Source organism: Phaseolus vulgaris, chromosome 1 (assembly GCF_051622355.1).
Source record: "Phaseolus vulgaris cultivar YP4 chromosome 1, ASM5162235v1, whole genome shotgun sequence".
Taxonomy (NCBI): domain Eukaryota; kingdom Viridiplantae; phylum Streptophyta; class Magnoliopsida; order Fabales; family Fabaceae; genus Phaseolus; species Phaseolus vulgaris.
Genome location: NC_143498.1, coordinates 36,764,739 through 36,908,917, shown reverse-complemented (window position 1 = coordinate 36,908,917; position 144,179 = coordinate 36,764,739). Strand labels below are relative to the sequence as shown.

General features: G+C 36.1%; 6 protein-coding genes and 2 long non-coding RNA genes across 13 annotated transcripts; 6 read left to right on the top strand and 2 right to left on the bottom strand.

Annotated features, from left to right (window-relative positions):
- Window positions 1–38,561: 38,561 nt before the first annotated feature.
- Window positions 38,562–41,598, top strand: LOC137813909 (G2/mitotic-specific cyclin S13-7). 2 transcript variants are annotated; one of them, XM_068616375.2, is made up of 9 exons: window positions 38,562–39,017; window positions 39,334–39,472; window positions 39,543–39,618; window positions 39,691–39,927; window positions 40,033–40,158; window positions 40,248–40,499; window positions 40,603–40,755; window positions 40,929–41,107; window positions 41,215–41,598. In XM_068616375.2, exons 1-9 carry the CDS (start codon window positions 38,981–38,983, stop codon window positions 41,366–41,368), a joined length of 1,353 nt encoding a protein of 450 aa, XP_068472476.2. In that variant the 5' UTR covers window positions 38,562–38,980; the 3' UTR covers window positions 41,369–41,598. The 2 variants fall into 2 exon arrangements, with proteins under 2 accessions (XP_068472476.2, XP_068472477.2); XM_068616376.2 differs by having other exon boundaries at window positions 38,852–39,017; window positions 39,697–39,927.
- Window positions 41,599–59,129: 17,531 nt separating this feature from the next.
- Window positions 59,130–62,029, top strand: LOC137813906 (G2/mitotic-specific cyclin S13-7). The gene is made up of 9 exons (XM_068616373.2): window positions 59,130–59,416; window positions 59,805–59,943; window positions 60,043–60,103; window positions 60,212–60,409; window positions 60,512–60,637; window positions 60,727–60,975; window positions 61,061–61,219; window positions 61,337–61,515; window positions 61,615–62,029. The coding sequence occupies exons 1-9, from the start codon at window positions 59,380–59,382 to the stop codon at window positions 61,766–61,768; spliced, it is 1,302 nt and encodes a 433-aa protein (XP_068472474.1). The 5' UTR covers window positions 59,130–59,379; the 3' UTR covers window positions 61,769–62,029.
- Window positions 62,030–63,492: 1,463 nt separating this feature from the next.
- Window positions 63,493–73,279, top strand: CIP111 (Cam interacting protein 111). 3 transcript variants are annotated; one of them, XR_016520750.1, is made up of 12 exons: window positions 63,535–63,908; window positions 64,544–64,711; window positions 64,852–65,729; window positions 67,446–67,650; window positions 68,713–68,920; window positions 69,995–70,068; window positions 70,286–70,449; window positions 70,984–71,410; window positions 71,631–71,711; window positions 71,827–72,017; window positions 72,099–72,286; window positions 72,467–73,279. XR_016520750.1 is itself a non-coding variant. In XM_068616372.1 (11 exons), the coding sequence occupies exons 1-11, from the start codon at window positions 63,609–63,611 to the stop codon at window positions 72,546–72,548; spliced, it is 3,183 nt and encodes a 1,060-aa protein (XP_068472473.1). In that variant the 5' UTR covers window positions 63,493–63,608; the 3' UTR covers window positions 72,549–73,279. The 3 variants fall into 3 exon arrangements, 1 of the variants encoding a protein (XP_068472473.1); XM_068616372.1 differs by having other exon boundaries at window positions 63,493–63,908; window positions 69,995–70,449; XR_011081522.2 differs by lacking the exons at window positions 71,827–72,017; window positions 72,099–72,286; window positions 72,467–73,279 and having other exon boundaries at window positions 69,995–70,449; window positions 70,984–71,472.
- A 1,145-nt stretch (window positions 73,280–74,424) lies between these two features.
- On the top strand, window positions 74,425–77,500 carry LOC137813904 (transcription factor MYBC1). The gene has a single exon (XM_068616371.2). The coding sequence runs from the start codon at window positions 75,571–75,573 to the stop codon at window positions 76,504–76,506; it is 936 nt and encodes a 311-aa protein (XP_068472472.1). The 5' UTR covers window positions 74,425–75,570; the 3' UTR covers window positions 76,507–77,500.
- Window positions 77,501–80,838: 3,338 nt separating this feature from the next.
- LOC137813908 (uncharacterized) lies at window positions 80,839–81,977 on the top strand. 2 transcript variants are annotated; one of them, XR_016520759.1, is made up of 2 exons: window positions 80,839–81,207; window positions 81,382–81,977. It is a non-coding gene; the product is annotated as an uncharacterized LOC137813908 (long non-coding RNA). The 2 variants fall into 2 exon arrangements; XR_011081523.2 differs by having other exon boundaries at window positions 81,313–81,977.
- A 1,174-nt stretch (window positions 81,978–83,151) lies between these two features.
- LOC137813907 (uncharacterized) lies at window positions 83,152–86,556 on the bottom strand. The gene is made up of 4 exons (XM_068616374.1): window positions 85,901–86,556; window positions 84,520–85,141; window positions 83,862–84,144; window positions 83,152–83,450 (listed from the first exon to the last, which is right to left on the bottom strand). Exons 1-4 carry the CDS (start codon window positions 86,010–86,012, stop codon window positions 83,400–83,402), a joined length of 1,068 nt encoding a protein of 355 aa, XP_068472475.1. The 5' UTR covers window positions 86,013–86,556; the 3' UTR covers window positions 83,152–83,399.
- Window positions 86,557–102,966: 16,410 nt separating this feature from the next.
- Window positions 102,967–106,648, top strand: LOC137813902 (bZIP transcription factor 17). Its single transcript, XM_068616365.2, has 2 exons — window positions 102,967–105,257; window positions 105,943–106,648. Exons 1-2 carry the CDS (start codon window positions 103,346–103,348, stop codon window positions 106,383–106,385), a joined length of 2,355 nt encoding a protein of 784 aa, XP_068472466.1. The 5' UTR covers window positions 102,967–103,345; the 3' UTR covers window positions 106,386–106,648.
- A 7,006-nt stretch (window positions 106,649–113,654) lies between these two features.
- On the bottom strand, window positions 113,655–117,366 carry LOC137813900 (uncharacterized). Of its 2 annotated transcripts, XR_011081521.1 has the most exons (6): window positions 116,836–117,365; window positions 116,685–116,744; window positions 116,210–116,557; window positions 115,324–115,360; window positions 114,327–114,458; window positions 113,655–113,860 (listed from the first exon to the last, which is right to left on the bottom strand). It is a non-coding gene; the product is annotated as an uncharacterized LOC137813900 (long non-coding RNA). The 2 variants fall into 2 exon arrangements; XR_016520736.1 differs by lacking the exon at window positions 115,324–115,360 and having other exon boundaries at window positions 116,836–117,366.
- Window positions 117,367–144,179: the final 26,813 nt, after the last annotated feature.

Below are 144,179 nucleotides of genomic sequence, written 5' to 3'. Positions count from 1 at the left end.
CTCCAAAGGACTACAAGGCACTCTACCCTTGGGCCACCTCAACTTTGTTAAAAGAGACTTCCTCAATAAACACAGAGTTGGGCATGCACCGACTAAGGAAAGGGGACCAATCCGAGCTCACATTCCATAAGGAGCACGACAGCAAAATGATCGTGCTGCCCTGCTTCCCGGGTGAGCCGATCTGCGCGGACGATAAAGCGAACAACGGCGAGCTGTTCTGCTTCATCTACGCGACGTTCTTCAAGAAGGTGAAGCTCAGACTTCCCTTCACTCGCTTCGAGAGAGAGTTATTAACCGAGCTCGATATCGCCCCCGCCCAGCTTCATCCCAACAGCTGGGCGTTCGTAAGGGCGTTCCAAATTATGTGCGCACACTTGGGACTACCAGCTTCAGTTGACGTTTTCCTCTTCCTGTTCGAAGCTAAGAATCCAGGAGACCGCCTCTGGATTAGCCTGAATGGGATTGCTGGGAGGTCAATCCTCTCAATCTTCCAGCAATCTTACAAAGATTGGAAGGGAAAATTCGTGAAGGTGTGCGCCAACGACCAAGATCCCTCCCTGCTCGACGGTTTCCCCTTGTACTGGGTACACAAGGGGAACAAAGACGCCAAAGAAAGCTTTAGGAGGCCCAGAAGTCCCGACACCATGGGCGAGCTAGACAAAGATCTCTGCCTTTTCTGGAAGAGAGTAGCAGCCGCCAACATCACCTTCCCCACCGCTTCAATAATCTCCTTCGAGTTCCTCGAGGGCCAACTTGAAGCTCACATAGGTTAGCCCTTACCTCGACACCAAGGTTTTCGTTTCGTGTGGGACTGACTTCGCATTTCTACCATCTATCATTGGGCGCCCTGTTTGTTGCGTACTGGTCTTGGTTTTTAATTCATGTGCCACTCGTTTACGTTATTCGTGCATATACTCGTATATTTTGCCTTTGCTTTTGTGCTTACTCATCTATTTTTTACCCTGTGCAGACTTCATGTTGGGCAAAGGCAAACTAGCTGAACTGAGGGCGATCGCCCGATCCCACAAGTTGGCGACGGGTTCCCAAACCGTGCCCAACTCGGTGGTGGAGATCGCCGCTGCTCAGGGTAGATCTCCTCCCCAAGGTCCAACTCCTCCGGAGACACTGCCCGCCCCCCAAAGAAAAAAACTTGTCTTGAGGAAACCAAAGAGGAAAACTCCTCAAGTGGTACAGGAAGAAGAGGATGACGAGGCAACTGAGGACGACCTTGTCACCAAAAGAACAAGGGTGGCACCCTCTTCACCACCCGCCCTTCCAACACCAACACCACCCTCTCCTCCAGCTCCAACATCGCCAGTTCAAGCAACACCCTTGGCTATTGCGCTCCCTGTGGTTGAAGGCAGCGAGCCTAATTTCATAGAGAACCCTCCAAGCGCCTCCATGCCATTCGTATCTGCTGGAGAGGGTCCTCCTTCAACCGCCTCTATTGCTGGGGCCGCACCAGGTGGAGATGAAGGTGCCCACAACTCGCCAATCCTCATAACAGAGTCCCCTGTTGGGTCTATTAGTGTCTAAGTTCAAGAGGGGAGGGGTGAATTGAGCTTATAAAATTTTCGCAAGAACACACAATTTTTCAGTATTCCAGAGGCAAAAAGAACAGATTGTTTTTACATGAAACAGATTGATTCTTCAGAGCAGTCTTGGCACAATTTGAATTTTGTTCAATGTAAAGTTGTGTTCAACAAGAAATATAACAGAACCAGATCAGCTTAATATTGTGAGGATGAAGGATACAGCTATGCTTAGAAATCAATCAAAAGCTACACAACACAAGATTTCAAGAAGTATGATCCTTTCTCAGGTTTTAATGAATGATCAGTTTGTTCACAATTCACTTAAGCCATTATATGCAGCAACCTTGTTTATGATCAGAAAACTTCAACAAATCAGGAAGAACAGTTTTCACTTAACCCAGAATTAACAGATTCAATTTAAAAAGAACAGATTTAGTTCTTGACAGAATTAAGCAAAAACCAGAAAAGAGTGCAGGGATGAGAATACAAGATACACACGTTTTTATACTGGTTCACTCATACAGAGCTACATCCAGTCTCACCTTACCCCAAGGTGGAATTCACTAAAAACAGTACCAATCACTTACAAAACCAGCAGTTCTTGAACACTACAAGAACAACACACACAATGCTGAAAAACCCTATTTCAGCACACCTTGCACTCCAAGAAACCCTATCAAGGAGTGACTAACACTTACACCTTTACAACACAGAATAAAGGAAAGATTACACCTGAAAAGAAGATGCAAGAACTCAAAACCAGTAGTTCAATTTGCTGCAGAACTGCACCAGCACCTTCACCAAGATTCAAGGTTTCCTAGAACAAGCACACTTGAAAATCTCTTTGGAAAACCTTTCAAAAACCCTTTCAATCCTTCTTCTCACATGGAAATTGTTTGATCTCTGTCAAAAGCGTAATTCCTCAGCACTTATTCATGTGAGAGAGACATTGTTTATATAGAAAACAGTTTCTAACTTCTTTTCAAAAAACAGTTGAAAAGCAGTTAAGAAAACAACAGATTCAGTTTTGAACTTAACAGATTTATTTTGTAAAAACTGCCAACTCAGCTTAACAGAAATAACTGTCTGAGTGGTACCTTTGGTGCCCTAACTAACTTGTGAAAAACAAACCTTTCAGCAGACCAAAGAATAAACCTGTTCTTTCACAGTAAAACAAATTAAAGTATAACACACAAGCCAGCTCATCTTAACTGAAATAACGAACTGAGCTTTCCCTTGGTGCCTTAACAGAAATTTAGAAAAGCCTTTTAACAGAGAAGAAATAAACAGATTCTTTCTCCATAAAACAGATTTATTTGTGTACTGTTTTAAAACTGTTAAAACCATTTTAAAAAGCTTTTCAAAAACCATTTAACGAAAGCCTTTTTAACAGAGAAGAAATAAACAGATTCTTTCTCCATAAAACAGATTTATTTGTGTACTGTTTTAAAACTGTTAAAAACATTTCAAAAGCTTTTCAAAAACCATTTAACCACATCATGTGCTTGATCTAGACTTGGTTAGGCATCTAGGATAGGTTACACAGCAAAAGGCAATCATACACACTTACAAGCCTAATTACAAATGAATCTAAAAACCTATTACAATCTTCAAAGCACTCAAGCCATTTTCTTCATCAAACACACATCAAGTCTTGGTAGGGAAGAAGCTTCCTCCAGCTTCAACAATCTCCCCCTGTTTGATGGAGACAAATTCCCTTTGCTTTGCACAGCTTTGAAGAAAGATCATGACCAAATTTGTACAGAACCATATACACAGAAAACAGGTGTTAAAGCAGAACAACAGATTTAGAAATGATATACCTGCAGATTTAACATCTGAATCATATCAGCAGCCACTGTGAATATCATCTGCAGAACCTGTACCAGGCTATTCTTAGGCTGTTCTCTAGGCTATTCTTCTCCCCCTTTGGATTCATCAAACAGAATGGGAGCACAAAATACCATAGAAACAATAATAGCCATACATAACAGTTCAAATAAAACCAATAAACCATAGATGGTTCATTACAAATCACAAAACAACTAAAAACCAGTGCAGGAACGAAACAGTACAGATTAATTCCAAATTGCTCAACAACATATAAAAGATAAAGACTTAGAAATAGGATCACTTGTTGTTGTAATAAAGTTCAGCTAGCTGCACTTGAACTCCTTCAAGTTGGTCATCCAAGTGTTGAAACCTGGCGTAGGTCATTTCATAGTGTGCTTTCTGCTCATATGTGAGTGTGTCCAGCCTGCTTAGCACTTGTCTTTCAAACATAGACAGAGGTTCACCTCTGTATTCAGGTGCCTCATATGCAACCATTGCATTTTGGTTTGTAGCAGCAATATCCTCATGTCCAGCAGAGTGTACTGGTGATGCATCCATGTTCTGCACTCCATCAGCATTTTCTTCTTCATTTTCAGGATCAGCAACTTCATTTTCAGCTCTATTTGCAGCATTCCGTCTGAATATCCAGCTATCATCTTCCTTTTGAAATCCCATCTTGAGGAGAGTGGAGTTGTCTATCTCACTTGCTGCCTTAATTGTGTCATTTCTTTCATTTGTAGTGTCAACTTCAAAGTAATCAATTAGCTTTGACACAAAAATTGCATATGGAAAGCGATAGTCTGGTAACCTTGTGGATTTGAGCATATGCTCCACCATAGTACTTACCCAATTTACCTTGAGTTGATTCATGATGCAGTATAGCAAAATCAAGTCCTCTTCATGGAGAGTTGCATGATTACTTCCTCTTGGAGTAAGCTGCCAAGCAATGATGTAGGCAAGGAGTCTTGGAATGATTGTGAGATTTCCAGCATGAAATCTAGCCACTGGTTCAGCAGGATTCCTCACACAACTTCTGTAAAACTGCATCTTGTTGAATCCCTGGATTCCAGCAGTGTTCCCTTTGCTTACCTTCATTCCAGAATATTTGATTCCTCCCACATTGCTCCATATTTCCCTTGTAATCTTCAGCTTCACACCTTTCACATGGGAGACCAGATTTTTGCCATCTTGAACCAAGTTGCTGTAGAAAACTTTCACCAAATCTGGATATACATTTCCAGTCATCTCTAGAAAGTTCTTCAGCTTTTGATGCTTGAGCAAGGTTTTTGCTTCAGTAAGATTTTCTTCTCTCAGCCAGGAAAATTCCAGCACTTTGGGTGCATTGACTTGCTTCCTGCTTGTCTCATGAATGTATCTTGTCATTGCTTCAGAATCTCCAGCAAACCATTTCTCCAGAATGCCTTGGTTGCTGCTGGATTGCTCTTTGGATTTCTTCCTTCTGTGTAATGAGGATGCCATGCTTAATCTGTGTTTTCCTGCATCAGTTTATTAACATACAATTCTAGAGAAAAACAGCACAGATTATTACTCAGAACAGAAACGAAACCTGTGGTGAAGCAAGTGTGAACCTGGACAGCTTATAGCACAAATGAGAAAGTGTGAGAAAGAACTGATTTGAGCTAGGTTTTTATAGAGCTTAAACCAGATTTTAGAAATCACCAATTGTAAAAGAAAATCACTTAAATCAGATTTCAGCAATTATGGATTAAAAAGAAAATCAATTTGATATGCTTCAGATTTTATTCCTGTGGTGCAGCAGATTCAGATATTGATTTGCACAAGAATATATTGGAACCAGATTTTAATTTGATAAATCAAATCTGTTGCACTTACACACAATCCAATCAGTTGGGATACCCACAAGCTAATTGGGATAGGCCTGCTGGTTAATAACCGTAAAAGCAGTCAACAATAAAGTGAGAGAGAGAAAAATAAATCTTTCTCTTTCCTAGTCACAACTGTGATTTCTGAAACAGGGAACGAAACATGTTAAAACATAAAACAACAGATTGAAATTTTCACTGCAGAGGACAATTCAAGCTACTAATGCCCAATTCATTTAAAAGAAAGTGAAACCTGTCTTTAGCAAGTGGTTTAGTGAATAGATCAGCTAATTGAAATTCAGTACCAATGAATTGTATATCACATGTTCCATTAGCTATATGTTCTCTTAGAAAGTGATGTCTAATTTCAATATGTTTAGTTCTTGAGTGCATGACAGGATTCTTAGATAGATTTATGGCACTTGTATTATCACAATTTATAGGTATGTTATTTAACAGAATACCAAAATCACTTAGCTGCTGCCTTAGCCATAAGGTTTGAGCACAACAACTTCCAGCAGCTATGTATTCTGCTTCTGCTGTGGAGAGAGCAACACAAGCTTGCTTCTTGCAATGCCAAGAGATTAGACTTGATCCAAGCATGTGACAAGTCCCACTTGTGCTCTTCCTATCAACTTTGCAACCTGCAAAATCAAAATCTGAAAAACCAATCAAATTCAGAGATACCTTGTTAGGATACCACAATCCAACATCTTTAGATCCTTGCAAATATTTCAGAATTCTCTTTGCTGCATTGTAGTGTGATTCCTTTGGATCAGATTGATATCTAGCACATAGACATACAACAAACATAATGTCAGGCCTGCTGGCAATTAGATATAATAGGGAACCAATTAAACCCCTGTACTTCGTTTGATCCACTGATTTTCCTGCAGAATCTTGATCCAGCTGACAACTTGTTGAAATAGGAGTGCTGATTGCTTTGCATTGATTCATATCAAACTTCTTGAGCAGTTCCTTGCAGTATTTTTCTTGACTTATGAAAATCCCATCCTTGAGTTGCTTAACTTGTAGACCAAGAAAGAAATTCATTTCTCCTAACATTGACATCTCAAACTCACTTTTCATGGTTTTCACAAAGTCTTCACACATCTCTTCATTTGTGGATCCAAAGATAATATCATCTACATAGACTTGCACAAGTATGACATCTTCACTTTTCTTCTTTAGAAAGAGAGTTTTATCTTAATTGCCACGGCTATAACCTTGAGACAGCAGAAATTCACTTAGCCTTTCATACCATTGCCTAGGTGCTTGCTTTAATCCATATAAGGCTTTCTTAAGCATGAACACATGTTCTGGATTCTTGTGATCTTCAAACCCTGGAGGCTGAGATACAAACACCTCTTCATTGATGTAGCCATTTAGAAATGCACTCTTGACATCCATTTGAAACAGCTTGAAACCTTTTATGCTGGAAAATGCTAGAAGAAGTCTGACAGCTTCAAGACGTGCTACTGGTGCATAGGTTTCACCAAAGTCAATACCTTCTTCTTGGTTATACCCTTTAGCAACCAGTCTTGCTTTATTTCTAGTGATAGCTCCATGTTCATCCATCTTGTTCCTGTACACCCACTTGGTTCCTATGATGTTCATCTCATGCTTCCTTGGAACCAAAGTCCACACTTCATTGTATTCAAACTGGTTCAGCTCTTCCTGCATTGCTGTTATCCAATTGCTGTCTTGCAGTGCTTCTTCCAGGCTTTTAGGCTCAATCTGTGACACAAAAGCTACTGTTCTGCAGAAGTTATTGAGTGAATTCCTTGTTGAGACTCCTTTCTCAATTTTACCAATTACATTGTCAAGAGTGAGATCCCTTGGAGTTTTCCATTCCTTAGGCAGTCCTGCATTCACAGTAGATTCTTTGACAGAATTTGGATTAGTAGCATCAAGCTCACTAGATTGATTCTGTTGCATAATTGTTCTTAAATCATCCATACCAGATTCATCCATAACAGATTTGGGCACAGAAAAATCTGTTTCATCAAACACAACATGTATAGATTCTTCAACAGCAAGCAATCTTTTGTTATATACTCTATAAGCATGACCATTTATAGCATAACCAATATGTATTCCTTCATCTGATTTAGGATCAAACTTCCCCAGATTATCTTTACCATTATTTAAAACAAAGCATTTGCAGCCAAACACCCTAAGATGACTAATGCTAGGCTTCCTACCTTTATACAATTCATAGGGAGTTTTCTTAAGAATTGATCTAATCAATGTTCTGTTAAGCACATAAGAAGCAGTATATACAGCATCAGCCCAAAAATATTTAGGTAAACCAGATTCATTTAGCATAGTCCTAGCTAACTCTTCTAGTGATCTATTCTTTCTTTCAACAACACCATTTTGTTGGGGTGTCCTAGGAGCAGAATAACTATGTATGATCCTTGTTTTTCACAATATTTATCAAACTTTGCATTTTGAAATTCTCCCCCATGATCACTACGAATCTGTTTTATCCTATTTTCATTCTCATTATGCAGAACCTTAGCAAGTTTCTTAAAGGCTTTATATGCATCATTTTTAGAAGCAAGAAACAAGGTCCATGTATATCTTGAAAAGTCATCAACAATCACCAAAGCATAGTAATTTCCAGCTAAGCTAGCAGTCCTAGATGGTCCAAACAAGTCCATATGCAAAACATCCAAAGCTTTATTTGAAGAAACCATATCTTTTGATTTAAAAGAAGTTCTAATCTGTTTTCCCTTTACACAGGCATCACACAATCTGTTATTTTGAAACTTTATGTTTGGTAAGCCAGAAACAAGTTCCTTAGATTTTAGCTTGTTCAAGTGATTTGTGTGAATGTGAGCTAGTCTCCTATGCCACAGCCATGACTCATCATTTTTAGATAGCAAACACTCATTTTCAGAACAACTCTTTATAATGTCTAGGAGATAAATGTTGTTTACCCTTTTTCCAGTGAACAGCACCTTACCAGAATTTTCATTTGAAATTGTACAAGTATTTGCTTCGAAATTGACCTTGTATCCCTTGTCACACAGCTGGCTAATGCTTAGAAGACTATGTTTTAGCCCTTCAACATATAGAACATTCTCAATTGTAGTTGAGTCTTTAGTACCAACATCTCCTCTTCCAAGAATTTTTCCTCTATTGTTATCTCCATATGTGACATGCCCTTCAGCTTTGAGTTTCAGATTTATAAACTGAGTCACATCACCAGTCATGTGCTTTGAGCAGCCACTGTCTAGGTACCACTGGTTTCTCCTGCTGTTTTTCTGCAACAAAACAGATTTAGCATATATGGTACCCCTTTAGTCTAGGGTCCAGCATGATTAACACCTTTCCTTAGGAAGCCATTTGGCCAATCCTTTAGGAACAAGATATTTCCTAGCCTTACATGTTCTAGATACATGACCAAATTTCATACAATAAAAACATGTTGCAGTATGCATTGGTTTTGAATTACTAAAAGAGGAAAAACCTGTTTTGGAAGGAACAAAGAAACTTGACAGCTTTTTCACATTACCTTTCATTCCAGGATTATATCCTAAACCATTTTTATTGAAAACAGCATTCTGTGAACCTAATAATGTTTCAAGATTTTCTCTTCCCTTAGTGAAATTTGAAAGTGTTTTTAACAAATACTCAACCTGTTTTTCCAGCTTTTTGCAATTATCACAAGTTTTAATTGATGCATGCAAACATGTCAATTCAAGACTAATTAATTCAGTTTTAGCTTTGTGCAGTTCTTCTTCAAGAGTTTTAACCTTTGGTTCAAGTACCCTATTTACTCTATTCAATCTGTTGCACATTACAGCCAACCTGTTTGCTTCATCATGTGTTTCCTTAAAGGCTAATAGCAGTTGATCATAGTTTTTAAAATCAGTGGAGAAATTACTTACTGAGTCAGAGTTGGATCCCTCATCATTCACCATGAAGCAAAGATTTGCTTTTTCACTTTCAGTTGAAGAATCACTAGATGAGGATACATCATTTTCTTCCCATGAGATATATGCTCTTCTACCTTTCCCTTTGTCACTCCTCTTGCTTGCTGATTTTTCTTTACTTTGATTGTTTGGACAATCAGCTTTTATATGACCTGGTTTACCACATCCAAAACACGTGTAATTGGAAGAATTTGAATCAATAGGTTGTTTGGAATACCTCTTTCTCTGCTAAGTTCTGTCACGGTTTTTCTTTCTAAGAAATCTGCTGAATTTCCTGGTGAGCAGACTCACAGTCTCATCATGTTCTGGATCACCTTCTTCCTCACTTGTATCATGTTCTATGGTAGTTTTCAGAGCAATTCCTTTGGCCTTCTTTTCCACTGTTTCTTGTTCTTTCAATCTTTTCAGCTCAATTTCATGTTCTATCAGCTTTCCAAAAAGTGCTGCAGTGGACATCTTGGATAAATCTCTGGATTCTGAGATTGTTGTTACCTTAGGCTGCCAGCTCCTATCAAGACATTTCAATACCTTAATGTTAAGCTCTTCCTTGTCAAAGACTTTACCAAGGCCAGTGAGGTGATTTACAATGTGTGTAAATCGTTTATGCACATCTGCAATACTTTCTTCAGATTGCATTCTGAACAGCTCATACTCCTGAATGAGTGAGTGCTTCCTTGCTCGTTTCACATCATCAGTTCCTTCATGAGTCACCTCTAGTACATCCCACATCTCCTTTGCTGAGTTACATTGAGAGACTCTAAAGAACTCATCCATATTCAGTGCAGATGTGATGATATTCTTGGCTAAAGAGTCATATTGGGCCTTTTTCTTCTCAGTTTCACTCCATTCAGACCAAGGCTTCTTTATTGTTTCATCTTTGACAACCTGCATAGGTATAAAAGGTCCACTGACCACTGCATCCCAGATTCCCATGTCAATAGATTCCATAAAGATCTTCATCCTGATTTTCCAGAAAGCATAGTTAACACCACCAAACATAGGAGGTCTATTAATAGATGCACCTTCAGCAAAAGGCATTTTAAACTCAAACATCATACACACACTTGAGCAAAATACAAGCCCTAGCTCTTGATACCAATTGTTGGGTCTATTAGTGTCTAAGTTCAAGAGGGGAGGGGTGAATTGAGCTTATAAAATTTTCGCAAGAACACACAATTTTTCAGTATTCCAGAGGCAAAAAGAACAGATTGTTCTTACATGAAACAGATTGATTCTTCAGAGCAGTCTTGGCACAATTTGAATTTTGTTCAATGTAAAGTTGTGTTCAACAAGAAATATAACAGAACCAGATCAGCTTAATATTGTGAGGATGAAGGATACAGCTATGCTTAGAAATCAATCAAAAGCTACACAACACAAGATTTCAAGAAGTATGGTCCTTTCTCAGGTTTTAATGAATGATCAGTTTGTTCACAATTCACTTAAGCCATTATATGCAGCAACCTTGTTTATGATCAGAAAACTTCAACAAATCAGGAAGAACAGTTTTCACTTAACCCAGAATTAACAGATTCAATTTAAAAAGAACAGATTTAGTTCTTGACAGAATTAAGCAAAAAACCAGAAAAGAGTGCAGGGATGAGAATACAAGATACACACGTTTTTATACTGGTTCACTCATACAGAGCTACATCCAGTCTCACCTTACCCCAAGGTGGAATTCACTAAAAACAGTACCAATCACTTACAAAACCAGCAGTTCTTGAACACTACAAGAACAACACACACAATGCTGAAAAACCCTATTTCAGCACACCTTGCACTCCAAGAAACCCTATCAAGGAGTGACTAACACTTACACCTTTACAACACAGAATAAAGGAAAGATTACACCTGAAAAGAAGATGCAAGAACTCAAAACCAGTAGTTCAATTTGCTGCAGAACTGCACCAGCACCTTCACCAAGATTCAAGGTTTCCTAGAACAAGCACACTTGAAAATCTCTTTGGAAAACCTTTCAAAAACCCTTTCAATCCTTCTTCTCACATGGAAATTGTTTGATCTCTGTCAAAAGCGTAATTCCTCAGCACTTATTCATGTGAGAGAGACATTGTTTATATAGAAAACAGTTTCTAACTTCTTTTCAAAAAAACAGTTGAAAAGCAGTTAAGAAAACAACAGATTCAGTTTTGAACTTAACAGATTTATTTTGTAAAAACTGTCAACTCAGCTTAACAGAAATAACTGTCTGAGTGGTACCTTTGGTGCCCTAACTAACTTGTGAAAAAAAAACCTTTCAGCAGACCAAAGAATAAACCTGTTCTTTCACAGTAAAACAGATTAAAGTATAACACACAAGCCAGCTCATCTTAACTGAAATAACGAACTGAGCTTTCCCTTGGTGCCTTAACAGAAATTTAGAAAAGCCTTTTAACAGAGAAGAAATAAACAGATTCTTTCTCCATAAAACAGATTTATTTGTGTACTGTTTTAAAACTGTTAAAACCATTTTAAAAAGCTTTTCAAAAACCATTTAACGAAAGCCTTTTTAACAGAGAAGAAATAAACAGATTCTTTCTCCATAAAATAGATTTATTTGTGTACTGTTTTAAAACTGTTAAAAACATTTCAAAAGCTTTTCAAAAACCATTTAACCACATCATGTGCTTGATCTAGACTTGGTTAGGCATCTAGGATAGGTTACACAGCAAAAGGCAATCATACACACTTACAAGCCTAATTACAAATGAATCTAAAAACCTATTACAATCTTCAAAGCACTCAAGCCATTTTCTTCATCAAACACACATCAAGTCTTGGTAGGGAAGAAGCTTCCTCCAGCTTGGAGGCATCAATGAAAGCAGATGCGGCCAAGGTGGAAAACCTTGAAAAAAGGTCAGTTGATCGGGAGGTGCTCCTCGGGAGGGTCGAGAAGGAGAGGGACGATGCCATGGTTGAGCTCGCCAAGGCTCAAGAGGAAAACAAGAAGATTGCTGCAGAGCTGGCCCAGGCGCGGGACGAAGGCAAAAAGGTTGCTGAAGACCTTGCTCAAGCTCGCGGGGAAACTGAAGAGCTGAAGAAACGAACCGACGAGCTGAAGCAACAAACCGAAGAGCTCGAGCAAAGCTCCGCCCAAGTCCTTGCCGCCGGGTTCGACGCCGCCCTGGAGCAAGTCGCTTGCCAATACCCCGAGCTTGATCTGACCATGGTGTCCATCTGCAACGAAGTGGTGGATGGGAAGATCGTGCCCTTTGAAGATTAATTGTCTCCCTCCATCACTTTGCTCTTTGAAAACTTGGCGCTTATTTCTGTTTTGTAAAACTTTACATGTAATTTTTCTTCTTATGTATTTGAACTGACACTGCTTTTATATAACTTCTTCTGCTTTTTGCACCTCATCTTTATGTTTACTTCGCATTCTTTAACCTTCATCTGCTTTCTCACTCGCTGTATGGTTGATCAACTTATCTGGTAGAACTCGCTTTAAACAAATTAACTTAGCGATTCCTCGGGCTTAACCGTTTACTCACTGCTTTGAACTCGAGCAAACTATCAATCTTATAACAATTGATCAACTGTTAACTCAAAGTAAAACTTGAGCAACTTATTAACGTTCAAGCGATGACATTTAACGTAACTTGCAAACTTAAGGCAATTAGCTACTTACTAGGCAGCAGGTTTTAACTTAAACTGGTATCACAATACATTTTACCTGATCAGCCTGACAAGGTTAGCCTTTACTCCTGTCATCGCCTGGAATTCCTCTGATCGCCATAGAGGTCTGGCGATGTAAGCTTTCTTTGCCTTCATAACTTGGCTATTGTTCCCTCATCTGGGGGGTAAAGGCGCCTTTCGGTTCCTTCTCTACCTCCCTGAGTTTCAGAACAATAAGCCAGATAGCGAGGTGTTCTCTTTGAACCTACCTTAGCTATCCTTTAAACTTCTTTCACCCTTCACGCCATACCTGAACTCGTTCAAGACGAGAAGGATTTTATCTGCCTTCACACCGCCTACAAGCGTGGAAGTCTTCTCTGGTCTTACTAAGTCAATATTGATGTTTCACTTAAAGGGGGAAAGGCGTTTTCCTTCCTTTCCCGCCGTTTAAGGTCACGAACACCCTTGACTTTTCAGTTCATCTAGCCTAAACTCACTCTGAGGTGAGAAGGACTTTTTCTCGCCTGAACTCGCTCGACGGCGAGAAGGACTTTATCTTGCCTGAACTCGCTCGACGGCAAGAAGGACTTTATCTGGCCTGAACTCGCTCGACGGCGAGAAGGACTTTATCTGGTGCCTCAACTTGCCCAGGGTGTACATCTCCTCCCCCCTGGATGCACTGAGGACTTTTTCTCTTTCTCGCCTGCACTCGCTCGAGGGCGAGGAGGTCTTTTCTCTTCTTGCCTCCAAACGCACGAGAGCGCTGAGGTCTTTAGTCATTGCTGGTGCCTCTGATCGCCGAAAGACGATGAGGACTTTAAAACTTTAACTGATGCCACCAATCGCCGAAAAGCGATGGGGACTTTAAAACTTTTTCTTAGAAAGCATGCAACATAACTTTAAACTTGCCTTGAATCACGTACGAGTGATAAGGTCTTTTTTCTAAAACTTTCGAAACAACAAGCATGCATTCTTAGAAACTTTAAACTTTGAAAACTCTTTTTTATTGGGTGGCCTCATTAAAAACCCTCCTTAGGGAAAAAAGGGTGCCCCCTTCAAACTGTTTTAACAGAAAGCTTGCAAATCTCTTCATGTTCGTTTTTACTTACAAAGCTTTAACTGTAATATAACTTGAGGTGTGTGGCGTTCCAAGTGCGAGGAATCGCCCCTCCTTCCAATGTTTCTAAGCGGTAGGCGCCGTTCCCGATCGCCTCGGTTATTCTGAACGGTCCTGTCCACTTAGGCGATAACTTGTTTTCCATCTCGTACTGGTGGGCCTTCCTCATCACCAGGTTGCCTTCTCTAAACTGCCTTGGCATCACCTTCGAGTTATACCTTCGTTCAATCCTCCTTTTCACTGCCTTAGCCTTTACCCTTGCCTCCTCCCTAACCTCATCCAGTAAATCTAGATTCAACCTTCTCTCTTCGTTCGAGTCTTCCGCCACAAAGTTCTGGAATCTCGGCGAGCTCTCCTGGATTTCCACTGGAATCATTGCATCACATCCATAGACCAAGCTGAACGGGGTCTCATGGGTTCCTGACTGCTCGGTGGTATGGTACGCCCAAACTATGCGGGTACCTCCTCAGCCCACGATCCCTTGGCTTTCTCTAGCCTTCTCCTCAAGCCTCTTAGCAACACCCGATTGGCGGACTCTACTTGGCCATTTGTCTGAGGGTGCTCGACGGATGCAAACACCTGCTGAATTCTTACCTCTTCGCACAGCTTCTTCAGTAGGTGACTTGCAAACTGAGTCCCATTGTTTGACACCAGGCGCTTAGGCACACCAAACCGGCACACGATGTTCTTCCAAACAAAACTCTCGATCTTGTGTGCGGTGATCTGGGCTACTGGTTCTGCTTCGATCCACTTGGTGAAGTATTCAATCGCCACCACCAAGTATTTCATCTGCCTGATCGCCAATGGGAAAGGTCCCAGAATGTCAATTCCCCACGTATGAAACGGCCAAGGGCTGTAAATTGACTTTAACTCTTCTGGAGGCGCCTTGTGCCAATCGGCGTGCTGCTGACATTGCTTGCAGCACTGTGCATACTTCTTGCAGTCCTCCCTCATTGTTGGCCAGTAATAACCCGCACGGAGAGTTCTTGCAGCCAGAGCTCGATCCCCGACGTGACTTCCACATATCCCTTCATGGAGCTCGGCCATAATTCTTGTACATTTTTCTCCGTGCACACATTCCAGGAGTGGGTGTGTGAACCCAAACCTGTACAACTCGCCATCAATCATGGTGAACTTGCTGGAGTTCTTCTTTATCTTTCTAGCCTCCGTCGGATCCAGCGGGAGAAGGCCATCTGCCAGGCAGCGCTGGTACTGGGTTATCCATGTGTCTGGCTCATGCGTGGCATAGACTTGCGTCATGTTCACCCTCTCCCCCCGACATGCTCTTATTCTCGGCGACCTTAAGGTCTCCTGAGTCAAGGACCTGTGACTCCTCGCCGCTTTCTTTGTCGACTTGCTTATCTGAAGAACCAGGTGGTCTGCCACAAATGCTCTAGGCGTCTTTAGAGTTTCTTGGATCACTGTCCTCTGCCTACCCCCCCTTTCCCGAACTGGCGAGCTTAGCTAGCAAGTCTGCTCGGGCATTCTGCTCTCTAGGCACATGCACCACTTCAAACGAGACAAAGGAACTCTTCAACTCCTGCACATACTCCAAGTAAGCCGCCATTTGTGGATCCTTGGCCTGGAACTCGCCTGTTACTTGTCCCGTGACTAATAACGAGTCACTCTTAGCCATCAGCACCCTAGCTCCCATCTCCTTGGCCAGCAAGATTCCGGCGATCAACGCCTCATACTCTGCTTCATTGCTGCTGGCTTTGAAGGCAAACCTCAGGGACTGTTCTATCAGCACGCCGTTGGGCCCTTCTAGAATGACTCCAGCACCGCTACCCTACTGGTTTGACGATCCGTCCACCGAGAGCACCCAACGAAAATCATCCCCTTCAACTCGTGTTGTTTCCGACGAGAGCTCGACCACAAAATCGAAGAAAATCTGCCCCTTGATCGGACCTCGGGGCTCATACTTGATGTCGAACTCCGACAGCTCCACCGCCCACTTCACCATTCTCCCAGCTACGTCAGCCTTCTTCAGGACTTTCTGGATGGGCAAGTCGGTCATCACCAGCACTGTAAAACTGTGAAAATAGTGGCGCAACCTCCTCGTCGAAAATACTACAGCCAGTGCAGCTTTCTCCAAGGCCTGATACCTCACCTCCGGGCCTTGCAACACCTTGCTGACGAAATAAATAGGCTTCTGAGCCTGGTCTTGATCTTGGGCGAGCACCGCACTCACCGCCCTCTCAGTCACAGCAAAATACAACCTGAGAGGGGTTCCTACCAAGGGTTTACACAAAACCGGCGGGCTCGCCAAGTACTCTTTAAGCTTCACAAAGGCCTCTTCACACTCCTTCGTCCAGACAAACTTGTTGTTTCGCCTTAAACATTGGAAGTACAAATAGCCTTTCTCTTCGCTAGCCGATACGAAACGAGACAGGGCGGCCATCCGACCTGTAAGTTGCTGCACCTCCTTCATGGTAGCCGGGCTCCTCATTGCCAATATGGCAGCACACTTATCAAGATTTGCCTCTATTCCTCTTTCCGTTAAGAGGAATCCCAAGAACTTCCCTGCCTCCACGCCAAAAATGCACTTCTCGGGGTTCAGCTTTAATCTGAACTTGGCGATTGTGGTGAACAACTCCTCCAGATCCGCAATGTGCTTGCTTTTTTCTGGCGAGGTCACGACCATATCATCTACGTACGCTTGCACATTCCTTCCCAGCATTGGTGCAAGTACCTTATCCATCAATCTTTGGTACGTGGCCCCCGCATTCTTCTGCCCAAAGGGCATCACCTTGTAACAGTAGCACGACCTCTCAGTCATGAAGGCAGTTTTCTCTTCATCCATAGGATGCATCTTTATCTAATTATACCCCGAGAAGGCGTCCAGAAAACTCAGCAACTTGCACCCTGCTGCACTATCAACCAGGGCGTCTATGCTTGGCAAAGGATACGAATCCTTTGGGCAAGCCTTGTTCAGGTCAGTGAAGTTGACGCACATGCGCCACTTCCCATTGCTCTTCTTCACCAGTACGACATTAGCCAACCACTCAGGGTACTGGACCTCCCTGATATGGCCTGCGGCGAGGAGCTTCTGTGTTTCATCCCTGATCGCCTGCCTCCTCTCCTCGTTAAATTTCCTTCTTCTCTGTCGCACTGGTCTAACTTGTGTGTCCATTGCCAAGTGGTGACACAAGAAATCGGGGTCAATTCCCGGCATGTCTGAAGCAGACCATGCAAAAGCATCCAGATGTCGTTCTATCACCTTGGCGATCTGGTTTTGGAGCTCAGTCTCCAAAGATCTTCCCAGCTTGAAGACCTTTCCCCCGATCTCCCTTTCGAGCCACTCCTCGACGGGTTTGGGTCTGGCTTCCCTGGCGATCACCGCCCTGGCGATTCCCAATTCCCTCGCTTCCTCTGGGCGGTTCCTCGCCTCTTCCTCCCGTCCGCCGCTCTCTCCCTCAACCTCAGCATCCAGCATGGTGACATCGCCTCCGGCGGCCACCTCCATCGCCGCATCAACAACTCGCCATTCTGTCGGCTTGGGCTTCACACCAGGAGGCGGCGTCGTGGTGATGTAACTTACTGACCTCCTATTTTTTAGGCTATTCTCATAGCATTTCTTCGCTTCCTTCTGGTCAGATTTGATGGTGATCACCACCCCCTCCATTGACGGTAACTTAACCTTCATGTGCCTAGTTGAGGGCACAGCTCCTATTCTGTTGAGGGTTGGTCTCCCCAACAGAATGTTGTAGGCTGAGGGGGCGTTCACAACGAGGTACTTGATTTTCTCCGTTCTCGAGGCCACCTCATTCGTGAACGTTGTTCTCAGCTCAATGTACCCCCTGACCTCCACCTGATCGCCAGCGAACCCATATAAGCATCCTCCATAGGGCCTCAGCTGGTTAAGGGGTAGTCAGCCAGAACATCACATCTGCCGAGCTTCCTTGGTCCACTAGCACCCGGTGGACTTTCCTTCCCGCTGTGACGAGCGAGATAACTATGGGATCGTTGTCGTGAGGCACAACGTCCCTGAGATCTTCTTTTGTGAACGTGATGTCCACATCTGGCGAGTGATCCTCGAACATATCCACCGTCATCACAGACCTTGCGTATTTCTTCCTCTGTGACGCAGTGCATCCACCACCCGAGAATCCTCCAACGATGGTGTGGATCTCACAATGAGTAGGCATCTCGTGCTGCTGAATCTCGCCACTCGCCGGCTGGGAGCTCGACGCATCTCCCGTCCTCCTGTCCAACAGGTAATCATTCAAGAAACCGCTCTTGACCAGGTCGTCGAGCTGGTATCCCAGGGCCAAACACGAATCAACGGTGTGACCAAAACTCTGGTGGAACTCACACCAGGCGTCTGGTTTTGGTCCCAACACCTTGTCGCCCACTTTCTCAGGTGCCTTAAGCCTGGCTGCTATGTTGGGAATGGCGATCAGATCCGCCAACCCCATGACAAACTTGTGCTTTGGTGGGCGATTGTACTCCCTGGGGCGCCCTGAGCCCCTTCCCTTGTTCTTCCTCGGATCATAAGGATGGCGAGTCCTTTGATCCTTCCTGGCCGCCATCGTCTCCAGCACCCTCTGCGGCTGGATTCTAGTCTGGGCACGTGGCCTAGCAGGGGCCACGCTTCCTCTCTTCTCGGCGACCTCACTCTCGTCGGCGATGTGGGCCACCGCAAATCACCTAACTTCAGCAAACGTGGCGGGGTGAGCCCTAATCAGCGCCTCACAGAAAGGTCCCGTCAACACGCCCTTTTTTGAAGGCGTATACCAGCATCTCCTCGTCTTTGGCAGGCGAGCGGACCATCTGTGCTCCAAAGCGATTCAAGTAGTCCCTGAGGGACTCTCCCTGGTACTGCCTTATGTCGTACAGGTCATAAGACACCCTAGGTGGCGCCTTGTTCACAATGTACTGCTCGACGAAAAGCTTCGAAAACTGCTGGAAATTGGTTATGTGACCTGTAGGCAAGCTCACAAACCATTCCAGCGTTGTTCCCTGGAGCGTGCTCACAAACATCTTGCAATATACAGCATCCGAGCCCCCTGACAGCATCATCTGCATGTGGAACGTGGTGAGATGTGCCTCAGGGTTCTCCACGCCGGTGAAAGAAGCTTTCACAGGTACTACGCTCGCAGGGATGGGCGTGTCTGTGATCGCCTGAGCAAACGGCATAGGGAAAACGCGCGGCGGCTACGACGGCGCGACCTCTTCAACAACTGGGCGTCCTCTCTGCTCCTGAAGAGCTTGGCGCAACTCCTCAGTCACTTTGCTGAGCTCTTCATTCCTGGCCTGAGAGGCGACCAGGTCTTCATGCATCTTCGCTTGCTCTATGCGCGATGCCTCCACATTCGTCTGCAGCGCACGCATGATCTCCATCATCTGTGCCATGGTCAGGGCGCCTTCTGCAGCAACTGGCACAACGGGACTTGAACGGTTGCTTCTCATCTTTCTCATGAAAACTCAGCAGACCAAACTTCAACGAACAAAACCTTCTCCAGCAAACGATCGATCCAACAATCAATCGGTCAGAAACTCCCAAACTCCCAAGAACTTCCAAAAACACAACCACAACAGCACGCCGATAGATTCGGACGTCGAAACCTTCACAAAAACTTGCACTTTCACCACGAACCTACCGCTCCTCCAGCAAACTCCCGATTCACCAACCAGAAACACAAACGAACGGAAAAAGCACCGAACAACCGATTGAAAACCGCGCAAACAGCAAGAAACTCCAAGAATCCGATCGAAAGCTCGAACGAACGGTGGAAAACTCGAAACTACCGATTAAAACCCAAACGAATGGCGGAAAACTTGAAATCACCGAACAAAAGCTTGAATGAACGGTGGAAAATGGTTGCACCAGCACACAACCACACAGAAACTTCAAGAACTCGCGCTGTGGATGGGGACAGATTTTACACGGCCCACGGTGGGCGCCTGATGATCTTGCCGGTTGACCAGAACGCAAGAGCCTCGCCTCGTCAAAGGTATTCTTCCTCTGGATCGGCTTTGCACCACGCTAGCTTCCTTCCTTCACACCTCGATTCACCTCAAGAACCTGCAAAAGACAGAGTGGCGCCGCTGCGGCCGATCGCGCTCCGGCGCTCAAGTCAGTGACGGAACCACCAAAACTCTAAGAGAGAAAACTAAGAACTCAAGGAACCGTGCAAACACTCTCTCAGTCACTCAAGTATTCTCCAAGCGTAAAGAAGTGTTCTAAATGTGCGTACCTCAGAAGTTCGTTAGAATCTCTTATATACCTGTGCACTTTCTCTCTCCTGACGGTTACACATCTGAACACGTGGCTCGCATCCAGTTGTACACGTGTCACCATCTGGAGCGTCCTCTGCTTGAGCGTCACTTCTTACTCTTCAGGCTGTTCGACTAAGTTACCCATGCAAGGAGTAACTCGGTGTATAGCTGCCTTGGAGCGTGATCTCTTCTGTGTGGCGAGTACGGGGTGTCACCATGCACACCTTCCCTGTGGTCTCGCCGGCCGCCATCATGATCTGCTTCACTTGCTTCACCGTGCATGTCCTGGTAAGCTGTTCCCTGGCCTCAACCTCTGGCTAGCTAGGGAATGATCATCTGATAACTTCATCCTTCGCACTCGTGCCCTTTGAAAGCCTTGAACAAGCTTTCCTGATCTTTCGGCAATGTCCTCCTCTCGGCGATCTCTAATCACTTGGTCGCCTGGGTTCGCATCCGGCGACTACGAAACAAACCTGGTGACCGCCGGTTTAGATATGCTAGAGATCGGAGCACGCCAACTTAACGATTGGCGACTACACGAGCTACCCGACTTCCTTCCCTTTTGTCAACCAGGTGTTCCGTTCAACACGCCTATATTATCGCTTGCTGCCACGTCATCACTTCCGACTACCTGGGCGGTACATAACTATATGATAATTTTTTGTTTTAAGTAATTATTTTTTAAAATGAGTGTCTATTGCATTAAATTTTTTGTAAATTTTAAATAAAATACTTATTTGTATTTATTTTAAATAAATTTTATAAAAAAATTGTCTCTAAATATATTTTTATCATAAAAACTTATATTGATACACATTCCACTATTATTATTAATTGAATTAGCGTAATTTTCTCAACTATATTAAGAAATAGCATAGGTGTTTGCAATATAATGGATTCTCCATTTGTATACATTGAAGCTTTGTTCACATTAAAACATAATTGAAAAAACTAATTCTTCCAATTAGATTAGTCATGATAGAATAATTGAAATAAAAGGTTTTTTATTGTGTTTTTCTGTTTTCCTGATATAGCAGTAGTTATTTTGATATATTTATATATATTCTTTGATGTAAACCATTTTTACACATACATGAATAATATATTTATTTTTCTCTTTCTCTCTCTTCTTTCTAACATGGAATCCAAAGCTCATTAATTTTGGCCACGACGTTCACTCCACTTTCCTCCATCAGGCATTCTAAACAAATTCAACTCCTTCTTCATTTCTTCCTCACACTTTCAATACTCATATATCTCTCAAGTTAGATAATGACAACTTTTTTATATGATAACAATAGGTGTTAGATACTGTTAAAGACCTCAAACTCACTAAATTATTGGATGGTCATGATGCTCCTCTCAAACTTACCTCCCTTGAATATGCTCACAGCAATGTCATCAATCAAGACATTTTTCATTATGAACAACAAGATTAACTTCTTATTTCTTGGATTCTTACATCCATGTCTACTCCTATTCTAACAAAATAGTTGGTCTCGATTCTTCTTGTCAGATTTTGACAAAGCTATGTGTGTATTATGCATCTCAAAATAGAGCCAAGACAAAGAAACCTAAAATCTAGTTGTGTTCTTCCATGAAAGATCAATCCATCATTGATTACCTTCTTAACATCAAGGAAAGCGTTGACACTCTGGTTGCTATTGGCTTTCCTCTTACAATTGATGATCACGTCAAAGTAATTTTAGATGGATTACCTGAAGATTATGATAGTTTTGTCACCTTAGTTTTATCATGACTTGATCCTTACACGGTTGAAGAAATAGAGGTCTTGCTTTTATCTTAAGAATAACGTTTTAAAAAACACAAAGTTATTGAACATTATCTTCTCCAAGGCAATTTGTTAACATATTTAATTTTCCATTTTAAATTATTGGATTTTGTTTGTTTGGCCCAACTTTCCTTTTCTGTTTCAGCTATGTCTTAATCTTTCTCTTATATATACACCATGTATTTTACTCTTTAATATACTAGTGAATAAAAGTTTATTTTATATTTAGTTTTCTCTACAATTAGGGTTTATCAAAACCTTTTTTTTTCTCCATTACGATTACGTGTGATTACGTACGCTACATTAAAGCATCACATCAGGCAAGGAATATTCATCTTAATTTAGTGTAATATGGTATCAGAGCTCTTCGAATGAAGAGCTCTGCTGCGCTTTTCTCTAATTTTTATTTCCCTCTTTGCTGTTCTTGTTTTTTTCTTTCTTTCTTTCTTTAAAACCTTGTAGGCGATGGCTGATGAAAATCCCACACCGGCTTCCTCTTCAAATGGAAACCCTACACCGACTTCTTCTTCAAATGGAAACCCTACACCGATGCCCCTTTTGGAACAGCCGATGAACAACTTCCTATACTTACACCCAAGCGAGAATCCCGCAGCCTCGTTGGTGTCGCCTGTTCTTGATTCAACAAACTACCATTCGTGGAGTCGGTCCTTCATCACTGCTCTTAGTGCCAAGAACAAAGTGGAATTCATACTTGGCTCACACCCATGCCCACAAAGGGATGATCCCACTTTCTCGTCTTGGACACATTGTAACAACATGGTTGTCTCTTGGTTAGTACACTATGTTTCAATCCCTATTAGGCAAAACATTGTTTGGATGGACATAGCCTTTGACATCTGGAATGATTTAAAAGTTAGATATTCACAAGGGGATTTATCTCGCATTTCTGATTTGCAATTTGAGGCTATTTCTTTAAACCAGGGGGATATGTCTGTCACAGAGTATTTTACAAAATTGCGTATTATTTGGGACGAATTAGAGAATTTTAGACCTAATCATGTGTGCACATGCCCAGTAAAATGTTCTTGTTCTGTCATTTCTATTATAAATCAAAGAAAGTGTGAGGATCGTGTTATGCAATTTTTAAGAGGATTAAATGATCAATATAAAAATATCTGTTCTCATGTTTTGCTTATGGATCCCATTCCTACCATATCCAAAAAAATTTCCTTGGTTGTTCAACAAGAGAGACAATTATCCACTCTTGTTCCTGCCCCTAGTCTTCATAGTCTTAACAGTAGTCGCACTACTACATGCAATTTTTGTGGTAAATACGGTCATACTGAAGCTGTTTGTTTTCGAAAAGTGGGTTTTCCTTCTGGTGATGTTAAAACCTCAAAGTTTTCTTCTACTAGAAAAATTTTCACTTTTTGTAATCGTCTTGGCCACACTGTCGACACCTGTTATAAAAAACATGGGTTTCCTCCTGGCTACAAATCCATCAATAGGACATCCCAAGCCAACAATATGTTTACTACTAACCCTTCTTTTAAGTCTTTTTCTAAAGAACAGGATGTAAAGGGGATTCAACTTACATCACAGCAGTGTCAATTCCTGACCAACATTTTGCGTCAGCAAAACCTTGAGGATCCTGCCCCTCACGCTCAAATTAATCAAGTCGGAACCTTCTCGGCGGTAAAATCACCAATACCGAGCAATCTTCAACGGGTACGTTTTTCTCTTCACTATCTGCTATAAAAGAATCTTGGCTTGTTGATTCTGGTGCCACTGATCATGTTTGCCACAATCTGAGCGCTTTTACTACTTGGACTAAAATCAAATCTGTCTTAATTAGTCTCCCAAATGGTCAAACTGTTTATGCCACATATTCTGGTTTAGTACACTTTTCGGCCAAGTTTTATTTGTCTGATGTGTTATATGTGCCTCATTTTCAATTAAACTTAATATCTGTTTCTAAACTCACACACCAACTTAAATGCACTTTAACTCACTACATTATACAGGACAATCTCACCCAAGAGAGGATTGGTACAGTTGAAGCCACTGGTGGCTTGTACCTTGTCACTACCTTGCCTGCTTCTAGTCGCTCTAAACCACATAATTTTGCTCCTCTTATTAATTGTAATATCACGGACAAAACACTGTGGCACTATAGACTGGTGCACCCTTCACATGAAAGATTACATGTCTTACGCAAACAATACTCTTTTATTACTATTGATACTCATCATGTATGTGACACTTGTAGTCGTGCAAAACAGAAAAAACTTCCTTTCACTTTAAGTACTACTGCTACCTCTGCTATTTTTGATCTTGTACACTTTGATATTTGGGGACCCTGTTCCATAACTTCTATGCAAGGTTTTCGTTATTTCTTAACTATTGTTGATGATTACTCGCGCTATACTTGGGTTATTTTGTTGCATAATAAATCTGAAGTGCGTCCGCACATCATTAACTTCACTGTTTTTGTTCAAAATCATTTCCAAACTAATATCAAAACGATTCGTACTGACAATGGTGTTGAGTTTGCTATGTCAAGTTTTTATGCTTCAAAGGGAATTATACATCAAACATCTTGTGTTGAAACACCACAACAAAATGGCATTGTGGAACGTAAACATCAACACATACTAAATGTAACCAGGGTCTTACTTTTTCAAGCAAATCTTCCTCCTATCTTTTGGGAATTTGCTGTAAATCATGTTGTTTTCTTAATAAATTCTATTCCTACTCCATTACTTAATAACATCACTCCTCATGAACAATTGTTTGGAAAACCGTATGACATTTCTTTTTTAAAAGTGTTTGGTTGCCTATGTTATGCTAGTACCATTACTGCACATAGGAAGAAATTAGATGATAGATCTATCAAAGGTATTTTTCTTGGTTTCCCGCAAAATACAAAAGGTTATATTGTCTTAAATTTAAAGTTTCATCGCATAGAGATATCAAGACATGTAATCTTTCATGAAACCCATTTTCCATATAAATTGGATAGTGGCTTGCCTAGGGACCCCAACACCTTATCTCTCCCTATTTCTAATGCATATAATTCTGCTCTTGATTTTTTTTCTGATACTGCACCTTCTGCCGAGCCGTGTGCCTCTACTTCTGCACCTTCTGCCGAGCCGTGTGCCTTTACTCCTGCACCCAATACTGCCCCTCCACCAGCCTTATTATCCTCTGATCTTCCAGCAAATAATGTCTCTGCTCCTGCATCCAACACTGCACCTCCAGGAAGCACCTCACCCCAATTTCCAAGAAGATCAACTCGTCCTCACCGACAACCTGCCTATCTTGTCGATTTCCACACAGCAACCAACACTGTAAGTAGTAGATATCCTATTCATAATTACTTGTCTTACAATTCCTTATCTTCTAATTTTAGAAATATTATTTCCTCTATCAATTCTCATCCTGAACCTCGCACCTATACCGAAGCCTCCAAACATGCTTCTTGGCAATCTGCCATGCAAGCTGAGCTTCAAGCTCTTGCTGCTAACAATACTTGGCACCTTACCCCTTTCCCTCCAGGAAAGAAAACTATTGATTGTAAATGGGTATATAAAATCAAATATCATTCTGATGGCACTGTTAAGCGCCACAAAGCTAGAGTTGTTGCCAAAGGGTTCACCCAACTTGAAGGACTTGATTTCTTAGACACTTTTGCACCTATTGCTAAACTCACTACCGTCCGCCTTCTCCTTGTTGTTGCCACTACCAAAAATTGGGTTTTAAAATAACTTGATGTCAATAATGTCTTTCTTCTATGCAATTGTGGGGCTGAATTACTCTGCTATGCTGAGGAAGGGGACCTCGACCCTTGCACTTATATGTTTTGTTTTGAGACCAAGTGTAGGATAAAAGCTTAGGTTTGGCTAGTTACTATGCAGGGTATTGTTTATTAGACTAGCTGCTGGTGTTTGTATAAGGGTCGGGATACCCCTAAAGTATCCCTTTAATTTACTTAATTCTTTGCTGATAAAAAAAAAATAATGTCTTTCTTCACGGTGATCTCCATGAAGAGGTATACATGACCCCCCCCCCCCCCCCCCTCACCTGGTCTCTCTCTTCCTTCTCCCCAGCATGTCTGCAAGCTTCAACGGTCTTTGTATGGTCTTCGTCAAGCTTGTCGTCAAAGGTACGCAAAACTTTCTACTTTTCTTTTATCAAATAATTACTCTATCTCTGTTGCTGACCACTCTTTTTTTCTTAAATATAATAATGATAAGCTCACTGTTATTTTTGTTTATGTTGATGACTTGGTCTTAACTGGTGATGACACGGAGGAAATCAATACAATTACTGCATCCCTTCACCATCACTTCAAGATAAAAAATTTAGGTAATCTCACTTACTTTTTGGGACTAGAAATTGCTCGCAACAGTACTGGTCTTCATTTAAGTCAACGCAAGTATACTCTTGATCTCCTTCAAGAAACTGGCATGCTTGACTCTGCACCTGTGGCCACTCCTATGACTCACACCTCCCGTCTCTCTCCCGACCAAGGTTCACCTCTCGATGTTGATGCCACTTCCCAATACAGAAGACTCCTTGGACGTCTAATTTACTTAACCAACACGCGACCAGACATCGCCTTCGCTGTCCACAATTTAAGCCAATTCATATATGCACCCACAACTCATCATCAACAAGCTGTCTCCCGTCTTTTGCGTTACCTCAAGGGCACCCCTGGTGAAGGACTATATTTTTCTCACACTAGTTCACTTCACCTTTGTGGTTTTAGTGACTCTGACTGGGCAACATGCCCTACCGCACGCAAATCTGTCACTGGATATTCCATCTACTTAGGAGACTCCCTAAATCATGGAAATCAAAAAAGCAGCCAACTATCTCCCACAGCTCCTCTGAAGCCGAGTATAGAGCACTTGCCACCACCACATGTGAGCTACAATGGTTGTCTTACCTCCTTCAGGATTTACATCTTCCTCTCTCCCAGCCTGCAAACCTGTATTGTGACAACAAATCTGCCCTTCAAATAGCTTCCAATCAAGTTTTTCATGAACAAACCAAGCACATCGAAATTGATTGTCACCTAGTTCGTGAAAAACTTAACTCTGGTCTCCTCAAACTACTGCCCATTACTTCTGCAATGCAAGTTGCTGACATATTCACCAAGCCCCTTGCTTCCGCACAGTTCTCTACTCTCAAATCCAAGCTGGGCCTGACAAATATCTACTCCCCAGCTTGAGGGGGTGTTAACATATTTAATTTTCCATTTTAAATTATTGGGTTTTGTTTGTTTGGCCCAACTTTCCTTTTCTGTTTCAGCTAGGTCTTAATCTTTCTCTTATATATACACCATGTATTTTACTCTTTAATATACTAGTGAATAAAAGTTTATTTTATATTTAGTTTTCTCTACAATTAGGGTTTATCAAAACCTTTTTTTTCTCCATTACGATTACGTGCAATTACGTACGCTACATTAAAGCATCACATCAGGCAAGGAATATTCATCTTAATTTACTGTAATACAATCTAGTCTCATGTTTGTGGTCCTCTAGGAATTAAAAATAAATAAACCCAGGTTTCATGCATCATTACCAAAAGGCCAATCGTAATCAATATAGAAATTCTTCTTTCAACAAGTTTACTAGATATTCAACACAAAGATCTCTAAATAGAAGTTGTGCATCTAATATCGATCCTTGGCAAGGTAAAAAATCATAATGTTAAAATTGTTGCAGGATTGGTCATATTGTAGTTAATTGTGGACATTGGTATGATAATGATATTAGTCCAATATTTATGCACATCACTCTTAGTTTTTCCTTGTAGATGTTAGAGACACTACACCTTTTATTCTTCGTACACCTTTAACTGTTAATGACCCTTTGTGGTATCTTCATAGTGATGCTTCTCATCACATAACCAATTATGAAAATGACTTCTCTACATAGACTCCTTACACTGGTAACAATATTGTAAAACTAGGCAATAGTGTAGGCATGAACACTCATCATATAGGTACTACAACATGTTTTGTCCTACACACTTCTACCCCATTATTTTTAAATCAACTCTTGTATGTTCCTCGTATAACCAAGAATCTTATGAGTGTTTCTAAATTTGCTAAAGATAACAATGTTTACTTTAGATTATATGATGACTCATGTTATGTGAAAAATTATGATACAAAGGAGATCATTCTTAAAGGAATTATCAAAGATAGTCTATAAGTTTTTCCACATTTTCCTCTGCTTCCTATGTTTTTTTGCTAATACTATTCCTCTTGTGTCTTTGCTTTCTTCTTTACAACTATGACACTCCAAGCTTAGTCATGTTGCAATCGATATTGTTAAGAAAGTTTTCCAATTATGTAAAATACCTTACAATAATATTACTCCTATGTTTTGTGATTCTTGTGTAAAAGCCAAATCATATCAACTACCATTTTCTAAATCTAATATTGTTTATTTTACTTCTTTAGAATTGGTATTTTTAGATATTTAGGAACCTGCACATGCTAATGTTACGAATGGTGCAAAATATCATGTTGTCTTTTTAGATACTTATTCAAGATTTGCATTGTTATATATGTTGCAATCAAAATGCAAATTTCTTATGTGTTTGTTCAATTCAAAAGTTTTGTTGAAACTCAAACTAATTACAAACTAAAATCAATTCAAATTGATAATGTGAAGGATTTTCTTAATCTTGCTTCTTTTCTTTGTATTCATGGCATACGATATCGTCTTACTTGCCTTCTTACACATGAATAAAATGGATTTGTTGAACGCAAGCAAAGATATATCATTGAAAAAAAATTAGCCCTTTTCGTGCATCCATGCCACATAAGTTTTGGTGTGAAACTTTTAGTTGTTGTAAACATTATCAGTACTTTATCTTATGTGTTTCTTCATGGAATTTCTATTTATACTGTTTTATTTCACAAACAACCTGACTACAATCTCTTTAAAGTGTTTGAGTGTATTTGTTGTCCTTTGTTATGTCCATATAATAAGCACAAACTTTATTTTAAATCTTCTCTGTCTTTTTATGGGCTATAGTAATCAAAATAAAGACTATATTTTTTGTCCCCATCTAGAATAACCTATATATTTCGACATGTTGTTTTCATTGAACACATTTTTCCTTATGCTAACTTTCTTCAGTAGGATAATTCCAACACTCCGTTACTTTCTCAACCTACTTCCTTTGATATTTATTCAACTTTTTTTTCTAACAATAGTCGCTTTATTCTACCTATTAATAATAAACTTTTATCTCAATTTGTACATGATTTTATTGTTCTACATACAACATAATTATCTGCAGAGAACATTATTGTTTCATCCTCACTGATTAATAATCATCATCCTATGGTTACATGTGCCAAGGCAGGTACATTCAAACTAAAAATCTACATTGTTTATGCTTCTATTAATTACATTGAACCTACTATTTTCAAACAAGTTATAACTGACCCCGCTTGGTTTAATGCCATGTAACTTGAGTATATTGCTGTTGTTAATAATAATACCTGGACTCTTATTGATCTCCCATTTGGTTCCAATGATATTGGTTGTAAATGAGTGTACAAAATAAGTACAATGTAGATGACACGTTTCAATGCCACAAAGGTCGTTTAGTTGAAAAAGGCTTTCATTAAACACTTGGTCTCGACTACACTAACACCTTCAGACCCGTGCTTAAGCCTACCACAATTCGTATTATTCTTTATCATACTCTATGTTCTAGATGGCCAATTTACCAAGTGGATATCAAGAATGATTTTCTACATGGGGACTTAAAAGAAATTGTAGAAAATCATTGTGTACATGAATCAACCTCTAGGTTTTTCTTCCTCAAATCTAAAACACGTTTGTAAGATAAATAAGCTTATTTATGATCTTAAACAACCACCAAGATCTTGGTTTCACAAACTCAGTCAAACTCTTCTTAATATGGGTTTTTCCTGAACACAAAGTGATTAATCTATCTTCAAAAAGTTTACTGATGCTTCAACTATGTTTCTTCTTGTTTACATTGATGACATTATTATAACGGGTAGTTCTTCTTATGGGGTTTTTTTCAATTATCTCTTCACTACACACACATTTTGCTTTTAGATCTTAGAACTTTATATTATTTTCTTGGCATAAACGTTGTCTAGAATAAGAATGCTACACTTCCTTTGTCTCAAACTAAATATATTAATCAACTTCTATCAAAGCTAACATGCATAAAGCTAAAGCTCAACCTGCACCAATGATAATGTTGTTGCGACCCACTTAAAATTGCTTCACTGCCTTTCATGATCCCACTTTGTACACATCTATTGTTGGTGTCCAACAATATGTTACCATTACTCGTCCATAACTCACCTACTCTATTAATAAGGTTTGTTAATATATGCATCGGCCGCAAGAACATCAATGGAAAGCTCTCAAATCATTCTTTGCTATCTCGCTAGAATTGTGCATTGTGGTTTCCTCCTTCAAACTTTTCCTCATTTCTCAATTGTTAGTTTTTTTATGTTGATTGGGGCTCAGACCTAGATGGTCGTAAGTCAACAAAAAAAATTGTGTCTATATTGTAAAAAAACAGTATTTCGTGGGATCACATGAGCAGCGTGTTGTTTATCGCAGCAACACAAATGCAAAATATAGAAGCAAAGTTGTTGTGCTCTTTGAAATCACGTGGATTGTCCCTCTTACAAAACATCATGTTTGTGTGGACGTTCCAACCATTTATTCAAATAAATTGAGTGTTGTTCTCATTGTTGCTAATCATGTTATGCACTTACGTTTGAAACATTTGACACTAGTGCAAAATGTAGAAATAACTATTGTTTATTAAGTGCGGATTTATGGTCAGACGCAGTCTTTAAAAACGCGGTGGCATTTTTTAAATTAAGTTCATTTACAAATGCGGCTAATTGAAATAGCCGCATTCATAAGTCAAGCACTTTGATTTACAAGTGCGGTTTTACATATAGTCGCACTTGTAATGAAAATGCTTGATTTATGAATGCGGCTTTTACAAATAGTTGCATTCTTAAATCATCTTTTACCCTAATTTCTGAAGCGCACCACTTACGCTTTCTTATTTTCTTTCTCCTCTTTGCGTTTCGCGTTTGCACTCTTGCTCGCATTTTCACTTAGTGTTCATCTCTTCTTCTGCAACTTCATTGCCTTTGTAAGTTTCTTCGAGCTCTCTTTCTTTTTCACCAATGTATATAAATCCTTTTCCTTTATCTTACTTTGTTTGGTTTCTTGCACTCGAGGTACTATTGCATTGCCTTCGTGGGTTCTTCTGTGGTTTCTGATTTGCTTCGTTGTTGCTTTTGCGTCCGCTGTCGCCGTCGTGCCACTCTTGACCAACGTTGCCTTCACACACAAGGTTGGTGATGTTTTAAATATTTTGATTTTTTTTTAATGTTATGAATTTGTTTTTTTTTATTATTATAATTTTCATTTATTAAAATTTATATTATTTAGTTTTTATTATAATTTGCAATTTATATTATGTTAGTTGTTAGTTTAGAATAAAATTATCGTGTTTTTATTGAGTCTGAGGGTGTTTACCCTTGGCAATTGATACGTGCTGGTATTGAGTCTGTGGGTGTTCGACCCTCGGTAAACGCGTGAGATAGAACACTGATTAGAAAACACCAGAATGACTATTTCAGAATATAATGGATCAAAATTGGATTAATTCTCTTCACATAAGTGATGTGTACGAAAGAGGAGTAGAAGAATTTATACAATTTGCACAATGTAACACGATTAATAAAGGTCATGATGGATCAAAGATCAAGTGTCTGTGTGTTAACTGTTTAAATGGAAAGATACTGGATGTTAAGATAATGAGATAGCAACTGCTATGTGATGGGTTTCTTCGATCCTATAAAACTTGGACATGGCATGGTGAATTGTTAAATTTACCACGTGTTTCCGTAACTGAAGAATATGTGGGGTCCACCATGGATGATGCAGTACATAATGATGTAGATGATGATCGATTGGAGGACATGATTCGTGATGTGGGAGCTCAGTCTTTTGCAAAGGCGCATGTATATGGAAGTATGTCAAGCAATACAGAGACTCCATTGTATCCTGGAGCAACTAACTTCACACGATTGTCGGCACTGTTAAGATTGATGAATTTGAAGGCAATAAATGGATGGACTGATAAAAGCTTCACGGAATTGCTTCAGTTGTTGAAGGATATGCTTCCAAAGGGACATACTCTACCTAATCGTAATTATGAGGCTAAAAAGATTCTTTGTCCAATGGGTATGGAGTATAAAAGGATACTGTGCCGTCCCGTCCCCGGGCGTTGACCAAAGTCAAAGTCAAAGTCAAAGTCAAAGTCAAGGCCAAAGTCAACATATTGGATGCATCAGGCGTCGCCAAAATAAGGCGTCGCCAAGATAGGGCGTCGCCAAGCAAGGCGTTGACGGTGTTACTCCCCGATACCCATGGGTAGGAAAGACCATGGAGGGAGTGACACCACGGGAAGGCCTCAGACCTCGACAGCTCAGAACAGTGATAAAGAGAAGAGTAAGGTGGCTTCAAGGCCATAGTACTAGCGCCAGTAGGGAGTCGCCTGACTCGTGAAGTATCCATGCCACCTCAGGGAGACCCTTGGGATAGATACGACTCAAGAGAAGGTCATGCCCAAGGGAAACCAGGTGCAGGGTGCGAGAGGAAGGTGGATACACTCCCAGGGCGAATGACTAGAGGTTGGGGCGCATGAGTTGGCACCCAAAAAGTCACCCCTTGCGCCAGATGCACTCCAAGGAATGAGGACTCACACGATGAAATATCCCTAAGTTGGGTTACAGTGTTGTGAGGCCCTCCACGTAGAATAACGGTCAAGTCAGGAGGACACGTGGCGGGAAGAATAGAAACATCAATGTTTTCCAGATAGTTTGTCAGGTATGAGGTAATTAAGATTATTTCAAAGTAATTAAGTTTACGTTTCAAACGCTTTAAAAGTACTTTAAACACCTTGGGCGTTTTGAACGTCTTAAAGGCGCTGAACGTTTTATCCTTAAATGCGCTTTAAGACGCTTTAAATGCTAGAGACGTTTAAAGGGGGCTTTAGACGTGGGAGACAGGGATCGGGAGTTTTTTTTTTGGGAGAACACACACAGATACACTCTAGTTGCTTGCTCGTGCACCCACTGGACGCACAGGCAATTAGGGAGAAAAAGCATTAATTACTCAGTGATTAGACCACCTTCAGAGCATTCATTTGCGGTGCTTCGATACGGGGTGCGTCACTTTGATGTTTCTCGCCAGCTGACTTGATCGTCGGAGTGCAAACGGCCGCGAGGGCACCCTTTTGTTCACTTCTTTTTCAGGTACACACAGGCGGTGCAGAACGAAGGTGCCCTAGCCCGCGGGGATAGGCCACGCGCAAAGACGTCCCTGGTCAACCGGCCGGAACAGATACATGCATGTCCTAATGATTGTATATTATACCGAAAAGATTTTGAATTGTTGAAAAGTTGTCTGAGGTGTGGGTTATCACATTATAAGTTGAAACAAAAAGATGATGATACTATTGAAGATATAGAAAAGCATGGACCCCCAATGAAGGTTATGTGGTATCTTCCCATCATTCCAAGGATGAAGCGTTTGTTTACAAACCTAAACGATGCTAAGAATCCTATATTACATCCAGATGAGAGGAAATGTGATGGCATGTACCACATCCAGCTGATTCTATTAAGTGAAAGAAATTTGATGATGAGTTTCTAGAGTTTGGTAAAGAATCAAGAAATATCTGACTTGGTTTAGCTAAAGACGGAATGAATCTGTTTGGTAATATGAGTATAAATCACAGTCCATGACATGTTTTACTAGTTATTTACAACTTACCTCCTGGATTGTGCATGAAGCGAAAATACATGATGTTGTTTATGATGATATTCGGTCTAAAACAGCCAGGGAATGACATAGATGTTTATCTAAGTCCTTTAATTCAAGATTTGAAGTTAATGTGGGACCAGGGTGTTGAAGTATTTGACGAATTTGCTAATGAATCTTTCAAGCTGCATGACATGTTATTTTGCACCATCAATTACTTTCCGGCATATGGTAACTTATGAGGTTATGATGTTAAGGGTCATAAAGCATGTCCAATATGCGAAGAAGACATTGCTTCTCAACAATTGAAACATGGAAGGAAGACAATATATCTTCAGTATCGAAGGTTTCTTAGAAGTCATCATCCGTACTAGAGGTTGAAAAAAGCCTTTAATGGACACCAAGAGACTAGTGGTCCACCAACTCCATTAACTGATGTTGAGGTTTAAGAAAAGGTAAATAACATATACCACACCTTCGGTAAGTAAAAAAAAAGTCATTTGTGACAAACATTTGGAAGAAAAAATCAATCTTCTTTGATCTTCCGTACTGGACGAGGCTAGAAGTCAGACATTGTAGAGATGTAATGCATGTTGAGAAGAATGTGTGTGATAACTTAATTGGTACACTTCTTAACATTAACGGGAAGACAAAGGATGGTCTAAATGCTCGTTTAGATTTGATTGAGATCAACATACGAGCCGAGTTGGCACCCATAGAAATGGGTAAGCGTACATATTTGCCCCCAACCTGTTACACCAAGTCAAAAGATGAAAAAAATAGTTTTTGTCAATGTCTAAAGGGTGTGAAAGTGCCACAAGGACATTCCCCAAATGTGAAGAGCCTAGTGTCAATGCAAGATTTAAAGTTAATTGGGTTGAAGTCTCATGATTGCCACATCTTGATGCAACAGTTTCGGCCGATAGCTATTCGTGGGATCTTACCAAAAACTGTTAGACATACCATAATCCGTTTGGCTCATTCTTCTCTTCCATCTGTTGTAAAGTCATTGATCCATTAAAACTAGATGAACTTCAAGATGAAATTGTTGTTATCTTGTGTGAATTGGAGATGTTTTTTTCTCCATCTCTTTTTGACATCATGGTTCATCTAGTGGTGCATCTGGTAAGAGAGGTTAGATTGTGTGGACCAGTGTACTTAAGATGGATGTATCCTATTGAGCGGTATATGAAAATTTTGAAAGGTTATGTGAAAAATCATTATCGTCCATAAGGTTCAATGATTGAAATATACATAGTTGAAGAAAGTATTGAATTTTGTTCAGAGTACATGTCAAAAGCAAATCCAATAGGTCTTCCAGCTAATTCATGGCACCACAGGCGTTCTACAAGTAAATGTTTACGTGGTGTGAATATTTCAAGCAAATCTCAATCAGAAGTCTTGCAAGCACATTTGTATATATTGAATAATACAAATTATGTTATACCTTACATAGAAGCTCATAAAGCCAATGTGAAGGAAAATAACCCAAGACAAGCAGAGAAATGGGTCTTGATGGAACATAATAGAACTTTCATGCCTTGGTTTAAAGACGAGGTGTTAAAGGATTCAACGGCATCAGAAACCTTGACCTGGTTGGCTGCTGGATTGAAGTTTGATATCATTTCTTGTAAAGCGTATGAAGTGAATAGTTGTATATTTTACACAAAGTCTATGGATGAAAAAAGTACAGTTCAAAATTCTTGTCTTACTCTTGAAGTCGAGTCAATGCATTTTTCGACTTCGAAAGATAGAAATCCAATACTTGGATTAATGACATATTATGGGTTTATAGAAGAGATATGGGAGGTTGACTACACTAAGTTTTATGTTCCAGTTTTCAAGTGTAAATGGGTTGACAATAAAAGTGGAGTTAAAATTGATGAATCAGGATTCACACTAGTGGACTTTCGAAAGATAGGGTATCGAGATGAGCCATTTATAATGGTTCAATAAGCATCTCAGGTTTTCTACGTGAAAGATCCTACGTCAAAACATTGGTATGTCATTTTACACGGGAAAAAACAAGGGGAGGACATAGATGATATTGAAAATGGTGACCCCCGTTCATTCACACCAATGATAATTAATAAAGATGACGATGTACATGCAACCCGTAAAGACCACAGTGAAGGAATTTACATATGCATATTCAACCCACTATGGTAGTAAATTTATAAATATTTTTTATAATACGCATTTAGAATTTTATGTATTTGTTTTATATGATTTTAATTTGATGCAGATTAACTAATGTTTGTTATGTAATTTTTTTAACACAAATATGGATGACGATCAGACTTCAAGAGATCCCGATCTGAACGAGGCAATAGAGGACCTACTAGATTGAAGCGTCTCGCATTGAAACATGTTGCTGGTGAGACGACACATGTTGACATTGACGTCAACACTAGAGTGGCTTTTGGTTCTAATGTAGATGAGTTTAATAGCTATCTTGGAGTTGTTTCTCGTGAGAGGCTCTCCATTTTGATTAATTCATGAGATGATCTGTTAGAGGTCGATCAGAACATGCTTTGAGAATGTGGAAACATGGGTCACTTCTCTTTCATCACCACCTTTTCGCCATGTAAAATGGAAGAGGACCCAAATTAAAAAGTCAGGTGCACCAACTTTTGAGCAATCAGGGGTTATCATCGAAAAAATTGTAAGTTATTTTTAGTCTTTTTTCATTTATTTTAAAGCATTAATTATATTAAAAACTAATATGATTTTTGTCTCTTGCAGGATTCCTAGAGCTCCCAAGGTAATTTTGTTCCTGAAGGTCGTCACGATATCTTGGTTGAAGTAATTGGACAACCTGAGCATTATGGTCATGTTCGTGCAGCTGGACAGGGGGTTGGAATTAAACTATATTTTGGAGTTTCACAATGACACTCATCCTTCTCCCCCCAAGAGACCAAAGCAAAAATGACGAGTAAGATACGTGAAGAATTAATGGAGGAGATGAGAAAGGAGATTGATCGAATACGGTTAGAGTTGCGACAAGAGTTTCTATCGCAACAAGTTTGTGTTGAGCCGATTCAACCCCTTGTTAGTCCCGCTCCCAAGAGCACAAAGGGGAGTTGTGCGTCTCCTACAACATCAGGGGAGGATATCATTGGCCAGACTAGGCAATGTGGGCTACTGATAGAGGGCGGCATGCTTCCTTAGGTGGTGGCCGTTGGAAAAGTCTATGAAGAGACCACTACCTTACATAACGTTCCTCTCTCCCTTGATGTGACGAAGGTAACAGTTGAAAGAGTACGAGTACCTGATGCTCGTGTTCCACTACCCTCAGATGAGGTAACCATTGTGGCCGAAGCATTTCAAACATTCGTTGCCTGGCCCAGACACCTCATTCAAATTATGCCAGAACCTCCGGTAATAATTTCATTTCATTATACTAATTTATATGTATATATTACATCTAATTTAATATTAATGTTCTTTATTTTGTAGAAACCTCGTCGGAAACCAAGTCTGAAAAGGAAGCATGAGGTTCTGATTGACAATCCTATAGCTTCCTTAGCTGTAGTTGCTAAACAGATTGGACGAGACCCTCTGGAAGTTCCATGGGATGATACGTTTTTTGAAACAAAGACTGAGCTGCCATTGTACATATACATGTCAGATTTGTTAGAATTTGTAGTTGGGGATCAGGAGCTCAATATAAATATAATTCAATTTTTTATGATGTAAGTATCTTTACCTATATTACAATTTAATTTATGTTAAATTAGCATTCATTATGCTTTAACTAATTACTTGTAGGTTTTTTAATGGTGTCTCTATCACTGAGGAGAAGGAAAATGTGTATGGATTCTTAGATCCCACATATACTAATCCCACTGGAGCAAAGGCAAATGAGACTCAATCATAAATCACTAACACCCTGGAAAAAGAGGGAAAACAAATTTATTTATGCCCTTATATTAATGAGTAGTTTAATTATATGTCGTCAATTATTACTATTTCATGTTTTAAATATTTACCAACTCTTTTCATGGATGATATAAGGGTCATTGACAGTTACTTGTTTTATCAATGGTTGATAAGACTGTTGTGTGGTTATGTTCCCTACACAAGAAGATATCCCCAAGTCTTAAGAATATCATTGATAGGTAAGTACATTATAAACTTAACTCTGTATGTTACTAATTAATCATCTACTAACGAGGTTTTTTGTATTAACCAGTTCATGGCGTGGATATAACATTCTAAAAGGTCGATCCAATTCAAATTTTCAAATTTTCAAATTGATAAGACTAAAGGTTTGTAATTTTTTTTCTTTCTCTTTTCATTATTTATCAATATACTAACTTTTACTTTTTATTGAATTATAGTGTAATAAACAACAAAGAAGCCATGAGTGTGGTTATTACGTTATGCAATGGATGATTACCATTGTAAGAGTAGGCCTTAAAAGTGATTGGCAAGAGGTAACATGATATGTTAAATTATTTTTATAATTCTTGAACATATATGTATCTTAAAACTAATTTATGTCAACCATATTTTGAAACGCACTAGTAAAGAACTATACGACAATAATTACACACACTAGTAAAGAATTTCATTAAACCTCGTTAATTTATACTTCTAAAGTATCTAAGTTTTCTCTTGGAAAATTTGATTTCCCAGAGAGTGAAACTTTGAGGTATCACATAATATAAATAAAGACACTAAAAACTCTCATACTTTCATAACTAATTTAATGGTTTAATGTTTTGTTAAATAAAATAATGGTTTTATATGTGCATTTTCTGTGACTCTTGCCCATGGTTTTCACTTTTCTATCACAAGTGAAGTTTACATTTTGTTCATCCCCCTCCAAACACGTGTGATCACTCACGTATGCATTTGAACGTTATGCCTTTGTATTTCACTTTCTCAGCATTAATATCCTCTAATGTATCTCATGCTTTGATTCACGCAAAGTTGGAATTTCCTTTCAACCCCATATTATTTTTTTTCCTTTGAAATTCATTACCCCTTTTCTCCTCATTTCCCATTAATTACTATTGATTGTTTTTAAATATCCAACGGCTATATATGTTACTCTCCACAGTCATATGAATGCAAAATTAAACCTTCAGGAGTGGTTAAAAAAATTGACCGTTGAGGGCAAAGTGTCCCCTCTCATCTCATCCTCATTCTCATTCTCACTGATCATAGAGAGAGGGGCAAATTTTCTACCCAAGGAGATCATACTTTGTCTCAATTCAAGACAAGAAAAGAGTTTTTCATATGGCATCAAGAATCACCGTTAAACAACAGGGCACAGGTATTTTTGTATTGTCTTTTTTGAATCATTGCATGTATACTATACTCTTTGATCTTACGATGATGCTGCCTTGTTTGTTTCTTTGAGTGACTATCATTTCTTGTTCTTGTCAAAATAAGATTGACTGAATCTTTCTTGTCTTATTCCTCTGGGCTCTTGGGGTTTCAGGGTTGGTTTATTTCCTGTTGGATGAAAACACGAAAGGGTCTCTCTTTTTGTTCTTGGAATTATCTTAGGTGTTGCATGTGAATCTGTGTGTTTAGATGCAAAGATATATAAGTTTTTTTGAATGAGTGGGTTCTTTTGCAATTCATAGACGAAGCAGTAGTGGAGGGAGGGAAACAGCAGAAGAAGAAAGGTGTAGCGAATGGAAGGAACCGCAAGGCATTAGGTGATATTGGGAATTTGGCCAATGTAGGAGAAGTTGAAGTCAAGCCTAATCGCCCCATCACAAGGTGATTTTTTTCTTCTCTCTCTCTTCTCTCTTACTCACTATTAAGGTGACATTGTTATTGATTCTTGTAGGAGTTTTGGAGCTCTGCTACTTGCCAACGCACAAGCAGAAGCAGCAGCAGCTGCTGATAAGAATAAGAAAAACAAGGTGAAGTACTCTTTATATTACTTGTTTAATTATCCTATACGGTCATGACTAAGTTTTGTTTTGGAATTGCAGAAACAGGTTTCTGCCAATGTGGCTGGACCTCCACCTGTTTCTAATGCAGTTGCAGTGACCAAAAGAGTGGTCCATAAACGGTGTCAGAAGAAAGTCGCTGTAAAACCAAAACCTAAGAAGGCCATTGACAAGGAAGCTATCCCAGATGAGGAGATCCAGAAAGAAAAGAAAAGGGAAGGAGATGACAACTCCAAGAAAACACACGCTTTTACTTCAGTGCTCACAGCTCGAAGCAAGGTAGGTTCAGAAAATGAACATAAAATAAGAACCTTGCTATATGTACAAGAAGGCCACTATACCTCTTTTTTTTTTTTACAAGAAGCTTTTGTGAAACTATAACAGGCAGCGTGCGGCATAACTAACAAACCGAAGGAGCAGATTATTGACATTGATGCTGGTGATGTCGACAATGAGCTTGCTGCTGTGGAGTATATTGATGACCTTTACAGGTTCTATAAGCTTTTTGAGGTAACAAACGTGATTTCCTTGATCCATTTTGCATGCTCTGTTTGATGTGTGATCATTCTAATATGTAAACGTGCATTTGATACATGAAGAATGAGAACCGCCCTCATGACTACATAGACTCACAACCTGAGATAAAGGAGAGGTCGAGAGCTATATTAGTTAATTGGCTGATAGATGTCAACACCAAATTTTACCTTTCACTTGAGACCCTTTACTTGACAATCAATATAATTGATCGGTTCCTGTCAGTTAAGAGTATTCCAAGTTGTAGGGAACTGCAATTGGTTGGCATCAGTGCCATGCTGATGTCATCCAAGTATGAAGAAATCTGGCCCCCTCAGGTATATGTTTGTATGTGTGTGTACGTATACATTTGTTACTACATTTTGATGTATTGACCTTTTCCATAAATGTAAAGGGAATAACATTTTTCTTCAACTGCAGGTTGAGGATTTTGTCTGCCTTACAACTTACACTCATGAACAGATACTGGTCATGGAGAAAACAATACTAGGTAATCTGGAATGGACTTTGACAGTCCCAACATCTCTTGTTTTTCTGATTCGTTTTATCAAGGCAACAGTCCCAGATCAGGAGGTGAGTGAGTGTGTGTGTGTGTCTGGCCTTTTAAATTTATCAAATCTCTTAAATTGATTCTTTCTTTAGAGTTTAGGATTTAGAATCCAAGGCGAACTTATCTTTTTTTAAATCTCTTAAATTATTGAATTTCTATCTTGTTTGAATTTCTTTCTCAATGTCTGAATTTTTAGTTGGAAAACATGGCTCATTTTCTGTCTGAGTTGGGATTGGTGCACTATGCCACCGTAATGTATTGCCCATCAATGGTTGCTGCCTCAGCAGTCTTTGCAGCTAGATGCACTCTGAATAAGATTCCCCTTTGGAACGAGACACTTGAGCTGCACACGGGTTATTCACTAGAACAACTTATGTATGTGAACATAAATTGGACATGCCAATTTTGTTTGGATTGTGTTATTCATCATGATCATTGTTTCTTTAATTTTAATTATATTTAGCTTTGTTGGTTGCAAACAGGGAATGTGCTAGATTATTGGTGAGTTTCCACTCCATGGTTGGGAATGAAGAGCTGAAGGTAGTGTACAGAAAGTATTCTGATCCTCAGAAAGGAGCTGTTGCTATGCTCCCACCAGCTAAAAATCTTCTGCCTGAAGGTTTTGTCCCTCAATAGAGTTAATGAAAAGCAGGCAAAAAAATCCCTTGGTTTTTTTCATAAGCACAATTTAACAAAACTGATTTTATAGCAATTTTGCACAATCCAATTCCTTCATCGCCTTATGAAAAGTTCACTAAGTGCAACCAGGTGCCATTTGACAGTTTCTTTGTTAAAAAAACTTAACTGCTAACTGTTATTGCTAATAGAACAGGCTTCAGCCAACATAATGTTAAAACAACATCTTTTGAAATTGCATAGTGTGCTTTCTATGTCAATGAGTAGTGCAATTGTTCACTGTAAAAAATATGCCGTGAAAACGTATTGCAATCGTATATCTCTCTGCCAAGCCAACACAATATTTGTTTAACTTGCATGAGTGCTTTTACCAACATGCTGGTAAGACTTTTTCAGATTGCTATAACGTATTTAGTAACGAGAAATCATTTTAAGTAATTTATATTTCATTTAATTCTAATCTCTTTGATTTAAAAATTGAAATAATGCCTTGTTTGACTTTTTGCTCTACTATTCCATATTAAAGTTTTCTGGCCACGACAACCCAATCAAATTAATGAGGGAGAAACAAAAAATAAATCTAAATAACTGTGCACGCTTGTTTAACATTGAGTCCATCACTTAATTATTGGGTGAATATATAACTTTGCGGGGTGCAAACTTTAAAAAAACCGTATATTTCCTTATAATTTTATAAAATTGGGGATGCATCTGCCCAGGTCAGGGTATTGTGATAACTTTCTAGAGAATAAAACAGGTTAAAATAGTATTTTAATTAAGAGAGGTTAATTCGCAACTATTTAAAACATATATTTTCCTTTGCGAATACTTTTCAAAAAAAAATTAACAAATTACAATCTTTTATTTCCAACAAATAATTTTTTTTTCTTAAATTGTTTATTTATGCTTTATATATATATATATAGAATACTTTTCAAAAAAAATTGACAAATTACAAATTTTTATTTCCAACAAATAAAGTTGATTTTATTATATATTGTGTTTGGCAAAACTAGTTGATAAACTCGTTTATAGGTATAAATTTCTAACTAGGAAATTTATAACTAATAAATTGTTAACTTATAAGTTATGAGCCAATAAAAGTGTTTATCAGCCTTAAAAGTGTTAGAAACTAACTTATAAATTAGTTAGTAAATATAAAATAACTGAAGAGAACATAATGTATAGATCAAGTTAAATTTGTGAAAGATCAAAAGTGTTTAAATGTATGTATATTTTATTTATTAGTTAAGTTAAAAAGTTTATAAATAGAAAACAAATATTTTTTTTAACTTTATTTCTTAAAAATTATCATCTCTCTAAAATATATTTTCTCTATATTCTCTCTAAGTTTATAAATAAGTCATTAAGCTTTTTCAAGATAAAATTATGTCTTATGCTATGTTTGGATTAGAGGGTGTGGGGGAATGGAAAGTTGAGGGTGTGGGAGTGTGAGGATTTGAGAAGAAAGTTGAGAATGTTTGGATTGGGATATGTGAGCAAAATTTATTGAAGTTTGTGAGTGATGTGATGGTTGTGATAAAATTTTAAATTTTTTTAAATATGTAAAAATATAAGTTTACAAATTTACCCTAGTCTTTAAAATATTTAAATAATAAAATATGAAATATAAAAAAATACAAGTCCCTTTTAGAACATAAAATTTTGTCATAAAAAAATTATACATAATATGATGAGTGTGATTGAAAAAAAATTAAAATTTAAAAATTCATTTAATATATAAAAATTAATTAAGTATTTTAGATTATTAATATTATCTATTATTATATAAATTTATTTTTATATAAATAATTATTTTTATTTTTATTATTATTAATAACATTATTTATATTTAATATAAAAAAATAGTAATAATATTATAATAATTTATTAAATTTGTTTGATTTACATTTATTATCATTATTTTAAAAAATTATTTTAGTTAATATTATTATTTATAGTTTTATTATTATTTTATAAATTAATTTTAAATACTATTATTATTTTAATATTTATATTATTAGTATTAATAATAGTTTATATTATTATTATTATTATTATTTACTTGGGTTTGTACCATTAATTTGAAATAGAATTAAAAAAATGATTTTAATTATCTTTTATTATATATTGAGGGTAAAAATGTAAGTTGTAGAAGTCCATGTGGCTTTCTCTTCTCCCCTTCAACTTTCTCTTCACCAATGAGAGGTACAAAAACTCACCCAACTTTCCCTTTCTACCCCCCCCCCCCTCCCCCTTGAAGCAAACGAGGGTGACACCTCTAATCCATCTGTGACTATAGTACCACCCCCAAAAGCAAACACATCGTTAGTGATGCTAGCACAAAAGATTATTGATCATAATTTTTTTAAAACTGTGTTTCTCTTTATCCTTTTTTTCTTGAAATGATTGCATGTGGAGTTGATTACATGCCTATGAATATGTATTACTATGTGAGATTTGATGGATAAAAATGAAGCTTTGATTATCATAATTTCCTGTGATAGCTTTAAGTTGGAACTTTGATTGGAATAACTATACTTTTTAGATGAGGAAAGCTAGTGAAACTTTGATAGCACCTTATGGTAGAAAATTTGCACGGTATAAATGTGGCTTGGTCACAATATGTTTTTGTGCTCCAGTGATATATATTTATGCGAAATTGTTTGATGGTTATATTTTGGTATTGTGAAAGTTCATTACGTTTACTTGTTCTGATTTTTTATCCACCCAAGAGTTGTCTTTACGTCGTTGGTGATTTTTTATGTGATTTTTGATCCACCTAAGAGTTGTCTTTACGTCGTTGTTGGTGCGTGCGACGAAACAATTCTAATATAGTGGGACGTCTTATTCTAAGGTAGTTTATTACAGTGAGAATACTGTTGAGATGATAACAGAGGTGAAAATCTCAGTTGCATGTCTTTTCACAAGTTGAAAATGATGGAAAAAGGAGTAACCAATGATAAAATGATTCATCTATCACATGTTTGTGATGTCAAAACAATGTTACGAAGCAAGTTTGGTATTTGGGTATAAATCATGCTAATGACGGTTAAGTGAAACATTATGCGTACAAGAGTATATGATATGTTCTTAGCTCGTAGCTCTATTAAATTCATATATTCACATAAAATCAAACTCCATATAAGCCAATGATTATTCCATTCACCTTTCAAAGGTCTTAGCTACTTTAGAAAGAAATTGAAAAAAAAAGAAATATATATATATATATATATATATATATATATATAATAGGTAGGCTTATAGTAGTATAACCATGTTAAATTACATATCCAGGCAAAAAACAAAAAAAAAAAAATTACCATCTAGACATCTTTGGAGAGGATTTACCATGGATACTTATAACCTTTTGCAAACTATCCAAAACCCTCTTCATTAGCCCATCCCTGGTGGCTTAACATCACTGCAATATGATAATACAACATTAATTATGTACTTTTACTCAAATTCAATGAATGCTACTCAAATTATTCAAAATGAAATCACCAATCCACACTTTTAATCTTGAGGAGGCTGGCAAGGGTTAAATGTTCAAATAAAATTGGCATAAAGTATTCTCACTTGTTGAGCTATTAATGTATATTATTAGAACTATTACTCTATATCATTAGCTACTCAGAAATAACATATCAAACATAGCCTGGGTATAAGTTTGATTGCAATTTGTCAAACATTGTGAAATACCATAACCATTTGACAATATACACATTGTATTCATCCGCTTATTTTTTTTGACATTAGTGTATGATTTATTTACTGAGAAACTTTGATGGTTACCTTTCTTTGCTTGAACATAGAGAAGGAAAATAAAAGAATGACAGATCACAAAAATCTCATTAAAATATCACCAGCTCCAGGATTAGAGGATGGCTTGTAAGGTAATATCCTATGATGTAGAAAGAATAATCAATAGAAACAAAGTATAAATATATTATGCTGAAATAGCATAAATAAAATAATTACATATAGGAACAGTGGACCAGAGTGAATAACAATATTGTATGACGAGATAAAAGGAAAAAATGATTTGAAATCAAATGCCAGGCGTATGAAACTAGACATTTGAACCATCATAATTCCTAATTATTCTTGAACGAAGGTCATTCTCTATTGAGAGAATCTAGGGTTTTAAGATGAAAAAGATACATAATGAGTAAAGTTGTGAAGCTTGAGAATGGAGCACGATTTAATGGAGCGAGAATGAAACTTACGATGATAAGCGAGGTTGGCCTCCTTCAAAGTAGAGAAGCGTCATTGTCGCAGTGTGCATTGTCATCGCAGGTCCGTTGTTGCCGCCGCAGGTGCGTTGCCCTTGCAAGATGCGTTGTCGTCGCGGGTACGTTGCAGTTGCAGGGTGTTGTCGCGTCGTTGGATTGTCGTCTAGTTGCAGAGTGCGTTGATCAGAGTGAGATCGGCAGATAAACTTTGAAAAGATTTTAAAAAATAAAATATGTTTTTGAAAATATGCATTTTATTTAAATTAATTTATTAAATTTTTAATTTAAATAATATTTTTAATTTATTATTAATTTAATTATATATTTAAATAAAATTAAAAGAATAAAATACCATTTTAAATATAATTTTTAAATTGATATTAATTATTTTAATATTACACTAAAATTAATAAATTAGTAAATTTATTCATATAAATTAAAAATATTTATAAATTAATAATTAATAATTAATTTATAAAATTTAATTACTCTAAAATTAGTATCTAAATTTAAATAAAAGTGACTAAAAATTTAAGTATCTAATAAACTAAAAAATTAGTTTCTAATTTTATTATTTTTATAGACAAAAAAGTAGTCTCTAAAATAGATTAAAAGTGACTTAAAAAATGGTTTCCAATTATAGATTAAAAGTGACTTAAAAAATGGTTTCCAATTACATCTTAACAAGAGACTAAAAAAAATATCTCTAAATTTTTTTTTTATTATTATTAGCTACCAAAAATATAGTATCTAAATATATTATAATTTTTATTAATAATAGATACTATTTTAGTATCCAATAATTTTTAGTTTATAAAATGGTATCTAAATTAGTTACTATAGAAACTATTTTTTTATTTCTAAATTAGTTACCATTTAATCATTTTCTTGTAGTGTTATTAGAAAATTTAATAAACTAATTTAAATTTGTAGCTCTATTCAATGAGATTAAGTTTTTATTTGAATATTTAGTGAAATTAAGTGTATATTAATTTTTTTTTATCATTTTAGGTTAATGTGAGTGAGCTATGTGTTATAATTTGATATATAAATGTATTTGAACACTTGATGGAAATGGTTAGAGCTATAGGATTTAAGATATAGGCTTAAATGGTTAGAAGTTTTGGAATGAAAATTAGAACTTATAAATGAAAAACATTATAATTGGAGATATTAATATTCACGTTTGTTGGAGGATATGCATTTGGAATTGGAGTTGAATGTTGTAAACTTCATCAAATTTGATCTTTACTTAGTTGAATAAGTGTTGAACTTTACTTTATTTTAAAAGTTAAAATATATTAGTTTTTTTAATCAATTTGGTATAGGTCTTATAATTGATTGTAGGTATCTAGTTTACATTTTTTTCTCAAGCGACACTTTGATCACTCAAGCGAAAGTGAAACTAAGAGGAGGAACATAACTCGAGCGATCTTCACTTAAGCGAAAATATCATAAAAGAGAAAAATTTGATGTTATCCCCTTAGCAAGTGTCCAAGTCGTACTATTAGTGAAATGAGAAGTTCAAATATTGTTGAACCAAGTGGTGTTCAAGCTTTGAAGAATCCAAAACCCTTTGAAGGATGTTGAAGGTTAGGTTGTGCTTGTTGTTGCTGAGTTGTCTTAGATAGGATCTAGGGTAGATTGAGTTTTGTAATCCACTCTTGATTGAATCCAAAGCATAGGCATTCTCAATTTTTTTAAAAGAAAAAGTGTTTTTCAAGGTAAGTGAAAAACAACCTGTTGTTTTGTCGAAACAACCGATTATTTTATACTTAGGTGTTTTTAGAAAAGATTGAAAATTGTTTTTCAAATGGTTGAGCTGTTAAAACCAAAACAACCGATTGATTCGAGGAAACAACCGATTGTTTGTTTTGGTACCATAACAGAAAAATGGTTTTTGTTTTCACTAAGCTTTAAATGATTTTAACTGATTACGCTCCAATCTTTAAATGCAATGAATAGTTTGTTAAGATTTGGTAACAAACAACATCTTTGAATATCTTCAGAAAAACAGATTTGAAAAAGAACAATTAACACAAGTTTTAGAGTTTTTCAAAGAGTTGAGATTGCTTAGAGATTGAGATTGATCAAAGTGTGTGAGATAGGATTTCTACTTGTATTGATTTCAGATTTGCTTCTGTAACAAGTGTAGTCCTTGTATCTGTTGAACAAGAATCTTTGTGTGTTTGCTAAGAAGTGTTGTGTGTTCTTGAGGGGATCAAGATCAACATTCTTAGTGTTGGTGTGTTGGCCAAGAGAAGTTTGTCTTGAGGGGATCAAGGTCACTTTCTTGGTTGTGTTGTAAGTGATCTAGGTTTGATTACTTAATGGTGTTCCTTAGTGGTTTCTAAGAAGACTAGATGTAGCTTTGGGTTTAGAGTGAACCAGTATAAATCTCTGTGTGCATTTTCTCTATCCCTTAACTCTTTAAATTCAGTTTTGATATTTGTAAACTGGTATAAACAACCGATTGTTTCTGCGAAACAACCGATTGTTTTGCTAGTGTTGTGCTTTTAGCTTTGTGTTTTGAAAAACTGATTTCTTAATCAAGATATTCTCGAAGTAATTTCATTCAAGGCTTAAAAGTTTTCGAAATCCCTCTTTAAACCATTACCCCCCTTCTAGTTTAAAGTCATATATTCTAACAATTAGCATCAAGAGCTTGGTTCTTGAAAGTTATTCAAGTTGATCCAAAAAAAAATTTCTATGGCTGGAAAACAATCTTTTGAGGAAGGTGCTTCAATCTAAAAACCACCTTTATTTTGTGGATTGAATTACAAGTATTGGGAAGCCAAAATGAAAATCTTTGTGGAATCTATTGATCAAGGAATTTGGGATTCAATTGAGAATGGTCCTTACATTCCAAAGTTTAAAAAGAATGGTTCTTTCATTGCAAAACCTTTGTCTCAATAGACCAATGATGAATGTAAAATGGCCAAGCTTGATTGTGCTCTCAAAACATAATAGCTTCTGCACTAGATACTAATGAGTTTTTCAGGATATCAAGATGCAAAACTGCTAAAGAGATGTGGGACACACTCAAGGCTGCTCATGGAAATAATGAACCAAAGGAGGCAAGGTCAAAGAGTGAAGCAAGAAGGAAAAGAAGGCAAAACAAGAAAAGTCTCAACCTCTGCTTCATGGCCAGAAAGGAGGATGACTCAAGTAGTGTAAGTTCATCTAACTCCTCAAACTCTGAAAATTATGGTCAATTACTTCAAGCTTTTCAAGAAACGCATGAAGAAGCCAGCCGATTGACCCTCTTGAACAATCGGTTAAAAGAAAAGAAAAGCTGACTTGAAAACAGAGTAAAATCACTGGAAGAGGAATTAGAAAATTCAAAAACAGATTTTGAAAACATTGAAATCATTTACAGAAACTCCTCTTGCAAGTGTAATACTCTTGTTTGTGAAAATTGCTAAAATCTTGAAAATAAGGTTCACTATCTTGTTAAAACTGTGGATAAGCTTTCTAAAGATCAATCCAACTTTGAGAGTGTCTTGGCATCTCAAAACTGTGCTTTTGGAAAAGCTGGATTGGGTTTTAACCCACAAAACAAACAAGATAGATTTTCAAAATCATTTTCGAAAATGCCAGAAAAACAACCGATTGGACCATCGAAACAACTGATTGTTACATGCTTCTATTGCATGAAAAGAGGTCATTCGGTTAGATTCTGCAAAATAAGAAAGTTTTCTGTTTCTAGAGGCTACATGAAATGGATTCCTAAAGAATGTGAGGTTCCAAATGAGAAAAAGAAATAAATTGGATCCACATTTGCGAAGGGGTCAAATCTTGTTGCTTGAACTCATGCTTGTGCAGGAAATCTAAAAGAAGTGTGAAGGACTGGGTCATCTGATCAAGCCTTTTGAAGAAAGAGACCAACATTGAAGCTGAATCAATGTCTGTATATATCCAAAAACCCTCAACAGTCAAAATGAGGCTTCTTGATCTCAAAGCACATGGCTCATTGAAAGAACAACACAAAGGATAAGATATTCCTTATCTATGTTATTAATTTCTGTTTTTAAGTTCTTTTACATGTTTGAATAATCTTCTTAAAATGTTAAATTTCATTTGCTTTGATCTATTTCTGCTCATGCTTAAAAATTCAAAATGAGTTTACTGTTGCAGAAAAACAACCGATTGTTTTCTCGAAACAACTGATTGTTTTGAGTCTGACAGCACTGTGAAGAAACCAATTTAATTTCTATTTTGATTTTCTATCCGTTGCAGATCAAATTAAAGAGAGAATCCTTGGTCAATGAACCTGAGTTGAAAGCTGATCACGCTCAGAAAGAAGTTACAACAATCATAAAGGAATATATTCCAAAATCTTGGAAATTCAAGAGTCTTAATGACTAGTCAAAGATCACATGTGAAGACCATGTGATTTTCTATTTTTTCTGATGTTTTTTGTGCAGGGCATGGTCAAGTCCTCTCTCTCTGAAAATCTGGTACCCACTCCTGTCATTGAATATCTTATAATTCTGTTATTGCTATAAAATCTGTTGCAGCTTATCTCTTCCACAAGAACAACCCATTGCAATATCTCTTGCAACATCTCTTGCAAAATTGGTGAGTGAGCTTTTCTCTGCTGTTCATCTCTACCATCATGGATTCAACTCCTCCCACCTCAAGAAGAGTCAAATCCAGAACTGTAAGGTCTGGAAGAAGGCTTGAAGGATGGTTTTCTAGTGATAATGATCTAATTAAGAGATATAGATTTGAAACTAGCACCAAAGTGATAAACAACCCTAAAGTTGTTTGCTTTGATTGGCTGAAAAGTCAAAAGCTGTAAGAAAGCTCCTCAAAGATCAGTCCCTTAGAAAGTTCTTGGAGACGAAAGGGAATATCTATCCAGATTTGATAAGAGTTTTCTACACAAATCTCAAATTTGAGGGAAACAACCTTGTTTCTCATGTAAAAGGTGTAGATATGGAGATTACACATGAAGTGTGGACTGTTGTAGCTGGTCTAAAGTACTCAGGCCTCAGAATTAACAAAGGGAACCTTGGTGTAGTGGAGGACTTCAACAAAGTTCAATACTACAAGAGTTGCTTGAAGAACCAAAATGCACAAGTTAGTACTTGTTCGGTTGGTGGCTTAAGACTTGATGAAAGATTGCTAGCTTTCATTGTGACTTGGATTCTAACTCCAAGGGGAAGCAATCATTCTGTTCTCACTGAGGAAGATCTGGTGTACATCTTCTGCATTATGAAGAAGATCAGAATTAATTGGATACACATCATCAAAGAGCACATGCAAAAGGCAATGAGGTTAAGTGACTATAGTTATCCATATGCTGTTTTGATTTCTAAATTTCTGCATTATTTTGAAGTGAACCTAGAGGATGATGAAACATCTGAGTTAGTCAAGTCAACTCAAGAGTTGAACAATGGATCTCTCAGCAAAATGGGTTTCACCAAAGTAGGTGGCAAATGGATTAGCAAAGATGGTGACTTTGGAGCCTCATCTAGTACTGCTGCTGATCATGAACAAGATGAACCTGCTGATATGGATTTTCAACATGAAGATCTACCTGAAGCACATCAAGATGTTGGACCTAGTGTTGGTGCTGGAAATCAAGAAGAAAGAATGCAATCCATGTCTTCTTTTGAAGAACTCATGATGAATAGGCTTGATAGCTTTGCGGAGAATCAAAGGAATCTCCATGATCTTTGTGTCAGCAATTTCTAGAGGATTGATAACAGGTTTGACAGTATGGATGCACGTTTCATGACTCTAGATGAACAAATTGAAGCAGTACATAACCAAATTTTTGATCTTCAATATGCTGATGATGATGAATGAAGAAAAACAACCGGTTGATGTATCGAAACAACCGATTGTTTTTTGTGGTTGTATCAGTTTTCTATTCTTTCTGCTTTTGTTGTTTTAAATCTACTATACTAAGAACAATTATCTTTCTCATCTCTTCTTTTTTGTCTATTTGTGAAGACAAATAGGGGGAGATATATGCTGTGTTTTGATTTCAGTTTTTTTTCTTTCAAAAACAGTTTGGATGAGTAAAACCTTATAGGTTTTTGCTCCTATATTTTGTTTGATTGTTTGCTCTGATATTATGTTCTAAATTTCTATATTTGTTTCTGTGTTAACCAAATATCAGAAGTTATGTGTTTTGCTTAAAATTGTGCTTTGCAGGAACTACTTCAGATTCAATCAGGTACAACACAAGCATCAGGGATTTGTCTTCATCAAATAGGGGGAGATTGTTGAACCAAGTGGTGTTCAAGCTTTGAAGAATCCAAAACACTTTGAAGGATGTTGAAGGCTAGGTTGTGCTTGCTGTTGTTGAGTTGTCTTAGATAGGATCTAGGGTAGATTGAGTTTTGTAATCCACTCTTGATTGAATCCAAGGCATACGCATTCTCAATCTTTTTTAAAAGAAAAAGTATTTTTCAAGCTAAGTGAAAAACAACATGTTGTTTTGTCGAAACAACCGATTGTTTTATACTTAGGTGATTTTAGAAAAGATTGAAAATTATTTTTCAAATGGTTGAGCTGTTAAAACCAAAACAACCGATTGATTCGAGGAAACAACCGATTGTTTGTTTTGGTACCATAACAGAAAAATGGTTTTTGTTTTCACTAAGCTTTAAATGATTTTAACTGATTACGTTCCAGTCTTTAATGCTTTGACCAATCTTTAAATGCAATGAATAGTTTGTTAAGATTTGGTAACAAACAACATCTTTGAATATCTTCAGAAAAACAAATTTGAAAAAGAACAATTAACACAAGTTTTAGAGTTTTTCAAAGAGTTGAGATTGCTTAGAGATTGAGATTGATCAAAGTGTGTGAGATAGGATTTCTACTTGTATTGATTTCAGATTTGCTTTTGTAACAAGTGTAGTCCTTGTATCTGTTGAACAAGAATCTTTGTGTGTTTGCTAAGAAGTGTTGTGTGTTCTTGAGGGGATTAAGATCAACATTCTTAGTGTTGGTGTGTTGGCCAAGAGAAGTGTGTGTCTTGAGGGGATCAAGGTCACTTTCTTGGTTGTGTTGTAAGTGATCTAGGTTTGATTGCTTAGTGGTGTTCCTCAGTGGTTTCTGAGAAGACTGGATGTAGCTCTGGGTTTAGAGTGAACCAGTATAAATCTCTGTGTGCATTTTCTCTATCCCTTAACTCTTTAAATTCAGTTTTGATATTTGTAAACTGGTATAAACAACCGATTGTTTCTGCGAAACAACCGATTGTTTTGTTGGTGCTGTGCTTTTAGCTTTGTGTTTTGAAAAACTGATTTCTTAATCAAGATATTCTCGAAGTAATTTCATTCAAGGCTTAAAAGTTTTTGAAATCCCTCTTTAAACCATTCACCCCCTCTAGTTTAAAGCCATATATTCTAACAAATGTCACTTTCCAAGAGATTTGTGTGTGTTTAGTCAATGTGAATTCTTACTAATTTGAACTAAAGATTTAAAATCATTGGTTCATACAAATTTAAAGAGTTATGATAATTCTCAATTTAAAATATTTAATGCTACCAACTTAAAATTATATTACTAGATCGTGGCAAAGTTTATTGAGGTTGAATTTCGTGAACTAGACTCAATAAATTTTTCTAACCAATATATCTCTAACATAATTCCAACATTTACACAACAAGTTCACTAGTCTTAATTCCTTAAAGAAAAATTCTAAACAATGCAAAAATGTTAATCATTTAATTCTTTCTGCACAAGAATTTCATGAAGGGTAAATGCTTAAAATGACTAAGAGGTATAAAATTATTTCTAGAATCATATCTAAGTTATTCAATCTTGAAAACTAAGTTCAATGTTTAGATACAAAGTAAAAGCATTTTTCAATGTTTAGATACACTAAAAGCATAGATAATCAAATCATGCACATGAAGTGTCAAGAAAGAACACAAGAGTACAAAAAATGGTCAAGAGAATGACAAGATTGAAGTGGGAAGTCCTTTTGGAGTTTTTCCCCTCGCAATAGCTCTTCCAAGAACTTGATTTCGTTCTCCCTCCAAAAATCTCATTCAACACATTCAGATTTCACCTTTTAAGCCACTCCAAAAAGGTGACTTCTCGTTGGACGAGAGACAACCTTTTAAATAGTGCAAACTTTTTGCATTTGCTGAGCGAAAGTGCTACTATCCTAGCGAGTACAATGGTCTTCTCGTTTGACAAATGTCATGGTTGGGCAAGAAGATCTAGAAATGACTTTCTCTTTTTAGCTTCAAGCTTTCACATCTCTAGAAAAAATGATGAGACAAATGGTAATCATTTCTATCTCCAAAAAAATATTTAAACCATAAATTCCAATATCAAATAAACAAAGTTGATAGTATAAATACAAATCAAGAGGTCCAATTTACATGAGAAAAAAAGTTATTATTACACTTATCATTTGATACAACTCAATTTTCACAATAAAAAAATTCGCTAGACATTTAGCTCAAGTTAGTCCTAAAATAAATATTTAGAGCTTTTAAAAAGATGTTTCAATACTAAAATAAATATGATTGTTACATTTATAGTTGTAGATAAAATATTCAATTATATGTTTTAATTGAATTGTTTGATTTTTATTTTATGAAATTATGTTATATAAAAAATGTAATGGTGAATGTGAGTAGTGAAATGCAAAGGGATGTGATTTAAGATTGATAATTCTAATGTGGACATGATGTAACCAAAAAGATAACATTGTGTTGCATAGTGGTAAATGTATTGAATTTAGAATGTTTGTAAAAAATTATTCTAACTTTATTGTTTACTTGACTCACATAGAGAAATGTATCAAGTGATGAAAGTTGATAGAGGTTTCTATAACTTAGTTTGCAGTTTGAAAAAGAATTGTGTCTTATAAGTCATAGGAATTTACCATGTCATGTGAGTAGATATAGTTTCTTCCCTTTTTCGAGTGCCAAAGAGGACAATAGTGTGAGGTGCAAAATATCTGCAATCTAAATTCAACACATTTGTATATCTTTCCGAAGCGAAGTGTCTGTGTGATGGGTTTAATGACATGCAAGTGTTATACTTATGGAATGTAGCATGTGATGTCCCATGAGATGGATAAACAGTTGAGTTGATCATGTTTGGTGAACATGTTTTTGGTGTAGGCTCAATGATAAAATTATTGTTATTTTTTTTATGAAAGTGTTTAATTACTATCTTACCCTTTATTGTGTGGTTTTTGTTTTGATTTGATAGTGATGATCGTGTTCCTACACTAGAATAAATGATGTGGTGGGTGAAAGGATGAGGTGATGGATGAGAAGAAAATGCTATGTTATATGTTTTTATTTAATTTTTGGTGATATATTTAAATATTTATAAAGAGGGAATTGAATTGTTTGGAATTAAAGTGTTTATGTGTGTGTATGTATGTGTGTGTTACATATAATGTTATTTTTGGATTAGGAAGTGGATTTGAGATTATTTGAAAGGAATGTGTGAAGAAAGTGAGTTTGTTTAGGTTAAGGTAAATAGAGTGGAAAGTGTAGGAAAAATTCATGAATGTTTGTGAGTAATGTGATGAGTGTAATTGGATTTGTAATTTTTTAATTGATAAATATGAAAGATTACAAATTTACCCTTCTATTTTTTTTTTTTTGAAAAACTAATTTGATTGATCTATTTGTAGGTTATAATTGCTTTTAATTAAAAATTTATTTATGGTAATGTGTAAGAATTAATTTTGGAAAATATACGAATTATGTGAAATTGTCATAACATATTTCCAATTGTGAAAAAAAAATATATTTAATATTCTACTTAAATAAAAATCTAAAATATATAAAAATCTTAAAATATTCTAAATTCAAAATAAATATAAATCCATAATTAGGTAATGTTTTATTTAAATAAAAATCTAAAATTGTTAAAATATTCAAAATCTTAAATTTCATGTTCTATTTATAAAAATATGAAATAAATAAAATTACTAAATTATTCAAAATCTTAAATAAATACAAATCCTAAATTAGTTAATGTCATATATAAATAAAGATGTGAATTATATAAAATTCCTAAAATATTAAAAATTCTAAATAAATACAAATCCTAAATTATTTAATATACTACTTAAATAAAAAAATAAAAAAATTTCTTAAATTATTCAAAATCTTAAATAAATACTAATCCTAAATTATTTAATGTCCTATTTAAATAAAAAAATTGAAATATAAAAAATTCATAAAATATTCAAAATCCTAAATAGTTATAAATCTTAAATTATTTAATGTAATATTTAAATAAAAATATAAAATCTATAAAATTCCTAAAATATTCAAAATCCAAAAGAAATAAAAATCCTAAATTATTTAATATGTACTTAAATAAAAAATATGAAATAAATAAAATTCCTAAACTATTTAAAATCTTAAATAAATAAAAATTCTAAATTATTTATATCATGTTTAACATAAATATGAAATATATAAAAATTTTAAAATATTCAAAATCCTAAATAAATACAAATAAAAAATTATTTAATGTCCTACTTAAATAAATAAAAAATATGAAATAAATAAAAATTTTAAAGTATTCAAAATATTAAATAAATACAAACCCTAAATTATTTAATATCATATTTAAATAAAAATCTGAAATATATAAAAATCAATTAGCTTCTGATAAGCGTATTACATTGTCCATAATCAATTCTCTTCTCACCATGAAAAAAACAATATTGATTAATAAAGACAATATTGATTATCCATACAAAGGAAATATCAATTATCCATACAAATTTAAGTCAATCGACTATTGCAAATCAAACATCGATTATCCTTGAAAAAATAGTTCAAAATGTATTATGGACCATTCGTGAAACAGTGATAATTGATTATGCGTGTACTTGTGATCACAAAATCAATTTCCAACTCATACAAATTGGATTACATTGCTTTGGATTCATGAAATCTTACCTAAATACACCAACGAAAGACCTTTGCATGCATGGCCATGTAGCTTTTCTCAAATGAATATGCATTGTGCACTCACGTGGATTCAACACTAATTGAATGGTAAGAACGTAACTTTGGCATAGTCTATGTGACTTTCTTCACATTTTTCCTTTCATACATGAGAAACCTTTTCGGAACTTTACCCGCTTTTACACGCTCGCAATTTCGCTTCAATCAGTGGAAACAAACACAGCTTGTTAGTGCACTTTTGTCGTCGTCTATAGTGGAACCTTAGAAACAAACACAATGTTACATGTTCATTCCTTGACTCAAGGAGATGTGTTAAAAATCTCATATCGACTAAAAATAATGTCAACTTATAATATGTAAATAAGGTGGGAATCTCATGTTACAAACTAATTTTGTAATATTAAAATATATTAGATAATTGTAGTTGTTTTGGAAAGTTCAAAATAACTATATAAGTTTATTATACAAATAAAGTTTGTTTCTTAAACAAAATTATAATATTAATTGATTATAATATTTTGTAAATAATTAAATTATTATTAAAAAATGTAGTGTTTATATTTATTTATTTTTAAGTTGTATACATATTTTTTTTATTTGAACAAAGTCATCTTATTTGGACTAGTTAGATGTTCTAATGAATATTGATTAAGTTTACCAATTATGAAAAGATGGTATGTGGATAAATAGAGGAAGAGAAAGAAAAAGAATATTTTTTTTTAAATAGAAAATAAAAATAATAATGATAAGAAAATAAATTTAAATATAAAAAAATTTAAATAAATTAGAAATTGATTATAGTAAAACTATAAGTGAAAAATTTCTAAAATAAACTCAAATTTCAATAGTACAATCATCAATATAAAACTCTGTGTTCAATTATCTAATTTATCAAGTATCCGTCCAATTAAATCAATCAGCTTTATGAACGCGAGCGAGAAAGAATATTTAAATTTTTTGAAGAAGAAATTCTGATTTATAAAAAAAAAATCTGCGGAGAAGAAGAATGGCAAATTTGAGAAGATTTGCTTGTCATTATTTACACGAATAGACAATTAAGAAATTGCACTAGATTTAACGTGAAAACTCCTTAAAAGAGAAAAATCACTGACTGTCCCAAAAAGTATTACACTAATAAAATTTAAATAAATGCACATAAAAGTGAAATTAAACCTAAATTATGAGTTTTCTAACATATAAGAATTAAAATCGCCTAAAAATAAGAGAGAGAGACCAAAATCTTGGAATAAAAAACTAAAAAGGACTAAAAATTTAATCTAACTTAAAAATAATACTAATATATTAAAATAATAATAGTAATAATAATAATAATAGGAATAATAACAACATTTTATCCCCAATCTTTATGCATTTGGATAATCAGGAATAAGGGACCAAGCTTGAAATTCACGCTTTTTCATTTGGTGCACACATTTTTTTGTTAGACCTACATTTGCTCCTCACCAAAGGGAAGTCAAGTTACAGTACCCATCAAATAGTTTTCTTAACTCAATATGGATGAAGTTCTCAAAGATGAGGAGAATGTTAGATATGTTATTCCTCTAAATGTAGAGTTTTCATTAAATATTAACTTAATTATATTATATATAGATAAATTTTATATCAGATTTAAAAGAAAAATTAAGTTGAGTTGTCTTTCTCAATTTTTATACATATGTTTTTTTACATGAATTTACAATGTTCTTGACATGAGAATTTATATTAAAGATTCTACATCAACTAGAGATCAAACTAACTTATATTATATAAGTGGAGACCAATCCACCTTATTAAACCAACTAACTTATATTATATAAGTGGAGACCAATCCACCTTATTAAACCAATTTTTCGTGAGATTGATTTACATTTAAATTTTATTATCTTAATTTTGTATCAAAGTCATTATCTTATTCGAGATTTAAGTTTATCGTGACACTGGTTATCAAGTCTCCTCAATTTTAATTAGGATTCAAAACAAATTATCATGAATTCAATATTATGTGGGATCTGACTCCTCATACTAAATTTTGATATGTGAATGTGTCTTAATTACTTTTTTTTTCTAGTTTGTATAGAGACTTATTGATATACAAGTTTAAAGTAAACTTTAAATTTAAAATAATTTTGTTTATATGATAATGTAAATGATAATGATGTGATGGAATTGAGTTATAATTTCATTATTAAAAATTGTTAGTGAATATAGATAATTATAAAGTATTTAACCTTTGTTTAGAATGTGTATTATTGTTTTCATATATTAAATAAATACTATGTTTAAGAATTTTTAGCATTTTACTATTCTTTTCTGGCTGTACAAAATATAAAAAAATTATATCAGAAATTAAAAAAAAAAGGAATTAGAGAGTTCACGGCATCATTAAGTCATAATAAAATAATAATTAAATTATAAATAAAATTAATTTGCCAGATATAAAAATTAAGAAGACATTTTATTACCCGTGACATTTTTATTTATTTACTTATTATTTTCCTTTTTTTTCCATTCCATTATAATACTTTCTGTACAGGCACGTTCTAGTTTTTGAATTTCCAACGGCTATATTATTGTCGAACCTCAATCGTCGATGAATGTAAATCCAAAGGTCCAAATTCGACTACAGAAATTGACCGTTAAAGGGAGGAGAAGCGTTGTGTCTCTCAGCTTCAAATGTGAAGGCTATTTCACTGTCCCTCTCGCCCTCATTTTCATCCAAGCTCATTCGTCGCCCAGAGAAAGAGAGAGAGAGAGAGAGAAGAGAGGGAAGGGGAAAGTAACCCACGCTTCTACCCAGATTTGTATTCTTTCATATTTTGATTTCATTTCAAAACCAAAAGAATCCCAAATGGCGTCAAGAGCAATAATTCAACAACAAGCCAGAGGTAGTGTCCTTTTCAACTTTGTATTTTCTTTTAATGTCTGTTTCTTGTGTGAACGAGTCTTTATTTTCTGATTCCCCTTGGGAAGATGGTTCAAGTTTTGTCTTTAAGTTGGGATTTTGTTTCTGGGTTGGTTTCTATTGTATCGGATGGAAATATGAAAAGCACTGTTTGGAATCAAAACCCTTTGTATAACGGACAAGTTTCAGTTTTCCCGGATCTTTGTACACAAATCTCTTTGTGTAACTCATCAATCTTTTCAGACCAAAAAAGTTCTCTAGTGTAGACTTTTTTGTTGTTGTTGGAGTTATCTTGTAAATCTGTTTGTTTAGATAAGAAGCAATCTGTCTGTTACCTTTTTTGAATGGGTGGTTTGGTTGTGATTTCCTAGGTGAAGCGGTAATAGGAGGAGGAAAGCAACAGAAGAAGAACGGTGCAGCGGATGGAAAGAATCGCAAGGCGTTGGGTGATATTGGGAATTTGGCAAATGTAAGAGGAGTTGAAGTCAAGCCTCATCGCCCCATCACAAGGTTTCCTATCTCTTCCTCCCTCTCTCTTTCTTTCTTTATCTCTCTCTTTCTTTCTCTGAATCACTCAATATTGATGTGATATTATTATGATTCTTTTAGGAGTTTTGGTGCCCAACTACTTGCCAACGCACAAGCCGCAGCAGTTGTAGAGAATAACAAGGTGACCTACTCTTTATGCTACTTTGTTTCATTTTACCTTAAGGTGGATTGTATTGTTCAATATAGTTATGTTATCATGTCATGACTGTATTTGGTTTTGGAGTTGTAGAAACAAGCCTGTGCTAATGTGGCTGGTCCTGCTCCTGTTGCTGCGGCCAAGAGAGTCCCCAAGCCGGCTCAGAAGAAAGTTACGGTCAAACCAAAGCCTGAGGAAGTCATTGACATTGAAGATAGTCCAGACAAAGAGGTCCAGAAAGACAAGAAGAATTCACAAGCTTTTACTTCAGTTCTCACCGCTAGAAGCAAGGTAGATACACAGTTAATAGAAATAAAATGAAAAAGAAATTTCTTTGAACCAATGTTATACAACTAATATGCCATGCCATCTTTCCTCCTTTTGATGTTATAGGCAGCATGTGGCATAACTAACAAACCAAAGGAGAATATTATTGACATCGATGCCAGTGATGTTGACAACGAACTTGCTGCTGTGGAGTATATTGATGACATTTACAAGTTCTATAAACTTGTTGAGGTATCAAACATGGTTTCTGTTGTGGGTTTTTTGTATTAGTCTGATGTGATGACATTCTAATATTGTGAATGAACATTTGATGCATGAAGCACGAAAGTCGCCCCCGTGACTACATAGACTCTCAACCTGAGATAAATGAGAGGATGAGAGCTATTTTGATTGATTGGCTGATTGATGTCCACAGCAAGTTTGAACTTTCACCTGAGACCCTTTACCTGACTATCAATATAATCGATCGATTCCTAGCAGTTAAGACTGTTCCAAGAAGGGATCTGCAATTGGTAGGTGTCAGTGCCATGCTAATGGCATCCAAGTATGAAGAAATCTGGCCACCTGAGGTAATATTTTCGTTGCTGCCTTGATGATGAATGTCATGATAATAAAAAACAGGGGAATAACATTACACTTTGTCTTGCTTTGCAGGTTAATGACTTTGTACACCTCTCAGATAGGGCTTATACTCATGAACAGATACTTGTTATGGAGAAAATTATACTAGGAAAGTTGGAATGGACTTTGACTGTTCCCACAACTTTTGTTTTCCTAGTGCGTTTTATCAAGGCCTCAGTCCCAGATCTGGAGGTGAGTGAGTGTGAACTTCTTCTTTTTTTCAAGTCCAAGTAAAATATGATTTTCTTACCTTGTTTTCATTTGATGTGTTCTTGTCTGAATGTGTTTATGGATATCTGCATTTTTCAGTTGGAAATCATGTCCCATTTTCTATCTGAGTTGGGAATGATGAATTACGCGACCTTAAGGTATTGCCCATCAATGCTTGCTGCCTCAGCAGTCTTTGCAGCTAGATGCACTCTGAACAAGACTCCCCTTTGGAATGAGACACTTAAGTTGCACACGGGTTACTCACAAGAACAACTTATGTACGCAAAATAGATTGGGTCTTGCTAATATTATTTGGATTTTTATCATTCAAGTGGTGTTTCTTAAATTTTAATTCTATTTGGCATTGTTGCAAACAGGGATTGTGCTAGACTATTGGCGAGCTTCCACTCCTCTGTTGGAAATGGAAAGCTGAAGGTTGTGTACAGAAAGTATTCTGATCCTCAGAAGGGAGCTGTTGCTGTGCGCCCACCAGCTAAATATCTTCTGCCTGAAGGTTCTGCCTCCCAATAATGGAGTAGAGAGTTAAAAAAGAAGCAAAGGAAGAAGAAGCTGTTGTTATAGAGTTGTTTTTTACGCGGATTTCATAAAATAATCCGTAGTAGTTTTATTTCTTTGATTATTGTACTGGCTTACTACAAAATCTGATTTTATAATATTACTTGCAAGTTTTGCACTTGCAAATTCCCTACACAGGTTAAAAAATATTGTGTTATTGCTGCCAAAGTAACATTTTTACAGCATTTTTTGAAATTTTGTTAGTTTTTGCAAAAACATATTGTTTCTTAAAACTTCTTCGGATTATCTAACTCAAACTGGTGCAACCAGGATGTTGTTTCTGCTAACAATGTCATAATGCTAACACGCACTAAAAAAAATAGCATTTTTAAAACAGTAATGTTGCATAAATATGTAAATGGGGAAGGGAGTTTTGGTTACAAGTAAAAATGAAGAATGATATAGTTACATTTTATTTTATCACATTACATTTTTTATATCTAATTTATATATAGCTTTATTATTTGAGATCACATTCAATTCATATTTTTAATTATTATTTTTGTCATTTCAAAATTATGTCCAATAACTTTTAGGGTTTAGGGTTTTTTATATTTTTTATTGTTAGGGTTTTCAAATAATTATTTTTTTATATACCCTAAACCCAAATTGTTAGGGTTTTCAAAATTATGTCCAATTATAAATTTTTTTGAATATTTTTTATTTTTTAAATTATATACGCATACACAATGTAAACATATGTATTAATAATAATTATATAAATCATAAATCATAAATCTTAAATCCTAAAAATATATTTATATCTATTTTCCAATACTAATCAGCAATTAATTATTATTATGTACCTATTCATTTCCAGTAAATATGCAATATATCTTTCATTTTAATCAAATTTATAATATAACTTATTTTAAAATTATTTTTTCCTCTTATTTTTCTTTCTGCTTTTGTCACGCACACAAATTTTAAAATTTGGTTAAAGTAATGGAACACACACAAATTTGTTTAAAAGTAATGAATACTTCTAATATATTATTTAGGGTTTAGGGTTTCACACAAATTTGTTTAAAAGTAATGGAACACACACAAATTTGTTTAAATGTAATGAATTTTACTTCTAATATATTTATTTTTATTTTCCAATACTTCTAAATATTGCTAAGGATTCTAAATATGTTTTAGAAAGAAACTCTAATTTAACATATTTTAGAAACACACCATTAGCTAACAATTAAATATGTTTATTTTTATTTTCCAATACTTCAACCATTAATTATTATTATTATTATTATTATTATTCCTTTTTAGTAAATATATAATAACTCTAATTAAAAGTGCTAAGGATTATTCTTAATATGTTTTAGAAATAAACTCTAATTTAATATATTTTAGAAAGAAACCACACCTTTTTAGCTAACAATTAAATATGTTTTTTAATTATTATTATTGTCAGTCATTTTGTAAATCAGTGAGTGTTAACCATAATTTACCATAATTTTTTTTATGATTATATATTAATTTAATAGCTTTATTATTGCCTATTTTTTTAACATACAATTTATTTTAGTTTAGCTTAACTGAAGAAGTGTATTTATTCTCTCTTAAAAACATTTATAAAAAACTTTATTTGAATATTTGAAAAAAGTAAGCATGAATTATATGATTTTATCTTTTACAAAAGAAAAATTATGTAATTTATCTAAATTTCCAATGTATTTGGTCGGTGCAGAAGCATGGTATGCTATTTATACTAAAACGGTAAAACCCTCTCTGCTGAAGGGGGTTTTGCATAAAGATTCAGTTTTTCCCTCACAGTACAGCGCAGGGTGAAATAATGCCTTCGAGCTCGAATTCGAAGCAGAAAAAGAAGCAATCGAAGGCGCAGCTGCAAAACTCACCATTGTCGTCGAATACCACAACAACGCCTTCTAGAACGCAGCCACAACAACCACAAGAGCATGCCTCTTTGTGCGTAGAAGCTTCTCGAAAGTTCCCTTCTCTCATCGCTGAATCCGCGTTCGTCGCCGAAATCATCCATGTCGACGACATCGTTCCCCTTTTCAAGGGCTTCAGAATTTGGCTATCCGAACCTTCCATGCTCTCCTCCTCTCTCTCCCCCGGTTCCATTGTCTCGGTAATCACCATCACCGTCACTAACACATTTATAATCATCATCACAATTACCTTTTTTTATAAATTAATGTGCCTAAGGTTGCATTTTGGCCCCCTTTTTAGACTGCACTTGTGCTGTAGTAGTTCCAATCCTTTGGTTGATCATATATTTTGTATTACTGAACTTATATTATTAATTTTATTTTGGTGTGAAATTTGTAAATGAAGTCGAGCTAACTACTTGTTTGGTTCGTAACTAAGTTCAATGAGTTAGATATCGAATCTAGTCTCAAACAGTGTTCGAATTGATACAGTTCATTCCCTCAAGTTTAAAAAGTTTCACTTTAGTTCTTATAGTATTCTGTTTATATCAAATTGGTGGTCTTTATGGCAGTTTTGACACCAACTGTGTCAATTTTGGGTGATTTTTCACTTCTCACTGTTTGACATGTATTACCAAATTAGTTATATAAATTATAAAAAAGGAAAAGATTGGTTTAACAAAATTAAAGTTGCCGGAGTGAAAATTATGTTTTAGCTAATGAATGTCAATATCGGTTTGTTTTGGCCGTCATAGTTTCATGTTGTCGTATCAGTTTATTATTGGATTCTTTGTGATGCTGCTATTCTTCTTTCACCATTTTGATTGATTTTTAGGTGTCTATTCCATCTTCAGACGAGAAAAATTCACAATTACATAGTTTCCCCCTAGTGTCATTAGCTAATGAATGTGCCAAATGCAATGGACTGGAAGTTGGGAAGGCAGTTGATGATGATGTTGCGGGGAACTACTTTGTGCTTGCAACGGTGTTTCCTGCTAGTAAGGTTTGTCCTGTTACTATTTCTTTTATAAAATTCTTATGAGCTGTATTTAAAGAGACCCTTTTCATATGTAAGTGTATGTGTGTATTTATAACCGTGCATCTATCTTTACCAGAATTTTATATTTTATTACATTTACATAGGTTTTGAAGAATGGAGTACGACTGTCTTCCAACCTTTATTATACCATGGGATGTCCTCCTATGGGAACAAGTGTGTTTGTTTGTGCATTACAGAAACAACTCTTGCCTACTCCTGCCAGTGAGAGCAATGAACATCATTATATGGAAAATAATCGTCTACCTATTAATAATTGCAAGGAATTGTATCTTCAGTTGGTTCCTTCTAAAAAGGGGCTACCGTTGAAGTTTAATAGTTTTCCCTCATTGGACGTGTCTAAGGTGAAATCTCATGTCCAATTTGAGAATGACACTGTTGCTTCTCCTGCAACACCTTCTTATGGATCAAAGTTTTCTAATGCTAGTGGTCTGTCTTCTCCACAATTTGACGATTCAGCATCTAGTGTGCCAAATCATAAGGGTCAATCTCTGATTTCATCTGATGTCAGCTTAGCATTAAGGGATGAAAATTCTAAACAATCACTTGAGACATGGGCAACGTCATGGTTATATTCTCGATCTTTACTTCTAGGAAATCTTGTCAGTGTTCCAATGTTTTCAGAGTGCTTTTTCCAAGTGTTAGGAGCTAAAAAGCAGTCAGTTACCAAATCTGATCAGTATCCATCAAATGGAAGCAGTGATTTATATCCTGAGGATTCTGATATAGCAGATAGTGTAAATCAGGCTTTCACTGTTAATTACGAAACAAAGGTATTTTTATCTCTGCCATCAAATACAGCATCTGAAGAGCCAATTCAAAGGGACATACATTGTGTGAAACTAGATCACAAAGTTGGTAATGCTAGCTTACCAGATAGAATCTCTAAATTGGGTGGTCTATCCAAAGAATATACACTTCTAAAGGACATAATTTCTTCGTCACTGAATGATGCTTTATCAAGGTAGGTCTTGTCTGATGCATATTTTCGCATGTGGGTGTGACATATAATATTGAACACTTCTACTATTTATTTATTTATCTCCTTGCTGTAGATTGTGTGTTGTTCTATGCATAATTTATGTTTGGTGGATTCAAGTAGTGCTTACTGTTAATTAAGGTTCCTGCCACAAACTCATAATATTAGGTGCATTCATATTATATTTGGGACGAAGGTTTGATATTTCTTTATTTGAATTTTATGTTATATATGTCTCTATAAGATATCTTCATTATAGTTTCATAAGAAAATGGAAAAATGGTTAATAGTTTGATTATACATTCTTCTCTAGTGGTAGAAGAGTCTTACTTATAGTGTCAGAGCACACAGAATGTCATATCTTTATTCATGTGAATCAGGTTACTCAAAGGTCCAACAGCCTCCTCTTTACCATGCCCTGTCCCAGTATACCAAATCCCTTTTACCGTGTTCATGCCCCTTTTCTTTTTTGTGTCTTGTCATTTGAAGTTCCCTGAAACATCGATTTCTTGCTGTCTGATTTTTCATTATTGTTTGTGAATTTTTAATGTAATAGACACAGTGCTATCATAGGACTCTACAAAACCAGAATTGTGTTGTCCATCCATGGTCTTAACATAGTGTATATCAAGGTAGTCCAGGGTGAAACTGCTCATGGATTTTTCATGGATTGCAAAAAAGTTAACCCCTTGCTGAAGAAAGGTTTTAAAGTTAGCTATGGGAGAACCAGTTAAATATTTAATTATTTTGCACTAAATCTCCATATAATATAATATCTCAAGCATAGCATTCAGGACAGGACAGAATAAAAGATTAAAATTTTTTCAGAGAGTCCTAAAGACTACTTGATATTTTTTAGTCTCACTATTTTACCCATTTAGCATATTACCCCAGCAGTACCATAGCTGCATTGCACCTTTTGGCTTCTTAGGCAACACTGATATGATATCACTTTTTCATATTCCTGTGGAAGAGGGCCCTCTTTGCCCTTCTGCTTCAGAAGCAGATTTGGAGCATCCTCTGCTCTTGTACTTTGTTTCTCTTTTCTAATGAATTTGTTCTTTATATAAAAAATATTCTGCTCAGAACCGAAAGGGTTTCGGAACATATGGTTGTGCATTTAGATATTATATACCTTCAGATTAAATATTTGAAATTTTCTCGTAATTCTTTATTAAGCAACATGTTCGTTATTTAGTATTTGTCTTCTCCCGTATTTGTTACAAGCTGTAATTGTTAATTATCATTTAATTCATCTTTCTTGTACACTTAACTGTGTGTGGAGAGCATTATTATTTTTTAATTAATGGATAACCATTGAAATTTTATTCCTAAGAGAACGGCGTGTCCGTCATAAAAGTCAGTTACTGATAGATTTTCTCCAGATACCCTTTTTTGGTGATTAGTTTGTGAACAAGATAGTTCAAGTGGTTATCTCTTTGTTCTTAATGGATTTAATTTGCATATATTATCATTTTTTAACTTTATACGATTCAGTTAATTCTTTGATAGTCAATTTATTAGAAACATGGATTTTGACAATTTCTTGCTGTTCATTTATATCAGTTTATAATTGTCAATGATTAAATTTATAGTTCAAAGTACTGACCTCCATGATTATGGTTATGTGTTCTCACATATTTATATGCATTGGGACATGCACTTCTAAATGCTCATGCTTCTTGTTTTTCCAACCTGTAGTTTTGGTCTAAGAACTACAAGAGGTGTCCTTCTTCATGGTCCAACTGGTACAGGAAAGACTTCCCTGGCTCAACTATGTACTCATGACGTGGGAGTCAATTTTTTCCCAATAAATGGACCTGAAATTGTTACCCAATATTATGGGGAAAGTGAGCAAGCATTACATAAAGTTTTTGATTCAGCCATTGAAGCTGCACCTGCTGTGGTTAGATTTTTTGTCAAGATTGTGTTTCAGTTATTTCCTTCCATTGTGTTTGAACTAAATAATGTTTCTACTAGCTACATATTACATGAAGTTGTTGAAGTTTAACATTATAGGTTTAGAACTTTAGCGGTAACTCTTACCATGTGCAATACTGCAATCATGCATGTAGGTAGTGGGGATTTTCTCATTGTGATTTCCCTTTCCAGTTTGTGATACAACTAATGCATTTAAGAAGAGACCCTTTCCTTAAAAGCATTCTGGCGCAATATCTCTAATATGGCATATGGTGCTGATTTGTGTAACCAGTAATACACCCAACATTTTGAGGCTTCTTGAAGTATATACGAATTTTGCTGCCAGAATTGTGGTCAAAATAAATCAAGTGAAATTTGACGTAGGTACAATACAAAGATTTCTGAATCTTCTGATGCATCATTCAATTACAAAATGTTGTTAATGGGTATCGGTGAGATTTGAAGGCAATAGGATTATAAAATATATAAAATTAAAATTTTAAGATTTATTTTTTCATTTAATGCCCTGATTTTTATTTTAAATTCTGGTGAAAAAAATTATGGATGATTCTATTTTTTTTTAATTCTCTTCTATGATTTAAAAATCCTTAAAAGTTTCCTGAATTATTATAAATTCATGAATAGTTCTTGTTCCGTACAACTTCAGGAAGTTATTGATGGTAGCCTCCAATCGTGTTATTTAATGATGTAAAAAGACTGTCTTATATTGGAAATTATTCTTGTATCTATAATTTCTCTGGTGTGAGATTCACCACAAAATATTCAGGTGAGTTACACCGCCAAAGCAATATTTAAATTAATACACTTTCTCTTCAATATTCTTAGATTTGTTGAAACATTCCAATCATACTTTGCCCATGGAAGCCTGCTCTTGTTCAATGTTTGGACAATCTTGACACTTTAGTCCAAACTTTTATTACTCTAGTTTTGTATTTTTAAGGTTCAATGAGAATAGTTCCACTTATTTCAAAACTGATGTTTTATATTCAAAGTTCTCCTGATTGACTGAATATTTGATTTCTGTTAGGTATTCATTGATGAATTAGATGCAATTGCCCCTGCAAGGAAAGAAGGAGGTGAAGAGCTATCTCAAAGATTGGTTGCGACTTTATTGAATATGATGGATGGAATTAGTAGAACTGAAGGGTTACTTGTAATCGCTGCCACTAACCGCCCTGACCATATTGAGCCAGCTCTCAGACGACCTGGACGATTTGACAAGGAAATTGAAATTGGTATGACCTAAGCTGATACCTCCCCATGAATAGTATGCTATTATCTTAAAATAAATGCTTACATGCCTAACTCTATGTTAACTTCTGCCTCCACATGTTACTTCTTTGTAAGCACGATCTGGTTTGATATGTAAACAGTGCAATTTCTGCATCAGGCATATGGGTATTTTTTATCAAAAATAGAAAAAACGGTTCATATGTATTGCTGCTCCTTTTCATTCTAATATCTAAACTTCTATTATTTTACTACTATAAATACCCTATTAGTTGATTATATTCTGTTATAAGACTGCCATTTTGCAATGGGGAGATTTCCAGATTTGCTATTCACTGATGACTTGATAATAAAATTGTGCTTCTTTATACATGTTGGGTTTTGGATTTATAAGCTTGTATTGCATATACCCGTACTTACAGTGTGTATATACACAGGAGCCGAACAATTGAGTTTGTGTTTCCTTGCAAATTTTTCTCTCCCTATGTTAACATATACATAGTATTTGAGTTTTAGAGTACAACGTTGAATAAAAAAAACTTACTACTCTGAACAGTATGAAGTTTATCAGAACTATGTATTTTTAGAAGTGCTTTATTAGAAGAGCACATAACATAAATTATCATGGTCTTTCTTTGAGTTAAATATTTTTCTACAATGTGTTATTTTAAATTGAGGCTTTTTAGCACTTACTGCCATGGGTAGTTACATTATCTAAATTGACTCTGCATTATTTTATGAAATGACATAATAAAAATTTGTAAAGTTGCATATTGTTATCCTTTTATTTATTGAAAGAGACAAATGCAGTATGTGCTTTTTTTTAGGGTCGGGGTATAATCACCACATGCTTTGTATTCTATGAGTCAAGAAAGGGAAAATTAGATTCCATTTTGATCCTTGATTCTTAAAAATTACCAATGCCACTATTGTTTAGTGGTTGATTGAGTGACTTTGACTTGCAAAATAATGTTAGTCTGAAGCAAGCATTTTAGGATACAGATCAATTTTTCTGTTCAAAATACTTCAATGGATTCACAGAATAACTCATTTACTGCACACGTCAAATCCATACGCAGGTGTTCCATCCCCCAAACAACGTTCAGATATTTTGCTCACTCTTCTCAACGAAATGGATCATTGTCTCTCCGAGGTACAAGTTCAACACCTTGCCACAGTCACTCATGGTTTTGTGGGTGCTGATCTAGCTGCACTTTGCAATGAGGCAGCCTTGAATTGTCTGCGACATTATGCCAGCTTTAAGAAGACTTATGATTCTTTTTCTAATTATATAACCGATAAACCTGTTCTGATGAATGGTGTAACAAACTCAATAGATCATTTGGATGAGGCAACTTCATCTGTTTCAGATATGTCGGCTACCAGTCCTGTATTACGTCCTTGCAGGATAAGAACAACTTATGAAACTACAGAAATAATTCCTGAGAGTGTTGAAGAAGAGCAGATTTTGAAAGTAAGCTTTGAAGATTTTCAGAAGGCCAGGATGAAAATAAGACCTAGTGCCATGAGAGAGGTATGATTGATGTCAAAGTGGGATTTTTGCGAACCAGTTTTTACTAAAATATATTATCTCTGACCCAAGATCTGTCTTATTTATTTGGGCTTATTTTGGTATTCCCTATTTTTTCGCAAATCCCTTTCAAGTTTCATCATAGAATGAATTACCTTAGTGTGTTGCTAGCAGGCATATCTTGGCTCATTAAAATTACTTGTACAAGGAATGCCATCTCTTGTCAACACCCCCATTCAACTGTGATTTGTTATTGGCTGTAATGAGTTTAGTCTCTCACATTTATGGAATTTCTGTCAAATAAAATGATTTTCTTTTTGTATTTTCTTTCATCTACACTTTATTTGATACAAACTATTGAAGTTGAGGAACCTGTGACCACAATGCGTTTCACTATAATGAGATCTGATGTTCTGTTCATGTAAAATTGTTTATAACATGATTAGATATATAAATATCAGAATTTTCTATCTCAAAATTTTATGAAAATGGATTGTGAAGCATAATACTTTCGTTGTCAAATTTTTGAATGCTTAGGTAATCCTTGAGGTTCCAAAGGTTAATTGGGAAGATGTTGGCGGTCAAAGGGAGGTCAAAGCTCAATTGATGGAAGCAGTTGAATGGCCACAGAAACACCATGATGCATTTGACCGAATTGGAACTCGCCCTCCTACCGGTGTATTGATGTTTGGGCCTCCAGGTTGTAGTAAGACCCTCATGGCACGTGCAGTTGCTTCTGAAGCAGGGTTGAACTTTCTAGCAGTCAAGGGTCCTGAACTCTTCAGCAAATGGGTTGGTGAATCTGAGAAGGCCGTCAGATCGTTATTTGCAAAAGCAAGGGCCAATGCCCCATCAATAGTATTTTTTGATGAAATAGACAGTCTTGCTGTAACTCGTGGGAAGGAAAGTGATGGTGTTTCAGTGTCAGATAGGGTCATGAGTCAACTTCTTGTTGAGATGGATGGTTAGTGATGAATCTTGGGCAGTGGAATGTGAATTATTGCTTATATACATATTGCTTAAGATGTAAGATAACTTTACTTGGGGCTCATTCAGCTTGTGTGTGGCTCCAACATGTTGATTGATGTCTGTTAGCCAGAAAATGATTTTTTTTTAAATCAGTTAGTTTTGAACTTTGGACTGGGATCGTATTTTTCTTTTGACAAAATCTTTATTTGTGTCAGGTCTACATCAAAGAGTTAATGTCACTGTCATAGCTGCTACAAATAGGCCAGACAAGATTGACCCGGCCCTTTTAAGGCCAGGTATCCTCTCTCTTTTGTTGTTCTCCAAGTCTTCTATGCCCATTCAGATACATGATGGTGGATGAGTTGTATTAACAGCTTAAGTTGCTAAATGATTGATTTTTAACATTTACAGGGCGCTTTGACCGTCTGCTATATGTTGGACCTCCGAATGAGGTGGATAGGGAAGAGATATTTCGCATTCATCTGCGTAAAATCCCATGCGGTTCTGATGTCAGCCTTAGAGAACTAGCTCTACTCACAGATGGTTGTACTGGGGCTGACATATCATTGATATGTCGGGAGGCAGCTGTTGCAACAATTGAGGTGTGTCAATCAACATGACTTTTTGATATCTGTGTTGTCACTTTTATCAAAGTAAAATTTGTTTTGATGTTATGTTACCAGGAGAGCCTTGATGCTTCAGTTATAACAATGAAGCATTTAAAGATGGCAATCGAACGGATCCAGCGATCAGATGTTCACTCCTACCAAAAGCTGTCAACAAAATTTCAAAGGGCCGTCCACAGCTGTTATATAAAGGATGAATTGAATGACATGCAGTGCGACACTAAACCTATCCAGTTCAACGTTTGGTAAACATGTCTTGTTCCATCCTGTGATAATTAGAATTCATTTGTTTTTTTGGGGTCCAGAAAGGTGGAATTAGAAATTCAAAATGGTTTTGCTAAACTCAGCTGAAAACTGATTTTATTTACACCTTCAGTAGTTATTAAATTATCTTGTTTTTCATTTTAATTTCTCTGAATAAGCAGGAAGTTCATAAAATCTTGCACGTTGTTCCTCTATCAGACTCCAGTTGCCATCTTCAATTTAAGAACTGCTCGAAGTAGTTAACCACAGTCCTCAGAGAACTATTATGTTGGTCATATTCCATCCCACGACTGGGTTCAGGTTCATCACGTGAAGATCATCTGCACTGCAAACTCTAGATTGAGCCTTTATTAAGTATGAGCGCAGTATCATGTTTGTCATGTTCCTGAGGCTGGGTTTATTTGCTTATGGAGCACAATCATGAGAATCAATGTGTACACCAACAAAAAAGGTGTAATTGCTCAAATTTGTGCTGAAAACCCCCTTGGCTGACCAATCATGGTCGTCAGCCTTTCCGCTAGAAGATGAATATATTTTGAGAATGATTACTAACGTGGTCTAGCTTGGAAGTTTTGCTTGCTTCAATGTTAATTACTTTTGAAGGTGAGAGAAGCAACGATGTTGTAGGGAACGGTCATTCAGATCTGTGCGTCATTTTCAGCAGGCCAATTTTCTAAAGGTGTCACCACATAAGTTTGCACACAAAATAATAAATTATCGAGTTTGCTGATAAAACTTAAATAGGTTGAGGAATATGTTGTATATTAGCTGAGAGCAACGCATATACAGATTAGCCTTGTTTTGGCCTATTCAATGCGTAATAACAGTTGTAGATGAAATTTTTTACTAGGAATTTCTTTAGCGAATTGGTCAAAAGTTTCTTAGCTGAAAAGTTGATTTTGTTAACTTTTGTAGATGCTGCATTATTGACACATCATTAGATTATTATTATTGTTATTATTAGTCTTCCTTTCTTGGATGGTTGCATCGGGCTCGCTGAATCTACTCATTCATTGAAATGTACAAGTGATTTTTTTTTTCGTACGTTTTTTATAAGAATCTATTTCTCCACTCAAAATTACATCTCTACCCCGTATCTCTTCAGTCATGAATGATGCATACTTTTTGGTTATGAGATCTTTTTTTGGTCAATGGGTTTTTTTGGTCATGAGAGTTTTTTTGGTGTATGGGTGATTTATCTTTAGCCACGTGTCTTCAGCGAGATTTAAATTTATAAACTGCAAGCACAGTTTGTCTATATGATTCAGCCCGCCAACGGAGTTAGATCTGAATAATTTGTCTGATATGATTGGATAAACATCACGAATTTAAGATTCTTACCATTTGGTAGTTTCTTAGGCTGTCAAATTTCCATGTGATTTTTATACAGTTTAGCAATAACGACGCCACAAAATTTGTCAGCTTGTTACTTTTCTGTCGCCGTGAAAAATACTATTTAACTAACGAAAGTTATACTTTTAATTTGTCGCTTATTTGTAAGAAAAAAAAAGATTGCGGTAAAGTTGTTCTTTTTCTTTTCATTTTGCATCATTGGAATTTTTATTTTTACAAGCCCATAAATCACCTTCAAAAAGAAAAAATATATACAGAACAGCATGTAAAAAATGTTCGTTTTTCTATTATTGCTTCCATAAAATAGGGTGCGTAGTTGTTATTTAAATTTGAAAGATTGATAAATTTAGGTATTGTTAATAGGAAATTATTGAAGTGGGTAATTTTATATTAAGGAAAGTGGAAGAGGGGGTATGAAAACAGGGTGTTGGATATTTCTAATTGTAGATATGTAAATAGTTTTGGATATGTGGGTATTTTTGATGAATATTCCTGGTAGAGAAAAGGGGGATAACAAGTGTAGCACTAGAAGAGAAGAATAGTATAGGAGGGCATGGTGTGTGATAAATGCCAAAACATTAATGATAGAAGAGATACACCTGTCATGATATTGGTAGTCTGTTGAAACATCAAACATGGGTATCACATGGGGGTACCCTTATCATATTACGTTGATTCAATTGGTCCGTCAGTACTGCTGCCAATACTGCACGAGGAAACATGCCTTTCTAGGGACAATAATTGCACCATCCCCTTTTGCTAATAATAGGTAGACAAAACCCCCCAACTCTTCATGCCTCTACTGTTTCCCTCTCACCTTCTTTTCTGTACTCCTGCAAATGCAATGCAATACAATAGAACCTCTGTTTGTGTGTGTGTGTGAGTGAGTGAGTGTGATTGGGTATAAATCCATATCTGCAACAACACAGGTATCCCACTTCCACCACTTCCCTTCTGGGCATTTCATGCTTTCTGTTCCAACTCCAAACTAAACCTACTTTCTCACTTTTCTTTCATTATTATTTTCCTCCACGGCCCTACCACTAACCTTTCCTCCTTATTTTATTTTTATACCTCATTCTTCTTTTCCAATTTTTGGCATACACTTCATTTCATCTAAACAATTAATTAAGTAACCTCACCCGTCAATTTCCCTAACCTTGTGTTCTGCATATATCCCTATTCCCGAATTCATTCAGGTTCAGTCAAATCGAATTTTAACTTTGAAAGCGGAGACATCATGAGAGGCAAACCAACACCAGCTCAACTTATTCCCTATCATCTATCTACCAAACAGGAAATAAATTCCCCAAACCCAACAATCTTTCCATCTCTCTCCACATTCCTTCCTCATCATAAATCGTACATTTCATCCTTATTGCCCACCTCCCTCCTCCCTCCCTGCACTGCACGCGCCAATCTTTCTGCCGCCCCAACCCACAAACCTTCAAACATTTTTTATTATCTACTATTTTTAAATACTACATTTTCAAATCAAATTTACCCATTCAAAATTCCCTACTGGATAAGGGAGGCGCGTCTGTCACACGCCCCACTGCGGAAATAAATTATGAAAAAAAAAAAAACTGGAGCGATCTTGTAACACTCACTCTCAAGTAAGAAGACCCCCAAATCCCGGAAAAATAAAAACCATAAGAAAAAGCATCAACAACAGTGCCCACAATAAAAAGCTGAAAAGAGAGAGAAAAACAAGATCCACCTCGAACCTCTCTCCACACTCCACCCTTCGTCACCACCACCACCACCACTCTCACACCCTCTAAATCAAATTCCCCTCCCAAAACGAATCCAATCCCAATCTCCGCCCGCCATCACATCCACACCCCTTTCCTTAGACCGTTAAATTGCAATCAACAAAAACGAACACCAATTTCCTCCAATTGAAGAAGGAATGAAGGAAGAGGATTCCAATTGGTTTTCGCGATGGGAAGAGGAACTCCCACCGCCAGAGGATCTCATGCCCCTATCGCAAACCCTAATCACGCCCGATCTAGCCATGGCCTTCGACATCAGAAACCCCCACACCACCAACCTCAACACCGCCCAACAGCTTCAACACCAACAACAACAACAACCACCGCAACAACAACAGCAACAACCTTCCAACCCTTCCTCGCTCCCCAACCCCCAACAACCCACCTCCGCTGAGTTCGCCGACTCCGGCGAGCTCGGCTCCGGCACTGCCGGCGAGGAGCCCGCTCGAACCCTCAAGCGCCCGCGCCTTGTGTGGACCCCACAACTCCATAAGCGCTTCGTCGATGCCGTCGCCCACCTCGGCATAAAAAACGCCGTTCCCAAGACCATAATGCAGCTCATGAGCGTCGATGGTTTGACCAGAGAAAACGTTGCCAGCCACTTGCAGAAGTACCGTCTCTATCTTAAACGCATGCAGGGGATATCTGCCGCCGGACCCGGTGGTCCCGGAGGCGGCGCCTCCGGCGCCGTCGCCGACCCTGCCACTGACCACCTTTTCGCCAGCTCCCCGGTGCCGGCGCATTTCCTGCACCCCGCAACGAGGCCAAATTCGGATCACTTCCTTCCGTTTGTGCCGGTGCCGGCGCTCCACCACCACCAGCAGCAACAGCAGCAGCAGATGGTCGCGGCGGCGCAGTACCATAGGCAGGTGGGGCATTTCGGGTCGCCGCCGAACGGGCACTTCGAGAACCCGTTCATGTCTAGGCCGAATCTTCAGAGGATAGGTGGGGGTGGGGGTGGTCCTGTGCATAACCACCACTCTGTGAGTGGCTATGTGGAGGATATGGAATCTGCTAATGCTGCATCTGGAGGTAGAAAGGTTCTTACCCTGTTTCCAACTGGAGATGATTGATTGAATAATTTTGGTCATATATTATGATGATGATGGTGATGATGACGATGATGGTGGTAGTAGTATGGTAATCTTTGGTCTTCTGGTATGTGTCAATGTGTCCTTGTTGTATTGTGAATGTGAAGTTCATGTTTGGTTAAGGTCTTAATTGGTATTTTTGTGTTAGGGTTATTGTTAATTAGTTTGGTGTTGCTAATTGGGGGTATTGGAGTCTAGAGTTTAAGTCTGGAGATTCAAAAGCTCCAGCAGTCATGATGCTTCTGGTGGGTGTGGTATAATTAATTAATTAATTAATTACCTTGTGGGGGTACCAATATCCGCTTCTGCTTGGATTAACTTCTCTGTCGGCTTCTGGTGACTGACATTCATCATGATGTCACTTTTGGGCGGCAATAGTAATGCAACTGCAAGTAATTCAGGGTGGCAATCAGTGGTTTCGTGGTGTTGGGGCTTCCTCTGATTCTCTGGGAATTGGTCTCTGGCTGGATGAAATCTGGAGGATCATTGATTGGGTGGTTTTGTGTTGGTATTCATGGAAGGATTGGCAAAAGATGTCAATTTGGTACTTGTGTCGGCAGGTGGTAATAAACAAGGGTTACACTTTGTAGAAACTAATGGAAGCGAATCTGACTGGCGTGTTTGGTTGTGAATTCTTCGACTAAATCCGGGAACCTCTATTGCTAAAGACTTGTCTCCTTGGTGTTGAGTTTGTTGTGCTGCGTAGAGGTGAGTTGTACATTGTTTTATTCTATAGAAGACTTGAATGCCTGGTGTGAGGCAATCGTTTAATATTCTAATCTTACTCCCGCGTGGGGTCTATATGGTAGATGAACTCAAGTAAATTAGTTTCCATAATTTCTAGGTTTACCTTGCTTACGGAAACAATAAGTTCATGTTTACTTAATCATGTAATTCTTCTTTTACTGGAATTCTCTGATTCCCTCTTGTTCGGGGACTCCTCCGGAGTCTTGAAATTTGATGATCAATTTGCCAATGACCAGTATCTTAGCTATGTTTTAGAGGCACCAGGGATAATGTTCCAACTGTTCACATCGGCATCCTTTTTCTAGTTTTGATGGCATGGTAAAATATTATTATATTATTATAAGTAATTGTTAAATGTATGTCATTTACTATTGATGGTGTTAAAGAAACTTTTCTCTGCTGAGAAATATATACTCTGTTTGAGTGTTACCGGATATGATATATTATATGTGATAAAGTGATTAACATCATGTGCTTGCACTAATATATATATCATTAGGAGCAGTATGAATTGAAATGTAATAGAAATAGCCATGCATTATGGTTAAGACTGATAGTAAGGTCAAGAAGTCTGAAAATTGACAACCAGAGTCATCTGTCCAGTGTATTTTTGGATCATCATCTTCTGGAATCTTCTTCTGTCTGTGAATACTTTTCTTTTCTGTGTTACTTGGAACTGTTTCTTATCTTAATTGCAGTTGCTCAATATCAAATTAAAAAATGGTAACGTAACAACGTAATTTGGTAGGGTTTACGTCACCTTTTAGTTACTCAAATAACTTGTTCATTGTATCTTCAGTTTCCAAGTTTCTTCATGTGCTATTCATTTTTCTTGAATTTATTGCTTTTAAAGAAACATGGATTTGGCTTTGGCGTGACAAGATTATTTTTGCAAAAGCTTATAAACAATTTGTAGCCTGTCCTTCAGGGCTCCCATGAGTTTTAATTCCTGTTGTTGTCTATCGTCAACATGTCAGTTTTGATTAACAAATGACCTCACGTATTCATTATGATGAACACGAGCTGTAAATTGTAATGCATACTTCATAAACAATGCACCACCCACACGACAACGATGTCTTTTTATCCATTCAGAGGTGGCAACCTTACGAAGTTCTTTCAATCTTCCATGTGAAAAATATCCTTGCCATCTATAACTACTGTTCAGTTTTCCCCGTTGGGTTAAACAACTTGTAGAGATTTATGTGGCATGCTCTTGATCCAGACTTGCACTGCCCATGTATAACTATCAGGTGGAACTTTTTCTCCAAGGCACTAGTTATTGATAGTTATTTTTGCCTCTTTTGAAGAAGGAAACAAGTTTTTTGCCAAAATTAATTAGAGGAGATATTGTTTCTAAAAAGAAGTTAAAGATAAAATAAACTTTAAGTCAAAGGAAAAAAAAATGCAGTGTCAATTAGTATGATATACTTGACTAGTTTGTAAATGCTTTGCTGACAATAATGGCATATCACTATCTCTTGTTTTCTTAGTGGTCACGTTATTGTGTCTTCTTTTCTTAGCAGCTACGACAGGTACAGTAGGCTGTAAAAGTACATATCCGAATGAAATTTTCGTTTGTTTGACATTTGGTGCAACGTAATCGATATTTTTACCCTGGAAAGAAGAAGTTGAAGTCTGTGTTAAAAGTTTGGTTCCTAGAAGAAACCTGAGCTTGTACACACATCACAACTCACAACTCACTAACTTTGTGCGCAGAGCTTTTGTGATTTGTCCATTTCCCACTAATCAATTGTCTGGATGGTGCACTAGGTACCTGTCAAATCTCTTATGACTAATGCAGATGAAGTACATCTTTTATATATAAAAATGTTCAAAGCAAGAACCATCACAAAGATAAGATAATAACCACAAAGGCAAAGACAGATCTATCCTCTTAAGCTATCACAGTGAAAAAAGTATAGCATCATCAAAAAAGTGGATACACTCAATTCTGATTCTTTTTTGTTTTGTTTGCTTCTACATGCATATAAGAGGAACACAACGTAACATTCAAAATAAATATTTTTCTTTATTATTTGCAATTGCAAGGGAATGGATTCGGTGGGTCATATGTAAGAAGAAACAAAAAAAAAACCTTTTGTATCTTTGCTCCTATATGGAATGGATGATTGTTTCAGATCAGGAGGCATATTAGTAATGCTTTTCTATACACTTTTGACACATTTTTTATTTTCAGATAAAATTTAAACATAATGTTCTATCATAAACTAGGCTCATTAAATTTAGGGTTAAATTTGCATCATTCAGTAGAGTTCACACAAACTAATTAATAGTTGTGTGTTGAAAAAAAGAAAGTTAAAAGTGAGTCATTTATATATTCTTGATGCAAAATACATCAATTTCCCTATCTTTTGTGGCCCAATACATATTTCATATTCAAAGAACACAATTGACTTGTAAATGGGTCAACCAAATCTTGCCCCATGGGCCACAGTGGCTGAGATTTGGGCTGTGTGACGTGAACATGATGTTGTGGATTCCAGCACAATGGGTCAAAGGAATGGAATAAAATCCAGATCATCCTCTGCATTCTTCTTTCCTTTATAAAAAACAAAATATGCTTTTATAAATTATGTAGAATATAATCGATATCCACATAAACAAAAAATAATAACAATCCAACTCATCACCTTTTTCGTTGATCTTGTTCAATTCCAATTTCGTTGATTGGAGAATAAATGACTTATATGATTTATATAGCATACCAAGGGCTTGAAAGTTGTCGAAATTAATTTCATTATTGGGGAATAAAACTTTGATCCTTTTGTAGAAATAATTGAAATTAGTTTAATTTTAATTTAATCTCAATAAAGAAGATTAAGTGACACATAAGAAATATTAGTATTGCAGCTTTATTTGTTGGATTTTGGTATAGAATCTAGTGTTTGGATAAAACAAAATTAGAGAATTTAAACTACTTATTTCATTAAATCAATTCAATTTTTAAATTTTAAATTTTTTTTCATCACATGTGATTTTTTTTATATTGAAAATTCAATATTAAATTTACAAAAAGTAAAATTAAAAATGAAAAGCCTACTGAATATGACTTCATATATAGTCTTAATATTAGACCATATTTAATTATTTAAAAATAAATTAAATATTTAGTAATTAAAGATAAAAATATATTAACATTATAATGTTAACATTGATAAGCTTTAAAATAATGATAATATCATTTACTATTCTTTCCATTTCATAACAATAACATCACTCTAATGATAAATTGTTAGCATAATTAATGGAAAATATGAAATAATTGAAAACAAAAATAAGTAGATTTAATATAAGACACGTATTTTTTTTATGATGAGGAAAAAATATAAATTTTCACATTCGTTATTGATTTTTATATAAACTATTTCTATCAATTGGCATCTTTAGTTAGGCATCTTAAGGGGGAAACAAAGAAGAGTTTGTGATGCAATGAATGGAGGGATAAAAAGAATCTATTTCAAGCCTAGTATTAGTAGTTATAATATAGAATTTCTTTGTTTGTAAATCTAGATTCTTTAATTCTTTTTTTATTGTAACTGTAGTTCAAGGTTTACTATTAGCAAACTAAACACAGTTAAATCAAAACGGGGCAGATTCTCCCTGTACCATATCATTTTTAACTAGCACCCACCCAATCACACATAGTAAAAGTCCAATCTACCCTTAATAAATCATAGGAAAAGTCCAATTTACCCTTAATGAATCTTAAAATGTGATAGGCACCCAATCTTATGCACCCAACCCTATTCTTCTTCTTGTTCATTTGTGCTTGAAGCAGCAGCTGCAGCCACCCTCAGCCACCGTCGTCTCTCTTGGTTTCCTTCACCATCAGTGAGCTTCATCATCGCAGGCAGAGCAGCAGCCGCCACCGTCAGCTTCTGAAGTCGGAGAAGAAACCATCGTCAGAGAAAGGTACTCTGTCATGCCTACCGGATATTTTTATCCGTAATTCATTATTGAGTTCTGCACGTTTTTATCCGTAATTTACTATTACATTTCAGATATTTTTATCCGCAGTTCAGGACTAGGTTCCAGATATTTTTATCCGCAGTTGAGCACTTGACTTCCAGATTTTTTTATCCGCAGTTGTGGAAGAATGGCTTCTGGATATTTTTATCCGCAATTGAGCACTTGACTTCCGGATTTTTTTATCCGCAGTTGTGGAAGAATGGCTTCCGGATATTTTTATCCGTAGTGAGCACTTGACTTCCGGATTTTTTTATCCGCAGTTGTGGAAGAATGGCCTCCGGATATTTTTATCTGCAGTTGTGGAAGAATGGCCTCCGGATATTTTTATTCGCAAGAGACATTTGACTTGCGGATAATTTTTTCGTAGTGTTATTGTTGTTCTGCGCAAGACAAGGACATAATGGGATTTTAAAAAGTTTGTCGGGTGTCAGTCACAATTGATCGGGTACATAAGCAATTGCCTCAAAACGGAAGCCATGGAGATTCTCTACCTAAGGAACTCACATGCTTCTATTCTGCATAAAAAATAACGTCTAAAAACAAGAATGTTCTAAATTTTTTGGATTTGGGATGTTTTCCTTTCTATATAAAAGAATCTTGTTTCATTGTAACACAACTTTTGAAAAAATTTAAATTCATTGTGAAGTTGTGAGTTTTATTGTATGAATCAACCTTACATTAATCTTAAATATAATTCAGGTGGGGGTGTTACATATTTTTTTCTCCTATTCCATATTTTCTCATTTGATTTTTTTAATTCTCAGTGTTTTAGTTCTTATATTGATATTTTCCCATTCTTCTTCTATAATTAGTCAACAATTTATCTTAATCTTAAGTAATTTTCTTTTGCTTTTTTATATACTTGTTTTTCTTAATTATTCATTCCTTACATCTCTAACTTAAATTTAACTTTTAAAACTGCTAATAATTATAAAAAAATAGCATATAAAAGGTTCAAATGTATATGTTCACATTTAATGATTAACCTTAAACAAAAAAGGACACCCAATGTGAAAAAAATATGGTATTATATCACAATTTAAAACATTAGTAATATATACATTTATCTATTATGCATACTAATTATAATTTATATATTAAAAATATTCATGCATTCAACTTTGAAAAATCACTTCATACATCAACCTTTTATAGTGATAAATTTTTGAAACATAAACTAAATTGATAATTGAGTTGGATTGGATCTTAATAAAAAAATAATAACTTACATCCAGAATGTTCGGTTGGTATTTAAAATAAACTAATCTTCCAATTTAGTTTTTAAATGGCCACCATCCAACTGGTGTTCTTATCCTTACAGGGTGGGACACAACACAACCAATTCCCAACAAGCCTGTCTTTTCTTGACTCCCAAAATTTAATAAAAAACATTAATTTAAAGTATAATTCTTTGAATTGTCTTTTTTGCAATTTCAACTTTTCATCAATGGAGAATCTATTTTAGAAAAATTAAAACAGGTATTACATGAATTAAAATAAACAATATTTCAAAAAAAACTTAAAAAGAACAATGAATTAAAAAGTGTTACGAAAAAATCTGTAGAAAGAAACTAGAAAAACACTTTCATAAAGAAACTAAAACACTACTAAAAAAATTAGTTCAACAAACAAGTTTTCAACTAGTAGAAATTTTTCCAACTGATTGAAAAAGTATTTGGTGAAAGTGTCCAATTGTCAAAACTTCCTAATTAATTTCTCTTCCCATAACACGTTTTAATTTAAAATTTATTAACGAACTGAATTTAAAAATACTCATACCAATAATATTCAACGGATCAAAATTAATTTTCGCAAATCTTAAAACAAACATACCCATGAAACAAGAAGAACCCCTCTGTGTAACCCCCCAGAATTTGACAAAGGTAGTTTAAAAAGCACCACAGAAACCTTATGATATAATCGTAAATCCAGTTATGCACTACAACTCACTATTTATAAACTGTCACATAAGAAGTACCCAACCCAACGATTTACTATAACCATCAAAACTGAAAACAAAAGACATAATACTACAACAAGGGTCTATGACAGCACTGACAAATGGACCTAACATGAAATTCTAAAAGCTAACATAACTTTTGCATCCAAATTGAATAATCTCGCCTAAGTGTCACCTAATAGTTCTGCGAATAGTCAAAGCTCAAAGGCTGTTGACCAAATGGAGCCTGCAAAAACAGTAAAAAGTACGAGAAGCATAATGATAAGTAAAAGCAGATATAGTGAATAAAAAGGAAAAATATTATTTCATCCTTGTCCGAGAGTAGAACTTAAATAAAGCATAATCTGGAACTCTACCACAACAACCATGAATCATGATATCATATATCAGGAAAATCAACACAACTTAATGGTTATAGAGATCTACCTCCCCACACAAGTTTAGTCCGATCCGAATCTATATGCATTATGTTACAAGAATAAAAACAACACACACTTCAACACAAAAACAGTGATTTCTGAAAACCATTTTAAGGACTTGAGAGCATTAACAATACCTACATCCTTAATTAATAAAATTATTACACTTATTGCTAACATGTCTTCGTAATTTTTAAGCTGATACAGAAATCACTCACCTGGAAAACAGCATGTCTAAATTGGTCATATGAATGTGCATACATCATAGCAGCACTAGGCCACTGTAGGTAAGCACCGTCTGTAGGTGTCTGATTCAATCCTGTGGTGCAAAAAGGATTCATTATCGGGGTAGAAGGAGGTACATAGCCATGTGTGGCCTGAGTTTGTGACATCTGACCCAACTGATTAAATGTAGCATCATATTGAGCAAATGAAGGTTGAACTTTTTGCAAGTTAAATGGCACCAAGTTAACAGCAGAGGTTGGAATACTCCTAGCATACCTGCACCAATAACGTAATTCAGTCTGATAAATGTACACTAAAAATTAAATCAGTACACATACGCAAAACCTGAAGACACAAGAGCCATCTCTAAACATCATATCACAAGTTATATAAATTCTAAATCCATAGTGCCATCAAATGTGGCGGCCAAAAAACAAAATTGTCATTATTCAGTCTTCACTCTTCACCCCTCTCCCACTCTGTCTCTCTCACAAAAAGGGAACTCTTGATTTTTTATTTTCAAATGCAAATACAACTCAAATTTCTAAATGTAGAGCAGAAAAATTACTATATTATCATGCATCTGCAATTATAGCATTCAGTTGCTGGAAAGCTCTCAATTAGTTAACAGGGTACAGTGATATGACTCACCTTCCATAACTACGGTCATAATCTGGATCACTACGATCCTTTTCCCTATCCCTGAATATGGCAACTCGATTTGCACAAATATCCCTAACACTGATAAATCTTTCTGAATCAGCCACGGGGTTCTTGTTAGTTTCACTCACATCCTTGCTAGAAGAAGAATTTCTCCCATCCATTGGAACCATGGTTAAGGTATCACCTGAGTCAGAGATTCTAGAGCCACTAAAGATACGTGCCCGTGCTCGGTCATATTCTTCCTTCCTCTCTTCCACACTTCTTACAGGATTTCCTTTCTTCCCAACTCCATTAGCATCATTCAAACTATTTTTATTAGGCCTAGGTCTAATAACAAATTTTTTCTGCTCAGATTTATCATTTTCCAATTGCTTTGCAGGTATTTCAGATAACCGAACCACAGGATACTTTCTCTCTGGTAACTTTCTCACCAGAATTTTACTTCCCTGACCATCTAAGCCATTATCTTGAACCATTGTTTGCAAGCTGTAATGTTGAGCAACACGATGCGCAGCCAATCTGAGATAGGAAGAAGGGAAATGTGGAAACTCAAAATGCTGTTGATCAGCATTATTCATAAACCTCTGAATGTCCAGCTCCATCCGCAAAACTAAGGACAAAAACAAAGTACAAAATAATAAGAAAAATCAAGATTTACAACGATCAAGAAAAAATTGAAAAAAATGTGATCAGAAACAACATTGGTAACGGGAAATTACAGGCAGAGCACAATCATCAAATAATAACTCATTCATTTACTTTAAACTTTGACAGATAAATTTTGATCAAAGCAAGCAATAGCTCAACAACTCCATCTAAAGAGTAAGAACTAAACGCATAAAAATGCTACACAACAATACAATTTATGAACTCTGGAAATTAAGGTACCCCTTATTTCATCCTAAATTAAAATTTAATTCCGCAGAAACATACATGCCTACACAGCCAACAACGACCACATCAATTTCTACGACAACGTAATTTTCATTAAAGCCCCCAAATGACCATCCTATTCATTGATTATTACCAAAGAGCAACCTCAACACCCACACATCAAAATAAGACACTCAATCCCAAATTATCACAACTAAGCAGGGAATAACCAAAGCCATCCCGGATCTGACTTCAATTAACCTAACCATAACCAAAAAAATAAAAAAGCATAAACATTCTTATAAAAAACCTAAACGCAAAACCCATAAACGAACAAATTCAATAAAAAAACAAAGGGGTCCTAAAGCAACAATTTTGAAGCATACGAACGACCCAGAAACACTAAATAGCAGAAACAATCCCGCCCCAGAAACAAAATTTCGAAAAAAAACAATTATTAAAGGAGAAAGAGGAAGATAATTAAGAAGACACTAACTGGTAAGGCGGTGACGAGGGTTCTGGAGAGCCTCGACTAAAAAGGGGTCAACCATTGACTCCTTGTCTTTGAATCCAGAAACCGAATCGTTGGAGAGACAAGCCGAATCCATGGATGAGGAATAATAATAACGATAGTAATAACTTTAATTTAACAAATAATAATGATAATAGTAATAAAAATAATTATATGAATAATTAGTATAATAATAAGAATAAAATATAATTACTTGTTCCTTTTTCCTTCCCTTTCTCTTCCCCTGGGTAGAAGGTGAAGAAAGGTAAAGAAAAGGAATAATAAGGGTCAGGAAGAGAAGAAAGAAGTAGAGGAGAAGGAGAAGGAATTGTGCCTTAAAAGCATAGGAAAAAAGGAAGATTGGATTACAAAACCCAACCCTTCAACTTCTTCTCTCTCTTCTTCTTCTTCTTATTATTATTATTCTTATCTTGCTTCCACGCAACAAATAATAAACACTTCCTTCTCCAACTCTTCTTTTCATCCCTTTTCTTTTTTTTTCCTTCTTTAATGTGAACACACAAAAACCCTCTCCACATTATCTCCTTTTCCATGGTTCACTTTCTACAATTCCATCCATCACAAATCATTAGTTCCACACTCTTTTTTTTTTTCTTTCACTTTTCTTCTAAATTATATTTACTTTTTGTCTAATTTTGTGTAATTTTCTATTTATCAGTTAATAAAAACTATTATTATCATTAATATAATTTTTGTAATTCTTTTTTCTGCTTTTCTTTACAATACTATCAACAACAAGGGATTAGTAAGGTTTTTTTAGCTTTCAAATCATTTTTAAAACTAAATTTGTTTCACTACAATCAATTTTTTAATTCAATTTGCATATGCTCAATTTTTAAACTACAAAAATACGTAAATTTAGTTTTAAGAAGATGTTTACTCGGATTATGACTTTTTATCCCTATTCATTAAACTAATTATGCTAGTTTCATTCATTTGATTATTGGTGTTTTTATCAAATATATCATTAAACTAATAAATATTTAAGATTTTTTTTGTTTGTGTCAATCGTGAACGAAGTGTATGAATTTTGCTTTCAAAATTAATGAAAAGATATAAAATAAATATTTGGAACTTGAAAATTAAGATTTGGGTGATTAACACTTGTAAATAGGATTTGCATATTTTTTTGTAATGGATAATGAAAGACCTCGGCGTATTCACTTTAATCGTTTTGTTAGATAAAATCGGTTTCATCTCACTAAATAAAATTATAATATATTAATATCTTTTATGCATTTTCATTTTTAAGTTGACTTCCCAACCCCTTAATGAATTGATTGAGAAATTTAGTTGAGTTGGTCACATGTTATTTATTTTAAAGTTTATATTATTTAATGATGTGGAATTAATTATATTTGTTAAGTGAAACACTATTGATATTTGCATTAATGATATTTTTAAGTGAAATAATAATAGTAAAATAATATTAATGATATTTATTAAGTGAAATTAACCATTTTAAATTTTAGATTCATCTACTGATTTTTTTTAATGGAATTGACTTGTAGTTTTGCTGAGCACTTAAACAAGTAATTTATACAAAGTATCTATCTTTAAATGTTGTTTATCTTTAGGATGTTGCATTATTTCAAATTTCAAATAAATTAAAGTTTTCTTGACCTCATATAATCTATAATAACTTTTGTGGTTTTTATAAATGGGTATTAATGGAACTTTTGCTTTTTTTTTTACCTATTATTTTAAAGTCTTAAATTATCAACTTTTACCAAATTATCATCTCTTACACTATATGGATATTTAATTGATTTGTCAATTGATTGGAATATTATTTGATTTAGTTTAACTTCAAAATCTCTAATTTTTTTTAAACATGAATGAGAGCATGAGATTAATGTTAGTTACAAGATTAAGTAAAAGTTTGTCTACAAATATTATATCAATAGTGTTTACAATTATAAAGATTTTTGGGTTGAAAATTTGTGTATAATAATATCACGACGACTTACAATTGTACTTATTTTTTATTTTTTTTTAAATTCCATGGTAAATTTGGCATAGACATTTGTTCCATACTTTCAATAAATGGAATACTTATTTGAAGTTTTTTCAAAATGTTCATAAATCAAGTAAATTGTTTTTTATTGTTTTTTTTTTAAAGGAGCATGAACATAATCCGAACTTTGATTCATATTGGCTATGTTCAAAGTTTAGTTGTTCATTCTTTATTTGTCAACAAAATTACTTATTCTTTTACAATTTTACTTGTCCATGTTGATGATATTGTGTTGGCTGAAAATGGTCTTTAAGAAATTCGGTGTGTTAAGTCTCATCTTTATCACTCATTTAACATCAGGTAGTCTTATATGTTTTATTGGTTTTGAAATAAATCATTCATCTTTTAAACTTGAACTTGTTCTTAATTAACGAAAACATTACTTAAATCTTATTTTTTTTTATAGAAGATTATTAGCTTGCAAACTTACAAGTTCTACATTTTGTCATTTGTCTCATGAAAAAAAATCACTTATTTCCAATCTTATTAAATATAAAAGGTTAATTGGATGAATTTATATCTCATCCTCACACTAGACTTGATCTTAGTTTTATTATTGATAAATAAAACTAATTTGTTTCAGCTTCACATGATCATCATATTGGAAGCAGTTCATTATGTTTTAAGACACTTAAAAGGATAATCAACTTATCATCAAAAAAATTTCTTATTTAATATGGAACACTTCCATTAACTTTGAGATAGTTGTATTTATTTTTTTGGAAAATAAAAAAGCAAACTGCAATATTCTTTAATCTCTTACTTTACTGGTTTTGTGAGCTCCAATAGTTTCAACAATTGTGTAATGATTTGCAAACGAAAATATATCACATATTATAATAATAAATTTGTCATATATATATATATATATATATATATATATATATAACAAAGAATTTCACATTTAACAAGAAAACACATATAAAAATTGATTGATTTTTTATTTTACAAAACTTCAAACAGATTTGTTTCATTTACTACTAGTTTTTGATATGCCAAGTGACTTACATGCTAACAAAACCTTTATATTCATGTTTATTTCATATATAAATATCTTTTCAATTAGTAAATTCTTAAATAAGATTGATAATTCATATATTTTTCGGTTTCCAATTTTTTCTTTTATTTTCTTTCAAGAATGAGGTGCATTATAATAATAGTATTGATTTAAAAAGTTGAAAAGAAAATAAAAACAATCACATCATAATCTTTGTTCTTGATATAAAAATAAGACAACAATCATCAACCAATTAACTCTAAATTAGAGTAATTATATCTATCTATTTTACATCCTATTTATATTGCTTCTCTTTAAAATATTATGACAGTGTAAAAATGTATGGACATTTATTTGTTTTATGGATGTATTGACTTGAGTGTAGTTTGAGGAGTGTAGGAACATAACATAAATGATGATATCCATGAAACCCTATTCTCTCACCAATTGATATGATATCTTAGCTTCTACATTTATTTGTTCAACTAATTTTGGACAAACCAACTTGCCACAGGTTAGGCCGTGTTTGACCACAACTCTTTTGGACTCACCATCTTACTTGGCCCATTCTTCTTAAATTAAATTATTAAAAACAAAGTTGAATATTGAATGCTTTTTTATATTTTTCACCAAGTTTGTTTTAGTTGTAGTTAGGTTTAAATCTTTCCACAAGTAAGAACAAAAAACATTTCATTTGTCAACAACATTACACAAAAACATTTTTCCATTATCATTTAATTATAAATTTTTATTTGTAAAAATTACTAAATTTATCATATATAATACATATAACTTTTTTTGTACAGAAACCGAATCAAATAAGTTTTACTTTCTCATTCATTTAAAAATAATATTATCCAGTTAGTTTTTTTTTACAATACACCCAATATATGTTTATTTTAACTCTGATGTTTAATTTGTAAATTATATTATAGTTAAAATTAGTAATAAATAAACATTTTAATAATTTAAATTATATTTTTGAGTTCATAATAAACAATTATATTGTGATACAAATTTATTATTGCAACTTCTTTTAATTTAATGCGCTTTAGTCTTTCAAATTTAAAATCAGCTTGTTTTTATTCATTTAAACTAAAAATTAATTGTTGTAGTATATGTAATTTGAAAAAAAAAATGTTTTAGGTTATGTTTAAGAAAACTAACTGAAAAGTTAATTCAAATTTAAAAAATTATATAAAAACTGGAAAACTAGTTGATAGGGAAGAAAGTCAATAATTATTGGTTTAAAATTGTCAATCTAACATATTAAATTTTAAATGTTTGATAAAATTATTTATTAAAGTAGCTGATAAATATGAAATAAAAGAAACAAACACGTTAATATAAAATTTATATAAATTTTAATTTTATTAATAAAATATATTTTAGAGTATTTGCGATCTTACTTTAACTTAATTTTTCTATTGTTTTATTTACAAATTAATCATTTTAATAATACTTTTTACTTTCAAATATTATATTTTTCATATTTCGTATTCTATTATTAATCTTAATTATATCTCTAGATATATTCAATCAAATTTAAAAACTCTCATTTTAAGTAGATGTCGTACTTTATTATGTAATTGATATAAGTTAAATATACTTGTATAATATAAAAAAAAAAAATTGTGTGTCACGACACGACATAATCGTACTTTTATTAGAATTAATTCTGATTCTAAGAATGTAAATAGATTACTGACAACTGGCTGTGACCGTACAGTGGTGTTATCGGTTCGTGGAACAATTGAGCTGATCCATCATTATATATTAAAAGATAATAAATGATTAAAGATAAATAAATTAAAACATTAACCGTATATAACATTTTTTTTCTTTATCTTCAAATTATAAATTTTTATTGATTTAATTTTAAGATTATTTTTGAACGGATTGAAATCAAAAGAATGATTTGAGTTACCTTTTGGTGTGTTGGTTTACACTTTATCTCTTTAACAAACTCCTCTTTATTCTTTTGTCACTCTATCTCTGGGTCTTCACGAAATTTGGATTGGATGGTACCTGTAAAATACACTCTGACGCTCAAGTAAAAATTCGGTATTTGACACTCGGTGTTCTGAGTATTGTGTAATGACGTACCTGATTCTTGGAATATGTGTCTATTTGTATTATTATCATGTGTCCTTTGTTATTGGGCCGAATTAAGGAGTTGGTTCATGCTTGGAGATGCATTACCTAGTGCTTGATTGTTGATTAGCCTCATCAATCCTACTTAAGCATAATGGTCTTTGTGGTGCCAGTCGGCTTGGATCGGGTGTCAAGTCATGGTCTCGGTCGTGCGAACCTTACTAGTACACTTGCCCCTAGGCTCGATAATGTTTAATTCGTTAATGCGCCCAAAAACCCGATGAAGATCGTTGGATTGAAGGAAATTCAACGGTTGAGATGAAAGTGACGCTTCGTCTCTTGAGTCCCTTAAAGGCTATAAATAGTGGTCCCCTACAATTCCAAGGTACTGTTTTACTTGCTCTGACATCTGAAACTCATTCGTCCTGGTGCGTTGCTTACCCTACACCCGAAAGGTTAGTCATGTCTTCCTCTTCGTCCTCTTCTTCTTCCTCTACGTCATCCTCTTCTTCTTCTGGCTCCTCCATGACCAAGCCTTTGTCGGTCGGGACAATTTAAACGTTGCCCCCCGTGGAGGATTCTATAAGGGCTTACGACCCGAACGGTGCTTTCGATCGGTCGAATTCTCTTGAAGAGTCATCCCATAGTCCGAGATTTGACTAGCTTGATCCAAAGTTGACCGAGTTTATCTCTGTCTATCAGGACTCATCTTCCATTGACTCCTTCATGGATAAGTATCATTTGTTAAAGTTGGATGCTTCTGACAATATGTTGGTCATTGATTACTGACGTCCGACCAACACCATTTGTATGGGTCGGTCGTCCTCTGATGGTCCTTTTTTCTCTGTATATTCCTTTTTTATTCTGACCTCCATGTCGCCCTGCCCTTCGATGACTTCACGATGGGTGTCCTTTCGACGCTCAACGTTGCCCTTCACAACTCCCTCCCAACACATGGGTCTCCCTCCAAGCCTTTCGGCTCATGTGTGACATGCTTCGTCTTCTTCCTATTCCTTCCACCTTCCTACTCTACTACACATTGCACTCGTCCGACCCGGTTAGCTGGTTATCCCTTATCAGCCGACCGAGTAATTTTCTCTCTGCCCCCTTCACATCCTCTTACAAAAATTTCAAGGGAAAAATCTTCAAAAATTTTATCGAGCCCAAGGGTAGGCAACTCTTTTTTTACGAGCTCGGGCGGTCCAAATTTCCTTTGTATTGGACCAAGACCCCTACTTGCTTCAAGCAATGGCCTCGTCCGGTCGCTAGTGCCAAGGAGCGGGAGGTTTGTAACTTGTTTGATAGCCTCCCGAGGAGACTTCCTACCCGCAAGATCCTGTCGGTGTATAAGTCGTCCCAGAGGTGGACTGATTTTCAGGGTATGCTTGTATTCTTTATTGTTTTAAAACTCGTTTGACATACACTGTTGGTTAATATATTTTCTTTGTTGTAGATATCATGGCAAAAGAAGCTCCTCAAGTGGTCGACTTTACTGCTTTTTGAAAGAAGTCGGCCGATATGGCCATGGGAAGCTTTAAGACGGTTGTTGCCGACAACCCGTCCACTCCAAGGTCGGTCCCTCCATCGCCCCCAAAGAAAAGAAAAGAAAGAGGAGGGACATCGCCACAACTACCTGGTAGCCAAATGGCACTCCACGATGACCTCCTCACCCTTCTCCCATTTGGCTCAAGAGCCTCTCACTTGTCAGGGTCCCATCGACGATGCTGTATTCGATCACCCCTTGGCGCTACTTGGTGGAGATTCCAAGTTCTCGAGGGGTGTTCGGATTGGTTTGACACCGAATGAGGAGAACCTTTTCTCTTCGGTTATAGAAGACGAGCTTCTCTCGACATCGATAGAGCTTCATTGTCGAGGAATGGTGTTGGTGCGGTTGGCTGCTTACTCCCGCAATCGCAAATTTGAAGAGATATCTCGGCTCGAGCATGAACTGTCCGAGGCTTCCTCTTCTTTGAAGTCGACACTGAATCAAGTGTCGGCTAATGAGTTGAGGGTGGTTCAGGATAAAGCTGAGCTTGAGCTAAGCAAAGCTCGGTATGTCAATGGCCTGGCAGAAGGATGAGAAGAAGAGGTCGATCGAGCTGGAGAAGGCCATGAAAGAGTTGAAGTTGGACAACTCGGCCCTGCAAGCCAATAAGACATCTTTGGAGGACGAGCTCTTCACTCTGGAGAAGAACATTGTTGTCATGCTGGCCGAGACATTTAATCAAACAAATCCTACTAGTATATAACCGTATATAACAATGTTACTATGTTATGAACTAGGTTGCCAAAAATTTTACTATCATTAACAGTATATAACAATTTTTCTTTATCTTCAAATTATGAATTCTTATTGATATAACTTTTAAGATAATTATTGTAAAATTCAACAAATTTATTAAAATATATTAAATGAGAATGTAAAATACTTTTTCATTTTTATTATAAATTATAACATAAATAAGATTATAAGATAATGTAGTGCGTAACATCATGACATATACCAGTTAGGCCTAAATTAGATTTGTTCCAAATTCGACCCAAATCATTGAGGTGCATGAAGAAGTAAAATTAACAAGACATCTTAAACTAAAAATTCCTACAAAATTGTAATCATGTAAATTTGGACAAATATATTCTATTAATCAAGCTTATCAACACAAATTGATATAATATCTTTATACACAATATCCCAATATCATTAAAGGCACTGATTTTATCATAAAATGTTCTTTATTATATTTAGGGATGACAACGCAGGACAGGTCACGCGGGCCTGTCCACAGGCCACTATCAGAAAGCGCAGGGCGGGTTCACTAACTTAGTTTGCTGACTCACTTAGGTTCGTCCCGCATAACCCACAACCCGCACGGACAAACAACAGGGTGGGACGGGTTGGCTCGCTGGCCCACATAAATAAAAAAATAAAATTGTATTCTGCAAAAAAAATAAAAAATCATACCTCACACACCCATTATTGTAGTGTGATCTTTATTTTATTTTATTTTATTTTAAAAAAGTTGAATTTAATGTACTACAAAAACGAATGTTTTATTTTAATCATCTAAAGTAATTAATATTAAGATGGAAGTAGATTTAGTTTTAAGTTAAGTCTTATGTTTAAATTTTATTGAAAAAAATAATAATATAATGAAGAGATTTCAATAAGATAATTAAAAAATTAGTCATCTTCATTAAAATATTTTGTAGCAAAACTTTGATAAGATACTCTTATACATTTACATACATATATAGAAAATTATAGATGCAATTTTTTTTAAAATTATTTTTAAAGCATTCTAACAACCCTTATACTTGAATTCATATATTTTATCTTAGTTGAATGAATTGAAACAGGGATACAATTTTAATTTTCCACTAGTAGGTATAAGTTTTTCTTTATAATTAATGAAATTTAATTTTTGAATTTTTTTATGTAGGCTGACCCGCATGCTCGTGGGTTACCTCTTATGTGAGGCAAGCTAGTGAAATGAGCCCACACTTCTTGCGTGGAGCGAGCCAACCCGACTCGCTTTTTTGCGGGCCAAATGTGGGACCAGCCCGCATTGCCACCCCTAATTATATTACATAATACTTTGATTTTGTTCCCCTATATTCGGGTTTTATGACAAGATACTATCATTATGGCTAAATATTCCTAATTAAAACATGGAAAAACCAATATCAATGGTCTAGGTCCATGACAAATTTATAAATAGACCACCACTCTTAGCCCCTGTTTGGATTGGGGGGTGGCACAGTAGCCGCAAACGGATGTGGGGTGCCACCCCTGTTTGGACCCGGTCATGGTTGAGGGTGTGAGTGAGGGGAAAGTTGGGCCAAATGAGAGAGCATTCAGAAGTGAAGAGAAAGGAGAGGGTGAGGGAGTGAGTGCCAAGTAGGATGAGTGAAATATCATTTGTGCCCTCACTAGATTTTTGGACATATGTGGGCATTGGATGTGAAGCATGCATGCACATCTGTGAAGAGAAGCTTTTCAGCAGCAAGCATATGAGATTTTTGACCATTGTTCAGGAATTCCTGTTTGACCAAGTTCAAAGCTCAATGAATGCATAAGCAAGTTGGTGAGAGGGTGGATGAAAGTGATAAAGAGGTGCAACAATATATATGTGGTTCCCAAGCTCACAAACCTCACAAAGCAGAGGCAATTCGGTTCTTTACATAGAGAGCTTGGAGAGGGTCGTGAGTGCGCTTGGTTCTTCGTTTGTGACCTCTGGTGAGCTGCGTATGAGTTTAGTTTCATTCTTAATCGATTATCATTGAAAATGAACGTATGCCATAATCGATTATGTGGAAAAAAATTGTTGATAATCGGTTATGTCATGAACATAATCGATTATGTAAAAATTTTCGTGAGATAATCGATTATGGTCGTTTTTGCACTGGAAGCATAATCGATTATGTGCTATTTTACACTGGGGTGATAATCGATTATGGTTCTAATCTTCCAGATTTATGATTTTATGTTTTTTGAACTAATTTTTCAATGATTTTTTTTTTTCAGGCATAGTTCGATAAATCTTAGACTTGCATTGTGTTGTGGTTTTGTTCGACTCACTTGAGGTATGTGTTTTTTTTTAAATTGTGTTTGAATGTTTAGTTTTATTTTGAATTTAATTTGTTTAAATTATTTTAAAGTAGTTGTTAATTAGTTTTTAATTTTAGATGTGAATGTTTAGGAAAATTGATTATTTAAGATTGTATATTGTTAATGTAAAAATTTCATGAAATTTGAATATGTTATTTTTGTGACATGAATTGAATTGAATTTATAAATTGAAATTAGAGATCTAAATCTGTTATTTTTTAATATTGTTATTAAAAAATTATAAAAATTGTTGCAGTAATTTAAAAACAGAAAAATCAAATATAAAGAAGATTTTTAACAATTTACAACGTTAATAAATAAATTTATGAATGTGGATAGTAATTTTTTTTTTTTTTAACTTTGAAGCTGTTAATAAATATTTTTTTTATTTAAATTTACAGAATAGATTATATTTTAGAAATTATTATTTTTACAGTGTAAATATAATTTTTAATGTTATTTTTTTAAAACAAATATTGTATTAATTAAAAAAACATAAAAAGATGACCTAATAAATTAGAATTTTTAATAATATGTGTACATAGTTACATAAATTTGTTAATGTTGTTATAATTAAAATAAATATTGTAATAATTAAAAAGAACAGAAAAACATTACATAATAAATTCAATTTTTTAATAATATGTGTAGATAGTTAATATTTTTTTAACATTAAATGCTTTATAAAAAAATCATTTATTTATTTGAAATGATTATTTTTATAGAATGGAAATACAAAAATTTTGAATGATATGTTTATAATTTTTTTTTAATTTTACATAAACATACCATAATGTTATGAAAATATATATAATTTATTTCTCATAATTTACTTAAGTTGTTAATATTATTATTTAAAATTTAAATCAAATATTGTAATAATTAAAAAAAAAACAGAAAAAGGTTACGTAATAAATTAAAATTTTTACTAATAATTTTTTAACATCAAATTGTTTATAAAAAATAGATTTATTTATTTGAAATTATTATTTTTACATAATAGAAATAGAAATTTGGAATGTTAGTACTGTTAACTCATCCCCAGTCAAACTGAAATGTTAACCCAAATTTGGGCGAGGATGCAAGACATGAAATAAAGCATGAGGAACGTTAACATTCGTTTTGACAAACTTGATGAAAGGATGGAGCGGAATGATCAAATGATGAACAAAATGAAGGATACTCTGAATCAGATCTATCGTCATCAAGGCCATTGATTGTCTATTTGCATTATGTTATTGTCATTTATTTTATTTCTATTTTTCATGTTGAACATTATTATTGCTATTTTTATTGTTTTTGTTATTTTTCACCTTGAACATTGAGAAATTGATATTTAACATTAAGCTTCATATTATTTTAAATGCAAGTTCTTTAATATTTGAATTCTATTATGATTAAAGTAAATATTTTGGGTCCATTATCTAAATTGGAAAATGAATAACATTCATTACGTAGCTTTCAATATTTGCGCATGACATGACATCATCCTCTAGTTGCACTGGTTGTGGTGCAGAATCACGTGATACTTTTACCCTTGTTGCTGAGAGCAGAAGTGCGTTCGTTGCTCCTATTTGTGATTGTGGACACTTTGCTGTTTTGAGAACAACAATTGAAAAAAATGTCGGAAAACGATTTTGGGGTTGTCCCAAGTACAAGGTAAATTTAATTCAATTCGGTTTCCTGCAAACTTAACTATTGTTATTTAAATTTTTTAATTGTTGAATGTTATTCTTTTCTTCAAAACAGATTACAAGTGACATTGTTCTAGGCTATAATTTTTCAAATGGTACAATGGAGGCGTTGCCGATGACAAAAATGCAATCACGTTGAAGGTTTCCACAAGAAGGGTTAAAATGTTATTACTGAGGATGTCTTTTCTTTTTCTAATTAACATTATTATGTGTTTTTAAGTTTTGCATAATTTCAAATTAACATGTATTTATCTCTTTCTACATCAAATGTAATAACTTTATATATTTTTGCAACTAATTAATGTTCATGACATCTTTTCTTAAATTATATTAATGTTATTATTAATAGTAATCAAAATCATAATTAATAACAATTATATATTTATATAACATAACATTTATTAAATAATCATTAATAATATTAAAATTATCTACAAACAAAAATTTAACTCATACAATTTTTTTCAATTAATAAAATTAAAAATGAAGAAATCATACTTCATTTCTATATTCTATTTTTTAATTCATTTCAATTTTATATTATTTTTTAAGTTATAATTGAAACTTACAATTATTTTAATTATCAAAATTATGTACAAAATTAATAATCATTTTTTTTTATTTTTTTACACACATGGACAAAAGTATACTTTATTATTATATATAACATAATGTAATAGAAATTAAATAATATAATACTAATTATTTTAATTAACTTAAATATCCTTTAAACTAATGAATATTTCATTTTCCTATTTATTTATATACAAGGGTAAATTTGTAATCTTACAATTTACACTATTTAAAATATATTAAAATACTTTCACAACTATCACATCATTCACACTTTCCAATAAACTTTCTTCACACATCCACTCTAACATCCCCCAATACAAATACCCTCAACTTTCTTCACACTTCCACTCCCCCACACCCTCAACTTTCCACTTACCCACAACCTCTAATCCAAACAAAGCATTAGGGAGTAAACTCAACTCATATTTGACAATAAACTCACTTTATACACTAAATTTCATGCTCTTATTGACTTGAGTGTCATAGTATCTTCTACATGTGGAGCTCTCTCATTCCTTTGGAGCCAATTCACGAAGCTTGCAAGGAGAAGATTTAGTGACGTGTTGTTCCTGTCACTCTCAATCTCCTCCTCTCGGTCCTCTAGGTCTTGGTTTTCTCAGTTTTGGTCTTCTCTATTTTGTAATGTTTAGCATGAGGGGGAGATATGATATCTTCAAAGACACTCTGACGCTAAAGTTAGAATGATGTATTAATGAGTCATAAATGTTATTAAATCTAACTATTATATGTCCCTTAACCCTCTATTTATATTGTTTTGTGATGAACCTTTATTGTTATGTGTCATGTTCAGGCTCAATCCTCTTATTAATCCATGCTTATGACTTGTTTAGCGACCTGATCCATGATTAAGGTCTTTAAGGCCAAAAATATGTATTATATTAAGGTTTTTCCGTTTGGGTACCCCTTTCTAGAGGCCGAGACACTAGACGGTACACTGATCCCTTAAGCTTGAATGTTCAATGAGCATGCAAAGTTGTTTGAAAGAAAAATCCATTTCTTTCGGTATTGTTGACGAGTTGAGATCTTTTCGGTTTACATACACATCCATGTTTCTTCTAATTTGGTCATGGAAAATCCTATCCATCAACCGTTAATAGGTGGTCTCTGCGTTCTTAAGGCTGAAATGCATGACCTTGTAACAATAATTTTCGACTCAGTGTTGAATGTGGTCTTCTCCACATTTAGGCCAAACATCAATATATGGTTGTATCAAGAATAGGCATCTAAGAAGCTCAACATTTTGTGTCACAATGCCTCATCGATAATCCGATCAATGCTCAACAGTTGATAATGTAATTGGAAAAAGATTTATTTATGTTGGTATAATTTGTACACATCCGCCATTGCCAGTTTCATTTTTGTACTAAGACGATATTGGGAAACCATGTAGTATACTAAACTTTTTGGATAAATCTGGCTTGCAATAATTTATTTATCTCTTCTATGGAGGTCATTCTCTTCTCTTCTTTGAGTCAAAGTCTCGTTTGGGTGAGTGATCGTGCTTCTTTGCATACCGACAACTTATGTGAGATTATGCTCTGATGATTTTTCAATATATCGAAAATCAGTCCAAGCGAATAGGTCTTGATTTCTTATAAGGACATATGCTAGCACCTTTGCTTGATCATTCATTAAGTTGCTCCATAGATGGGTGTTCTGATGCTTGATCCTTAGCATGCATTGATTTGTTTCTTCTCTTGGCACCATCCATGGCCACCAACTTGTCGACCTCACTTTACGATTGGGGTTGTCTATCAAGAGTATGTGTTATCTTTAGACTAGCCATGTAACATTTCCTAGTCGTCCTTTGATCAATGTAGATGGTTACAATCTCCTCATGCTCAAAAGGTAATTTCATGTTCAGATGTAGGATGGATACTATTGCACTGAGAGCATTTAGCTATTGCACTAAGGATATTGTACAAGGTGCTCGCATTGAAGATGATATATCAGATCTTGATGTTTTTTTTGTTTTGCCTATCTTCACTAAACTTGGTGTAAAGGTCTACATATCCTCTAGTGTCCATTCTCTCTCTGAAAAATCCCACGATCTGCTCATTATTTGGCTAGATCTTATCTTTCACTCTCTCGATCTGTTGGAATGTCTTCCAATGCAATAAATCGACCGAGTTACCCTGATCCACTAAAGTTTTCATCATTGCGAAGTTTGCCAATTCGTGATGATCATAGGATCATTTTGGTTGAGATTAATTGCTTGGAAGTCATCAATGAAGGTTATAACTAGTATACTCTGCTTCTTAGTAAGTGAGTGGACAAATTGCACGATTTAAAGATGCCTCTTATGTGTCGAAGACGATGCCTCACCCCTACAAATCCTCTCGCGATGGTGTTGATGACCCCTTGAGGTCTCCCTAAAATGGAATGAGATGTGCCCCTCTTATGCTATTATCATTTACATTTATTAACCTCTCTCTTTCACAATCTTGAAAATTTGATTTCTCACTAGTGTTGTAGAAGAAAACGAAGAGAGAAAGCAACCATGGGAAAATTTCTCATTCATTCTGCTCTACAATCAAAAGTTTCTTTGTACTACCCTCAACCATCTTCTCCTCCCTCCAAACCATTCCCCGCTCTCAAGAAAAACAAAATCTCCAAAACCCATCCCACAACCAAACCCTATCTTCAAATTCCCAAATCTTGTAGAAGTCAAGAAAACATTCTATTCCATCACCAATTTCTCCAAAGACCCTCACTTCTCCAACTTTATTTTCCACATCGAGAATAACAGGTTTGTACTTCCCAGGTTCCGATAAATCAAGCTGATTAACCGAATATCAGTAGTTCGACTTCTCGACCAAAGTTAGACACGACTTAACCACATAGTTAGGAAGTAAAATCTAATTAAACACTAAAAACATGATTAAGCAAGTATGGAGCCTGTGTTAATCCTCGCACAGAGAACAACCCACCAAAAAACTATAAATAAGAGGGGATTCCCAAGGTAAAGATAATGACTGTTTTAATCCTGAACTTACAAATCTGAGTATAACTGCGACTAACTTGAGTGTTAGAGTGCATTTGCAAGTATCCCCCCACACCATACAAGAGGAGAGACCGAGATAGAAGATTGAATGACCTGGAGGTTGAAGAGCTTGATAGGGAATATTCAGCCTTGTAACTTGTAAGAACAAGCTTCAACAAGGGTTATTCTCTTCACCCTTTTCTCCATCGTGTTCAACAATGGGTTATTCTTGAAGGGAAGAATGAGGGATGAACATAGAGTGGAATCCTATATATCGATCATGGAAAGTGGGGGAAATTACAAGCAATGTGAGAGGGGTGCAAAAATTAAAAAAAGATGGAGAAAAAATTGCGATTTAGCTGCCAAATTAATTGATTCGATTAATGTTTTGCTTTCCAATAAGGAGAGAAAACTCCATTTTTTTTAGAAACCATTATGTTCCTACCAGAAATGTACTTTGAGGGTATCTCAGTGAGGACTACGTGTTCCTTAGGGAACAAACTTTCAGTTGGTCTTCGATGAAAGATGGATGTCCACTTGAAAAAGACCTCCGATGCGTAAGTCAGTAGGAGCACAAAGATGATAAGTTCTTAACAGTACGCCAATATGAGCATAAAGAAGATAATGATAAGTTCTTAACAGTATGAGAGTTAAGAGTATATAATAGAGTTTAGGTGTCCCTTTAATGAGAGAATTGTACCGGCCAGACCTCAGACATCGGCATCAGACATTAACGTCGGACATCGGTGGTCTGGTCGCGATGTTGAGCCACGTAAGCGGGCCCCCATAAATAGTATGTATTGAAACCTAGATATCAGAAATACTTAAATCTCGGGAGGGTCCATGCATGTGGTATGTATAGTACATTCTAGGCCTAACACAAGCAAGTATTCCTTGAAGGCGCCTAAGCCCACAAGCACTAGGGTTTCCAAGGAAAGCTGCATGCAGGGCACATGAAGAATTAGGGCACCTACAAGACAAATGAGCGCGCAACGTTGGTACCCTGGCGGACATACTATAGTCTTTACACTCCAGAAGAGGAAGGTTCAGCGCCGCTGTTGTGTTAAGATTGCATAATAACGCGTGCAAAATGTCTTCCTAGTAACCCTAATTTCACTTGAATAGAAGTTCTAGTGGGACAGGGAAGTTGACCTAAAACAACCTATAAAAGGGAGTTGAGATCCCTGGTAAATGTACGCCGTTTCTAAGACTGAAACTGTTTTACTCATTCATTGTTCTTTAGCCCAGTATTAACTTGATCATTAGAGTGCAATCAACAGGTAAGACCCCATCTGTTTCAACGGAGCCACTCTCCATCACCTGAAGGGAGCACAAAAATCCCTGAAAGTAGGAGGAGCCACCACCTGCCTCTGAAGTCAACGACGACTGAGTCAACCGGCGAAAATAAGAATCATCACCTATTTATAGGTATTGTTGGGACTCAAACTATTAAAAATTATATTAAATAATTATTATGAGATATAAATAAATTTTATAATAATAACCTATAATTAATATTATAATAACCTATAACGGATTTATAATGGATTTATGATATAATTTATGTGTATTAAATATAATATTGAATAAACTGTTATTATTATGTAAATAGGAGAATATATATACATTCCATTCTCACAACTTTCAATAGTAAATACACAATAGCATAATTTCCTCAAAGGACATAAAAATTCATGATGTTCTAAATTGGAGTTACTTCACTTTCATAATTTCCATTTGGAGTTCCGATTACTTCACCTTCACCTTTTATACTATACACGTGTTATAAATTATCAGCCTTATATACCATAATGGACCACTTCATGTCCCATATCATTATCTAGTTAACGCTATTAAAATAAGTTTAAAAGAAAACATCAAAATGAATTACTTTAAAAAATGTTGAGACTATTTTAAACTTTTTAAAAATCAACAAGAAAGTAATATTCGAACCTTATAATAAAAATAAAAAAGTAATTAAGCCATTAATTAAATAACACATATATACATGAGTAGTAAGTTGCTTACATTATAATTTTAGGTTAAACTTTTGAAAAGAAAGTCCAAAAGTCGTTTAAAAATGACACCCTCCGTCGTGGTCGTTGAAAGCAACCGAACGTAGCGGAAACGCAATTCTTGCTCACTGGATTTTGCTTCCCACTTTCTCCCCATTATCCCTTCTGACATTAGCCACAAGTTTCTAGACACGCTTTTCTTATTTTTTTTCTCTCTCATTGAACAAAATTAACGCGTGGCACATACGAGTGAGTGACTCAAGAGAACTGTAGAAGTATTTATCGTATTCAGTGGACGGGTTCATAGCGCGTGACTCACGCTCTCGTCTTCTAATAAGGAACGAAACCCCAAAATTTCTTAAAACCCAAACTTTTCCTTCTCCGTTCGCGGAAACCCTCACCTATGACCGAGTCAATGCATGCCGTGGAACCGTCGTCAGAGGCGGCGGAGCTGCTGGCCTCCGATCCCTTGTTCGACGAGTTCTCTGCCGAGTTTGGTTCCCTCCCCTTTCTGTCCATGGACTCGCTCTTCAACTCCGACACGCTTCCCTTCGCCTCAGATCTTGAATTCGGCATGGATTTTGATGACAACAATGGGGAGTTCGAAATCACCTTCGACGATCTCGACGACATCTGCATTCCCTCCGACGCCGAGGACTTCCTTCTTACTGACGCATGTAACCCCGACAACACCTCCGTTTTGGGGCCGATTGAGGAATCTTCCGCGAAGAATTCCGATTCTCCGCGTTCTGACGCATCTGTGGTTTCTGGAGATCGGAGCTCCGGCGTTTCAAGGTTTTTCAATTCGCAAGCGTCGGATTCTGTTTCTGAGGGTAATTCGTGCAAAGAAGGTTCGCTTGACGCGGTTGATGTTAGGGTTTCGAACATTCCCTCGCCGGAGTCTGAATTTTGCGACCGGGAGGAGTCTTCTAGTGGACCGGTTTCGTCTCAGGGTTCAGGAAATGCTGGATCGGGTGTGTATGAGGCCATAAACTCGCCCTCGCCTGATTCTGTATCTTTCGAGAGGGACATAACATCGTCTCATGCACATGAAGTTATGGACAAGGGTGTGAAATTGGAGGAAATTTCAGGGTGTGATCTGAAGAGGAAGAAAGAGAGTTGTGAAGGAAGTGCTACCAAGCACAGAAGGTTCTCTTCCTCCTCGGTGGATACTAAGACCGAGAAACAGACTCCGTCTGATGTGAATGCAATTGATGATGATGATGAGAAAAGGAAGGCAAGGTTGATGAGGAATAGGGAAAGTGCACAGCTTTCTAGGCAGAGGAAGAAGCATTATGTGGAGGAGCTTGAGGAGAAAGTGAGATCAATGAATTCCATCATTGCTGATCTGAGTAGCAAGATTTCATACATGGTGGCTGAGAATGCTACACTTAGACAGCAAGTGGGTGCTGGTGTGATGTGTGCTCCTCCACCACCTGCTCCTGGGATTTACCCTCATCCTCCAATGGCACCCATGCCTTATCCTTGGATGCCTTGTGCTCCCTATGTTGTCAAGCCTCAAGGATCTCAGGTTCCTTTGGTACCCATTCCTAGGTTGAAGCCTCAGCAGCATACTTCAGCACCCAAAGGTAAAAAGTCCGAGAGTAAGAAGAGTGAGGGGAAAACTAAGAAGGTTGCTAGTATTAGTTTCTTAGGTTTGTTTTTCTTTATCATGCTTTTTGGTGGGCTTGTTCCTCTTGTGGATTTTAAGTTTGGCGGTTTAGTGGACAATGTTCCTGATACTGGTCTATCTAGCTATGTTAGTGATAGGGTGCATGGTCATGGTGGAGGTAAGGTTTGGTCTGTGAATGGTCCTAGGAATGGGTCTGAAAGAGATGAGGAAGTAGGGTTTTCTAATGAGAGGTTTAGTGTTAAAGACAAAATGAATTACGAGAGAGGCCGGCATTTAGGAGAAGAAAGGGGTGAACGGCAGGGCCCTGATGATTTTGGTCGCCAGGGAAATGCCAGCGAACCTCTTGTTGCTTCTTTGTATGTTCCCAGGAATGATAAGATGGTGAAGATTGATGGAAACTTAATTATCCATTCCATTATGGCTAGTGAAAAAGCTATGGCATCTCAAACTGCAGAGGCAAAGGAGAAGAAAGAAACAGGTTTGGCCATTCCTAAGGATTCGGATTCTGCATTGGCTATTCCTGAAGTTGGAAGACTAAGAGGTCAACATCCACATGTGTATAGGGTTCCTGCGGAACAGAGGAAGGCTCTTGGCTCTGGTTCAACCAAAGCTTTGAAGGACCATATGAAGTCCTCTGCAACTGATGGTAAAATGCAACAGTGGTTCCGTGAAGGTCTTGCAGGTGATTATCCAATATTGTGGATTTCATTGTTAATTTTATTCTGTATAGACTGCTTGATAGGAATTAATATGATACATTACTCCTCTACTAATTTATGTGATGTCTTGGTTATTTTCTAATCTTAATCTGTGAATACTCTAGCACGTTAGGTTTAAGGTTTCTAATTTTGGTGATGATTAATAAGTCTTAAGGATGCTATTGCTATCTTTGCTAACATAACATGTTTTTTGTTTTCGCTGGTCGTCCTTGGTTTCCCCTGATAAGATAAGAAATCATGATGCTGTTTTTTTATTATAAATTTATGATTAAATATTTCTGCAGCAAATTCTGATAACTTCCAAATTGATTAGATGTTTTCTCCTTTTTTTCCTTCGGGGTCTCAAACTAATGTGAAGAGATTGCTTATAAAAATATCCGCCCAGTACTTTTCGCAATTTTGGCTCATCTCTTCATTGTTGTAGTTGTAGAGTAGCTTTTCTTAGGCCATGATTTACACTCATTATATATGGCATCTCTTCTGAATATAAGAGCTGAAAAGAATGTCTTCGAGATGTCCACCTCTCAGTCATGCTTGGACAGTTTTTTGCTGGTCGTCTAAACTATGCCAAAATAAAGAAACTGTTGACCTATTTTGTTTCTTCCTGACAATTGAAAGTATGCTGAGTTTTCTGGTTTTCTGATACAGGGCCAATGTTAAGTTCTGGCATGTGCACTGAAGTTTTCCAGTTTGATGTTTCTCCTAGTCCTGGAGCTATAGTTCCTGCGACATCAGTTGCCAATTTGTCAACCGAAAAGCGTCAGAATGCTACCTCGGTCAAAAAGACCAGGAATAGAAGAACCCTTCATGGGCTTCCAGATTCTCTTACTGGATCGAGTCTGAACATAACAGAAGAACATGTAAAAAACTTGCAGAAAGACCACCTCCATGGTAATGAATCTTCTATGGTGGTTTCAGTCCTTGTTGATCCCAAAGAGGCTGGTGATGGTGATGTTGATGTCGATGGCATGATGAGACCAAAGTCACTCTCTCGAATATTCGTGGTTGTGCTAATTGATAGTGTCAAGTATGTCACTTACTCTTGCGGTCTGCCTCGTGCTTCTCCCCATTTGGTGGCTGCATATGTATGAGAATCCATCCTTCCTTCGGTGAAATGTTTTGATAGAGCTGAACCATCTAACCTGAGTTTTAGTTTTGTAACGAAAGTATGTGGGAACTGGGAAGGAAGGAAAGAAACTGGCTCCAGTTTTGTACATAATAACATATTTAAAGTAGCAAGCTTAAAATTGTAGCTGAGAATACAGAGCTGGGCTTCAATGGGGGTTGTTGACCAAATGTGTAAGGTTGAGACCTTTCTTAGAAACTTAATAATATATGCCCACCTTTTAATTTATGAGCGGATCCCATGTCATGCATGACTGAATTTATAGTTCAAAGTGTGTGTTTGAGACATTGCTTGTAAACTCGATTTTGGATAATGATAATTTTATAATTTTCTTTTTATGATGATTTTGCAAAATCGTTAATATATATATATATATATATATATATATATATATTTCTTTCACTTATTGGGTGAATTTCGGAATTGTGTTTTTGGTTTCAAGAAAGAAACTACGTTATTATTTGACTAGGCACACGTGTACATACATTTTTTAAACTAAACCTTTAACAGACAATTAGTTTGATGATTAATGATTTTTTAAGATTAAAAAATAAAATAAAAACATGTAATTTAAGTGATAATGTGGGTATTATATATATATATATTTATTTTTACTATTATTATTATATATATATATATATATATTAAATATAAATTTATGTGTATATTTGTGTGTATGAAAAATATGTTATTGAATTTCAAGATATTTGATATTTGAGTAAGAAAAGAGATAAAATAAGAGAAAAAAAATTAAAAAATTGTTTTACACGCAAAACTATTTTCTAATAACTATTTTAAATAGGAGAATCAATCTCTCCTGACACTTAAGTGATCACAAGTAAAAACAATTAACTTATCAGTCACCTAAAAAAAATATAAATAAAAAATAATTTAAAACTGTTAAAAAGTTAAAAAACTGCTTATTTAATAAAAAAATTTTATAAATAGAAAAATAATTTAAAACCGTTAAAATGAAGATATAAAAGTATAAATATCATTAAATGCTCAATTTAACAGAAGAATAAAAAAAAACTCAAACTTAAAATTGCTAGTTTCAGAATCTAATGGGATAAGTTATTGTACTTTTAGAACAAAAATAACCGTCTACTCTAATATAATTTACTTTCTCCGTATTCATTCTTGAAGGCTTTAGTCGATAACGCTTTTGTCATAATCAAGCATGTGATTTTACATAGATGTCCCATGTTTAGTTTTTATATTAAAAAAATGATTTTGAGTTAAGCATTCAAATATTTAAATATAAATGATGTTATTCTAAGAGATTAAAAGAAATAAGCAGGGAAATATAAGAAGTTTTTAAGAGGTCAACCCATTTTTTTTCCTAATTTTTAAGAGATTAAACGAAATAAACAGAGAGAACTTAAATTACCTCAGACAATTAAATTTCAATTAAGACGAAACAAATTGATAATTGATAATTGATAATTGATAATAATAGTATAAGTGTACTTTTGTTTCCTCATAATAATCCGGCTTTCATAATGTAAAATGTATAACAGTGGAATAACACTCCATACCAAACTATGTATTTAAAAAATGTTAGTACAATAATACATTTAGGAAAGATATAGAAATGTGTCTGGCCAATAGTTATGGGTTATGAGGTGGTCTCCAGTTCAATCCTTTGTTATTGTAGCCTTCAGATATTTGGAGAGATTAGTGTGTAATGAGGAAAGCAACAGACTCCGATGATCAAATAAGTGAGAACATTAAATATGAGTGTGTTATATCTATTGCATAAAATAACACTTACATTTGTCCAGGGTCTCAAGGCCCTTTTATAACACTCGTAGATCCTTTTTCAGGAGTTAATAACAACCTCATAAATTGTCAATATATTCCCCTTTATTTTAGGGATGTTGATGCAAAGAGTATCGTCTTTGATTGTTTGTTTTTGTTGACCTCGTTGTTGAACAAAGACTTTGATGACTCCAAATCTTGAAGAATTGTGTGAAGTTCTGTTGCTGCTTATTTAGTTGAGTATTTTGTAGTGTTTAAATTTGTGATCCAGTTCAAGAATTGATCCAAGGCCATTTGATCTTGAAACCTTTTATAAAGATGAGTGAAAAATCAATCAGTTGATTTATCGTTTTAATCAGTTGTTTTACACTTAGAAGTTTTTGAAAGTGTTTGAAACAATTTGACTTTGGTTGACTTTGCTATCAAACCAATTCAATCGGTTGTTTCGATAAATCAACCGATTGATATTTGAAATTTCTTAACAAAGTTTTGTTAAGTCTGTTAAAACTGTTTTGGCTGGTTTACAAAACTACTTTAACTTTTGATTTTAACGACTACTTGGAGTTTATAAAAAAGGTTTTATACTCCTAGCTAGAAATATGATTACAAGAGATTCAAATTGCAAATTTGAAATCAGTTTTCCAAGATTGCCTAAGGCTTTGGACTTTTCTTCAAGAGGAATAAGACTGTTGTGTGTTAAGTCATTTTTTCCAATTTCGTGAATTGATCCAGATGTACTCTTTCCTCTTCCTTTAATCTTTGTATTTCTGTAAGGTTGTGTGGTATAGATTAAGAGGGTATTTTGATCTGTGTAATGTTTGCAAAGAGAAGGTTGTGTTCTTGAAGGGATACAAAACATCTCTTTGTTGTGTGTTGTAAATCAAAGGAGTTTGATTTGTTAGTGAAATTCCCAGGTGTTTCTGGGGACTGGATGTAACTCTTAGTTAAGAGTGAACCAGTATAAACCTACTGTGTTGATTTCTCTTCCCCTTATCTCATTTAAATCTGTTTAGTCCTTGTTTTTATACACTGCTGATAAAAACAATCGGTTGAATTGAAGAAACAATCGATTGATTTTCTGGAATCATTTAAAAACATGTTTGATTTTGGCTGAACTTGTTATGTATCTTTGATTCTACTTTTGACTTTCATTAAACCTTCAAAGTTTGCGAAAATCTTGCATAAAAAAATCATCACCCCTCTTGTTTTAGCCCTGAAATTCTAACACTCGTGACAATAAAAAATATAATTAACTGATTCAATTGTAGATTTAAGTTATTTTTTGTTTCTTGTTTACTTCAGTGCATAACGTTAATGTTTTTGCCATCTGTCAAAGCAGACTTCTTTGGGACCATTGGGCCTCCCCTTACTTGGGCCGAACCATGTCTATTGGGCCCGAGCTTAGTGGGCTGAAGAGACATGCTTTAAGTGACCAGATCTTGATTGCCATATCGGAGGAGATGACCGTCCACCAAGGTGTACCGACTTGCATTCTTCTTGACAATCTTGGCCTTTGTGGGCTCAGAGGTGAGCAGTCTATCCACCAGGTATCGAACATATGGCGTCATCCAAGTGTCCCCCGAGGTGATTTGCATGACTTCAAGATTGTTTTCCTCGTGCAACTCTTGGATGGTCACTCTTGGTGTCTTTAGGATTTCCTGAATTATAGATCGGTGTGGCCCCCTACCTTTCCCGAGTTGGAGAGCTTGGATAGCAGATATGCTCGAGTGTTTTGTTCTCTTTGGACATGGACAAGGTAAAAAATAGAGAAAGTTTCCCTTAAATCCTTGACATACCCGAGATAGGAAGCTAATTGTGGGTCCTTAGCTTGATAATATCCAGATATTTGCCCTGTTATGAGCAGTGAGTCACTTTTTGCTAGCAATCAATGTGCTCCTAGTTCTTTTGCCAACAACATCCCAACTATTAATGCCTCGTACTCAACCTGGTTGTTGCTGGCCTTGAATGAAAATTTGAGTAACTGCTCGAGCATAAGGCCATTTGGTCCTTCCAATTTGATGCCCGCCCCATCTCCCCGAAGGTTGGAGGATCCGTCCACGGAGAGGATCCATATGAAATCGTCGCGGTCAGGTTTAGAGTCTTTAGGGGTGAGTTTCGTCATTGAATCTGCATACACCTATCCCTAGATGGACCTTCATGGTCTATAACGAATGTCAAATTTCGATAGTTCTATGACCCAACGAACCATCCTACCCGCCATATTGGGTTTCTGAAGGACTTTCTAAATAGGTAGGTCGGTCATTACTACTACGATGAAACTTTGGAAGTAGTGTCACAATTTTCGGGCTATGAAAACTACTGTTAGGGCAACTTTTTTAATGGTCTGGTAATGAGTTTCTGCACCTTGTAATGAAAACTTCAAATTGTGCTTCCCTATGGTTGCAAAAAGTTCCTCTAGGTCGGACACATGTACCTTCAACCTTTTCGATGTCACAACCATGTCATCTACGTATGCTTAAACATTACGTCTGAGAGAGGGTAGTAGGATCCGATCTATAAGCCTTTGATAGGTGGCGCTTGTGTTCTTTAGCCCCAGCTGTTGAATCAAGTGTGTTCAAGCTTTGAAGAATCCAAATCCTTTGTGTTTGATGGAAGGCTGGATGTGCTTGCTGTTGCTGAGGTGCTTTAGAATAGGATCTGGGGTAGATTATATTTGTAATCCACTATTTGTTGAATCTAAAGCTTAAGTGTTTTCAAATATTTTAAGATTAAAGTGTTTTTCAAACTAAGTGAAAAACAATCTGTTGCTTTGTTGAAACAATCGATTGTTTTATACTTAGGTGTTTTTGAAAAAGTTTGAAAACTGTTTTGGATGGTTGACTTGCTGTCAAACCCAAACAACTGATTGATTCGCTATTTCAACCGATTGTTTGTTTGGAATCCTAACAGAAAACAATTTTGTTTGTTAAAAGAGCTTTAATTGATTTCATAACTGAATACGCTCCTGCTTTAAATGCTTTGACCAAGATTTGAATACTATAAATAGTTTGTTAATATTTTATAACAAACAACAAGAAAAGAAAAACATATTTGAGTTTTTCAAAGAGTTTTGAAGCATTTTGAGTTTGAACTTGAGCTTTGGTTATTCAAGGGAGAAGTGGAATAGGATTACTCTGTATTGATTTCAGTTGATTCTGTAATAGTGTAATGCGTTCTGTGATTTGTGTACATTATGGTGTTGTAAAGCCAAGAAGGGTTGTGTGCTCTTGAGGTTGTCAAGATCAACATTCTTGGTGGTGTATGTGCTGAGCCAAAGGAAGTGTGTGTCTTGAGGGGATCAAGGTCACTTCTTTGGTGGTGTGTGTATGTAATCTGGATTTGATTACCTAGTGGATTCCCTAGTGGTTTCTGGGAAACTGGATGTAGCTCTTGGGTTAAGAGTGAACCACTATAAACTGTTTGTGCATTTCTCTCTTCCTTAAACTCTTTAATTTCAGTTGTTGTTATATTACTGGTATAAACAACCGATTGTTTTTCTGGTGCTTTTCTATTTTGAGCTTTGTTCTTGGCAAATTGAATTCCTAAATTTGGTTTCTTGCAAAGAATTTCATTCTATCTTAAAATGTTTGCGAAAACCCCCTTACCATTCACCCCCCATCTAGTTTAAAGCCATACATTCTAACACCAACGACATGACTTTGTAACAATAGTTGGTTGCTTCGGCCATAAATGATGTTTTATTTTTGTCTCTTGGGTGCATGCAGATTTGGTTGTACCCTGAAAAAGCATCCATGAAACTCAGTAAGCCACATCCTGATGCGCTGTCCACCAAGGAATCTATGTTGGGCTGGGGGTAAGGATCCTTGGGACAGGTATTGTTGAGATTAGTGAAATTGACGCACATCCTGCACTTTCCACTTGACTTTTTCACCATCACCACATTTGCTAGCCATTAAGAGTATTGGATTTCCCTCACATGGCCAACTGTTAAGAGTTTTTGAGAATCAATATTTATGGTAAGACGCTTTTCTTTGTTGAATTTTCTTTGTCTCTAGACGACGGGCTTGGCTTTCTCGTCCATCATAAGACAATAGCACAAGAAATCTGGGTCAATTTTTAGAAGGTCAGCGAATGACCATGCAAAGGCATTCATGTTTTTTGAGATGACCTCGACAATTTCCTCCAACTCTTTCTGTAATGAGGTACCGAGCTTGAACTTCTTACTGTTTATCTCCACCTCTCGAACTTCTCCCACGGGTCTAGGTTGCCTTTCCTCACAATGGGACGACTCTACCTCCACGTCCGACCCTCCTAGTTGGGTGGTGATCGTATACATGCTCCTTTGATTTCTCAAACTATTTTCATAGCATTTACGTGCTATCTTTTGATCCACTCTCATGGCGATTACTAATGACATTTTACGACAAGTGCACCGCGTTGTCAGAATAATAATGTGTCCCTAAGGGCGAATATCTATCCCATAAGGAACAACTGAATAATCAAGTAAAATGTTCGCTAAATATAAAACAAAACAATAAAAAGTGTGTTGAAAGTGATTGCGTTGGCAATGATTAATCAGAAAACAGTCAAAGAATTCATTGCTTCAATTGGAAAATAAGGATTGTTTTTAATCTTTCTCACTCTTTTGTATTTAGATTAGCCAGATAATATTATGTTCTTTGATTGATATTGATGCTCGTAAAAAAATCATTTATATCGATTCCTTACATATAAAATTCTTAAGATGCTTCCTAAATATTGATTTCTCGCATATTTATAAAAACAACTCAGTATTAAGATCAAATGTTGATAGCAATTAACTTCAAGTCTATTCTTAGCACTCAAATATGTCATGTATTATTGATTAGATCAGAACCCTAAAATTACTTTCACTACAAAAAAACGTGTATAATGCGGCGGTTATTTTCGTAAAAACTGACATTTTTAACCGCCGCCTTATACGTCTGTGGCGGTACAGCGTACCGCCAGAATTCTTGCCGCCACAAAGTTTAATGTGGCGGTCAATTAAGAACCGTTGTAGCAGACGCCATATTATGCATTGTATAAAGTGGCGGTTTTAAACGTGTAATTGACGTCAGTTATAAATGTCGTAATTTTAAAACTGAGTAAACAAATTTTAACGTAAATTGTGACAGTTTTAACCGCCACTTAATACAATATAGTATGACATTTATAATCCACTTTATAACTGTCATAATTCAAATATTAAATATTTAATTTTATTTTTAATATTTATAATAATTTATTTAATTCTATTTTATAATTTAATTTCATAATATTATTTAATTTCATATTATAATTAAACTTTATTTTTATTTTTAACATTTTTAATAATTTATTTAATTCTATTTTATAATTTAATTTTATAATATTAATTAATTTAATATCATAATTAAATTTCACTACACAGTAATGTTTCATAATATAATTAAGTTATAACATAAACTAATTTCATAATATAACTTCATAATATAATTAAAATGGATAAATATAATAATAAAAAATAATTTCATTAAGAAAAAAAAAATTGATAATGTCAAACTAATCCAAACAAGTAAATTACATTGTAAAAATATAAATTGTTTATATTTGAAGTAAACTCCCAATCCTAATTTGTCATAAATTATGTCAAACTGCTCCTGCTCTCTCCCTATTAATAATGAATAGTATGTGATCACTTCCACATATTTGTAGTACCTGTTTCATCAAAATACCATAAATTTATCAATACAAAACATCTTCTCAGAACAAAAAAAGTGCTTAATTTCGTGGACAAATTTCATGCGCCCGTATTAAGAATTTCCAAAATATCATATTAGAAATTAGATGGTTTAGTAACATCTTCAATGGAATACACTTACAAAAGTTGTTATTTTAATGCGAGTCTCACATGCATGCATTCTCTTTAATTTTAAAAAACTCATATAGTTGAGACCCACAATAAAATAATATTTTTATTCATAAAAAATTCCTATTAAAGATGTTCTTGATGCAACTTATAAAAAGAGGTCATTACACTATACTGATATCCGGGGAACCAATTTAGTAGACCATATAGCTTTAGATATAAGAAAATAATGCAAAGCTAAGCCAAAGGCTACAAGGTTGACTATGTTATCAATTATTATGGGAAAAAAGTATATAGGGTGCTAGTTTTACGGACCAGATGCCAGGATATAAAGGTTTGTAATCTGATTCCTTTTCAACCAAGCAGTTGGGGTGTTCAATTGGCAGGAGAAGATGAGTCATGGTTATTGTGTTTAGTGCTCCATCATTGTCTTGCCAGTCCACATCCCTGCACAAGAAAAAGTAACATATTAGTAAAATAATTTTTCTAAAATATTTTTCAAGGAATCTTATAAGTTTTTTATTGATCATCAATATTAGTTAAACAACAACTTAATTACTCTTTAAAATATTATTGATGTTTTTAGATGTTACTATCATTGTATTATTACCGAAAAAAAATGTTAATAAGTTATATATTAGAAGGGAAAAGAAGAAGAAGACATTCATAAACTACAAAGCATATCACTTAGAGGTTGAAATTACTTTTTCCCACTTGAAATCCATCTTGACCTTTTGTATAATTTTTGTGTAATGCACGGTTGGATACTATTAAACATTTATTTTCAAATAAACACAAGGAAGCATCCCACTCAAGAGTTAAATTGACAGAAAATAATGATAAAATAAATTGTTAATGACCCCACTAATGTGTTTGAAACTGTACTTGTCAAAGGAAGCAAAAATAGTTTATCTATTGCAACACTCAGTATTTAGCATGTATAGAAACAAATACAATTAGAGGAAACATCACCAGAATAAATAATCATAGTCCAGAGAACTGGATTTCCATAAAGAGGAAGTGCTTTTCAATAACCAGAGACATACGTCAATCCCAGATATGGTTATGGTTACCGGTACAATAAAAATACTTATACGTACATAGAAAAAAAGTAAAGACATTCAACATTAGCAATTAAAAGTCATAGTCCAGAGAGACTCTAGACACGCAATCACCCCCACCAATCTAAGGCATAGTTGACAAAACAATAACAACAAAAGTCAAGGAACATGAATTAAAAAAAAAAGTTAAGCACTGAGTCCTACACAAGCCTCTATAAGCTTAAAGTAACTCAACTTTTCAATAGGCTTACCTTAATTGGAATCATCATCTCCAAAATGATGCCATGGCTGAGAAAGAGCAACGATAACAGAGGAAAGAAGTCAAAACAAAAGGAAGATGGTGCTATGAAATCAATAGAAAAATAGCAATATCTTGTAGCAGAAAAATAAAATATTGAGCTGTGAAGTAGACAACACAAAAAAATGGAGGAGGATTAAAGACTCTTAATGCAGACAAGCTTGGCTAGAAAATTGCTCTGGTAAAAGGGGTTTGATTGGACACTGGACAGTTTTTGAACCTCAAACCAAAGGGAGGCAAATGTTTTTGGTTGTCTCTATTACCAAACCATAACCCTGGAGTCAAGAAAGAATCTCTGTATGAGATTTGTCTACAGCCAGGTTCAAATGATTCAATGATCAAATTTCATAAGCATTTGGAACTATACATGCCATCATAAGTACAGGTTTTTCATAAGAAAATTCTTTGACTGTGCATTGGAATGCCATAGTAATTGTAAAAAATGAGATCAGTGGCTAGTGAAAGGGGGAATGGAAAGGACTTGAGGAATAATTGAGGATTTCAAAAGAAGTTCAGTTAGAACTTAAATAAAGTGAAGATCATCAATCATCAGCTCTAGTGTTTTCTTCACCAAACAAGAAAGTATGATAAGAGTATAACAAAATTACCACTTAGTTAAAACAATTTGCCCATTTCTAATTAGGTATGTTTAAAATTAGCTAAATATTAGTCAAAGTGAACCGTTGTCAGCAGCTAACAACATATCTCCTATAATGTTATGACCATGTTTGAAAAAAAGAGTAGTTTATTTAACACTGGTACAGAATCACATAGTATGTGCACACATATGCATGCTAAAAACAGTGAAAGATGGAAAGTAACATTCACAAATCACCAACCTGACGAGCAACCTGTGCTAGTCGTCGGCTGTCCCGAGATGATTCAGTCATCGTGCAAGACTTCATAGGATCAACATTATGATCTTGCTTCTCTCCACACTTTTTCTTTGAATTGATATTATCTTGAGAGCAATCTTCATCACAACTAACTGCCTCCTTCTTACGCTTTCTACAGAATGTGTACTTAAGAAACTTATCACTTGTAGGTCGATTAGAAACCTTTGCATCTACATCAGATAATTTTGGGTTCATTTTATCCAGTGACCCGTTAGATGCTTCAATACTTTTACACTTGTGTCAGATCCAACAATGCCTATGCATCTGCAACCTGCTCTCTGGGCTTCTCAACTGCAAAATTCCATCCAACCAGACCAATCACTAGAAATTTAAATCAGATGTCCAGCGGAGAACTTAAGATTATAACAACGAGAACGAGAACAAGAACAAAAGCAAAGGAATAAGTACAACTACCTACCTTGGTCCAAAATGGTGTCGAAGTTGTCGGACTCCATGTTCAACAAATCATATCTTTTCTCTGCTAGGTTTGTTTAGGGTTAGCTAATTAGGGATAAAAATTGAATTTAGCGTTGTAAATAAATTGAAGAGTGAGTGGTAACGTTATGTACCGATGATGAGAGTCTTGAGTTTGAGGAACTGAGAGCGTATGATCCTGCGAGTGGCATGGTTCTGCTCGCTCATCGTTTTATTCTTGGCACCTCCCTCGACAGCATTGCCTCTGCGCGAACGTTTCCGACGAGAACGACTGCGGGGAGAACGAATGCGATTGAAAACCCTAAATCGATAGAGAAGGGAACGATTGCGGTGAGAGAAGGGGAATACGAAATGGGGAGGTGAGAGAGGGTTTACAAAATACAATTGGGAAGGGAACGATTGCGGTGAGAGTGAGGGCGAGGGTTTTCAAAATGGGGCTGAGAAGGGAAGACTACGGTGAGGGTCAGAGTGAGGGTTTAGAGGTTCGGTGAATGAGGAATGTGAAGATTGAAAAAAGATGAGGGTGAGAGTGAGGGTTTAGAGGTTGAGTGAATGAAGAATATGAAGAGTGAAAGAGGTATCTTTCCAAGAGTGATAGAGGTATATTTTTGAAGAAGACCAAAAGAGGGGGAAACAAAAAAAAACTTTGTGAAAGATGAAGCTCATGGAGGGAACGAAAAGCGGGAGAAATTTTATTTCAGAAGCTAGTTATGGCGGTTCTAAATGCCACATTTTGATTGAACATTATGGCGTCTACGAACCTGTCGTATTATACAGCTAATTGTGGCGGTTTTTAATAACCGCCATATTATAACCGCCACTATATACACGTTTTTTTGTAGTGTTTCCAGTCATATTTAAGATTCTAGATCAAGAATTAAAAGCAAAACAATAATACTATTAATCAATCAAGAACAAAATATTATGTTCAGAGATCACCTCAATACATAAGAGTTTGAACATATACTCCCAATCCTAAAGGGTAGAATTAGCCACGCATCTTCTAACACCTTCTATTCTAAATTGGATTACAATTCACTCAATGGTGTTTTCCTCTCAATCTTTCACACTAGGGTTGTGCCTCAAGCCCCCTATTTAACCTAATTTGCTAGGGTTAGGTAACTTTTTGCGTCACGCTAATGTGCTTGTTGATTAAAACATAAAATGACCCAATGTTTTTGGTGTTCTCTCGCTCAAGCGAGATGCTCTGTTGTTGATTTGGGCTTTCTGTGCTTTTGTGCGTTTTGTGACTTTCCAACTTTCTCCTTTTAGCTTATATTATTCTTCTTTAGCCCAGTGATCTCCATTTTCCCTAAAAACTCGAAAATAGCACCAAATTTGGAAATAAAACGTTCTTATTCAAATAAAGATCATAAAAATGTAAAAAGGTATAAATTCATAAATTAGGGATTATTTTGTATATATTTTAGCAATTAATACTCATAAGTGCATATATTTTAATATGAAATATTACTGAAATTAGACACTTATCAATCACTTTGCCTTCGGGCGAGGGCAACATTAACTTCATATTGGAAGTGGAGGCCACCACACCTAACCTATTCATGACCCGATCATGACCGAACAATACAATGTCATTCAAATTTAATTATTTTTTTTTCTAAAAAAAGAAGACTTAGTGGAAAAAATACAGTGATAAAATACAACCTTAATTGTCTGTTAGGTATTCCCACAATGTTATTTTAGTTATGTAGGTTTCGATGTCTCACTAGCAAAAGTTGTATAAATTTAATTTTGTCAGGATTTAACTATAGTTGATTCCTCATGTATATATATTTAGTTTTTGAGCTTCAATTTTGTCAAAATAACATTTTAAGTATTATAAGATTTTAATTTTTCTTTTAGTATAAATTTGTTTGTGTAAGATTTGTAATGATGGGTTTTGACAACTAAAATCTTCTTTTTGAAAAAAATTAAAATCATAAAATTGTGATGCCTATAATTTTTAATCTATACTATTAAACTCCAGAAAAAAAACGTTAAAAATAAATCGTTATGTTTTTAAGGCAGTGCAAATTCTTTGTTTAGATTGAAAAAAAAAGAAAGAAATAAACTTAGCAAAAGGGATTTAATATTCTTTAATAATAAATATGATAAATAAATAAATAATCTATTCGGGGATGGTCGTCCCTAAAGTAAATTATAAACAAAAGGAGTATTTACCACAATGTACTTGATCGTTATGGTCCTTGTTGCATTTTCTTTGGAGAAATTGTTCTAAGCTCGACATACCCTCGAACTTCTACTTGGTCACCCGTGAAATCGACGAGATAACCATAAAAAAGCCTCAACTGGTCGAGGGTAATTTGTAGACCTAAGAACGTTCCCCAAAACATAATGTCAGTCGAACTCCTTGATATACTAGGACTCTATGCACATTTCGCCCCATAATGATGACTAATAAGACTACAGGATCGTTTTCATAGGGGAAGATATCCTCGAAATCTGTTGTTGTGAAGCAGAGAGACAGAACTGAGTGCTACTCAGAATTTTGAATGTCTAAGGTCATTTCAGCTCGGGAGTAATGTTTTCGACTAGATGTCGAGGCCCCTCCCTTAAAAAATCCTCATGCGATGGAATTGAAATCTCCCAAAATTGTAGCTTCATGGTTTAATTATTGTGCCTTGACTCCTCTTTTTTGTTATTTTTCTTGATCATTCTTAAGATATCTGGTCAGAAAACCTTCCTTCACCAACTTTACTAGTTGATAGGATAACGTAAGACATCGCTCGATATCATGGCCTCGAGATCGGTGGAACTTGCACCAATTGTCCTTTCGTTCTCCTAGTATCCGATCCATTTTCTTCGGGAAGTGCAACTTGTCCACCATGTTGTCCTTTGTTACGAGTGACTTATATGATGTTCGAAACCTCGGTCTAGGCGATTCATCGTCGGATCGCCCTTTAGTATCATCTTTCTTTGCAACATATGGAATGTATCGCTGGTCTGCCCCCCGACTTGTGAATACCTCGACGTTCTTTGGGCGGTGCTCTCGTCCTCTGTCCTTGTACTTTCCCTGCCTCGACTGTGCATTCCCATTCTTTCTTTGTATGGCTTATTCTGTTCCGATTTGGGCTGCTACTAGTTCTCTTACCTTGACCATTAATTATGCCCTATTCCGAAGTAATGAGTCACTGAAGGGCCCTTTTACGAAGGCAACAACCACCATCTCTTCATTCGGGGTTTAAAGTCTTACTGAGACGACACAAAAGCGATTCAGATAATCTTTCACGGATTCGCCTTCCCTTTGTCTAACGTTAAAGAGATCGGGCAGCTGAGGATGATCAACTTTGTTAGTTGAGAATTGCTCTTTGAAGATTCTAAAGAACTCTTGGAAGGATGTTATGTAGCCACCCGGGACTCTACTAAACCACTTATGACTTTTTATGGCATAACAAAGTTTATTGGGGTTTTATTATGAGTGCAATGATTAATAAGAAAACAAGTCAATGAGTTTGTTGCTTCAATTGGAAAAATAGGGATTGAAGTTCATCTTTCTCACTCTTTTGTATTTTGATTAAGATGACAATATTGTATCCTTTGATTGATATAGATTCCTGTATCAAAATAATTTATATTAATTCCTCGCATATAAAGTTATTAAGATGTCTCCTAAATATCGATTCCTCGCATATTTATAAAAACTTAGCATTAAGATAAAACGTTGATAGCCACTAACATTTCAAATCTATTCCTAGCATTCAAATATGTTAAGAATTATCATTTGGGTAAAAAACTTAGAAGTACTTTTCAGTCAAATCTAAATTTTGAGATCATGGTAAACCAAGCATTACAAACAAAACGAAAATACCAATCATCAATCAAGAACATAATATTATGTTTAGATATCACCTTGAACATATTACTCTCAATCCCAAAGGGTAGAATTAACAACACATGTTGGCTGTTATAAATAGGGAGAACAAGAAAAGAAGATTCCAGATGTTTCTCCTTTACGACTGCCTCCTATAGATTTTCTAACGCCTCCTATTCTCACAATTGGAGTACAATTCACTTAATGGTGTTTTCTTCTCAACCATTGACTGTCTAGGGTTGTGCCTCAAGCCTCCTATTTAACCTAATTGGCTTGGGCTAAGTGACTTCTCGCTTGGGCGTTATTGGGCTCGCCTGAGCAAGTTTCACAAAAAAAGGCCAACGCTTTTGGAGCAATCTCGCTTGGGAAAGATTGAGCTCGCTTGAACGAGATCCTCTGGGGTTCCTGGATTAGGCGAGTTTGGGTGAGCTTTGGTGAGTGCTGGTGCATTCCAACTTTCCCTTTTTAGCTTTGTATATTCTCTTTTTTCCCAAGCATCTCCATTCTTCCTTAGAATCCTAAAATTAACACAAATTTGGGAATAAATCGTTCTTGTTTAAATTAAAATCACAAAATATGTAAAACAATATAAATTCATAATTAAGGGTTATTTTATGTAGGGATGACAAAACAGGATGGCCATGCAAGCCGACCCGCGACCTGCTAGGAAAAAACGCAGGGCGGGCTCAATTTTTCAATCCTCTGACCCATTTTAGCCTGCCTCGCATAACCCGCAGCCCGTGTGGGCCAATAGCGAGGCGGAACTAGGGTTTGCCTTTGCGTTGTTACCCTTGAGTAGGGTTCCTTGGGGAATGTCCTTGCGCCGCTATTCATAGAATCTTAGCGTATCTCGCACATGAACTTCCCTTAACTGGAGTACGACGAATAACAGAGCGGCCGCTTGGGTACCAACTTGTGCACCTAATCTCTAGCGCCATCTGGTTCGTGGGTGCCCTAAGTATTCACGTGCCATGCATGCAACTTTCTCTGGAAACCCTAACCCTAATGGGCCTTAACGCCTCCTAGGATTATCCACACGTGCTGCGCCTTCATGCGTTATACACCCCACGTGCATGGATCCCTCGTGACATCGGCTTCCCCACACATCTCTTGTCATTGGCTGTTATCTTAACAAAACTCTAGGGCCCATCTTACGTGGCCCTCTACAACGTCCATACAAAAGATGTCCGATCTTCTCCGTCTACTAGTGAGGTCCGTATCGATCTCCAACATCGGGGTTTGGGATACAAATATCAAAGACTAACCAATTCTCTGGTAGGTGCGTCTGGGGCCCATGTCACGTGGCCCCCTTCCATCACCAAGCATCAGTGCGCGATGTCTGAGGTCAGTCTCTGGGTCGATGACCGAGGACTGGTTGGGACACAAGTCCCCCAGTCTCGATCTGTAACTGGTTTCAGTGAAGAGACTAAGTGATCGCGCTGGGCGACCTACGTGGCACTGGGTGACGGGTGTGAATAGTGCACTGAAGTGACATCTCATCATTTCTTTGTTGGTGAACGTACACGTGTTGGGATCAATGGCTGAGCCTTGTTGGCGGTCGAACTTCTTCGTGTACTGTTTAAACACTTTAACACTTACGCTCTTACCACTGTTTCATCACTTTTGATTATGCGAACCTTCACTTGGCCTTTGTGAAAGAATGCTCTCTTCTCTCTCTCCCCAAACTTCAAACCCTCGAACCTCATCACCCGAAAGGTATGATTTTTATTTCCCGGTCATTTCACCATTTATGATTTCACTGCTTGTAACATGCTCATATATGCCTGGGACTGTTTATGATTTCGGCATTTCTCTGCACATTCATTTCTACTATTCATGCTTCGAGTCTCTGTTTCCTGGGCTTCTCTGATTCTGTCGAGTTGGGCCACTTTCAACCTTCTAAAGTTTCTCTTTTTCTTCTTCTTTTTAGCTTTCCTATTCGAGATGACCAAACGAGTTCCCCAACCGGCTTCTCTCTCAGACTCTAATTCCACTTCGACTTTGTCGTCGTCCCCTGTTCCACCTTCTTCACCAGTCCCTCCCCCTCCTGCCTCGTTCTATAAATCTTTATACCACCGGGCACCGGTGGACCTTTTAGAGGAAATGTCCACCTTTACTACCCTTAAGGGCATAACAACCTATAGGAAGAAGCAATCTTGCCATCCATAGCGTGTCTTTGGCAAAGACCACGATAAGTATGTGCGGATGGTGGCTTGTCGCGAGGGGGAGCCAGTATGTTTTGACGAAGCTTCTGACCCCGAAGGCCCTTTCTGCTTCATTTATTCCACCCTCTTCCGAAGACTGGGGTTTCGGTTACCCTTTACCCCTTTCGAGCGCACGCTGCTGGCCGAGGTGAATGTTGCCCTCGCCCAACTACGCCCTAATAGTTAGGCGTTCATGAGGGCCTTTGCCATCCTTTGTTGCAGCCTCGACCTCACGTCGTCCGTAGACATCTTCCTTTATTTCTTCGAGGTCAAAGACCCAGGGAAAAAGTTGTGGGTCAGCTTCAATGGTGTGGCTGGGAAGGTGCTCTTAACACTCTTCTAGCAATTATACTAGGGGTTCAAGAAGAACTTCTTCAAAGATCGCAGTAATCGGAGGGACCCTTCTCTTCTAGATGGGTTTCCCTTATATTGGACGGAGAAGCCAAACCTTCAGAGAGCCCGGAGTCTTGAGGATCTTTCCCCTCAGAAGCGAGGTGTATGCGAGCTTCTCTTTTGGCTCTTTGCCCCTTTGAACACTTTGGAGCTACTCAAGCGTGAGTTTAGCCCCGAAGATCTCGAAACCTATATTGGTACTCCTTTGTTCTTATGCCTCTTATTTTATCCCATTTTTGCCTGCATACTTGTCTTGTTTACTTACTTCCGCATTGACTTGTTGCTTTTACACAGATATGGGTTTCAACAAAGACAAGAAGAAGAAGCTGGCCAACCTCTTGGCCAAGCGAAGGGCGGCTCCTACTGGGGCGAGCCTTTCAACGCCCCTAACCCCTTCATCTTCGGCTGCGCTTGCTTCCTAACCCACCAATCCGGCCCCTGCCGCTGTTGAGCTAAGAGGTGGAGTGGCGGTCGAGTCTGATGACGAAAATACGTGCACCGGTCTTGTTTTCAAACGACCGAGGGTGGGCGTGACCGTGGCACCTTCTGCCTCCGCCTCTACCGGTACCCCGACCTTCATGGATCATCCCCCTAGCGCCTCCTTCCCGCTTCAAGTTGTTGCTCTCGGAGTGCCCCCGGAGGCCAAGAAACACCCTCCTCCTCGCCACTTCCCTTGCTGCTCAAAAAAGCACTCAGTCGTTTCCAAAGCCAAGAGGTGGAGGGCTTAAGCGACAATCTCCTTCAAGAGCGAGTGGCCGATGTTCTTGGGGACCTCCTGTTTGTCTCCAACCTTGCGCTTAACAGGACCCAAGAGTCCGAGGACCTCAAGGTTAGGGTGGAAAAGCTCGAGGAGGACTTGGCCACTAGGACCAAAATCTTTACCAATCGCGAAACTGCCTTGTACCTAGAGTTGGCAAGCCTTCGCCAATCTGAGAAGGACGCCTAAAAGGCCCTCCATGACAAGGGCCTAGAGGCGGTCGAACTAGAAGCGAGGATCTTGCCTCTTCGTAATCGTGCGGTCGAGCCTGAAGATCTTGTGGCCAAACTGAAAGGAAAAGTGGCCAATCTGGAAGAGAGGGCCACGTAGCGCGAAATCCTTCTGGGGTGGGTTGAAGGTGAGTTGGCCGAGAAAACTGAGTCCTTGGCTAGGACGACTGAATCCTTCAGAAGGACAGAGGAGGAGCTCACTAACGATGCCGCTGAGGCTTACGGTGAGAGGGGTTTTAAGACGTCGTCGCTCAGTTTGCCTGTGCGCATCCCGAGGTGGATCTTACCCTCTTTGGTGAGTCTAAATGCGTTGTGGATGGCTAGATCGTGCCACGAGAATGACTCCCCTTTGTAATTCTGTTTTTGTTGACAATCAAGCTTTCTTGTATGTATACTTTATTAGTATTTTATTCCTTTTAACTATGGCCTCCATTCACTTTGTATGCTTGTTCGACCTTGGAGTTACTACGCAAGAGGGGACGTATGTCTGCCCCTCCCTCCTTGATGTTCCTACCCCAAGGGAACGACACTTTCTCGATTTCACCCTTGCTGTATAAAGTCAGGGGATAGCTGACCTCGCCCTTGCTACAAAAGTCAAGGGACGAGACTTTGGTACTCGAACCGTACTTCCTTTCGCCTTGGTGTGCTTACGCGAGAGGGGTTTACTGTGTTAGAATGGATGACTTTAAACTAGAGGGGGGGGGGGGTGAATTGTTTAAAGAGAGTTTTCGCAAACTTTTAAAACAAGAATGAAATTATCTCAAGAAACAATTGATAAGAAATTCAGTTTGCCAAAACAGCAATAAAAAACAGTAGTACCAAAAAAACAATCGGTTGTTTCACAGAAACAATCGGTTGTTTATACCAGCAAACAACAAACAAAACTGAATTTAAAGAGTTAGGGATAGAAAGATTGCACACAGATGTTTATACTGGTTCACTCCAAATCCAGAGCTACATTCAGTCTTCTCAGAAACCCTGAGGAAATCCACTATGCAACCACAACTTGATCACTTACACCACAACCAAGAAAGTGACCTTGAACACCTCAAGACACACACTCTTCTTGGCCAACACACCAACACTAAGATTGTTGATCTTGATCCCCTCAAGAACACAACCAATCTCAGCAAACACAAACACAAAACTTGTTTAGCAGACTACAAGGATTACACTTGTTACAGAAGATAATCTGAAATCAATACAAGCAGAATCCTATTCCACACACTTTGATCAATCACAAACTCTAAGCAATCTCAGCTCTTTGAAAAACTCAAAAACTCTTTTCAAAATCTTGTTACTCAAATCTGTTTTTCTGAATTTATTCAAAGGTGTTGTTTTTATGAAATCTTAACAAACTCTTAAATTGCATTTAAAGATTGGTCAAAGCATTTAATGACTGGAGCGTAAGCAGTTAAATCATTTAAAGCTCAGTCAAAGATAAAACAGTTTTTCTGTTATGGTCCCAAAACAAACAATCGGTTGTTTCCTCGAATCAATCGGTTGTTTTGGTTCTAACAGTTCAACTATTTGAAAAACAGTTTTCAATCTTTTCTCAAAACATCTAAGTATAAACAATCGTTTCGACAAAACAATCGGTTGTTTTAACTTAGTTTGAAAAACATTTTACTTTCAAAAAGATTGAGAATGCCTATGCTTTAGATTTAATCAACGGGTGGATTACAACACTCAAACTACCCCAGAACTAAACTAAAACAGCACAGCAACAGCAAGCTCAGCCAAGGCTTCAACATCCTTCAAAGGGTTTGGATTCTTCAAAGCTTGAACACCACTTGGTTCAACATACTGGGGAGGCTGAACAACCTCTGTTCTCCGCATGTCACTTCAAGGAAGGAGGTTCCTTTAGTTTCGACGAACCATACTATTATTCGCCTAGGTGAACTTACACGAGAGGGGTTTATTGGGAAGACCAAACTACCTCTGCTTCTTTGTGTATCACTTCAAGGGAAGAGGTTCCTTTATTTCAGCGAACCATACTATTCTCGGGCTTGGTGAACTTACGCAAGAGGGAGGTCCACTTGGGGGACCATACTACTTCCACTCTTGACTTTTCACTACAAGGGAGAGGTTCGTTTATTTCGGCGAGCCATACTATTCTCGGGCTTGGTGAACTTACACAACAGGGAGGTCCACTCGGGGGACCATACTACTTCGTTTATTTGCAATGCACATTTCTTAATTGAATAAACTTTATTCGGGTGACCTCGTTAAAAAACCCTCTCAAGGGAAAAAGAGTGTCCCCTTAAACATGTACAATTCAAGGTTAACTAAAATAAAACTTCAGGTTGGTCGCGTTCCAAGTGCGAGGGATCACACCGCCTTTTAATGTCTCGAGCCCGTATGCTCAATTCCCGAGGGCCTCTGTTATTTTGAAAGGACTGGTCAACTTGGGACATGACTTGTTTTCTAACTGGTACGGATGAGCCTTCCTCATCACCAGGTCGGCGACCTGGAACTGCCGAGGTCTCAGCTTGGAGTTGTACTTGTACTCTACCCTCCTTTTCAAGGCTTCAGCTTTAATCCTTGCTTCTTCCCTCACTTCATCCAGTAGGTCCAAGTTCAGCTTTCTTTCCTTGTTCGACTCCTCGACCATGAAGTTCTGGAAATATGGTGAGTTCTCCTGGATTTCTACTGGGATCATAGCGTCCGAACCATACACCAAGCCAGTGCCACTGGTTCGGCCTCGATCCACTTCGTGAAATATTCTATGGCAACCACGAGGTACTTCATCTGCTGTACCGCTAAAGGGAAAGGCCCCAGAATATCGATTCCCCAGGTATGAAATGGCCACGGGCTGTATATCGATCTCAACTTCTCTGGGGGCGCTTTGTGCCAATCAGCGTGTTGTTGTCACTGTTTGCACCGTTGGGCATATCTTGTGCAATCCTCCCTCATGGTTGGCTAGTAATATCCTGCACGAATGGCTTTTGACGAGAGAGATCGACCACCGATGTGGCTACTGCATATCCCTTCGTGTAGTTCTGCCATGATGCGCGTGCATTGCTCACCATCCACGCATACCAGTATAGGATGGGTGAATCCGTGCCTGAATAATTTCCCATCGATCAGGGTGTACTTGGTCGAATTTTTCTTGATTTTTCGAGCTTCTGCGGGCTCTAACGGGAGTATCTCATCGGCTAAGTAGCGCTGGTAGGCCGTCATCCAGGTTTCTCCTAACTCAACCTGGCAAACTTGAGGCACTATTTCTCCAACAACTGGGTACATGCTTATTCTGGGTGTTTTCACTGTCTCTTGTATAAACGAACGATGACTCCTTCTCGTCCCTTCCAATGTGCTAATCTGGTGGATTTCTGTCGTATCGCCCGTGGTCGTTCGGGGTGTCTTCAGGGACTCCTAAATCACCGTCCTCTGTCTGCCCCCCTTGCCCGAACTGGAGAGTTTTGCAAGCAAGTCAGCTCGGGCATTTTGTTCTCTGGGTACGTGGACTAACTCGAACACTTAGAACGACTCCTTCAGGACCTAAACGTATTCTAGGTATGCGACCATCTGAGGGTCTTTAGCTTGGTATTCTCCTGTGACCTGGCCTCTAACTAACAAGGAATCGCTCTTTGCTAACAACCCCTTTGCTCCCATCTCCTTAGCCAACAACATCCCCGCGATCAGGGCCTCATACTCTGCCTGGTTGTTGCTGGCCTTGAAGGCGAACCGTAGGGTCTGCTCAATCAGCAACCCATCTGGTCCCTCCAAGATAACACCTGCTCCACTACCTTGCTGGTTTGAGGAACCATCTACAAAGAGTACCCATATGAAATCTACCCCTTCCTGGTGTGTGACCGCCGAGGAGAGTTCCACTACAAAATCAACATAGATCTGGCCCTTGATGGGGCCTTTAGGCTCGTAGTGTATGTCGAATTCAGACAGTTCCACCGCCCATCGTGCCATTCTTCCCGCCACATCCGGTTTTTGCAAAACCTTGCAGATTGGAAGGTCTGTCATCACTATCACGGTGAAGCTATGGAAGTAGTGGCAGAGTCTTCTTGCTGAGAATACCACCGCTAAGGCTGCTTTTTCTAAGGCCTGGTATCTCACCTCCGGCCCCTGTAATACCTTGTTGATAAAATAGATTGGCCTCTGTACCTGGTCTTGCTCCTGCAATAGGACCGAGCTGATCGCCCTTTCCGTTACTGCGAAGTATAAACGGAGTGGGATACCTAACTCTGGCTTGCACAGCACCGGGGGGTTGGCCAGGTACTCCTTCAGTTTGGCGAACGCCTCCTCACACTCACGGGTCCAGACGAACCTGTTGTTCCTCTTCAAGCACTTGAAATAAGGGTGTCCCTTATCTCCTCCTGCCGATACGAATCTGGACAGAGCGGTCATGCGCCCCGTCAACTGCTGCACTTCTTTCACTGAGATTGGGCTTCTCATAGCTATTATGGCAGCACACTTCAGTGAGTAGGAAACCCAAGAACTTTCCTACCTCCACTCCGAACACGCACTTCTCCAAATTCAACTTTAGCCTGTACTTTGCTATCGTAGTGAATAGCTCTTCCAGGTCAGCTATGTGTTGCTCCCTCTGCTGGGAGGTGACCACCATGTCATCTACGTACGCTTGGACATTCCGCCCCAACATGGGCGCTAGTACTTTGTCCATTAGTCATCCGGTCTCCCCAACAATATGTTATAAGCCGAGGGAGCGTTAACGACGAGGTATCTGATGCTTGTGGTGTGTGAAGACGTGCCATTTGTGAATGTTGTCCTCAACTCGATGTGCGCGCGAATCTCTACCTCGTCCCCTGTAAAATCATACAAACATCTGGTGTAGGGCTTTAGTTGGTCCGTGGACAACTGCAACCGGTTGAAGGTTGTCAGGAACATAACATCCGTCGAATTTCCTTGGTCTACAAGGACAAGGCGCACCCTCCTCCCGGCTGTGACCAGCGAGATTACCACCAGATCATTATCATGAGGTATGACATCCTGGAGGTTGGCTTTCGTTAAGGTGAGGTCGACGTCGGGGATCAGGTCTGTTTGTAGTACTTCTACTGCCATCACCTCTCGTGCGTACTTCTTTCGCTGGGAGGCAGTGCATCCTCCTCATGAGAATCCTCTTGAGATAGTGTTTACCTCTCCGTGGATAGGCATCTCGTGCCCTTGATCCGCTCCCGCAACTACCAACGCTTGGTCGTCTTGTGCCTTTTGAAGATAGTTCTTCAAGAAACCAATCTTCACCAGTTCATCTAGTTGATGCGCCAAGGCCAAACAATTTCGTATGCAGTGGCCACTTGCCTAGTGAAACTCACACCAAGCGTTTTTTTTGGGCCCTATCTTCCTATCTGTCTTCGTTGGTACCTTCAATTTCGCTGCTATGTTCGGGATGGCGATCAACTCCTTGAGTTCCACACGAAAGTTATGCTTCGGGGGTGGGTCCTTTCGCGTGCGTGTGTGGGTCCGTTCATAGGGCTTTCCCACTCCCTTTATTCTCCGTGGTTGCCTCATGCACCCTCATTGGTGGAGGTTGTGTTGCCGCTCGAGGTCCGGCAGGGCCAACAAGACCTTGTTTTTGCGTTACTCGATCATCTGTCGTGATGTGTACTAATGCACGATGTCTAATCTCTGTGAACGTCTTCGGGTAGAACCTTAGTAGTGACTCACTAAAAGGTCCCGACAGCATTCCCTTGACAAAGGCATGTACTATTATGGCTTCATTTGTGGGCTTCAACCTTACCACTTGAACACCGAACCTGTTCAAGTAGTCCTTTATGGACTCCCCCTGGTACTGTTTGACATCGAAAACATCATAAGAAAGCCGAGTGGGGGCCTTGTTCACGAGGTACTGCTCCCTGAATAGGGTAGCAAACTGGTCGAAGTTGGTGATGTGTCTGTCGGGAAGGCTAACGAACCACTCCATTGTCGCGCTCGATAGTGTGCTCATCAACATTTTGCAGTACACGGCGTCAGACCCTCCAGTGAGCATCATCTGGGTGTGGAACACAGTGAGATGGGCCTCAGGGTCCTCTACTCCTGTGAAGGAGACCTTCGGGCCCAGGGTCATTGTTGGTAACGCCGTATTCATGATTGCTCGTGAGAACGACATAGGACGTGCCCTAGGTGGTGCCGGCGGAGCACGTTCGTTTGTCGCGCGTTCCCCCACCTGTTGCAAATCCCTACGTAGTTCTTCATTGGCTCTGTGCAATTCTGCGTTGTCCGTTCGGGAAGCCGCTACTTCTAATTGGAGGGCACGCATCGTATCCAAGATTTGTTGCGTGGTAACATTGTCCTCCACGGAGGGTAGCCTTCCTACGGATCCAACAACTTCTTGCCTCGTACTCCTTATTTTGTTGGTAAAGACTCTTAACGTGACTGTGAGTGGGACCTTGTTTTAACGGGCCCCACGGTGGGCACCAAATGTTCCTGCCGATTGACTTACTTTGCTGGTTGACTCTAACAATCGCTGCCACCCTTCAATCTTGCCTGAGAAACGTGCCTTCTTGATCAAGAAACCTCTGACCTGCAAAGACAAAGGGGCGCCCTAGCGGTCGTTTGCATTCCGATGCTCAAGTCAGTATTAGGGCAAAGAAACACCAAGTGTGTATATTAGCTTCAGTCTTAGAAACTGCGTACCTTACTAGGGTTTTGACACCCTTTATATAGGCTGAAACTAAGGTTTACCTTTGCGTTGTTACCCTTGACTAGGGTTCCTTGGGGAATGTCCTTGCGCCGCTATTCATAGAATTTTAGCGTATCTGGCACATGAACTTCCCTTAACTGGAGTGCGACGAATAACAAAGTGGCCGCTTGGGTACTAACCTGTACACCTAATCTCTTGCGCCATCTGCTTCGTGGGTGCCCTTAGTATTCACGTGCCATGCATGCAGCTTTCTCTGGAAACCCTAACCCCAATGGGCTTTAACGCCTCTTAGGATTATCTGCACGTGCTGCGCCTTCATGCGTCATACACCCCACGTGCATGGATCCCTCATGACTTAGGCTTCCCCACACATCTCTTTTCATTGGCTGTTATCTTAAGAAAACTCTAGGGCCCATCTTACGTGGCTCTCTGCAACGTCCATACAACCGATGTCTGATCTTCTCCCTCTACTGGTGAGGTTCGATATTGATCTCCAACATCGGGGTTTGGGATACAAATATTGAAGAATAACCAATTCCCTGGTAGGTGCATCTGGGGCCCATCTCATGTGGCCCCCTTCCATCACCAAACATCGGTGCGCGATCTCTGAGGTCAGTCTCTGGGTCGATGAATGAGGACTGGTCGGGACAAGAATCAAGAAAGGAACATAATACACCTGAGTTTACTGGAATCAGAAAGCTCCTATGATCAGACCTTGAACTAGTACAGAGCTAAACAACAATCTTGCAAAACTTTTGAAAAACTTCTTTCAAATCAATCTCAATCTCACTATGTTTGATATAAATATTTTGTATTTTGTTTTGAAAGAAAGACTATATTTATAGCACACAAAACTAGCCATTTTAGGCAGCATTTATTAGCCAAAACAGTTTTGATTCACATCCAAAACAAATTAATAGGTTTTCAAAAAGCTGTTATGAAATCTCACAATCAACCCATTAGCGCGATGCAAAAAGTCACCTAACCTTAGAAAATTAGGTTAAGTAGGGGACTTGAGGCACAACCCTAGTGTGGAAGATGGAGAGGAAAACACCATTGAGTGAATTGTAATCCAATTTAGAATAGAATGTGTTAGAAGACGTGTGGCTATTTCTACCCTTTGGGATTGGGAGTAATCTGTTCAAACTCTTATGTATTGAGGTGATATATTAACATAATATTATGTTATTGATTGATTATTGGTATTATTGTTTTGCTTCTAATTCTTGATCTAGAATCTTAAATTAGCCTGGAAAGTATTTTTAGGGTTTTGACCTAAACAATAATACTTAACATATTTGAGTGCTAGGAATAGACTTTAAATGTTAATTGCTATCAACATATAATCTTAAAAGATAAGTTTTTTTTATAAGTATGCGAGGAATCAATATTTAGGTAGCATTTTAATAATTTTATTTGTGAAGAATCAATAAATGATTTTTACACGGGCATCAATATCAATCAAAGGGCGCAATATTTTCATGCTAATCAAAATACAAAAGAGTGAGAAAGATGAAATCCAATCCCTATTTTTCCATTTGAAGCAACAAACTATTTGACTTGTTTTCTTGTTAATTCCTTCTATCATAACAACTCTCAACAAACTTTTATTGTTTTGTTATTTATTTAGCGAATATTTTACTTGATTATTCAACTGTTCCTTGTGGGTTCGATATCCGTCCTTAGGGACACATTATTACTTCTAAAAACACGATGCACTTGCTGTATACAGTCATCAATAACATGGTGTAAGGACAACATCCCCAAAAAAATGGCGAGGAAGCCGATTGTGAAGAAGGAATGTTCAAGTAGTTTCAATAAAATGTTTTCTTTTTCTCAACCATGTTCAACCACTCCATAGTGGAGGAGAATAAAGACACAAATTTTGATGAAGGATATCATTGGATTTCAATTGGCTAGAGAAATATTCACGAGCATTGTCACTACAAAAAACAAACGTGGATATACCAAATTATGTTTTGATTTGATTAAAAAATGTTTAATTTATAGAAAACATTTCTAATAGACTCTTCATCAACGAAATCTAAATACAACTCGGATAATCATTAATAAATGTGATACGATATTTAAAACCAAAGGAGTAACAATATGAATGACCTCAAATATCAGAGTGAAATAAAAAAAAGGAGACAAAACTCATTTGTTAAAACATCTAAAAAAGAGTGACAAACATGTTTTCTAATTAACATGACTCACAATCCAAAGCATATAAATGTTTTAAACTTGACACCATCTTCAACTGTTTTAACCCGACATGTTCTAATTAATATCATGAATCATAATTTGAGAGATTGATGAACATACTAACGATGATGGATAGAAATAGTAAAATTTATGTCACTCACATCTGATGCCAATCGTCCAACCTGATATGCAATCTTGCAAGGTAACATTATTTTTTATTAAGGAAATAATAATTATCAAATTATATGCAATTATTGTATGCAATATTTGACGATATTGTACCCAATTATATGCAATTAATTTAATAATTATAGAATCTCATGATTAGTATCCTACCTAATTAGATTGTAATTTGGGAGAGAGAAACTCCCTATATATTTTCTATACATGAGTGATGTAATATACATATAAGAGAATAAGAAACATCTCTTCTTCTTACCATTTTTTATCATTTTCTTATATGGTATCAGAGCACCGATCTTGGTGCCCTGACAGCCTCTCCATTTTTATCCCCTAAATAAAAATCATGTCTGGCAAAGATGGCACCAGTAACGAGTCCGATAGAAACCACGTACAACGCTTCAGTGCCGAGCAAATTCAGCAATTGGCAAGGGCTATTTACTCGCTCAACAATAACGGTAAAAGTGACACGTTTGTTAGCTCTGCAGGTCTGCTTGCCCATAACTCCTCTTCTCATTCTGCTTTTACGAAACCATGGATTTTGGATAGCGGAGCAACCCATCACATTGCATCTGATTCACAATTTTTCACACACACTTCATCATCATTTATTTCAAATGTTAATCTGCCCACAGGCTCAACTGCGCCCATCTCATCTACAGGCACAATTAAATTCAATGACAAAATCACTCTCAAAGATGTTCTTTGTGTTCCTTCTTTTAATTTAAATCTCATGTCCATTAGTAAGATAACCAGTTCACTAAATTGTTGTGTCGTTTTTACTCTACATGATTGCGTTTTACAGGACTTGGCTATGGGGAGGATGATTGGCTCGGGTAAACAACACGCAGGCTTATACTACATGTCCCCTCTTCCAAACCAAGCCCACGCATCTCAAATATCGACCGATCCTGATTTATGGCACAAGCGCCTTGGACATCATTCTCCAGCGTGTCTACAACTTGTATCTTCCCTACTACCTATCCCTATCAGTAAAAATCTCATTCCCATTCATAATCATTGTAGTATTTGTCCCAAAGCTAAACATACAAGGCTACCCTTTCCTTTAAGCACAATAAAATCTCATTCTCCATCTAATCTATTGCATTGTGACATTTGGGGTCCTCATAAAACCCCAACTCATTTTGGAAAACGTTTTTTTCTCATTATAGTCGATGACTATACTAGATGCACTTGGCTATTTCTTATGAATCACAAATCTGAAACCCAACATCTCTTAGAGTCATTCATTACATTTGCACAAAATCAATTTCAGGCATCTATTAAAACCATCCGCGTTGACAACGGACTGGAATTTATTTCAATGTATGATTTTTTTCTCAAAAAAGGTATTGAATGTCAACGCACTTGCATTTACACTCCTCAACAAAATGGAGTAGTAGAACGCAAACATAGACATGTTTTAAACACAGCACGAGCCCTCCTATTTCAATCCAATTTACCATTAGAATTTTGGGGAGAATGTGTTTTAACTGCCACATATATCATTAATCGCTTGCCATCACCTTTACTAAAAAATAAATCACCTTTTGAGCTACTATATAATCAACCACCTTCACTTTCTCACCTAAAAACTTTTGGTTGCCTTTGTTACGCAACTGTTGTTTCACCTAAGCAAAAATTTGATCCGCGTGCCCGACAATGCATCTTCATTGGTTATCCTCACAGTCAAAAAGCATACAAATTATTTGATATAGATGCAAGCACTTTTTTTACAAGTCGGGATGTCATCTTCCATGAAAGTGTTTTCCCATTCTGCCAACAGTCACAGACACAATCCTCACCTCCATTACAAGGTATTTTGCCCACTATTGACATTGACTTACCCACTCATGTCCAACATTCACTTGATCAACCTTCTTCTCCTACTCGTCACAATACACCTGAACCTCCATCAAACCAACTCTCTTCTCCTACTCGTCACAATGCACCTGAACCTCCATCAAACCAACATTCTTCTCCTACTCGTCATAATACACCTGAACCTCCAGTAGACCAACCTTCTTCTCCCATGCCAAGAAGTTTAGCACCCATTACCAAACCTTCTCTAACCGACCTTCCTGTTCGACGATCCAGTCGCACATCAACCCAACCTTCCTGGCTTCAAGACTACGTAACGGGATCCTAAGCCAATCATTCGACCACTGCCCAAGACCGACCGAATGGAACCAGGTATCATATGCATCATTTTCTTTCTAATTCACGATTTTCTTCTACACATAGTGCATATCTTGCTAACATCACAACCACCAAAGAACCTCACACTTATGCTCAAGCTATCCTTGATCAAAATTGGCAAAAAGCAATGGACGAAGAGCTTTCCGCCTTGCAGCTAAATCAAACGTGGACCTTGACACCGTTACCCGCTGGACAGAAACCCATCAGATGCAAATGGGTCTATAAAATAAAGTACAACTCAGATGGTAGCGTCGACAGATATAAGGCGCGCCTTGTCGCAAAAGGGTACACTCAAATTGAAGGTGTCGACTATTCTGAAACTTTTTCACCAACAGCAAAATTAACAACTTTGAGGTGTCTCCTCACCATTGCAGCAGCCAGAAATTGGTTTACTCACCAGCTAGAAGTGCAAAATGCCTTCTTACATGGCACATTGCATGAAATTATTTACATGGACTTGCCACCCGGACATCATCGACAGGGAGAGAACATTGTATGTCGACTCAACAAATCCCTTTATGGTCTCAAACAAGCATCTCGAACATGGTTTTCAACATTTTCTCATGTGATTAAATCTGTAGGATTTCAACAGTCCAAGACAGATTACTCTCTATTCACAAGACATAATAACTCATCATTTACTGCCCTTTTGATTTATGTGGATGATATTCTTTTGACGAAATGATTTGACAGAAATTCAGCGTGTTAAAGATTGTTTATTACAACAATTTCGCATTAAAGATCTTGGAGACCTAAAATATTTTCTAGGGATTGAATTTTCCCGTTCCAAAGCTGGTATTTACATGTCCCAAAGAAAATATGCGCTTGATATTTTGCAGGATACGGGACTCACAGGTGCTCGTCCAGACAAATTTCCAATGGAACAATACCTAAAACTCACACCAGACGATGGAGAGTTATTAAAGGATCCAGTAAAATACAGGCGACTCGTGGGACGACTGATATACCTCACGGTTACTCGGCCTGACATAGCATTTTCGGTTCGGACCCTAAGTCAATATATACAGGATCCACGGAAACCTCATTGGGATGCCGCAATTCGAGTCCTAAAGTACATCAAAGGATCACCAGGACAAGGATTGCTATTGCCATCCGAAAACAATCTGACATTGACAGCTTATTGCGACTCTGACTGGGGAGGTTGTCAGACAACTCGGAGATGAGTATCTGGATATTGCATTTTTCTTGGTTCCTCTATTATCTCATGGAAGTAAAAAAAACAGACAAACGTATCAAGATCATCAGCAGAAGCAGAATACCGCGCAATTTCCAATACTTGTTTGGAGATAGTTTGGTTGCGATATCTGTTGCAGGATTTAAAGGTGCCATGTAACTTGCCAGCTCAACTAATCAAGCGGCATTACATATAGCAGCAAACCCAGTATTTCATGAACGCACAAAACACATTGAGATAGACTGTCACATTGTGCGAGAAAAATTACAAGCTGGGATAATCAGTCCTTCATATGTACCGACACAGTATCAGCTCGCAGATATTTTTACGAAGGCATTGGGCAAGGAACGATTTTTGACGCTACGACACAAGTTGGGGGTTCTTGATCTTCACCTACCAACTTGAGGGGAGTATTAAGGAAATAATAATTATCAAATTATATGCAATTATTGTATGCAATATTTGACGATATTGTACCCAATTATATGCAATTAATTTAATAATTATAGAATCTCATGATTAGTATCCTACCTAATTAGATTGTAATTTGGGAGAGAGAAACTCCCTATATATTTCCTATACATGAGTGATGTAATATACACATAAGAGAATAAGAAACATCTCTTCTTCTTACCATTTTTTATCATTTTCTTATATTTTTAGTGAAAGTGAAGATAATATCATGGGATTGTGTGAAGATAAAATAATTGAGCAAAAAATAGTACATTAAAAACATAATTAGAGACATAAAGAACAAAGTCAATATTAAAAGATGAGAGGGGTTGATAGTACTGATGAAGATGAATATCAAGCTTATATATGATGAATACAATTTGTATGATGATTCAAGGCATAGTTTTTTTTTTTATTACGATATGTGTGTGTTTTTTAGTTGTCAGCTTTTGCCTCTTGAGATTAAGTTGATTCTTAGTTTTATAAAGATTTCTTTTTCTAGTGTTAGATTTTATTTTCGATTAAGAGATAATTTTAATTGATTAAAATGATAATTAAATATATTAAAATGTTAATAATCGAAGTCTTAAAAGACTACAATGAATATATTAATTGAGTGGACTATTGAGTTAATATATTGAAATTACTTAAAACCTTAAAGTAAATCTGTTTAAGTGTTTATAGTCTGTTAAGTAAATAGGTGCAACAAAAAAGGTTGAAGTTTACTAAGCCTGACTTATTTTCGGAGATCAAAATTTACTAAGCATAACACCCATTTCTTATAATAACATCTCTTGGTTATCAAACGTTAATATGATAACATGGCTTGCACCTTACCGTTGAGTCTATGAGCGTCTAAGTTTAAGAGGAGGTGAATTGTACTTAGAATAATTTTTGAAAATGTAAGTTTTAAGAAATTCTGTCAGTAAAAGAATAGATTTATTTGAAGGAAAATAAATTGATTTTCTTGTTGAGGGTGCAAACCAGAATAACAATAAATTAATTTTAGAATTAACAAATTATATTCCTAACTTATGAATTCTATTTTAAGTTGTTCTTATATTTATACAAAATGAATATTGAAATTAGTATCAAAAGATAAAAGCTTAAATATCTCTAAAACACAGTGAGTTATCAAAGATTCAAATTCCATTTGAAAGCAAGATCTTGAAAAAAGAATCATGTAAGTCCAGGTTCTTAATTTCTGATTCAAAACAGAAGCATTCAAAACTGAACTCTAATTGGATAGTGCTTCCACAATGTACTTAAAAGAATTAGTTTTCTTTTTAAATGCTAGATACAAATCAGTTCTTCTAGAATTAGTTTTCTTTTTAAATGCTAGATACAAATCAGTTCTTCTATATACTGTTTTGATAAGAGACTTGATTTTCAATGACTAGTTTCTAAGTATAAATCTATCAAAGATTAAGTTTACCTTGCAATTTTAAATTATTTCCAAAATCTTGAAATCAGAATATAAACTAGACCAATACTACAATAAAACAATAGATTCAATTTAAAAACAACATATTCAATTATTATGGTTATGCAAATTTCTCAGTTTTAGAGGCAGAAATTTATGAAAGAAGAATCACACACAAGGATTTATAATGGTTCACTCAATCTTGAGCTACATCCAGTCTCATCCCACACCAAGATGAATTCCACTAAAAACACAACAATGTTTACAAAACATTACTGTTCTCCTCGGTTGATCGCGTCGCAGGTTGACCTTAAGTTGGACACTGCCTCCTAGATTTGTCTCCTTTGGAACTAGAATCATGTCTCCTTGTTGCGCTAGAATAAGGCTTTGTTGGGACATTGATGAGAATCAAATAAAGGGGGCCTTTAATAATGAAGGACAAGATCATTCGCCCTCACACTTAAAGTTCTTCTTATTAATCTTTGCAAAAGATGAGACCAAAAGCCCAAGCCCAAGCCCAAGAAGGCCAAAGCCCAAAAAGCCCAAGTCCATCTCATGAAGGGCAAGGCCAAGTATTAAATAATAAAGAATTTTGTTTAGAAAGGTGCTTAGAGGGAAACATTAGAAACCTCTATTGTTAAAGCATCTTTTAGTCTTTAGTTAGGAGTCTTAGGGGGGGGGGGTGCGTTAGTAGATAGGTGTAGGAGTAAATAAGGAGGTGCCAAAGTGAGAGAAGAGATCACACCTTCCTTATGACTTGGATTAGGCGCCACTTTCATTTGAATTTAGGGGGAATTTTTGAATTTGTGTAGTTTGCATTTCAGCACCTCTAGGCTATAAATTAAGGTGTTGCCCTTGTACATTTCAGATTTGAATTTAGACTAAAGAAACTATACTCAATTTTTGAGAGAGAATTGGAGAGCTTTGTGCCTTCTTCACTAGTCTTATCTTGATGGTTCCATGGTTACCTCAAGTGGCGGCTTGCACACTTATCTTGGAGTCTCCATCCTCCTAGTGGCGTGATCATCCAACCATTCCTCCATCTTCATGAGCTTTCTCTTCTCCTTCCTTCCTTCTCTTTCTATATTCATGTATTAGCTTGTGTTCCTTGTCTTTTGGTTCGGCATTTTCATTTTCCAGCTGCTGTTCTTCTTCTATTTTGATTTTGGTTCGGTGCCTTTTAATTTCCAGCACTTCTAATTCAGTTTTCTTATCTTTTGTTCGGTACATTTCAATTCTAAGCCATTCTATTCGGTGCAATTGCTTTTCCTCTCATTTTAATCGGTTCAATTTGACAATAATTGGAACTGCCATATGAGTTTGTGTTTTTGCACTAGTTTTGGTGAGTTCTTGTTCATAGAACCTTGATCCAATTCTATGATAAAGTGCCTATCTCATAACCAACTCAAGATGATTCCTAAGAATGTCAAGAATCATTCTAATTGTGCTAGTGGAATCACATCAGACATAGGGCACCCTACCTGTTGATTATACTCCGACGATCAAGTCAATTAGGTGTCACCAAAAAATAGCAATTTAGTCAAGTGTGCAAAAACAGCGTACCCTTACCTGGAGACCTATTCTCCTTTTATCACTGCTCATGCAACATGCCACCATTCTCCCTGGAGATCAGCGAATCTTAATCGAAAATAATTATATTAAACTTTTGTTTGTAACAGAAAACCGCCTGCCACGGGCAGCAATGATTGCTATCCGCAGGCCCACCTTCTGTTACTCAAGCATCTCCCTGTCTTAATAGGGTTAATAGCAATTAGCCACGTGTAACAGATATGCAACAAAAACATGCAACAGATACGTAACAGAGAGAATATTGCTACATAATAATAACAAGATTATATCTACCACACAAATATATTTTTTAACGGGTGCATCAATGAAATTACTTTGTGTACCCATAATGCATTCTGGGCCCAACCTGACCAAGGTCATTAGCCCATGTTTACTTAGGCCCAAACACCGAGCAGATCTCTCACGGTGCAAAGGAACCGAGCAAGCCTCTCGTGGTGCAAAAGAACCGAGTATCTGAAAATACTATCGAGAACTGGACACTGGTCAATACAATTATAAACAAGACAGTTCTTGAACCTGTCAAAAACCAAGGATACAAGCTGAAAAATACTATTTCAGCAACTTTCTACTTCAAGAACCACTATCAAGAAGCAAAAGAATACACCTTACATAGAAAAAAAAAGTTTAAGTAAAGGAAACACCTTGTTATGAAGACTTTAGAGACTCAAAACTGGATCTCCACAATTGCAGCACTTTGATGGAACTTCAAATCCCCAGCCAATGTAAAAAGAACACAAGAACTTTCAAATATTCCAAAAAACAAAACTCACTTGAGAACTTCTCTAAAAACTCTTGTAAACAGTAAGCACTTTGTAATTGCAAGGGATGATTTGAACTGTGATACAACTATCCTTTTATAGGAATCAAATCAAAACAGTTTTTCCAAAAACAATTTTAAAACAACAGGTTAAAGTTTAAAAGAATAGATTATATTTTGAAAATGCACTTGATGGTAACATAACCAACCTTTGGTTAGTTAAAAACAAAATATGTGAACAAAACTGAATTTTGTAGACAAAACAAATTTTTGAAAAATGAAAACATTTTTGGTGCAGTACAGTGAAATCAATTGTTTTATCAAACAACATATTGAAATTTTAGTGCAGTAAAACTTGAATAGATTTTTAATACTCCTTTTAAAAGACCATTGTGTTTGAGATCATTACCATGGCTATGAGATATGGAGTTGTGTCAAAATGCAAAAGGCCACTGAAGCAAATTTATCCTAATTAAGACCATGATATACATTCATATACAACTTCAAACTTATTTTCTTCATTAAACATATCTTCATGAAAGCTGAGTAGAATCTTCACTATCTTCAACACTTACATTCTTTATTGTTCCTAATAAGGACTACTGCACCTTCTTTCAATTCCAAGGTCTCAAATGACATCTTCATAGGACACATGTGATAAATGGATTGAGTCATTGACCTAACTCCTCTGTGTACCAGATGTAGATGCCTCCAACACCTTCACAAATTAATAACTATCAGACGATATTGCAACATAAAAAAATTCCTTCTTGAAATGAGACTTCTTTCCTTTCTCACTTCTCCATTCTTTATATAACTCGACTTGAAATGAGTTTTGTTGAGGCAGTTGTAACACTCAACTTTTGCACTATCGTCTGATAGTATTATTTTGACTTCTTCTTTTTAAATTTTTTCTTTTTCTTTCCCTTTGACTTAGAAATATTCAAACTCAGCCACTTATCCTTTTTCTTACTCTTAAAACTTATGAAACTCCTTAATCCTTATTGAGGTTTGCACTTTTTTAAGTGTAATGATCTGCTTCTTCTCAAACAACAAAACATCTTTAAAGTGTTCATATGTATTATGAAAGATGTTAAGAAGAAGTAAAGCCTTATCCTAATCATCAAGCTTCGCATCAATGTTCTCCAGATTATCCATAATTTTGTTGAAATCTGCTTGTTGATCCACCATCGTTCTTGACTTGGTTATCCTGGGATGAATACAATTGTTGCTTCAAACAAAGTCTAGGTGCCAAAGACTTAGTCATATATAATGACTCAAGTTTTACCCACATCAACAAAACAATTTTCTCCTTAGCGACTTCCCTCAATCCCTTATCACCAAGACACAAAATTGTGGCACTTCTAGCTTTATTCATCATGTTAACCTTCTAATTTTTAGACATATACGTTGGCATGTTCGCCTCACCCCTTAGAGCATGACTGCAACTTTTTTTTTGTATCAAGAAGGTCTCCATATTGATTCTCCACAATCCAAAGTATTTTCCCTCGAAAACGTTCTTGATGTCAAACTTGGTGGTCGTGTCTTCAATTTCTTGACTTTCTTTTTCTTGTTCCCACATACAACGTCAATTATTGAGTTTGCGACAATAATAAGCAAAAAAAAAAAACACAAGAACAAGATTGAAAGAAAACACTTTTATTAACACTGAAAGAGATTTTATACATAGAAAGTCTCACATAATACAATATACTGTTTATACACATAAAAATCTCTATATATAGAACCTAAGGATCGTAATAACAAAAAACCGTTTGAGAAAAATATTTAAGAAAATTATAATGAGACGTGCTAGATGGTCTAACTATTCTTAATACTACTAAGTTGTTTCTAGTAGACAGTCTTTCAGATCATCTAACTAAGCTCTTCAATAGATTGTCTATTGAACATGATTTAGAGTTGATTATCACAATTTTATTACTAAACTTTGTCTAGGATTGGGTCGTAAGAATTCATTGTAATATATAAGTGAGATTTTTTTTAGAATAAAAATGACAGTAAATGTAATTCTCTTCCTTTTTTTTTGTGAGCATTTGATTAATTCTATCTTTTAATCCATAATATAAATGTGGTGCAATGAGCGTAGGGATCACAAAGTAGATCAAATTGGATGTATTTGATTGTTAATTTTAGATTGCTTTGACATGTCTCGCCTAGTTCACTGGATCAGGATCAAAGTAGACATGAGAAAATAGGTTTATCCATTGACTCGCTTTTTAAATAAAAAAAAATATTTAAATTATTACTATTTTTTATTATATTATTTGAAAGATGTAAATATAATAGTATTAAAAATTAAATTATTACAAATTACAAATTAAATTTTAATTATTAGTTTTAATAAAGTAATTTAATATGAAAACATAATAACTATTTTAATTTATCCTATTAGAGACATTAATTAATCAATTAAAGATTTAGAAATTATTACATAATTATATCTACTTTTAATATATGTATATATGTATGGATATTAAAATAAAAGAACAAAATTATTTAAAGTCTTAGTGAAAAATATTGAATGTGGAAAAAAATAAAAACATTTATACTATTTTAAAAAATAGTGCTGATATATTTTTTTTTGGAGAGAAAATGACTACTTGTTGTAATATTCTATACTTTATTTCTAAACCATATAATAAACTAGATTTTAATTATGAAAAAATTTGTTGCCTACACATTTGAGAGTTCACAAAGGAGTTTGGTTCACGGAGAGCTAACGAAATCACGGAGAGAATAATAATTATTATTGTTGATTCACTAAGGAGTAGACTACTATTTTTTGGACAAAGTTGTATGCCAAAATTGTCAAAGAATTTTATATTAAAGTTTATTTTACAAAAGAGTAGAATAAAGCCAAAAATGGTCTAGTTTTGATTTTGTGAAACAAATTTTTTCATATATGACACATCTAGTGAATAAGATGAAGGTGTATGTAAAATATATTTCTAATGTAAAGTGATGGACTAAAATGTTAAAGCTATGCTGATGAAGTTTGATCATGTAATGACTATAATAATTGAGTCCCACGGGATATACAACATGTTAGTGGGAAAGTTGCAAGGAAGCATACAAAGCCACTGGAGTAGGATTTTGGAGAAGGCAAAAGGAGTAAGACAAAAGCCTTGAAGTGTTAGGTGAATCTCAACAATGTTGTTGGAACTAGTCAAAATGATGAAAAAAGGCGATGTGATAATTTCAACAAATGCGTAAGATAAATTATAAAGGTCAATATTAAGAAAACTTATGAAGAAGAAGACAATGATATTCCAACCAAGGAAGAGAAAAAAAATTCAAATCATTCAACTAAATGCATGGTGAAAATAAGTATGGAGTTGTCAGTTAAGGAAGACAATGTGGTAACACTTACCAAGACATAACCAATTTGAATTGATTTCTACTAAGTAAAATATGAACATAAAA

Bases quoted from the DNA above. Each gene is read 5' to 3' on its own strand.
- LOC137813909 (XM_068616375.2), top strand. From the start codon at position 38,981: ATGGCATCAAGAATCACCGTTAAACAACAGGGCACAG. The intron at 39,619-39,690 runs GTGAAGTACTCT...TTGGAATTGCAG, and splicing joins ATAAGAATAAGAAAAACAAG to AAACAGGTTTCTGCCAATGT. The intron at 39,928-40,032 runs GTAGGTTCAGAA...AAACTATAACAG, and splicing joins TGCTCACAGCTCGAAGCAAG to GCAGCGTGCGGCATAACTAA.
- LOC137813906 (XM_068616373.2), top strand. From the start codon at position 59,380: ATGGCGTCAAGAGCAATAATTCAACAACAAGCCAGAG. The intron at 59,944-60,042 runs GTTTCCTATCTC...TGATTCTTTTAG, and splicing joins CCTCATCGCCCCATCACAAG to GAGTTTTGGTGCCCAACTAC. The intron at 60,410-60,511 runs GTAGATACACAG...TTGATGTTATAG, and splicing joins TTCTCACCGCTAGAAGCAAG to GCAGCATGTGGCATAACTAA.
- CIP111 (XM_068616372.1), top strand. From the start codon at position 63,609: ATGCCTTCGAGCTCGAATTCGAAGCAGAAAAAGAAGCAATCGAAGGCG. The intron at 68,921-69,994 runs GTATGACCTAAG...ATCCATACGCAG, and splicing joins TGACAAGGAAATTGAAATTG to GTGTTCCATCCCCCAAACAA. The intron at 72,018-72,098 runs GTGTGTCAATCA...TTATGTTACCAG, and splicing joins CAGCTGTTGCAACAATTGAG to GAGAGCCTTGATGCTTCAGT.
- LOC137813904 (XM_068616371.2), top strand. From the start codon at position 75,571: ATGAAGGAAGAGGATTCCAATTGGTTTTCGCGATGGGAAGAGGAACTC.
- LOC137813907 (XM_068616374.1), bottom strand. From the start codon at position 86,012: ATGGATTCGGCTTGTCTCTCCAACGATTCGGTTTCTGGATTCAAAGAC. The intron at 85,142-85,900 runs GTTAGTGTCTTC...TTTTGTCCTTAG, and splicing joins CCCTCGTCACCGCCTTACCA to TTTTGCGGATGGAGCTGGAC. The intron at 83,451-83,861 runs GTGAGTGATTTC...CTGTTTTTGCAG, and splicing joins TTAGACATGCTGTTTTCCAG to GCTCCATTTGGTCAACAGCC.
- LOC137813902 (XM_068616365.2), top strand. From the start codon at position 103,346: ATGACCGAGTCAATGCATGCCGTGGAACCGTCGTCAGAGGCGGCGGAG. The intron at 105,258-105,942 runs GTGATTATCCAA...TTTCTGATACAG, and splicing joins GTTCCGTGAAGGTCTTGCAG to GGCCAATGTTAAGTTCTGGC.